General features: G+C 45.5%; 1 protein-coding gene across 3 annotated transcripts; it reads left to right on the top strand.

The window, feature by feature from the left end:
- The first annotated feature begins 15603 nt into the window (after positions 1 to 15603).
- Positions 15604 to 60808, top strand: TRIM29 (tripartite motif containing 29). Of its 3 annotated transcripts, XM_054998261.1 has the most exons (10): positions 15604 to 15998; positions 16320 to 16693; positions 37713 to 37808; positions 40069 to 40302; positions 42635 to 42833; positions 48610 to 48696; positions 51081 to 51170; positions 52925 to 53023; positions 53263 to 53339; positions 57951 to 60808. In XM_054998261.1, the coding sequence occupies exons 1-10, from the start codon at positions 15836 to 15838 to the stop codon at positions 58011 to 58013; spliced, it is 1482 nt and encodes a 493-aa protein (XP_054854236.1). In that variant the 5' UTR covers positions 15604 to 15835; the 3' UTR covers positions 58014 to 60808. The 3 variants fall into 3 exon arrangements, with proteins under 3 accessions (XP_054854236.1, XP_054854234.1, XP_054854235.1); XM_054998259.1 differs by having other exon boundaries at positions 15604 to 16693; XM_054998260.1 differs by lacking the exon at positions 52925 to 53023 and having other exon boundaries at positions 15604 to 16693.
- Positions 60809 to 121896: the final 61088 nt, after the last annotated feature.

Genomic DNA, 121896 nt, shown 5'->3' with positions numbered 1-121896 from the left:
CCCAAGGGAGATTACAATGTGAGATTTCTGAACTTGAGTTCATTCACAAATTCAGAATCAGAACAATGGATCCCCCCAGGTCTGAACAGGGACATGGGATTTTTTATCTCACGACAGATACTGATTTTCTGCATTTCCTACCCCTAAGAATTTCTTCCCTGCTCTAATCAAGCTGATTATATCTTGTATTGTACCTCAACTTCTGGATTCTTTCTTTGTATCACCCTTCCCACCTTCTGACTAAGATATAAGAGCACTTCCAGAGCACTTCCAGATATAAGAGCTAACTTCCAGGGGAGTTAGCCGTGTTAGTCTGTAGTTGCAAAATAGTAGAGAGTCCTTTAAGACTAACCAACTTTATTATAGCATAACCTTTTGAGAACCACAGCTCTCTTTGTCAGATGGAGGATATATTCCTACTTGTATCTGATGAAGAGAGCTTTGACTCTCGAAAGCTTATACCCTGGAAATCTTGCTTGCTTGTTTCAAATATTTATTAGCCACCTTTCCTCCAAAAGTGCACAAGGTGGTTTACAATGTAAAATATCAAAAAAACAAGTAAAAACAAAGTTAGAACACAGTTAAAAATACATTAAAATACATTATTGTTCTTTAAAATGCTACTAGAACTGTGTCTTGCTCATTAAACCACCAGAATCTCTTTTCAGGGCACTGTTGCCAACTGTTTCTTGCTGCCAGGGTCACACTGCCAGCCAACATCCTGAGCTGGCGATGGGGGTAAGCAAGCCCTTTGCCTGCAAAATCCATGCTCCAGCTACTTCTTGCTTTACTTATTTATGGGAGCACTAGAAACAAAGCCCAGTGTGCAAAGAAATACAACGGGCTCTAGAAAGCCGGTGCTGGGGAGGGCTGGCAGGGGGAGGGGCAAGGGGGGGTCTGGGGAGAGCTGAGAGACAGGAGAGATCTGGGGAGGATTTGCAGGTAGGGGGCAAGGGGGGTCTGGGGAGAGCTGAAAGAGGAAGGCTGGCAGGTGGAGGGGCAAGGGGGGTCTGGGGAGGGCTGAGACGCAGGAGGGGTCTGGGGGGTTGGGAGATAGGGGGCAAGGGGGGGTCTGGCGAGGGCTGAGACACAGGAGGGGTCTGGGGAGGATTCACAGGTAGGGGGGCAAGGGGGGTCTGGGGAGAGCTGAGAGGGAGGGGGTGATGCACCTGTAGCCCTGTGAACCCCACTGGAGCCGGGACATATCACGCCCTGGCTCCACCAAGATGGGTGCGGTGCGGCTCCACTGGGGCTCAGAGGTGGCGGGTGCTTTGCCCCCTCCCCGTTGTTTGGGCTTCACTGGGGCTTGCAGGCATGTCGTTCTTCCTGCGCTGCCCTCCTCCTCCAACTGGGCTACGTAGCCTGGCAGCAGAGGGCCAGGCAGACTCGCCCGGCCCTCTGCCACCAGCAGCGCCCTCTGGAGACGGCGTTCCAACATGCACTTTTTATCCTGGTGCACCCGTGCAGGCGCACCAGAATAAATGTGCGTCGTCCGAAACACGCTACGAGAATTATGTTATAGGATTATAGGCATGCTTGATATACCATATGCATAGTAGTTAGAGTGTTGGACTAGGTCCGGGAAGACCCAGCTTCTAATCTCTGCTTTCCATGGAAGTCACTGGATGATTTTGGGCCAGCTTACCTTGCAGGGTTGTTAGCAGGATAAAATGGAGGAGGGGAGTCGCTGCCCTCAACTTCTGGGAGGAAGCACAGGATTACAATGTAATAAATAAATAAAACTGTCATTAAAAAGTGCTCCTATAATTAAGAAGTGTTTGAAACTGCATGCCTTGTGGTTGCTAGGCAACGACCGAGAACTCCTTCCTTTCCTCCCATGGCTTCAGTGTATTTTATTTGTTCGACTGGGTAAATTTCTAGCCTGCTTTTCATAGTACTCAACGCGACCTACATATTAATTAAAACAATGAAGAAGCAGGAAATAAAAGTCGGATAAAGGTGGAGGAAAACAGCCAGTGACATCACCACTAAGCACAAGAAAGTTGGGCAAATGTCTCTGGAAAGGAAAAGTTTTGCAAAACCTTGTAGAGGAGAGGCAATGAAAAAAGGGTAGATGAATCGGCTCGTCTTTGTTTCTGTCTGCATATTGTTGTTGTGAATGGTTTCAGTTGTTACCTGTATCGATGATTTGTTCTTTAGTGGCAAGGATTTTTTTACACGATATACCCCTAATTTACATGTATAATGTATATATATCATTATTGGGATAATAATGCGTTTCTGATATACAAATAAAGCTGTGTGTGTTTGACAGAAGAAATCAGCTCAAGGAAATGATATAAACATTTATTTAGAGCAAGATTTGAGTCGAGCACCTTAAAGACTGACAAGATTTCCAAGGCGTAAGCTTTTGAGAGTCAAAACTCTCTTCATCAAATTTCTGACAGCTACCCACCTGAAACACATTTATTTACTTATTTTTGCCCTTCTTCCCCCCCCCCCTGCATACCCAAAGATGCTTATAACATTCTCCCTCCTCAATTTTATCCTCACAACAACCCTATATAGTAAGATAGGCTGAGAATATGTGACTGCTTAAGGTCACAAAGACTCAAGGGCTAGTTTTGCTCGAGGGAAAACTTCCCAAATGACTCCTCAGCTCAATGGGAGAACCTCAGAGGTATAAAGGAAAAGGTCGTCCCTCCTAACTTTGGCCATTCTGTGTCGTTCACTGGTTGCAAACAGAGCTCTGATTTTTTTGATGAGTTTTATAGTTCATTGATCTGTTTGCCCATGTTTGACAGGTTGCTGTGCTGTTTTTTCTTTCCTGATCACACAGAGCAGTGCAATTGACTGTGTTCTCACACATCTCACACTGTTCCCCCCCCCCAACACACACACACAAATTGATGTGGCATAATGGCACCATTCAAACAGACAATGAGATCACTCAAAAAGAATATAAACCCATCATAAATAAATGCTGTGTTTCAACAAAATCCTACCCTTCGGTGTTTGTCTGAGTACACTAATGGCGGCTAATCAATTTGAAATGGTAGTTTCTTTGCGTATGCACAGTTTTGTGAGTTCAGCAGGTTATAGTGGCCGTTCAGCACAAACCAACCAGGTGGAGTGGTTGACTTGCATCTGATCGACACCTTTGAACCTGGTAAATTCAACCCTGGATGCTGGAGGGTTGTGCAACGTGTGCGCTGCAGTTTTTAACAAATCGTGTATTGATGTTGTTATACTGTTTTATGCGACCATGTTTTTACTTATACAGTTTATTTATTTTATTTTATTTATGTCATTTATATTTTGCTTTTCTCACTGAGACTCAAGGCGGATTACATAGTGTGAGATGAGTACAATCAGTGGCAAGGACAAAGGCAGGCATTTCCATACAGTGTCAAGGACATTTCCATAAACAATGCTACAGGGTAGATGGATACAAGTTTACAAAGACATCATATTAGCAAGGATCCAATATGGGGGTGAAGAATTGCTGAAACAGAACATAATCAATTCTAGGACTTACATTGAACAACATGAAGCACAGGTAGGATATAGGAGTACATATTTAAAGCCACAGATAATATGTAAGGCAACATAATGGTGAAATCGATGGTTCCGAAACATCTGGGACCCCTTTCCTACAATACCGCCCTCTTAACTAATCTGTTCTGAGCCTGCTTGCAGGGTGAGCAGGCTATAAATCTAATTACATTCAAAAATAAAATAATAAACATATTCATAGTGAAATCCACATCATCCCTAGTTCCGTGCAGTGAAGGCATGCAGTGGAGGGCCTGATTTCCTCACTGCACCTACCAGATGTGCAAGTAGAGAGTTAGCTTTGAAAGCAATGAGGGTCCCTATTTCCCAAATGCCAGGAACGGAGAAGGGGGGTTATAATAATAATAATAACATTTGATTTATATAATGCCCTTCAGGACAACTTAATGCCCACTCAGAGTGGTTTACAAAGTATGTTATTATTATCCCCACAACAACAATCACCCTGTGAGGGGGGGGGTGCTGAGAGAGCTCCAGAGAGCTGTGACTGACCCAAGGTCACTCAGCTGGCTTCAAGCAGAGGAGTGGGGAATCAAACCCGGCTCTCCAGATTACAGTCCCACGCTCTTAACGACTACACCAAACTGGCTCTCACTACCATGCCAGGGTGGTATATGGAAGCTGTGTGGACCCCTCTTCGCTAGTTGATGAACATGCCACAGGCATGTCCCTCCCTGTTTGTTTACACAAGGCTAGTAAAGCTGACCTTTTCCACAGGTTTGTTGTGAAGCCCAATTCAGTGAGATTTGTAAAGGACTCCAGAAGCCACAGGCGAATGGTACTTAGCAGTGCTTTAGAAATGTTGCTGCCTGAGTCAGGCTAGAAAGCCCTCATTAACTCTGGGTGGCTCCTATGAGAAAACTGGGCATTCATTGCTGATAATCTCCTGCACCCTCTCTCTCTCTCTCTCTCTCTCTCTCTCTCACACACACACACACACACACAGACACACACACAAAGAAAATTACAAAGAAGAAAGCAGTGCAAATCATAGGGTGTCACCCTGTCGGTCCTTTCACCTTGGGGTGGCTAAATATATTCCTGCTTTTAGAGATGTCCCAATCTGGAAAAAAATAATAATGGGATGCTGAATTTACCTTCCTCAAAACGCTCTCTTGGTTTCCTGAGCCGATTCCCCATGTTTTCACATTTCTGATACGCTCACAATTTGAAGTGAGCAGGACTTGGGAGTTTATGCGCTGTTTTTGTGGAGGTGTTCACCGTCTCACCTGGTGGCCTGTCCATAGCTGCCGTGGGTGCATACTAAGCACTTAATGGACTGTTGATACAATTACTGGGGCAGGGCATGCGTCTACAGGGACAAATGCATGCTTCTGTGTTGTTTGCAGAGACAAATGTACACTTTGGCAAAACAAAGCCAACTTCCCATAACGTCACAATGCCTGACATACACAAACCTCCATACTGTTGTCTAGATAATGCAATGCACTGCCCCACACATGAACCACAGTCCCCAAGGTAGCCAGCACGGTGGAATGGTTAGAGTTTAGGGGTTAGGATTTAGGGGTTCCAGATTTGAATCCCAGCTCTTCCCCCTCTCATCTGTTTAGTGCACTTTTACACTGTCCTTCCATCAATGAACTCACTGTGGTGTGCATGGATCTTCCTTTCCCATTTTATCCTGACAACAATAAAGTGATGAGGTTTAGGCCAGCTGAGTGACTGGCCTGAGGTCACTTAGTGAGCATTATGGAAGATTGGAATACAGAATCTAATTTAACACATGGCAGCTTGTTGCTCCTTTGGAAAACTGTGCAATGTCATCCCAAAAAGTGATCCCTTCCCACTTGTAATCTGAATTTGGTACCATTCAAAGAAGAGTCTACCATATGTTGTGTGCATGTTCTGAGAATGGTGTGAGATCAGCAAAAAAAGTTAGGGGACATGACAGAAAGTTACATTGGGTAGTGTGTATGGCAGAGGAAGAGCAGGCCATAGACAAAACAGGAGTGTCTACCTACCTGGGGACAGGGCTTTTTTTCAGCTGGAACGCAGTGGAATGGAGTTCCGGCACCTCTTGAAAATGGTCACGTGGCTGGTGGCCCCACCCCCTGATCTCCAGACAGAGGGGAGTTTAGATTGCCCTCCGCGCTACTGGAGCGGTGCGGAGGGCAATCTAAACTCCTCTCTGTCTGGAGATCAAGGGGCAGGGCCACCAGCCATGTGACCATTTTCAACGAGGGTGATTTAAACTTTAAAAAACTCCCCCCTTGTTCCAGCTGACCCAAAGTGACATCATTGTGCAGTCTTGCGTTCCACCCCCTCTTTTCCCAGAAAAAAGCCCTGCCTGGGGAACTCCCCAAGCATGTAGAAAAAAAGACTTTGTAAATTAACTGAAAGAAAATACCCACATCTTCAAAAATGGGCTGATAGACTTCAGGAGCAATGAATGTTGAGAGCAGATGAGTTCACTTAAAGGAAAAAGGGAGAGAGGAAACTTGCTCAGATCCATAAAAGCTATAGAATGTGGAGGGGTGATTAGGGGAGGGGAATGGGATATCTGAATTGCTCTGCTCATGGTTATTCATGGTTCCCCAGCTTATGTGACATATACCATATTCCCTCATCCAAGAATTCATTCCAATATTTTAGTTGGTGTGACTGTGTTCTATGCGTTGAAACCCAGCTGCAAACTCTCTAGCTGGCAGGAAAGGAGGGGGCCGAGAGGGGGAGTTGAGACATCAGGCTCCAAGCACAAGGTACTTAAGTGTTTATATATGCTAATAGCTCTGGCCAAAGACAATTGTTTACCATCTCACACCCTGCTTGAATGCCACACCTAAAAGGACAGAGGCTGCAGGGAGCCCAAATGGCTAGATAATAAACCCTTCCTCTTGAAGCAGAAAGGCCAGTATACATTCTCTGGATGCAGAGAAGAAGGTCTTCCTCTTGCATCTTGCTCTTGACTTGGGAGTGCCAGCCACAAAGGACTACATTTTTACCTATGGAGTCCATCTTGTTCATGCGTCAAAGGACAATGAGGTAACATCCTAATCATGAGAAATAAGGTAACGCTGAATTGTAAACTACTGCCACTTCAAGTCCTGTCCTATTTGAACATTGTTTAGGCTAAGTATAAAGAAAGGGGATTGCATTTTTCTCTTTTTCTTTGAATCCTTGCTCTGTCTGAATGCTTGAACAGGCCATGTGTGTTCTTTTTATTCATTCATTAAACTTTCTTACATTTTAAATGCTCTAAGCCTGGTATCTGGAAACATACTATACCGCTGTCTTGCTATCTGAAGTGCAGGGATGGGAGGAATAATGGGCAAACTTGCCATTGGTGGAGTGCAGTAGCTTGAAATTGTGATGTTGTGATAGATTGTCCTTGTGCTAGCTTGTTGGAGCAAAGTGGGAGGATCAGCGACTCAGTCGAGTTTCTAAATAGCAATGCAGATATAGGGCACTAGGTTTATCTGTTCATCAGGAGATACTCTCAGAGGTGCTGGTGGCAGTTTGTTACCCAGTTTGTTTTTGGTAACACCAGGCAGTGAGGGGAAGGGGGAGCATCACTGAGACTTGGGGGTGTCATGGGATTATCTGCCTTCACAGGAACAGGGAGGGCTTGCAATTCCATTTCTTCACATATACTACTGATTTCTTGGATGACAGATAATGTTAAAAATGTGTACCTTTTATAGAAAAATTCAAGGAGACAGAAACTCACATGACAATAAAGAACCACTACTTCCACATGAACTTAAACTGAAGATTTGGAGGTTGAAACTGCAGGGATGTTATATTTAAAATCTAGGTGAGTGCCTTGTATTTTTGAGCAATAGGAAGATATATTCAACTCGATTTCTTCCATTACACGGAAGGTGATCATGTGCTAACTGATCAGCCTACAAAAAATTCTGGGCTCCGGTATGGGTGGTTTCGACATGAGCTACCAGCTGTGGTAAAGGGAACATTTATGGAAATTAGCAGTGTGCATTTGGATATTTCCAATTCAAAATAGTCCCTGAAATTCCCTGCTTATTTTAGTTCCGGGCGTTCCTGATCCAAAACCAAATAGGGAATTTCAAGCATTGATTTGCATCGATATACAAATGCGCACTCCTGATAGGAACCCCTATAAAAAGGCTGCAAGACACACTGATTGAGGTTTGTCACCCACCGCACTTGTCACACCCTTGCACTGTCTAGACACACCCTGAGGAGGATTCAGTGACAGAAGGATTATCAAGCTGGTGGCTGACTGACATGTGAATCACCAGCCGCTATTGACAAAGATTTTTGCTCTCCGCTTAGGTGCCGAAAAAAATGCAAGAAGAGGCTCTACTGAGCCCTGAGACATTTTTTTGCAGGATGTAGAAATTCCTTTCTGGCCCTACCCCCCAACTGGGATTCTGTGCATATTTCAGTTGAGCCAGAAGGCAAGGTAAAACCTGCTGGGATTCTTTGTTTCCTAAATGTTGTTTTCTAGCTCTTGGGTTTCCTTCCTTGCCATTGAATGTTGTGATCAATGTTAGCATATTTTGATTTTAAAAGAAATTAAAGAAACCCAGAGAGGAGAGAGCGACCAGTTCACACTGCATGGAACTTTTATGAGGTTTAACATGAGATTTTCATGAGGTCTGATTATGGTTTTAAAAATGGGCTTTTGAAGTAGATCCTCAAAAAAATCCTCCTCTTATATTTTATGTTCTTTGGCTCAATCATCAACCAAAAAGAAGAGCGCAAACAAGACATCGGAAGGAGACTGAGACTCTGAAGGGAAGCAATGAAGGAACTAGAAAAGAGCTTTAAGGAAAAGGATGTGTCACCGGGGATAAGATCAATATAATTCATACTATGATATTCCCCATTACTGTGTATGGGTGTGAAAATTGGACCGTGAAGAAAGCTGACAGGAAGAAAATGGATTCATTTGACAAGTGGTGCTAGAGGAGAGTTTTGTGGATACCACGGATGGCCAAAAACAAATAAGTGGGTTCTAGATCACATCAAGCCTGAATTCTCCCTAGAAGCTAAAATTACTAAATTGTACTCTGGTCACATTATGAGAAAAGAAGACTCATTGGAAAAGACAATAACGCTAGGAAAAGTAGAAGGCAGTAGGAGAAGAGGAAGACCCAAAATAAGATGGCTTGACTCAATAAAGAAAGCCACGGCCATCAGTTTGCAAGATCTGAGTAAGTCTGTTAACAATAGGACGTTTTGGAGGTCATTATTCATAGGTTCAGAGGAGTTAGCTGTGTTAGTCTGTAGTTGCAAAATAGCAAAGAGTCCAGTAGCACCTTGCATCTGATGAAGAGAGTTGTGGTTCTCAAAAGCTTATGCTACAAATAAGTTGGTTAGTCTTAAAGGTGCTACTGGACTCTTTACTATTATTTACTATTATTCACAGGGTTGCCATAAGTGAGAAGTGACTTGATGGCACATCACACACACACTTGTTTGCAGCCTCGCCATGCTGTTGATTTTGTGACCTTGTAAAACTTCTTTCTTCTTAATTGTGTGATTCCAGCCGATTGGATCAAGCAATCTCCTGATGTCATGGTGCCACCGAGTCCATCAGATTTGGCTGCCTGAGGGTATTACTGAGAGCAAATGACTCCCTCCTCCAATCTAAATTGTTGTGGCAGCCAATCCTAAGGTGGACTACAAAGCTAGAATGGCCCTGGAAAAAAAGCTATGTGGCCCCCTGCTGATTTCTGATTATTGCAAAGCAACCTCAAGAACGATGGTTGTTGGGGGTTTTCCGGGCTGTATTGCCGTGGTCTTGGCATTGTAGTTCCTGACGTTTCGCCAGCAGCTGTGGCTGGCATCTTCAGAGGTGTAGCACCAAAAGACAGAGATCTCTCAGTGTCACAGTGTGGAAAAGATGTAGGTCATTTGTATCTACTCAGGAGGGGTGGGGTTGAGCTGAGTCATTCTGTAAGAGTTTCCCAGGGTGTGGAATGCTAATGGCGGGAGGCTTCACTGTATCCTGAGGCGGTTCTTTTGCATATGGATTGGTGCTTGATGTGCTAATCTTCTCTGCAGGGCTATTGTCGGGTGTGGAGTGTTTTGTTGGCCTGGTGTTTTTCAGAACTGGAGCCCATGCTCTGTTCATTCTTAAGAAGAATGATCTCTGTCTTTTGGTGCTACACCTCTGAAGATGCCAGCCACAGCTGCTGGCGAAACGTCAGGAACTACAATGCCAAGACCACGGCAATACAGCCCGGAAAACCCCCAACAACCATCGTTCTCCGGCCGTGAAAGCCTTCGACAATACATCAACCTCAAGAAGTTGCCTGAATAAAGCAAACTTAGTTGAGGACTTGGGCATGTTTCAACTGATTAACAGTTGGAAACTGTGAAAATTTGCAAATGAGTAAGTCTGACTGAGTTCAATGGGGCTTGCTTGCAGGCTTTCAACCTTGCTCATCAGTAGAAGTGTGTACTGGTAGGCTGCAGGCAACACACCTTGCAGCAAACAGTATCCATCCATGTTTGCGTGAATGCTAGCCGAAGAATTCACGCGGTAGTAACATAGGAAGATCCTGCAGCGGCTATCGGTCTTGTTCCCTCCCTTTGCCAAGGGCTTGGGCAACCGCCACATTTTGATACGGTTTGTTTGTTTATATCATTTATAGTCCACCTTTCTCACTGAGACTCAAGGTGGATTACACAGTGTGAGCTTAGTACAGTCAGTATCAAGTACATTTCAATACAGAATCAAGGACATTTCCAGAAACAATGCCACAGGGTAAATAGATACAAGTTTAAAAGACACAGTATTAGCAAGAATCCAATATAGAGTAGTAAAAATACTGAAGCAGAACATAATCAATTCAATTTAATAAAATATTTATACCCCACCTTTCTTCTTGGCTCAAGGTAATCAAATATAAAGCATCGTCGATTAAAACCAAATATATGGAAATGAAGATGTCTCTTGGGCAACCATCAATCAACAGACAGGGCTTGTGTGATATAATTTTTTTTCACTCAAAGATACCTTCAGACACTATCCCTATCTCCGCCGCTTCTACTTGCTCAAAAAGGATTTGATACCAGCTATCAAAAAGTCAAGAGCAGTAGGAGAAGAGGAAGACCTAAAACGAGATGGCTTGACTCAATAAAAGAAGCCACATTCTCCAGTTTGCAGGATTTGAGCAAGTCTGTTAATGATAGGTCTTTCGTTCATAGGGTCGCCATGGGTTGTAGTCGACTCGATGGCACATAGCACGTAACAACACATCAAAAATTGCTGAACTTTGCTTGCAATACTAAACAATCCCAAACAGCCCACCTTTTGCACTGTTGTATCTGTAGGCTTCCGATGCTGTTAAAATGAATGCTAACAATGATGCATTAGTTCCGATAGTCAATCAGAAGGAACGAATGCTTCCCGACTGTCATGTTCTGTCGTTCCTTTTGGCATCGCCTTCTCTTTGTCTGCTTTCATCCTCCTCCCAAGTACGCACTTCATCATTTGCTTACCTAAACACTTGAAGAAAAGAGGGGAGGATTGCATAGGAAACTTTAGCAATCCAATTAACTATTTAAAACAGACAGTGCTGAATATTTTAACATGCAACTCAAACACGTCAGGCACAAGTCCCAGTGAATGTACTACTGTTGTGTAGATGCACATAGTCAGGGCTTTTCTTCTGGGAAAAGAGGTGGTGGAACTCAGTGATGGAACTCAGGACCGCACAATGATGTCACTTTGGGTCAGCTGGAACAAGGGGGGAGTTTTTTAAAGTTTAAATCGCCCTCGGCGAAAATGGTCACGTGGCCAGTGGCCCCGCCCCCTGCTCCCAGAGGGTAATCTAAACTCCCCTCTGTCTGGAGAGCAGGGGGCGGGGCCACTGGCCATGTGACCACTTTCAAGAGGTGCTGGAACTCCGTTCCACCGTGTTTCTGCTGAAAAAAAGCCCTGCACATAGTCTATCTCTATTCTCCTGCAGCTGCACGCACATAATAGATCCAAATCAGTCTCACTAGCTGTGACATGTGGTGTGGCAAGAGGATGCCAGGGCATTTATCTGCATGTGCACTCGTGGCCAACATTCATTTTGACACGGTGGGCATCTGCCAAGGTCTGAGGCCAAGCAGAGGACCCACTGCCACATAGAAATGTGTGGCCCAAGTGCTCCCTCTTTCCAGCTGGGATAAGCGCTTGGAGGGAGTGAAACAACTTGCAGGTGTCAACCAGAGACGTGGTGCCACAAACCCACGTCCAACTCAGGCTTAGGCTGACCTTCCCCTACCCTGAGGTAAAACTTCTCCTCTTTAAGCCTATGAAGCTGTATACTGGGCTGGGAAGCCTCTGGTAGCATGGTTGATGTTAAGCTTCAACTTTCCTTCTTGTCCCACCCTTAAGAAATATTAAAAATGGTTACCCAGCCAAGTCTTAGTAGGGGACAGATCAGGGGCTTGCGCTTCCCTTTAGAAGAAACTGGCACACAAGGCTTGGGGAGGTTCAAAATGCAACTGAAGGTTTATTTACAGTAGGTGAAGTCAGAAGGCAGGTAGACAGGTGTTTGAACTGAAGAAACAGAAAGGTTTTTGTACAGGAACTTCACTGGTGTGAGGCACAAAACACTTAGTACAACACTAGGTTTCTGGCTTCTTTCAGAGGTTGACACTGCTTCACAGATGTTACACTTTATATACTCAAACACAAACACAACACAACTTTCCCTCCTCTCCAGACTTAAGACAAACCCTTCCTAGATACTGGGCAGGCGTTATAGTTATGAGCTATAACCCTGTTCCTGGCACTGAAGGGGAGACTCCTTTCTGCCCACTTCCTTGGCCCTCTATAATTCCCAGATCTCTTGAGTCTACGGGCCAAGCTACAAATGACAAATTATACTTGCCTGGCAAGTGAACAGACTCACGTGTATTCCTCCCTGTTCACTTGTGCTCCACTTGATCAAATGGAGCGCAAGTGAATGGCAAGTGAACAGGGAGGAATACACGTGAGTCTGTTCACTTGCCAGGCAAGTGTAATTCGTCACTTGTAGTTTGGCCCTATGTAGGAGTTAGTGCTGGTTCTCCCCACTTTAGTCCTAGGACTAAAAGTGTTTCACAAGCATTATTTCCTCTCACAGAGGATTCTCTGGCTGACCCTCTCTGGTCTAAAGCCAGGCTCCAGCTCCCTTTCCCTCTCTCGTTTACCCTCCAACTCCAACTGCCAGCTCCCCCAACATTCCATCCCCAACTGCCATTTCAGGCTAGCCACATGGTGGTGGTGGCAGCGGCGGCGGGGGGGGGGGACATGTCAATCATAGCTCACTGACTGGAAATCTCAGCATCTGAAGCTGAGTCCGTCCCACACAGCTATTCCCGTGGTGGCACCTCACTTATGGAGTGCCTGCATTGCTCTCTTTTAAGCACCAGACCGAAAGGTTTCTGTTCACCTGGGCTTTTAATTAATTATAATCAAGGAGGTCGATCTTTTAATGTAATTTTACTCTTGCAACTGTTATTTTAAGTTGTCAGTGGTCTCTGTGTATGGTGTATATTTTTACGATGGACTGGGCATTACTGTTGTTTTTTAATTAACATATTTTAATGCTTTGTTGTAAGCCTCCTTGGCAAGCTCCTGAAGAGATGGCACAAACCTTTTAAAAATAAAAAAAGGAAATGTTCTTTTGTGCTCCTTTTAGGTTTGCTGGTGTCAGTTTAAAGGAACATAAAGAAAGTGCACTCAGTTCTTTCTTCCAGGAGTATGTATGAATAGGAGGCAGCTGAGTGAGGGGGGGGCACTAGAGATCTCCCTGAAAACCCAGAAAACACTAAAGGTCAAAATGGCTTCTTTTCAGTCTGAGGGCTAGAGGAGAAATCTGACTACTGAAAATGCCAGATCACATATGCAAGTGATTAGGAATACAAGTCTCTGTACACGAGATGCCTCGGCACATGTTCGTCAAATGTAGGGAGAAGCAATATTAGCCAGGAAGTGTAGTTTTAAAAGACAGAGCCTGCGGAGATCACTCCTTTGAGGGTTTGTTAATTTCATCTTCACAGCCGGGAAGGCTCTGTCAATTTCACCTCTCCAGTCTAAAACTGTGTGGGATCACAAGCAGAGGGCAGCGAGGAATGGAAATAGGCTGGAGCTGCCTTCCAGAGCCAGGCTTGGATCTGGAGGGGTTATAATGGGCTGAAGTTTCCCTTCTGGTCTTTCACAGCCCCTTCACACAGCTCCAGTGTATAGCAAAGCCTTTGCCCTGCCGCCAGCTCTATCTTCTTAAACTACCCTTTGTGGCTAACATTGCATATCCTGACACGTGTTCTTAACATGTCAGATGTCTTGTGTGGTACATATTACAAAATCCTTGTATTTGTTGGGGAACAATAGAGTTTTGTGCCTGTCAGCATGCAGGGAGAAGCGGCTGCAGGCTCCCCCATCTGCAAACCACCCCATGGAGCTGCTACGGGCTCCATTGTGAAACTTACCTGTAGCCATGCAAGTAATGTCTGTGAGCATCCCATGACTTGTCTGAATAACAGAACCATAGCTTTGACCTTTCCCCAAAAGTAAAATGAGGAAAAATTAGGGACTGAAAAAATTAGGGACCTCTGGAGATGGTCCCAGGCAAATAAGGACATCAGAAGGGCACAAAAAGCTCCACCTTGTTTGGTGCATTTGGAGCACCAAACAAGGGATCAACTAAGTATGAGGATCCAGTTATGTCATTTTGCAGAGCTGTGTGGTTGCCTGACTGCAGTTCTCTCCAACCTTAAGCATTATTGTGTCCTTGAAGGGGAAAGAAAGAAGCTCCGCATATTTGTGTCAGTACATCTGAGAACACAAAACTCCACCCTGGAACATTTCTTAATCGTCTCAAGTTCCCCGAGGCTGTTGTGTTAAGATTTCACCTCAGCCCAAGAAGCACAGAGGGAAGAAAAGAGAAAATAAAAGTCATAAATAGCCCTTTAAAAAGAAAAAAAGATGAATAAGTACTGGTTTTAAAATTTAGAGTATCGCTTGTGCTGCTGACGGGGAGGTGGTAGCTGAACTGGGAAGGGCCGTTGTACCCAGAATGAAACCACAGAGTAGAAAATTACACACACACACACAACACAACACAGACAAACACATCCCTCATTTCTCGAAATGATACAGAACTTTTCAGTACCTAGGTGTTCTGATAGAAATCAAGTAGGGGCAGGGGAGCAGTCATTTGGCACAGACTGGAGATGGGATTTTAGATTGTGGTTTTAACTTTAGTATTGGAATCATGAAACTGTTTATTTTATTTTTTACTGTGTATTGTTGTTTTAATTTATTGTACCAATATATATTTTTGTAACCCGCCCTGAGCCCACTTATGAGGGGGACAAGAAATCTAATAAATGAAATGAAATGAATTAAATTAGGGCCAAACTACAAGTGACGAATGACACTTGAATGGCAAGTGTATTCCTTCCTGTTCACTTGCTCTCCACTCGATCCACTTGCCGTTCAAGTGTCATTCATCACTTGTAGCTTGGCCTTCAGTTTCTTTTCCTCACTGAGGGCGAAGCTTCAAGTGACGAATGACACTTGAACGGCAAGTGTATTTCTCCCTGTTCACTTGCCCTCCACTCAATCCACTTGCCATTCAAGTGTCATTCATCTCTTGTAGCCTGGCCCTGAGAATGCGATAATTCTGCACAGTTTTAAACTTCTTCAGCATTGGGCGTCATTGTTCCTTGACCTGAAAACTCTTACCTCAGGTTCCAAGTATATAAAGGTTGGATGTGGTTTCTCAACCTTGGCATTGATTTCATTTGCAAGCCAAATTGCTTGGGCCTGTGTGCATAAGCGACCCACTTGGTAACACTCGTGTTGTGGGCCTCACACTTTCTAACTAAACCAGCCCATTCCTCTCTTGCTGTCAATGGAAAACTATTTTCGAAATCAGTAGCAGAACTGGTTGCTTGCCTCTTAATAAAAATTAGGGGAGAAAGACACAGAAACAGTCCTTCGTTCTCTAACCTGGTTAGACAAGAATGTTTCTGGGTGTGGACTACTTTGTATAATTAGTTATACACCTGGATCTCTTGATGCCTTTTGTAACATCTCTCTCTCTCTCTCTCTCTCTCTCTCTCTCTCTCTCTCTCTGGCTCTGCCCATTCAGGTGTCTCCCTTCTCCTCCCTGTCTTGAAGGTGTGGCATTTAGGCAAAGCTTTTCCTGTATTTCCCTTCCATTTCTTGCTGGGGCAACTGCCAGCAAAGTTGCTTGCTTCCAAGAAGACAGCAAGCTAGGCCAAAATTTGACTTCTTCTTACAGGGAGCTAGGCTGGGAGGGAAGAAAAACTGAACAAACAGCAGAGACAAAGCTGCACTATGGAGACAGCACGAACAAATGGGACCACAGGAAAGGCAGAAGAAGCAAAGACCTCTGTCTCTCCTAAGAAAGAAGTGGAGGAAGTGAAGAAATCCACCAGTCCAATCAGAGGGGAAAAAGATGCCAGCAAAAGCAACTCCACCAGTCCCTCGCTGGAGACAGGTCAGGTCAAAAATTCTGTTTACTCTGGGGGTGAGTGGAAGAGACCAATCATCCAGTTTGTTGAATCAGCCGATGAGAAGAGGTCGACCTTCTTCAATGTGGATTCTGGGGAATCAAAGAAGCCAATTTTCCCCAATGTGCAACTAGGAGAAGCTAGAAGGCCCCAGATTTCCTTCCCAGAGAGGGGGGATCTGAGGAAGCCTATGTTCACAATAGAGACAAAGAAACCCTTTGCCAGTGAAGGGGACGCCAAAAAGCCACTGTTTTCCAGTGGGCAAATTGCAGATCTAAGGAAGCCCACTATCTCCATCTCTCTTACAGAAGCAGGAGACACCAAGAGAGCCAACTTCAATAGGGCCGGTAGAGTGGCCGGTTCAAGGCCCCGGGTGAACTTGGAAGAGGTGCTCTGTGACTCCTGCATTGACAACAAGCAGAAGGCTGTGAAGTCTTGCCTGGTATGTCAAGCTAGCTTCTGCGAGCTCCACCTGAAGCCCCATTTAGAAGGGGCTGCTTTCCGAGACCACCAGCTCCTGGATCCCATCAAGGACTTCGAAGCCAGGAAATGCCCCATACATGGCAAGACGATGGAACTCTTCTGCCAGACAGATCAGGTCTGCATCTGTTACCTCTGCATGTTCCAGGAGCACAAGAACCACACTACGGTGACGGTAGAGATCGAGAAATCCGGCAAAGAGGTAAGGGACCTTTTCTGCATATTACTTAACCGTCTTGTTTTCTACAGGATGTGGCCTCTTTACCTGTGCTGTCCTATTTTCAGTAGTTGTAGTGTGAAGACAAAACTTTATGATGGGTCTACCTTTAAATCTCTGGATTAGGCAATGAAGGATAGAAACCACTGGTCCCCAAAGGCATATCGAGCCATCATTTGGCTTTTCTCCACTAAATTATTTGGGCTTGAAAGTCTAAACGGAGTACGCTTTAAAAATGCTTTGTTTGCAGTGCCGTTAAAGATCTGTCTCTGGCATTGGATCTCTTATGATTCATTCATTGGATCGTGATTGAACTAGCCGTGTGATAAAAATGCATGTGTGAACTGGCCAACAATTACCAAAAAGAAGGCCACTTACTTTTTAAATCCGAGACCCAACGAGAGTGCTAATCATTTATTTTATTTATACTGTCTTTCTGCTCAGCAGGGATGCAAAGTGACTTAGCGCCTTGCATCCATTATATCTTCACAACAAACCTGTGAGGTAGGTTAGACTGAGTGTTTGACAAGCCTAATTTGACTGATTTGAACCTGGGTCTCCCAGATCCGTTTCTGATGCTCTAACTGCTACGTCAACACTGCCTTTTGGTTTTTGTTTTCCTTGAAGCAGTTATAGATCGTAGCATTGGGGTTTTGTGTCATTTCAGAGGCTGAACAATTTGGGGGTGTAGGGTGATGGTGCTGGAATATCTAAATATGTTTGGGGAGTTGTTGGACTGCCGAGAGAGCAGGAGAATACAAAGTGCTTGCTGAGATGTGTGGAAAGAGAGAATGGAAGATGTGGCCTACACTATTCTTTAACTAGCATCGATAGATACTGAGGCAAAGGTGTGTGTGTGTGTGTTATGTGCCGTCAAGTTGCCTCTGATCTACGGCAACCCTATGAATGAAAGATCTCCAAAGCGTCCTATCATTAACAGACTTGCTCAGATCTTGCAAATTGGAGAACGCGGCTTCTTATATTGAGTCAATCCATCTCGTTTTAGGTCTTTTGCTTTTCCTGCTGCCTTCCACTTTTCCTAGCATTATAGTCTTTTCCAGTGAGTCTTGCCTTCTCAAGATGTGACCAAAGAGCGGATTCTCCACAAACACACGTGGGGCTCTCAACTAAGGGTGCCTCTGGAGGCCATTTGCAAAGAATAGACCATTCCAAATGAAGAGGGCCAGGGCATTCAAGAAGAAGAAGAAGAGAGGCAGGCCACTCAAAAGATTGGACAGGGGTTCATAAGAATGCATGCAGAGTTCATGACCCCTCATGTATAATATCTTGTTGTAATTCTGACAACAGCCCTATAAGGTGGGCCTGTTTTCTTATCCCCATAGTGCAAAGAGCTGAGACTGACAGTCAGCCATTTGTCAAAGGCTCCTTAGAGATGTATTGTCGAAGGCTTTCACGGCCGGAGAACGATGGTTGTTGGGGGTTTTCCGGGCTGTCTTGCCGTGGTCTTGGCATTGTAGTTCCTGACGTTTCGCCAGCAGCTGTGGCTGGCATCTACACCTCTGAAGATGCCAGCCACAGCTGCTGGCGAAACGTCAGGAACTACAATGCCAAGACCACGGCAATACAGCCCGGAAAACCCCCAACAACCATCGCTCCTTAGAGAGTTCATTGCAGACAAGACACTCCGGGTATGCCTCCAAACACAGCTCATTCTCTTAGCTACTACATCACACCCATTCTAGTGTTCACTGCAGACATTGGATCAAGCCAATTGCCCTTGCCTGAGCTCCCTTTGGCCAAACTATTGTGGGGCCCCCAAGAGAACTGGGGAGGGGCGGAGATTGAAGGCAGCCCTGCAGGCAAGCAAAAAAAGACCTGTGCTCTACCCCATGACTCATGAAGGCTTCCCCACCCCACCCCGTTTCTTCAGAAGCTTAATTTATTTCATGCCTCCCAAGCTTGGCAGCTTGACGCCAGTAGTAATAGCTCTACAGCACCAATCTTATCTAGACACACCACCAACAAATTGGCTTCGCCTTCTCTGAGGCTGGATTAACTCCTTGGCTCAGCTTGTTCTAGAACACATGCTCTAGAGCCCAGTAACATCGGGCACCTTTCCATAGTGGAATGAACAGTTGGTGACACTTGGTGGAAAACAGAGTATCTGTTCAGCTTCTTGGCCTAGGATCCTTTAAAATTCATCGTCCTTTAGAACATAGTGGCTGCCCTCATCCCATGCCTGTGACACCAGGGGCTTTCATTCTACTGGTAGAGAAATGTAAAAGAGTTGCTAGCCTGCACAAAATAAGGTGAACTACCAATAGGAGAAGCGCACTTAGATACAACTGCAACAACCAAAGTGGAAAACAACAACTAAGGGACAAGACAAAAGCCAATGAAAAATTGCAAAAGTATATTAGGTGATTATTGGTAATATAAACTGGCACAGTGCATGACTTATCTAATTCTAAACACTTCCAGGCTATATATATCCAATTCTCATATACAATATTATACAATATCCGGCCAACTGTAGTAAACTTGCTTCTTTCAACAAGGTGGAAGCTCAAACAGAGATGACAAAGTCAGTGCATAGAAGAGCATGGAACAACACTGTTCCTGTTGTAAACATTGAACAGTCTGGCAGTTCAATGGCGGTCAAACCTCTAACAGTTTCCACAGAAGAATGAGTGTGGAATACAGCTCTCTTTCACCTCTGACCTTTGACTATGAGTTTAAGCTGAGCTACAGTTTAAGACACCCTGACCTGGATAGCCTATATAAGCCTGATCTCGTCTGATCTCAGAAGCTAAGCAGGGTTGGCCTTGGTTAATAATTGGATGGGAGACCTCCAAGGAAGACCTGGGTTGCAGAGACAGACGATGGCAAACCACCTCTGTCAGGGCCAAGCTACACATGACGAAAGACACTTGCCTGGCAAGTGGATTGAGTGGAGGGCAAGTGAACAGGGAGAAATACACTTGCTGTTCAAGTGTCATTCGTCATGTGTAGCTTGGCCCTTAGTCTCTTGCCATGAAATCTCTGCTGGGGTCACCATATAGCAGCTATGACTTGACGGCACTCTCCACCACCACAGTTTAAGACACAATTTGGTTTCTTTATGTAACAACGCAGTCTAAAACTCCACTCCCGCCAAGAGTAGTAATAAAAAAAAAACAATTAAAATTGAGGCCACCCTTTAAGCCCTAAATGGCTTGGGTCCAAATGACCGTATGCATCCATAGGAAACTTTCCAGGCCCTGAGATCTCCCAGCAGAGCCCTTTTTGCAGGAGCCTGCATTCATTTAAGATTGGTGGGTGCCTGCAACAGGGCCTTTTCAGCTACGGCCCCAGGCTAAGGCATTTCCCCTCAGTAGCCCCATTGCTTCTTGCCTTCTGCAGGAAGTTGAAAATATGTTTATTCCAAAGGGCTTCTGAAAACTAATTTTGTTCTTTGCACCAAGGCTACTTTTTTAAAAAAAATGAGTCATGAGTTTTCTTTGCTGCTTTTTGTTCATTTTAATTGTATTGGTTTCATGCTAATGATCTTCCGGGTTTTTTTTTGTTTATTTTATGGTTTTAAATGGATTATATATATATGCCTAACTGTTGTAAGCTGCTTTAGGTCCAGTTGAATGAAAGAAATCCTCAAGAATCCAGAAAGCCAACATTTTTGCAGCATCTCGCTCTTTGCATGGAGTTAGCTAGAGACCTGTTTTTCATCTGTAGGCCTTCTCAGTTTCTGTTCCAAAAGCTTGTGCGGGGCAGGCTGTGATTCAGAAGGCATGCCGTGACTTGAAGGCAGCTGAAATGAACTGGAAATCCATTGACCTGATTCTGAAATGCTGACGTGGATATAGACCGGAATTTGCTTTTGATCACTGCTCATTTAGGATGAAAGTGTGGCTTGACAATATTGAGTTTGCATGAAAATTTACATGAGTTGGTGCATACATGTCTCATATGCAGGAGCTAATATTTGTATGCTTGCCCAGATCTAACACACACATGCACACACACACGCACGCACACAGTGCTTCACCCCATTTAAAACCAGCTAGGTGGAACCCCCCAAATAGTAAATTAATAATGGTTTACTCTGAAGAATGCCAAGATTGACTGAATGCATTTTGGAATGAGTTCCAAAAGTGAGTTGGTGCATACATGTCTCATATGCAGGAGCTAATATTTGTATGCTTGGCCAGATCTAACACACACATTCACACACATACCCACGAACGCAGTGCTTCACCCCACTTAAAACCAGCTAGGTGGAACCCCCCAAATAGTAAGTTAATAATGGTTTACTCTGAAGAATGCCGAGATTGACTGAATGCATTTTAAAACAATGAGTTCCAAAAGTTGTGTAAGAATAAAAACATTTATTTTGGAATTGCATTTCTCCATACTTGCAAGAGAAGTGCAAGGAACTGGAAAATCTCCAGTGACTCCCCGTTCTCACATGGGAATGAATGGATGTAAATCTTGCTGATTGGGCAGTAGAGAATACAAAATTAGGCAGTAGAGAAAACACCCCTTCTCCAAAATATTTGAGAGAGAGCGATAGAAAGTCAGTTTTATTAACTTTAGGTCCTTCATCATTACAAAGTATCATTTGAAAAAAGAAAAAGCTGGAAATAGCACCCTAATTACTGTCTCAAGATTTATGATAAAGTCACGGGAGCTGAGAACTATGCATCAGCCCTTCCCTTCTTTGCCTCTAGCAGAAAAGCAAAATCTCTCAGTATTTACAGCCTTCCAAAACGTAGTCCCATATGCGGGTCTCAGCAGGACTGTCTGAATTTTCAGCCGTTATCTTTCTATTAGAATAGCAAAGAGGACATCGAGAGTCTCTCTACATGAGATGCCTTGGCTCGTGTTCATCAAGTGTAGGGAGATGCAATGTTAGCCAGGAAGCGTAGTTTTAAAAGACAGAGCTGACAGAGATCCCTCCTCAGAGGGTTTGTTAATTTCATCTTCTCCAAAGGCTCTGTCAATTTCACCTCCCCAGTCTTAAACTGTGTAGGATCACAACCAGAGGGCAGCGAGGAATGGAAATGAGCTGCAACTGCCCTCCAGAGCTGGGTTTGGACCTGGAAAGGTTATACTGGGCTGAAGTTTCCTTTCTGGCATTTCACAGCCCCTTCACACAGCTCTGGTGCATAGCAAAGCCTTTGCCCTGCTGCCGGCTCTGCCTTTTTAAACTACCCTTCCCAGCTACCATTGCATCTCCTGACACATGTAGAGAGATTCTTTTCTTTTTTAATTTTTTCTTTATTTAAACTATAAACTATACACCATAACATAATAAACAATAAACATAGAGAATAAGAAAAAACACACAATTCTAAACATGACACACTAACAATACATATATCTATATAATTAAAAGGAAAAGGGAAAAGAAAACAACAACAACAACAAAACTCCTAGATTACACTACAGGTTGAGTTCCTATTTTCTCCGCAACAAGTATATATCATGTCTAGAGTTACACTTATTCTAAGTTAGTCACAAAACCCCTCTTTTTTCTATTGTTCATGTTTCTTAATTCATAAATACAGATGTCATCAAATCCTTGTTATCCATTTCATGCAAAAAGTCTATTAATGGTTTCCATTCAGTCAAGAAGTTAACTAATGTCCTTTCTCTAACCAATGCAGTAAGTTTTGCCATTAACGCAAACTCCAAAACTTTTGTCAATCATTCCTCCACTGTAGGCAATGTAGAGAGATTCTGAGAGGTGTGACATAACTGGTCCACTGTTTCTTCCTCTGGGTTGTTCTCCACCCTTGCTCTTGAGTTGCTTCCCCCAATCTCCTCTCTAACAGTGATACTCTAAAAACATTTTCCTGGAAGTAACCCGAATCGAATAGACCCGAGTAAGATTCTGACAAGACCCACTTAAAATTGCTCTCCTATTTGCTTTCAGACTCACGCATTTAAAGAAACAGGATAATCCCCCTCTCCATTAAAATCCAACTAGAAGTCTCTGTCAGCTCAGTGACTACTGTTTGAAATTCTTTTTCACTGCTACGGAATGTTCAAGCACACTTCCTCTCAGCTAACACAGGGCAAAGAGACTTTCACAAAGAGAATTCTGGAGAGGCTTCAGGGAATCAGGTACATGCTTCTAAAACCAAGATCGTTGTTTCCAACAGCCTGTTTTGCAGGATTGCTTCCTCCCCCCCTCCCTTTCTTTTCAAAAACGATAAAGCCGCAGAAATATCTGACAACTTCAGGTCTGTCAATAACAAAGAAAGCCTTGTCCAGCCCTCACCTCACGTCAAATCTCATCTGATAGGGACTAGCGCTTTGATTTTCCTCGTCTTTTCTTCTTAATTTTTTTTTTGTAACGCCCTTTCGTGAGGTTTAATCAAGTGCCTCAGAACTGTCAGTGACTGGAACTGGATCTTTCTAATTTAAACAAAGTGGTTTGCGGATGAAACCTGTTCAAAGAAAAGAGCCAGCTTTTGAAAAGCATCATGTTTGAGAGGGCCCCTGGGTGTTCCCCTGGGTATTTTGGAGAGTTGTGATTTGGTTGCAAGTTTCCCCACGGAGTACAAACAAGACTCCAAGGGTGTGCATACATCAAATAGGGACTTATTGCTTGCCAGGAAAGGAATTATTATCTGTAGGGGGACAAAAAACCCCAGGCATATAATCACCCAGAAACCTCCTGGCACATATAATGGGTTCTCCTCTTTCCATGCATGCCTCTGAGTGTGGATCTTGGCCTGCTGGTCAGAAGGTACACAACTTCTGGGTTTATTTATTTATTTATTTATTTATTTGATTTATACCCCGCCCTCCCCACAGATGGGCTCAGGGCAGCTAACAACATTCAAAAAATACATGCAAAGTCACAAAAACATAAACTCAATAACAATTTTTAAAAAGTCATTCAAATAGTCCAGGAGCAGGCTATTTAAACAAATATTGGGAGTCCGTAAACGGGCGTAGAAGATGGCCGAGGGAAGCCCCAGAAGAAGTGGTGGTCTTAGATGGAAGAAGGAGGACACCCGCTGGCACTCAGCCGAAGGCCTGGCGGAACATCTCCGTTTTATAGGCCCTGCGGAACTGTTGGCTTGACCCCTTGTTACTTTCCAGAGGAACTCTGCCTGGAAGAAAGTGTGGTGAGAAGTAGGGAACAGCCAAAGGAAACTCATAAAAAGCAGGCCGGCTCCTCACAAGCTGAGGCTTCCTCTGTCCGAGGTGACTCCCAGAAAAGTTCGCTAGCTCCAAAGAAAAAACTTGTCATACAATCCCTGTAATAAATAAAGGGAAGGGAGGGAAGGGTAGCTAAGGACGAATGTGAATGGTCACAGCTATAGAATAAGGTGAGCACACATGAACCTGCCTCAAACTGAAGCAGACCAGTGTTCCATCAAAGTCATTATTCTCTAATGTCTATTCAGAGCCAAGCTACAAGAGACAAATTACACGAGGAGGAGCACGTGAAGGGAATCACAATGTTAGCTGAGAAGCTGAGTTTTAAAAGAGATCGGAAGGCTTTGTCAATTTCCCCTCTCTACAGAGCCAGGGAGATGCTGCTCAGAGGGTGTGTTAATTTCCTCTTGGCCTCCCAAAGGCTCTGTCAGTTTCCCCTCCCCTTCTAGGAGGCCAAGAGGAAATAAACAAACCTTCTGAGCAGTGATCTCAGTGGCTCTGTAAACAGGGGAAACTAACTGAGCCTTCTGATCTCTTTGAGAATTCAGCTTCCTGGCTAACATTGCAACTCCCTTCACGTGCTCCTCCTTGTGCAATTTGTCTCTTGTAGCTTGGGTCTCAGACAGGCAGCAATTCTTCAGGGGTCCAGGGGACCTCCTCACATGTTACTCAAACTCGAGGTTTTTTTGGATGAAACTCCAACCCACCTCATGTTTAACGTGTGACTGTAAGTTTACCTTTAAAACAGTGTGCACGGAGTGTGTGGAAATCATCTCCCATGCTCATGTGGAGACAGGAGGAGAGACTTTATCTCCTTCTTTCACCTCCCCCCCACATGCTTTAACTAGCCTAGAAAGGCTTGTATGGGGGGGGGCTATTTGCATTACAGATTCCGCACATCTGCCCAGGTGTGATTAGCTGATACAGGAAGATCCTTGGCAGATGTGAAGATTCATCAGTAATTTAAATAGCTCCCTCCCTCGCCTTTCTCAGCTATTGAAAGCTTACAGAGGGGGAGGTATGTGTGAAAGATGCTTTGTGCCCCCCCCCCATTTTTAAAGGTAAGCTTACAGTCACATGTTAAACATGTGAGTTCGGTTTCCTCCAAAGAAAACTCGGGTTTTTGAGTTGATTTCCTCCAAAGAAAACTCACGTTTTTGTAATGTGTGAGGACGATCACTTGGCAGAGATCTTTCACATTATCTACTATACCCTGACCTTTATCTGGAGATACAGGGGAGTGAATCGCTGGCCATCTGTATGCTAAGCAGATGCTGTACCGCGGAGCCACCGCAACTCCCTTAATTCATGAAAGTGGCTTCATACATTTGTTCAAGCTAGAAGGCTGAACAAGTTGCTGCTCTGAGCTTCTCAGAGGAAGGGCGGGATAGAAACGTAGATAGACAGATGCTATCAACAAGCGGTTATTATTATTTCCATTGCACCCTTCTGCAGAATCTTTCTTGTAGCATCCGGCTGATAACTCTTGGAAGAGCGAATGCTTGAGTAAACATTTCCCACATTTTCAAAAGTTGAACTCAGTTTTAAAAAATGGGATATATTCTGTCCACGCAGTCCTATGTGTAGGCAACAATCGGTCAAAATGGTTTATTTAAGGGTACATTTCTATGTTGCTCTTCCTCTGCCGAATCTGGAGCAGTGTTCCACAGTCCTGGGAGTTAGGTTAGACCAAGAAAGAACACTTGCCCCGGGTCACCTGGTCCAGCAAGTGTCACAAAGAGGAGGAATTCAAACCCAGATCTTTTCCAAGCTTAATCCAATGATCTAACCAATGTACCAGTCTGGATCTAGTCTATCAGTCACATGTCAGCTTTACCTTGGCCAACAAGAACTATTGTTTTATGAACGATGCATACAACTCAGGCCTTAATTCCCTAGCAGATGAAAGTGTTCCAATAGTTATAGTGGGGTGGATTCTACCCCGATACTTCCATTCTATTGAGCAAAGTTTATTCATTTATTAAAATATGGATACCCCACCTTTCCTTTTGGCTCACGATCAAAGTCTTCCATGAGTCTAAGAAGCCTTCCTCCAACTTAAGTGGCTCTTCCGTTGGAGGAAAAACCACTTAAGTAGGAAGAAAGTTCCATTGAGAATGGCTGGATCCATCTCAGTAAGAGGGCACCTTTTTACATATGCTTGGTCATCTAATGTGGAGCACCTCTGATGGTTATCCTTCACAGGGTCAATGGGAGACCACAATGGGACACAGGGAGAACATAGTCTCAAATATATATATCAGAATTAATCTGCTTTAAAACACAACAGAGCTGAATGCTATGCCAGTGTATTTGAGATAGGAGTTCCCAAAAGATACCATCTTTGGTGCCGTTGGGACGTATTACACCATTGCGGTCAACTTGCTTCCTTGCACAACAGAGTCACATAATAACAGTTCATGAGGCAACCACCTCTGATCTCAAGAACGTCATTCTCACTGTAGCAGTTGGGTTTGGCCAGCACTCTTGCAACGTGTTGGAATGAGGTTGAGCGAGTGTCCGAAACTTTGGTCGGCAAGCGATTTCTTGTTGCTTTTTCCCACCTCCTTGACCAGCAGTTACCTTGGGCTCTTGATTCACTCCTCTCAGATTCTGAGGTTTATAAATTAAAACTCTGGCTCACTTTTAACCTTGCCAGCTCCCTGTCAAAACTATTCAAGCAGATTCTCTCCTGAGCCAGATCAAGATGTATTTTATTAGATTTCTATTCCGTTCTATCCTGTGGGCTCAGACTGATTTATTACATGTTTTCTAAATATTTCTGTCCCCCCAAAAGACTTATAGTATAAGACATTACATGGTTTCAATGATAAAAGAGGCCAAATTGAGTAAAAACATTTTACAAAAACAAACCAAACAAAATAAACCTAAAATCCAAAAAAGTAGAAAAGAACAAGAGTCCAGTAGCACTTATAAGACTAACAAAATGTATTAGTCTTCTTCAAATACCATTTGAAGATACCATTTGAAGAAGTGAGCTGTGACTCACGAAAGCTCATACCCTATCACAAATGTTGTTAGTCTTATAGGTGCTACTATAAGGTGCTGCTACTACTGTAAGGAGCTCCGTGGCACAGAGTGGTAAGCTGCAGTACTATAGCCCAAGCTCTGCTCATGACCTGAGTTTGATCCTGGAGGAAGCTGGGTTCAGGTAGCCAGCTTAAGGTTGACTCAGCCTTCCATCCTACCGAGGTCGATAAAATGAGTACCCAGTTTCCTCGGGGTGAAGTGTAGATGACTGAGGAAGGCAATGGCAAACCACCCCGTAAAAAAAGTCTGCCAAGAAAACGTCATGATGCAACGTCCCCCCATGGGTCAGTAATGACTCAGAGCTTGCAACCTTTACCTTTATAGGTGCTACTGGACTGTTGTGCTTTTCTACTGCTACAGACAGACTAACATGGCTACCCATCTTGATCCAAAATTCAAAAAGCCCTGATGAACTCGCAAACCATGCTGTGCAGCCCCCCACTTGAGAGGCTTATGTAGCTCAAGAGGATGATGAACTCATCAGTTTGCTGAGCCCCCCAAACCCTGAAAGGACCCCTTCCCCAATACTGCTGCAATTCTCATTTTGGAAAGCATCTTGCAGGCCCCACTTCTTCCAGCCAGGTTAAGGAAGATACCTTGTTCAATGGACCCCAGAACCCTGGAGCCAGCCTAGGGCACGTCCAAACATCTGTTCAAACATCTGTTCAAACAAGCTGGAGAAAAAAGTCCTGCTTCTTAACAGAGATTTCATGGGATGTTACATACCTGGTGATGTTATTTCCTTCTGTGCCTTGAAAAGCTTCAACTGCCCATTTCCACACATTGAGCCTCTGTTAAAGGGGAAATTCATTATTTTCTCTTGGCAAACACATCCTGACATGGCAGCCCTCCACATTTTTGAAACTTTTACCTGCAACGCAACTTTTGTACACATGACCCCCCCCCATACAGAGTTTGGAGTGGTAGAATCCCAGAAGGCTATATCATATTATTGTGCTCTTGGCATGCATTGAGTCCTTGCGTGTGCAATAAGTTATTCTCCTCTCTGGCTCAGACAGGCCAGAGGGCTGCTTTAATGCTCTTGCAGAGGAAAAGTCTTGAAAAACTGCTCTGCAATGTACTCCAGAGCCTGAATGATAAGTGAGGATGGCCAACAGCTAAGGTAGGTGCCTGGAGTTCTCCTAGAATTACAGAGATAAGTTTTCCTGGAGTAAATCAAGATTCAAGTCCAGCAACACCGAGAGTTGACTCTCAAAAGCTTACCCTCCTCTGCAGAGCCCGTGCTGGGCCCCAGCTCTCTCTCTCTCTCTCACTCACAAATGAAAAAAAGCAAAATGAACTCAAAGCAGCTAAACCTCCTTTGCAGAGCCAGTGCCAGGCCCGAGTAGCATCCGTCTGCTTGCTTGCTTGCTCTTTCTCTCACTCACTTACTCAAGAAAGCAGACCTTGCTGAGGTCTCTCCCCTCCCTCCCAGGTTCCACCCTCAAATCTCCAGGAATGTCCCAACCTGGAGTTGACAACTCTGCCATTAGCTGACTGGAAAGGGATTCTTGGGTTCTTCAGGACTGCGTAGCAGAGAGATGTTCTGCAGGTGCAGATCTGCCCATTGTGTGACACCGTAACAAAAGAAGATACACCTGTGCATTTTGCTCTTATTCTTCCCACCACAATGCATATAATCAAAGGACAAAGTCTTCTTTGATGCACCAACTGGAAACTCCACATTCACATTTGCCACAGCCTGGGCCCAGAGCAATGGTCTCTGGGTGGGCAACGCTGAAGGCCAGTAAGTCTGGTCGAAGTCCAGATGGGAGATCACCTAGCACTCCCCCGCCCCCACAATGTATATCACTTTTAGTTCCATGATAGAAAAAATGAATACATAAAATTGCCCAATAATTTTTTGGGTTTCCAAGCACCTGGTGGGTCCTGGCGAAATCCTGGAATTATAACTCGTCTAAAGAAATCAGTTCCCCTGGAAAGAAATGGCTGTTTTGGAGGGTGGGCTCCACGGTATTATACCCTGCTGAGGTCCCTCCCTTCCCAAACTCCACCTTCCCCCGGCTCTACCCTCAAATCTCCAGGAATTTCCCCACCTGGGGCTGGCAACCCTAGAAGTTGCACAGAATCATGGCAACCGTAGTTTTGTGTTTGCAGCTGCAGGGTCCTTCAGGTTAGGAATGTCCAAATTAAGCACTCAGACAACCAAGTTTCTTTTTTAAAAATGTCTGGCACGAATTTTTAAAATATAAGACATGCGGTGCTCTTCTTGACCAGACCAGTGGTCCGTGTAGTCCAGTAACCTGTTTCACACTGTGGTAAATAGGGTTGCCAGGTCCCCAACAGGGAGAGAGGACCTGGCACTTACCTGTGTGTTCCATTCTTGCACATGCAAAGCGTGCATACACTCCCAGCACGAGTGATGGCATCACTTTTGGAAGTGGCATCATGCTCCCGCCCTTCACAGGGGCCAATTTTAACCAATTTTGCTTCCTGGGCCCATTCCCCAGTGAGTGGGGTGTGTGTGGGGGGCAGAGGCTGGGAGTGGGGGATCACCTGCCCCCATCGGGAGACTGGCATCCCTAGTGGTTAACCAGCCACTCCAGAGAGCCAACGAACAGTATGTAGAGGCCTTCCTTCCCCTGGTGTTGCTTCCCAGCGCTGGTATTCTGAGGTGGTTCCCTTTAGTCAATTGATGGCCCTGTCTTTTTCTCCAGGGCCTTTGCAGGCACTGCGCTTCAAAAATAACTGACACACAGACACAGGGAGGGGATTGGCAGATATGCCCCCCAGAAGCCACAGGCTCTCTTCTGAGGGTAGGCGCTGTCCTGTCTGTGGGCCTGATGCTACTATCTACGCTCCTTGATGGCCAGAATCTTCTGTTTGCCCCTGAGCATGCTGGGATGGTGCTTTCGCCTAATCGTCACTTAGCTGCCCAACCCTTTTTGCATGAAGACAAGCCATCACCACGCCATCATGAGGCAAGTCACAAGAGATCATCCCGGTGTCCTTTTTAAAATAACATGTTCTCAAGAGATAGACAGATGAATTGCTCTACGTAGTAATTAATAGGGCTGGATTCTGTTTTTGTCTCCTCTCGCTGTCTTCGATTATCATAGTGCCTTCATTTTCCTTTGGCCCTGTTTCCATCTTGAGAGTCATAAACTTTCATTTAAAAAAAAAATCCTTGAAATTGTCCTTTGAGAAATCTGTTAAAAATGCTTAGCCCGTGTTTGATCCCAGAATTCTGTTTCCCAAGGTTCCTTGGGAAGATGTGATGGCAGCTAAAGTAACAGAAGTCTTAATAATATAATAATATAATAATAACAACATTTGATTTATATACTGCCCTTCAGGATGACTTAACACCCACTCAGAGCGGTTTACGAAGTATGCTATTATTATCCCCACAGCAACAAACACCCTGTGAGGTGGGTGGAGCTGAGAGAGCTCTTAGACACTGTGACCGCCCCAAAGTCGCCCCGCGGGCTACAAGCAGAGGAGTGGGGATTGGGAATCAAACCCGGTTCTCCAGATTAGAGTCCCACGCTCTTAACCACTACACCAAACTGGCTCTCTCTCTCGGTGGATGCTGCTTCTTGTTTCTCATCTTTCTCCCTCACACTGGCAGCTGCATTGTCCTCCTAATCAAACATTTCGACTAATAAATTTCAGAGTAGAATCCACACACTAGCAGAGCACCCGCAGTCTGGCACAGAATTTTCTCAAAGTAATAACCATATGGGACTTATACTACAATGAATGCTTCCTTGGACCTAAAATAGACGTGCTTTGGCCGTGGAGGGAAATGTGAAATATTCTGGAAGTGTGAGGAACAAAATCCTATTTTTTTTTTACTGCAAAGGATTATAGGTTAGGACAAGATAAACAGCTTCTCTATGTATGTTTCTTCCTTTATGGGGGCCTGTAAAATTGGTTTGTGGAGAGCCCCGTGTCCTTTCATTGGAGCGAGCTCCTGATTTACTCCTTTCTTTCCATTTTGTCAAAAATTACTTCCTCCAACCTTTTTGCGAATACCTTTAATATATGAGCAAGCACACCTCTCCCACCCTTTTAATAAATCAGGCCTCTTTGGTGTATTCCATTACCTGCCTGACTGCTCGCAGTTCTGCCTCCACCTGCCCCCTTCTCATTGCTCCAGTTTGGAACATGTTGTGTCAAAAGCATCCTCTTGATCTTTCTCATCAATCTTTGGGCAAAGGCACGTTTGGGTAGTGATGTTTTTTAGATTTGGGCTACCCTAAATTACCTCTGAAATTTCCATTTGCAATCACCCCCGTTGTCCTATGCTGTTCCATGGAAATTGATGTTGACGTCGCGTCCTTCTTTCAAATCGTGAAACAAAGCCGATTGAAGGGATTACGTTTGATGCAATGAGTTGGTAACTAAAGGTCTAGAAATCCCTTTGGAATCCATCTTGATGACAAGCACCATAAAAATGAAATTACCTTTTCCCCTTTCTCTTCTCTCTCCACCACTTTCATGTCATCTTTCAAGCTCTACCTATCCCGTGCATTCATAGAGCTGTCAACCAGCCAATGTTTTACTGATTTGTCTAATGAGAGATTTACCAGACATTTTTGAAATCCAGTTGACTCCAGATCACCCACCATATTTTGCCCAGTTCTCTCCCTAACTTGTCACATTCTGTCCCCAATTCACAAGACATTGCCTTAGTTCTAGCCCTGAAATGCCAGACTCGCTCTGAGTCTGCTTTGGCTCCCTGAGCGCCTTCCTCTTCTTAGAGTGACCACTCGGTATCTCATGTCCCTAAGTGGTGGGGTGGGGTGGGTCTGCTTTGTGCCAGAATACCACATGCCCTGGTTGGGGACCATGTCCTCAATATTTCCTTGAGGCCACCATTCAGCTGAGAATACCTTGCGGGCCTGCTGCTCTTCGCCGATCTCATTCCATTGCCTATATATGCCTTTCATCATCTCATTCTCCATACCTTGATGCCAAATTCTCAGAAGCATCTTCTGGCTTCGGGGAGCTGTGGATCTCTTGTAGCCATCATTCTAGAAGTTCTTGACAGGTGACAGGGAGTGCAGCTGCTTGCTGCTGCCATTGACTTGCCCGATGAACTAGCAAAGGTAGCAGCAACCAGTTCACTCACTTTCTCTTTCAGTGTGGTTGCTGTGTCATTGATGTAGCCTCAGCTTATGCGTGAGGAGGTTCCTTGGGAAGACTGGGGCTTTTCTGGGGGGGGGGTCACTAGCAGTAGCTAGCAGTAGTCACCCACCCGTTGGGCAAGAAGACTTGGTTTCAACTTTGACCTCAAAGAGAATGAGGAGTGAGAGGAAGAGATGATGATGTTGAAGATGGAAATGCAGTGTGAGCATCCTATTGAAATAGAGGTGACTCAGCATGGCTGGACAACTGGGTGTGCGTGTGCTAGTTTTCCATTTACATTAGAAGCAGACTGTGTGTTTGCGTGATGCTTCTCTTTGTTTGGACTGGAAGCCTCAATATGACTCTTTCTTCTCTTTCCTGTACCTTTGTTCTTTCTGTGCCTTTGTTCTCTCTCTCCTTCTAGTCTTATAAGAAGCAAGACTCTTTTTGCAGAGTTCACCTGTGCAAGTGTGCCAAGGGGCACATGCATAATTCCACTTGTGTGCAGCGGATTAGCGGGCCACTTGTAATAGGGTACAGTGTCCTTGAGATTAGTTTTCTGTTTGTTTCTTCTGCTGCTACAAGAATGTAAGTGAATGTGAATCAGCTCTAATTAAAAGTAAGTTTGTAACGTTATGCTCTCCCATAATAGTAGGACGCAGAGTCATGCAATAAAACTGAAGAGCAATAAGAGTGCTTCTTCACTCAGTGAGTAAATAAATAGTGGCATTTGCTGCCAGAGGATATTGTGATGGCCACTAGCACGTAGGCATTGGACAGATTCATGGAGAAAAAGTCTATCAGTGGTTACTAGCCATGCTGACTAAAGAGAACCTCCATATTCAGAGGCAGTAAACCTTTGAACAGCAGTGCTGGAAGATTACATCAGGGGAAGAAGGTCTTGGCCTCTATGCCCTGTTGCTTGGTTCTCCAAGGCTGCTGGTTGGCTACTCCTCCTTTGGTCCTCCATGACAGCTTTGCTCACCTGAGCAGGACCTTCAGCTGGTGTCACTCTGCAAATGGGCAGACCAACAATGCCTGCACAGGCACATTCTCCGTTGTGGCCCCCACCCCATGGAACGGCCTGCTTAATGAGGTCAGGAGGGCTCCCACTCTCCTGGCATTCCGAAAACTATGCAAAACTGAATTATTCAGGAGGGCATTCTTACATAGATAATAGGGCTATACCATAAGAGAATGGTATATGACCTGAGTTTGATCCTGGTGGAAGCCGGGTTCAGGTAGCCAGCTCAAGGCTGACTCAGCCTTCCATCCTTCTGAGGTCGGTAAAATGAGTACCCAGTTTCCTGAGGGTAAAGTGTAGATGACTGGGGAAGGCAATAGCAAACCACCCCATAACAAAAAGTCTGCCAAGAAAATGTCGTGATGCGACATCCCCCCATGGCTGAGTAATGACTCGGTGCTTGCACAGAAGACTACCTTTACCTTTTTACCATAAGAGAATGGCTCAGGAACACAGGGACTGTGGACTATACCACTGTGTATAGTACATATTATCTGTTGCTGCATGTGTCCATCCTATGATGTAATTTCTGCATCATTTGACATGTCATGTTAATATTTATACTTTGTGTCAACTGTGTCTCAGACTTCTGCTTGGTTTCAGATTTCGCAATCCTAGACCTTTCACATTGCTTACTGGAGGTCCCACCCCCTTGATTGTATCAGTTTACACTGAATAATCTATATAGAGTCTCAGCAAGAAAGCTGGACTATAAATAATGCAAATGAATACATTAAAAATAAAAATAGAACGACTATTGATCTGAGCTAGCAGGGCAGCTTGTATGTTCTTAACTTTCATGAGACAGCTGGCGTCCTCACAGCACCATATTTCTGAGATTCTTTGTGGGGAAACCATGAGAGTTGCAGGTTCTCTTCCGTTTCCATGTGCACGGTGCTTGATTCAAATTGTGACTGCGGCATGAGAAGCAAAGGGCTTCAGTCCTCCCCCTCCGCACTGTGCCATTTTCCTGGCCTGCAACAGGCTTGGCCCAGGACTCCTGGGGGAGAGTGTATTTTTTGGCCCAGTGCAGGGCCTGCAGAAACTCACAGGGAGGCCTCTGGTGGGGCTTGCTGCTGCTGATTCCATAGTCACACACCTCCCCTGATGCTCACACTCACACCCTCCCAACTGCCTGCTTGTGAGTGCGTTGTCACTTCTGCTCCCAGCTGCATATACTGCCTAGCGCTGTTGGAGAAGGGCATGTGAGTGGTGCAGAAAGCATCAGCTTGCCTGACGGACATGGCAGCGACACTCCTAGCTGCAGCCACTATTAGGGTTGCCAGGTCCCTCAAGTCTCCCAGCGGGAGACCGGGATGCTGGCTCCTACCTCCTTGGTCCTCTTGCTGTTGTGAGCACGCGCACTCCTGGTGTGTGTGATGACGCCACTTCCGGGAGTCACGCAGGAACAAAGGCGCCCACGTGATGATGTCACATGCGCCGGGGAGGGCGTAGAGAGCGGGCAGCTCTCTCTCGCCACTGCCTCTGCCGCCGCGGCGCCCCTTGTCCCTGCCGGCATGGGCAGCACAGGGGCAGTGGCGGCTGTGGCGTGAGAGCGAGCATACGGAGCCTCTGAGCACTCCCTGCCTGAAGAAACCCTGCCCTCAAGTCATAGTTGACTTATGGCGACCCCTGGTGCGGTTTTCATGGCAAGCGACTAACAGAGATGGGTTGCCATTGCCGGTCTCTGCAAGGATTTACTATCCTTCCACTGGGCCTGTAAGGCAGAGATGTTCCGCCCGGCGTATGGCTGAGGCTAGGCTAGGCCTCCCCCGGCCTGAATAGAGCAGGAGAAGGGAAGATCGGATCCCTCCCTATTAGAGGCACCCACCATCCAGTTTTTAAATGGCAGGTTTAAGTGGCAGATTGATTGCCTCCGACTAGCTGGTGGCTGCTATCTGTATATTTTAAATTTGATATTGCTATCGCTGTGCTTTGTTGGTTTTAAAACTGTTTTAAGGTGCAAGTTTATTATAAATGTTTTATTCATGTAATCTGCCCTGAGCCTGCTTGTGCAGGGAGGGTGGAATAAAAGTCGAAATAAATAAATAATAAATAGTAAATAATAAATAATAAATAAATAAATAAATATTTGAAGGTCTTTGTTGAAGGCCTCCCATCCAATTGCTAAGCAAGGCCAACCCTACTTAGCTTCTGAGATCTGACAAGATCAGGCTCTCCTGGGGTATCCAGGACTCCCTGCCTGGGACTCCCCCCAAACCTGGAACCAGCCTTGGCGCACTGGAGAAACGCACACACACATATATATTCATAGATTTCCTTAACAGTTCAAATAGTGCGCCCTAGGGCCGTATCTGGGCCCCCAAATGGTGCTGGGGGTGGAAGCCAAAGCTCCTCCTCCCTGTGTGCTGCAGTTGGGATCCAAATCAGGCACTGCAGGTGAAGGAACTGAGGAGAACCCACAACCCTCATGCAACTGCTACGCAAGGCACAGAGTGGAGATGTTGGCTCCAACCATGTACTCCGTAATGCGTGACGTGCAGAGCTGAACTCCTTTATGCAGGAAATGGAGATATGCTCTTAGAGGAACAGATCCTTTACTCCAGTTGCCACTTAAGGCCACAGGCTGTGGGAGATGTGAGCCCACAGGATTGGAAGGCACGGGCGCTAATTTTAACACTGATCCACGACAGAGCTGGGCCGATTCCAGACAGCCCCCCGCCTCGCGAAACATCGCGCGTCGTCGTGCGTCGTCGCGCAGAAAACGCAAAATATTGTGTTTTCTCGCTCGAGTTTTGCGCGATGTCGCGCGACGTTTCGTGAGGCGGGGGGCCGTCTGGAATCGGCCCTGGAGAGTTACACTGGATGGACAAAGTCTAGGACTTCCAGTGAGGAGGAAAGCCCCACTCAACCATGAAGCCTGTTGGGTGGCTTTCGGAAAATGGTTAAGCCTCCACCTAAATTACCTTGCACGGTTGTGTCGGAAGGATAAAAAGGGATCAAGAGTGTCTTGCCCTAAGCCCTTGGGAATCTGGTGTAAAAGAAATCATAATAAGTATTTTATTATGAGTCCATACAAGAGAACTGATAAGGCTGGGCACATCTCTTCAGTTCTGTATTTATTAACATTGGGAATGGAGAGATTTATCTGTGTTTGAGATCCACTGCCGATAGGATTGTACGAGCATTTTCCTCAACACATTCTCGCCTGCTTGAATAATAATGCTTTTGCATTAGAAAGCACAGCAGTAAAATGCACCCAAAGGGGACATGTATAAATTAACTGGACATTAAAACATGTTCATTTCCAAAATCACCCATTATTGGAAATGTCAGGAAAGGAAATCTAGAGACTGATCAGTTTGAAATTTAGCAAGCAAATGGAACTGCATGGCATAGTGATTAGAATGTTGGGCTTGGATCTGGGAGATCCGGGTGAGCTTGGGCCAGTGACACTCTCAGCCTAACCTACCTCACAGGGTTGTTGTGATGATAAAATGGAGAAGAGGAGAATGAGTCAAGCCATTTTGGGCTCCCATTGGAGAGAAAGGCAGGGTAGAAATGAATGAATGAATGAATGAATGAATAGCATGTGTGATTTTAAGATATTCATGAGCAGTGGCTCAGCATTGGTGCATGGATGCATTGGTGCAACACTGAAGTTGCTCCCCTGCTAACAGCTGATGCCAGCCCCACCTACCAGATTTGCTCCTGTGCAAAAATGCCCTTAGGCAGGTTTCATGCTCTGAATTCCAGGTGCCCCTGAAATCATAGGCAGTCCACCATCTTATATTTGCATCACTCATATCGTTTCCTTTGTGCTTGGACAAAGAACACCACTGAAGGAGGAAGGGAGGTCCCTGCTGTCTCACCGAGCCCAAGCTGAGCTTGGCATACCACCCCTTTCTCCTCTCCAGGCTTCACATGGCCTTGATCATAGCGCTGAAAGGCTAGGCTCAGAACAAACGAGTCCTTGGTCATGTCTGAACAACACTTTTGCCGAGGGCGTCATATTGCCTGTTGCAACACCTGGCGATGTCATCCCATAATTACATGAAAAACTGTTATTGTTGCACAGAGGGAGGGAGAGAGGAAGGGAGGGAGAGAGGAGAGAGAAGGAGAGAGAGAAAGGTGTACACACCCTGGGCTGGGCTCTTTGCCTCAAACGCAGCTGGATTTTGAAAATGGCTTCTCTGTCCCCCTCCAGCAAATGACTTCATCATGATGAAAGTAAGCATCGTTCAACTCCCTGTCCTTTCCCAAGCTATTACTGGAAGTCAATGTGACTGTTCCTAGAGTTGCCAGCCTCCAGATGGGGTCTGGAGATCTCCTGAAATTAGAACTGCTGTCCACAGACTACAGAGATCAGCTTCCCTGGAAAAAATGGTTGCTTTGGAGAGTTGACTCTATGGAATCTTACCCTGCTGAGGATCCTTCTCTCCCCAAATCCTGCCCTCCTCAAACGTTACCCCCAAATCTCTAGGAATTCCCCAATCTGGAGTTGGCAACCCTACCCCCCTGCCCTGCTAGTTGATAAAGGAGTTGGTTAAGGAGCTGGGATCGTTTGACCGCAATGGAGATAAGGAGGCGTGGGCTGTTGCCAGTTCCAAGGCTGCTACTGAAGTGTTGCCAGGAACACGCAACTCACAGGCAAGGTGGACTGGGGACAAAAGCAGAAGTCAAGCGCTTTGAAGTTCGCCTCCTGCGTTGTGATTTCATTGGCTTCTTCCCTCCCTCCCGCAGACGGAGCTTTCTCTGCAAAAAGAGCAGCTGCAACTCAAGATCATAGAGATTGAAGATGAGGTGGATAAATGGCAGAAAGAGAGGGACCGCATCAAGGTGAGAATGGCTAGCCCCTCCCTCCCGCCCTCTCCTTTTCCAGCCTCCCCCCCCTCCGCCACCCTTCACTTTCCATATGTCTCAGATGGTTTCCTCCTTCATCATCTCGCCTACCTCCCTTCCTTGCTCTTTTCTCTCCAGTTTTCTCTTGTCATGTTCCCTGTTCTTCTCTCTTTTTTTTTTGCACATTCTCACCTCTTGCTCACTTTCTTTTCGCACATCTCTGTAGAGCCTGACCAACCACAGGCATCCAATGCCTCAGAGAGAGGGAAAGGGGGAAAAAAAACTTGGCAGAAAGCCCACCAAACACAACAGTCCCCCACTCAGAAGTCTATCATGAGCATTACGTTTCGTCTTCTGGGTTTGCCAAAGATGCCTGCTTATCTTCCCCGCCAGGGCTCGTCCCTGAAGGTCTGAAGGCATTGCAGAAATTATGTCAGGCAAAAACGGCAAAGCCTGTGCGCTTTCCAAATCCCCAGAGAACTTGCAGCATGCAAACTTTCGCTATCTGAATTCACCGTGTCCCGTGTTAATATAATCTTAATTGCACTTCGAGTTGTCCAAACCTTTGATTAGCAAACGGTTTGAGGCGTTGCCCAGCCATTTGGACAAACGGAACATGTTGGTTTGAAGCAGGGATGTAAATGTTCTCCTCTCACCCGGAGAAACGAACAAGTGCCTTTTTCTTTCCTTTATGATTTCTTGGATGTTCCATGATTCAGGTAGGCTTGCTTGGCACCTCTCTGTTCACCAATAAAGTAGTTATTGTCTGTACGCATTGACACCTACCTCTTAAAGAGGTATCAAACTATTCCAGTTCCCCTCAGCTTTGCCCTGGACTAACTTCCCACCTTCCGCCAGGTGAGGCCTGGAGATCCCTAAGAATTATAACTGATTTCCAGAGGGCAGAGATCTTGGAGGAAAAGGCTGCTTTGGAGGCTGGACTCTATGCATTATACCCAGCCGAGGTCCCTTCCATTCCCAAACCCCACCTTCCCTATGTTCTAGCCCAAATCTCCAAGAATTTCCCAATCTGGAGACAGCAACCTTAAGAAACTCAATGGTCTTTTGTACTAAGTAAGGCAAGTTCTACCAATTATATCATCATCTTGGTTGGCCTCATACCCCAGGAGTTGCTATTTTAGAAGCTGGCCTCCCAGGGCAGCATCATATCAGTTTTGTCTGAACATGCATGCTGCAGAGAGTGTACAAAAAAGATACTTTGAATAATCCTAATGTTTCTGGTTTTTTTCTAATTGTCCTAATGACTCAACAGGCCTTAAACCAATATCTGCTTGTGGTTTCTTTGCTCAGAGCTCCAGGCAGCTGTCAGGGAACTCAGAGTTGACAACTGAGTTGAGAATTTGTGTGTGGGTGGAAATGCTCTCAGTAGAAGCCACTAACTTTGTTAGATTCAAAGAAGTCTGAGACGCTGTCCTCTCATAAAGTGATGTGGTCACAGCAGGGAGACGGATTGCACCTTTGCCACAGGTGAGATCATCATGCCAGTGAACACCCTTTGAGGCTTCTTGCTTACTTTGTTTACTCTTAACAATCCCAGACATCGTGACAGTGTTCTTTCCCCCCCACTTATTCCAGTGCAGAGTCACAAAATTAGCCCTTGGCAGGCGATATTTAGCACAGAGATCACAAACGCCCAATTAACAGCTACTCCTTTTGGGCTTTCTAAAACATAAGATGACATGGTTAGTTCTTGCTGAGCTTATCATTCCAAACTGCATGTTGGATGCTTTTCCATACAGAAATGCCCCCTTCCTGTAGAAGACTAGCAAATCAGGAAAAAGGGTTTAAGCATAGTTTTCTCCAGGGCTTTTTTTCTGGGAAAAGAGGTGGTGGAACTCAGCGGTGGAACTTAAGACCGCACAATGACGTCACTTTGGGTCAGCTGGAACAAGGGGGGAGTTTTTTAAAGTTTAAATTGTCCTCAGTGAAAATGGTCACATGGCCAGTGGCCCTGCCCCCTGATCTTCAGACAGAGGGGAGTTTAGATTGCCCTCCACACCGCACAGCAGCACAGAGGGCAATCTAAACTCCCCTCTGTTTGGAGATGTGACCATTTTTAAGAGGTGCCGGAACTCCATTCCCTGCATTCCTGCTGAAAAAAAGCCCTGGTTTTCTCCCTTATCGTTTTTTTTTTTGAAGGTCAACTCCAGCTATGCAGGTAAACAAGACTAGAATGTCCGGATCATAGTAGCAAATTGTTTCCAAGTAGTCTCTTCCTGTTTTGGTCTCTGTTTAGAACTTTACTACCAATGAGAAAGCCACGGTGGAACAGCATTTCAAGGAGCTGATCCGTGACCTGGAGAAGCAGAGAGATGAAATCAAGGGTGGCCTAGACCACAGGGAGAAGGTCGCCGTGGAGAACATCAGAGAGATTGTGGAGGAGCTGGAAGACAGAGCCAAACTACTGCAAGAGGATAAAGAGACCAGGGAGCAGATAAGCCAGATCAGCGATTCGGTGCTCTTCTTGCAGGTAAGCAGGCTGTTTGCTCCACTGCCCCAGAGAATGAAATCAGAGAGCTGCACAATGCAAGCCAATGGCTCTGTGGAAGAGTATCTGCTTGGCAGGCTGGAAGTCCTAAGTTCAATCCCTGGTGCCTCCATCTAAAAGACAGAAAAAGAAACAACCAGGTGCAAGATGGAAGAGTTTTTTTAAAAGTTTTTTTTATCCCTACATGTTTTGTCTTGAGCTTCTTCAGGGGATCTATTATAAAATGCCATAAGGACAAAATATGTCAATTAAAGCAATAATTAATAAAATTGAAAATGTTAAAACTATAATACAAGAAAACCCATCTGAGTATGTAGAGAAATTTTGCTTTAACAACATCTAACAACATCTAACTCTAACAATTTATTATTTCCAAAATGGAAAGAGCCCAAAATATTTACATGCATGATTCAAAATAAGAGCACGGGGAGACAACGTCAAAACATACGTTCTATGCAATATCTCAAACTTTCACCCTAAGCAAAAATAATTTTAAATTAAGATACCTGAATATCCCTCAGAGCCTATTCCAAATTCTTCTAGAGACGTTTCTTTAGTAACATCCGAAACTGGAACGATTTATTATTTTCGAAGTGAAAAGAATACAAAAATATTTGCATGCGTAATTCAAGATAGTACGCTAAAACCCAGCATACCTCCCTTGCAGTACGTCACATTTCACCTTGAGCAATGGAATGAAGAAGGTGAAGATACCTGTATGGGAAGAAGAATCCATGCTCAGCACCAGAAATAATGGCATATCCCCTATCTCTCCCCTTACGAAACTTCAACGCCCTTCTCCAGCTGAAGCAATGCCTTTTGCCAACTTCAGCAGTTCTTCCTTCAGCAAAAGCTGGAAGGCTCCTTTGGCTGGAGGAAGGCGTCAACATTTGAGAGGTCTTATCTGTGTTGTTGCTCACTTCTAGCCGTGTGTGTGTGTGGGGGGGGGTCTCCTCCTACTACCTTCTGCTTGCACAATCATTTCCATGGAGAAATGACTTGCTGGGCCTCAGAATGGAGAGGGGGGGGTTGCTGCCACTATGCCAGTTCTCTGCTCCATGAGGACCTCTGCCTTTGCCTGGAGGCTTTCCACCTCTTCTTCCTTGGCGTGGTCTCCTGGCCCCATTTCTCCTTCCCCAGCAGGCTTCATGGGCTCCACCATTGGCCCGGGAATTCCCAAGTTTGGGCTGTTCCTGGCTGCCTTGAGATTGCCCAGATCACTCCCCCCCCTCTATCCTCCGCCCCCACTGCTGGAAGGCAGCTTGTTTCCTTCCTTGCTTGTTGTGCCACGGTGTTAAAAGTCCCAGCTAAGCCTTCACCATCCCAGCTGTTCAGAAGGGCTCTATGTCCAGGCTGCCAAACTAGACAGAGGTCTCAACTGTGACCTCCTGATGAGGAATGGGAGACCGAGGGCCAAGCTACACATGATGAATGACACTTGAACGGCAAGTGGATTGAGTGGAGGGCAAGTGAACAGGGAGAAATACACTTGCTGTTCAAGTGTCATTCGTCATGTGTAGCTTGGCCCCGAGTGCTGGGACAGACTCTGATGGTGAAGGGGGTAAGTCTGGGGGTGCTGCAGGGTTTGTGTCTGGGTAGTTTGCTGAGTGGAGTGGTAGGATACATACTACTCAAACCTGTGTCCCAAGGAATCATGCCAGTTATGCATATTTGCAGTGATTTACTGAATTAGGGCCAAGCTACACATGACGAATTACACTTGAATGGCAAGTGTATTTCTCCCTGTTCACTTGCCCTCCACTCAATCCACTTTCCGTTCAAGTGTCATTCGTCATGTGTAGCTTGGCCCTTATTCTTCATCAGTTAGCCGTGGCAAGGAACTATCCAGGGTCCTGGAGCCACTCAACAGGACCAACTGCAGGTTTGGGGGACCTCTGAGCAATGTGGCCTCTCGTGGCCTCCCCAATAAGCCTGCCACCCCATTTATTGATACACGCCCCCCCTTCTGCACAGTAAGATTGAAGGAGAGTGGAAGAGTAATCTCTGCTTCCTTCAGATGCGCTCTCCAGCATGAGATTGCTCCAGACCCCTGTGACATCAAAGAATCCTCTGGGGTGATTTCCATTCTTGGTGGGAGAGGATGGGGCAAGTGTTTAAGGCTGGCAGTTGACCCTCTCTACCAAGCTGCATATTTTGGAAGGTTCCCCATGGTGCCAATTCTCAGTGCCAGTCGAGCTGTTTTGATCCCTTGAGATTGCCTTAGCCAATGAACATACCCTTTCAAGCATATCTTCATCTGATCAGTACTTGGCAGCCTTCACCCCCAGCTTCTCTTTATTTCTGTGCCTGGCAGGAATTTGGAGCAATGATGAGGAGCTATACCATCCCACCGTCTCTGCCAACTTACAGCATCCTACTAGAGGGAGAGAATATGAGCCCATCTATGGGGCTCCTTAGGGATGACCTCCTGAACGTATGCATGAGACATGTTGAGAAGATCTGCAAAGCGGACCTCAGTAGGAACTTCATTGAGAGGAACCATATGGAGAATGGTAAGGAAACCAAGGCGCCTTGGGTGTCCTAATCCAGTTTAGAACCAGACCCAGTTGCCCTACCCCATCTGAGAAAGGGCTTCTTTACTTCTGAGATTAACCTTTGTGTACTAGGAAGAGCTTCATTTTGGATTGTATCATCATAGGGTTTTCAAGGTAAGAGATCAGCAGAAGTGGTTTACCATTGCCTTCTTCTGCGCAGTACTAACCAGGGTTAGCTGAAGTGACTCTGCCGTTGTCTCTGAAGATTCCTCCGCCAGTGTGACATTCCACTACTGCTGCTGCCCAGTAGCTTGCCTTCAGGAATTCCTCCATCACCATCAAGATAGTCCAAATGATGTTATTCTCCATTACTATGTATGGATGTGAAAGTTGAACAGTGACAGGAAGAAAACGGATGCATTTGAAATGTGGTGCTAGAGGAGAGTTTTGCGGATACCATGGACAGCCAAAAAGACAAATAAGTAGGTTTTAGATCACACCAAGTCTGAATTCACCCTAGAAGCTAAAAGGACAAAACTGAGGCTATCGTACTTTGATCACATTATGGGAAGACAAGAGTCTCTGGAAAAGTCAATATTAGCAGTCGGAAAAGAGGAAGACTCGGAGAGAGATGGGTGGACTGAATAAAGGAAGCCACGTCCTCCAGTTTGCAGGATCTGAGCAAGTTGGTTAATGATAGGACATTTTGGAGGTTTTTCATTCATAGGGTCACCATAGGTTGGAGGCAATGTGACGGCACATAATACACACACTAGGAAGAGAGGCCATTTTTCAGAAATACAGCATATGTTTTGCATACAAAAGTGCCCAGGTTAATGCTCTCACATCTCCAGCTAAAAGAGATCAGGTTGCAGGGTTTTGTGCTTGACAAGTCATTATTAGTTGAAATAGACAAGTGTGGGCTAGATGTCCCTTCTGACTTCCTAGAAGGAAGCTCCAAATATTCATGAAAAACAAATCTACAGTTATGACTCCCTGCCTTTTTAGCCAGAGGAGCCATAGATCAGCTGTAGAGGGCATCCTTAGCATACAGAAAGTCTCCGATTCTGTTGCTGGAATTTCAGTTTAAAGAGATAGTGGACATTGGAAAAGACCATTGTCTGCATTAGATCTTAGCGAGTCACAAGCTCTGTTCACTTTACAGTAAACATACGTACACATCTATTTGTAAGAAAGAGCCAATGCGCATTCACTTTATAAATGAAACTGAGGAGCAGAACTTGAATAAATGTATGGTTTCAATCAGACGTTCTGCTGTATGTGCATTGAATACAACATGGGAATTACTCAACACACATGTAAAGACAAATCAAGTGCAAACTCTACATGGATTGTACATGTGTTTACTGTAACTTGTCAACAGGGCTGTAGCCTGTTGGTGTAGAAAATATTGGGCTAGACAGACCAAAGGCCTGACTTGGAATAAGGCATGTGTTCATGTACCGAATGCCATAAGAATTGCCTTGCTGGATCAGACGATTAACCCATTCACATTCTGCTCTGAAAAGCAGCCTGCCACGTGTCTCTCCAAGTCCACGAGCAAGATGGACTTTCCCTGTTGTGCGTATCCACAGCTACTGTCATTCAAAGATATACTGCCTTGAATAGTGAAGTTCCACTTAGCTATCATGTCTAATAGCTGTTGACAGATTCTGCAAATGAGTCTGCTAATGATTTTCTACAGCCATCTAGGCAAGTTTCTACCAGTTTCTTTTTGTGGTGGTGAGTAGAGATGAGCACAAACCAAAATATGAACCAAAGTTCATCACTAACCAGGCCAGCTCATGGTTCATGAACAGGTGGTTCGTCAGAGCCCATTTCTGACAAACCACCATGAACTTTAGGCTGGTTTGCTTGGTTCATTTTTTGGTTTGTCACTGCAGACAGCCTGGCACGGATCACTTTCCTGGGCAACAGAGGGTGGGGCTTTCTGCAGACCTTCTGCTGCCCTGAAAGTTTTCATGAACCAAATGAACTGGTTCACGATAGGAGCAAGTTCGTGAAAGTTCGTGGTTCATGAAACACGACAAACCACAAACCACACGGTTTGGTATTTTCCTGGTTTGTGCCCATCTCTAGTGGTAAGTTCTATAAGTTTAACTTGTTGGGTGAAGAGCTACTGCTTTGGCACTCTAGAAGTGCTCTAGTGTTCAGTTGTCAGCACCACAGGTTGGCATGGAATCTGGAGCATTCCAACCGGGACATGGCACGGGTGCTTTTCCGCTGTTCTTTCTTTTGAGGCAAGTGCAGCTGCCGTCATTGTGGCTAATAACTGGTGTAATTCTGGGTCACATGCAGCTTCCTGACAGCTGCTCCACATCATATCTCCAGCAAAAAGATTGTAGTGATGAGGAGACCTTCATCTGTTTCATGTCTCAGATACTTATCTGCAAAAATGGTGATAATATTTCTCCACCTCCCAAAGAGCTTTGGAAGCAAAAATGAATTAAATCTTGGCAGCTCTGGTGCTGAGAACCAGATTAAGGCCAAGATAGCTCATCTCTGCCCTCGGGATAGAAAGCACTTTGCCTGGGGCAAGAGGTATGATGGGGCAGAGTTGAGTAATGGCGCCATCACCTTTCCCATTGTGTGGAGAAGATGAGGATTGCGACAAGGTCAGAGAAGTGGGGGGAATCCTTTGATGCTGCTCTTGATGAAGGTTGCTGTGGAAACCTGAGATCCTTATCATTTCATTAAGATCCGTATCAAACATGCCTCTATTTATTCCTTGGCAAAGGTCTTGCAAAGCTCTCTAGGCTTCAAGCACATCTAAAGTGCTGCAGACAGATAGGGACACTTCAATGAGATAGCTTGATACAAAGAAGCAAATTAAATATAGAAAGGGATGAATGCAATCCAGGGTGTGGTTTGCACTCATATCACAGGCCAGTTTGTCTAGTACTCATAGTGTAAAGATGGATTTGGAGAAAGACGTTAGCAGGGTGAGAAGGTGCCATCACATAGAATGCAAAGATAGTGAGTGGCTTTGTACCATACGGAGAGAAAAGGGTAGTCTGTGGCCCCTGAGAGCTTATGTTTGTAATGATCCCGGTTTTATCAGCCCCCTGGTAAGAAAGCTACAGACTTCACTATTATTATTGTAAACAGTGAGGGACCATAGACTTCACTACTATTGCTATAAGTATGATCCTATTGGGTAGTTCCTATGCTGTTTAATATATCAGTCACCAATTTTTTTATGCTCTTTTTCAACATTGTTAACCCTTCCTTCCTTCCTTCTCTTGCAAATTGCATATATACCCAGGGGTCATTTCATAGAAAAAGAGCTGCAGGAACTCATTAGCATAACTCATTAGCATGTGCCACGCTCCTTGACACCACCAGAAATGTGTTATTAGCATAACTTATTTGCATACACCACACCCCCTGACCTCACCTATCCTGGCTGTTTTGGATCCAAAATTGGGCCCAAAATGGCAAAAAAGGGCTGAAAATGGCTGCAAAGGGCCCCAAAATGGTCAGAATTCGGCCGCTGCTGAGCAGGAGAGTGATCCACCCCCATCAGAGGCCTGATCCTGGCTGTTTTGGGCCCAGTCCCAGCTGTTTTAGGCCCGATCCTGGCCATTTTGAGCTCAATCCAGGCCAAAACGGGCCCAAAATGGCCAAAAATCAGGTGGGTGGGGCCACCTGACATGTGACCTCTTTAGAGAACTACCGGAACTGCGCTCCTGCACGTTCCCCCTCAAAATGAGCCCTGTATATACCCATTACTTGTATATTGAAATGTTGGGATGTTGATTGCATTGATTCATACTACGTAATCCACCTTGAGTCTTAGTGAGAGAGGAGGACTATAAATGAAGTAAATGAATACATAAATAAATACTATTGTCCAAACCTCCATGCTTTATCTGTCACATGGCAGTATCTGTCACTGATCTGCCTTGCAAGGTTGTTGTTGCAAGGATTGCTGAGATGATTTATATGACGAGTTGTGAAAAAACTTCAACGGTGGTGTATAAATCACCGTTGTTGTTCTTAAAGGAACATCCCATGTTGTCTTTGATGAAGTGTTTGAATCACCTTTCCCTTTGCCCTGCACAATGCATCTTATCATTTCCTAATAAAACTACAAAAATGTTTACCTTGGCTAAGTACGCAAAGATCTGCAAGGTGTTTTATACACGGGGTGTGTGTGTGTGTGTGGGGGGGGCTTAGCAAGATACTGAAGAGCTTTAAGGTGACTAAAAGCAGAATAGGATTTTTGTTGTTGTTGTTATCTAGGTGACATTTCGGCCAAAGGAGAAAAATGATTGCATCCCTTGTCCCCCTCAGCAAAACTCTCCCCTCCCCAGTAAAAATGGCATTTAATAGCTGGTTCCATAGTTGGTGTCTCATTTTAAGAGGACCATGATGCAATTTTCACAGCTGGCCGAGTCTGTGGGTAGCTTCCAAGAGCCTAGATAAGTGGCTGTCTCCTTCAGCATGAGTTGGAAAATGCACCTGGATGGAACAGAAAACTCTGCTGTGATTGATAATGGACATTAGTAGGTGGTCATAAAATACAGGTTAGGTTGTAAAATGCCAGTTTTCATGATTTGAGGCCTCTTCTTTATCAGTGGGATTTCTGCTTGTAAACCCACTTAGGATACAACCACATGTGCTCCTAAGATAGAACAAGTGACCTTTCCTTTCTAGTTCTTCATGTGGTGATGACGAGTCTCACCGTTACAACCATTTCTCTTCATACTCAGTCCAGCACCTGATCTCTTTAGCCAATTACTAACGACCACCTTTGGCTTCAGGCTTCCATTTTCAGATGGAATTCGATCTCCTTTAAGAACTTAAGGAGTCTCTGATGAATCAGATCCAAGTTCCATTTAGTACAGCATTCTTTTTTCAACCAGGGTTAGCTAGATGCTCCTGAATTACTCACAGCCAGGCAGAAAGATGTTCAACTCTGGTTGGTTTGTCCCAGCATCTGAGACCCAGAGATATGCTCTCTGAATATGGAGGAACCTGAGCAAGAGTCTAGTAGCACCTATAAGACTAAAAAAAAAATGTGGTAGGGTATGAGCTTTTGTGAACAACGGCTCACTTCTTCAGATACAGCTAGAATGTGAGTCCATTATATCCTGGAGAGTGGAGTGATTGCAGAAGCAATCATACCCTACCGCAAATGTTGTTAGTCTTATAGGTGCTACTGGACTCTTGCTCTTTTCTACTGCTACAGGCAGACTAACACTGCTACCCATTTTGATCTACTTCCATGGAAGTACCTGTTCGCTATCATTGTTTGTTTCTGGGCATTGTGATCCAATAAGATAATCTTCAGTTCCAAATGTACCAAGCTGACGTCATCTTTGTTCTCTTAAGTTGCTGCAGTCAGTGGTGGCTGGAAGAGAGGGATAGATCAACTCTTCCCTTTGAGTGCTAGAATTATTATGGAAATGGGAGGGAGCTCTTTGAATAAGCACGTGGTCTACAAGGGATTGGCATCACTGAAAATAAACATGGTATGATGTGAAATCTCTACTCGTTCTGGTTATTACACATGTAGTTCATCTTATGATCCTGCAGAGAACATGTAAACATTTAGGGCAAAGATAAGTGTTTGCATCTGAGGAATGCCTCTCCACCATGTTTAGTGCTCGAGGTGGTTTACAGCATGTATCCAGGCACTGCCTGTGGTATAGCCACAGTTGTCTCTTCTTCAAATAAGCCTTTTCTTTCCTCATTTGAAGAGAATCTGGTTGTTGTTTTTTCATTTGATGTCATGAAGCTGACTGAAATCTTTTTTCTGCTCTCCCAGGGGATCACCGTTTCATGATGAACAACTACTCTGACTGGAACCAACCAGACAGTCTGAAGAGATTTTCCATGTTCTTGACTCCGAAAGGTACAGATCTGAGCTTCCTCAAAACCACTCTGCCTAGATTCATACTTGGTTTTGTGCATATTGAGAAGTCCCTTCACCTGTTTTTAAAAACATTCCTTCAGTGTTGTCGAGTGCCTTCATGTCCACCTGGCTGATGTTTTTCTTTCTTTCTTTTTTTAGTACCAGTTTCTTTCACCTCATTTGCCCTCACTGACCTTATTTGCCATCACTGCTGTTCGATTTGATTGGTGGTGGAGACATGCATGATTTTTGTGAACAATATCTCAGCACTGGGTCACCACAGCCTTTCAGATTAGGTTGTGCCTTGGCCAAAAGAGGACAAGGGCAAAAGTGAAGAAGGCAGTAGCAAAAAAGAAAATCAAGGAATGGAAGGGCTCGAAGTACCATTGAAAGATGAGCTTTTTGAGAAGGGCTATCTTGAATATTCTGATCTTGAGCAAATACTGAAATTAGAGATATCCTGGTGGAAGCTAATATGTATGGCTCTTTCATGCTTCTCTGGTATAGTGTAGTGGTTAAGTAATTGGGCAGTAGTGCAGCACTTTGTGGGTCCACAGGTTCTCCTGCCATGAACTCATCAGGGAAGCCACATCTCTCAGCCCCAGCTCCCCAGCTGCCTTGTGAAGATAATAACACTGACTTGGTTCACCACTTTGAGTGGGTGCTAATCTGTCCAGAAAAGCAGTACACAAATGAGCTGTTATTATTGTTATTATTATTACAGTCCTCTTGAACTTTATTTACTTATTATATTAGATTTTTAGTCCACCCTCCCTGCCAGGCGGGCTCAGGGCGGAGTACAACATTTCAATTTATGTAAATAAGAAAGAATTTTGCCCTGTATGGTTTTGTCTGGCAGAAAGGTGGTGGTGAGCGAGCCTTGGCTGCTTCTAGGATGGCCTGGAGGGGGGGGAATGTCCTGTCCCTTTAATAGATACTTAGAAGAATATTATTTAGAAAGTGATGTTATTTACCTCCACACCTTGAAAAGTTTCAGCTACCCATTTTTCTCCAGGCCTGCGAGCAACCTGTTAATTCCTCTAGGAAACTGGATCGCTAGAAGATGGCATTTTTGGCTTGCCATCTGTTCTTTAAAAAGGAACCATTCTGTATGTATTGATTTCAGAAATACTCATGAAAAAGTGGAGATGTGCCATAGCTGCAAACATTAATTTTTATTTAATATACTAAAAGGATGCTCCCACCCCCAGTAAACTTCTGGTCATGTTCTGATATGATAATACGTCATTTTCTTGTGATCTCCTAAAACCTTCCTTTCCTAGAGATCCGCAGGTAGCGTCTCGGTCTCTCAGGGCTTTTTTTTCCAGGAAAAGAGGTGGTGGAACTCCCAAGAGGGAAATGAGGAAGAAACACACAGGCCCCCTTAGAAAACGGCCATTTCCTCCAGGGGAACTGATCTCTATCTGGAGATTGGGGGGCAGGGCCACTGGTCACAAGAGGTGCTGGAACTCCATTCCACTGCGTTCCCGCTGAAAAAAAGCCCTGCCTCTACATATCTCTTGGCATAGGTTGAGGCCAGACATTTGTTTGTGGATATCATGTGGCTCAGACAAAGAGAGTCCCCACCAGTGTATTAAGAATGGGATGGGCCAGATTGCCTCCTTCTTCTCCAGGCTCAGCTCTTCTCAACTCAATGGGTCATGTTGGCCCCAGAGTTTATGCTAATGGACACATTTTATACAAAGGGGGGGGGGAAGTATGCAATGGGAGGCTCCGTTTTTGTGCAAATTTTATGGAATTTAATATGCTAGTTTGCTTCTTAGATAGAAGAGAAAGATAAGATTACAAACAAATGGAGAGTATAGACAAATACTAGGGTTGCCAAATCTGAGTTGGTAGATTCTTGGAGGTTTGGGGATGGAGTAGGAGGGTCGAGCTTGGGGATGGAAGGGAATACAGCAGGGTATAATGCCGTACAGTCCACCCCCCCAAAGCTGCCATTTTCTTCAGGGAAACTGATCTATATTGTTTGGAGATCAGTTGTAATGCCAGAAAAATCTCCAGACCCCGCCTGGACGTTGGCAACCCTAAATACTGTCTGATTCGATGCCATTCCCCTTCCTTCCTTTTTGTCCCCTGACATTTCCCTTCCTTCTATCCTTTCCCGCTGTCTCATTTTCTCTTCCTTTCCTTCCTTCCCTTCTTTCAGTTAGAACAAAGTCCAGTGTGTCTTCCTAGGGGCTAGGGCTGCTTCTTCTGTAGATGGTTGTGCAATTGAGGGTGAGGGATGAGAATAAACTCAGCTCATTCTGGACATCTTCTCTGCTTGTGGAGGATTGTTGCAATAGTAACGCTAGGCGGGTCCTGAATCCGCCCATTTTGATGGGCACAGACTAATTCCTGAACTGGCTTCTCTTGTACAGGAGGCAATTACAACACCCGGGCATGGGAATATTCTACCATTCAGAGCGAGGAAACGATTGCCTCCGGGAACTCTGCCTTCTCGCTGAAAGGTACCCTCCTCCTCTCCCTTCTCTCACTCCTCAAACCAGCGTCTACCTTTTAGGCCTGCCACCATTTTCTAAGCCCTGCTCCTGTGCTTTGAACAGCAGCCTGACTTACATAAATTAGGCAGGCAAAAATTTCCCTAGCATGGAGATACGGCCCAACAGCTCTGGGGCTTTGCTTTCTTTCCAGCTGGTACAGAGAGAGCCAGACTAGGCAATGCAGGTTTGAATCTCCACTCTGCCATGGAAACTAGCTAGGTGACCTGGGCCAGTCACATAGTCTCAGCCTAAAATGTCTCACAAGGTTGATAGGAGGATAAAATGGGATAATGGAGAACAAGGGGAGCTACTTTTGGTCCTCATTGGCAGAGGTGAATTGAAAGCCAGTTTGGTGTAGTGGTTAAGAGCAGCAGGACTCTAATCTGGAGAGCCAGGTTTGATTCCCCACTTGTCCACTTCAGCTGGGTGACCTTGGGTCAGTCACAGCTCTCTTGGAGCTCTCTCAGCCCCACCCACCTCACAAGGTGATTGTTGTGGGGATAATAATGGCATACTTTGTAAACCGCTCTGAGTGGGCATTAAGTTGTCCTGAAGGGCGGTATATAAATCGAATGTTGTCGTTGCTATTGTTGTTGATTGAGGAGAAAGCCTGGGTATAAATGAAGCCAATATTCCACACTGGCTCTCTCTATTCAGTTCAGAAATGATGGACAAAGCAATGGAGAAGTCTCAATGTGTTAGATTCATTTCAGTGGCACCAGCATGATGCAGTGTTTTGAACATTGCGCTAAATTCCAGGAAATCTGGATTGACACCCTTACTCTACCCACAAAACTTTCTGGCTGACCTTAGTCCAATCACTCCCTCTCAGCCTAACCTACCTCACAGGGTTGTTGTGACGGCAGAAATGAAAGCTGTATACCACCCTGAATTCTTTGAAGAAAGGGTGGGCTGCAACACGTGCTATATAGATTTCAGGACCTGCTAATCTGGAACTCTGAAATTTAGAGGAGTGGAATTTTGGAAGCTCGTCTTTAGTGCAGCTTAACAGGAAAACTTGTATAGCCAGTTCCTCTGTAGAGCTGTCTGCAGATTGGATGCTAATTATGAAAAGCCAGGCATTTAACTAGAAGGTGGCAGAGATGAATTGTCAGAAAGTGCTCTTCAAGCAGTGTTAACCAGCCTTTAATGTGTGGGTGAACTCATCACTGCAGTTCAGCAAAACTTAAGAAAGAAAGAGATAAATAGGACAAGGGAAAGGCGTTCTCAAGCAATAGATGACACAAAGCTCAGAATCTGTAAACATTCCTTACAACGCCAGCTGTGCAAACTAGAACATCTCTGAGGGATTGGGGCCAGGGAGTGCTTAATGGGGGATCCTGGCAAATTTGAGGAGAACTTGGCATCTGGGTATATGCCAGTGGAAGTCAAGTAAATGGGCAGGGTTTGATTTCCATCATTTTCTGGTTTCTATGAATTTCTCATGTTGACTTCTGCTGTTATCTGAAAAATTGCTGCTAAATTTGGACTTGCTGCTTCCCATCACTTTCTCCAGAAGGAAACCAGCACTTCCCACCAGCTTGCTCCTGTATTGTGGGGCAGTCTTGCCCTTGGGCCAAAGGTGGGACCCGTTGCCGAGACTGTGGTCTGCAGTCTTAGTGCAGAGGCTCAGAAACATGTGCCAAAAAGGGCAGCCGATGGAGAAATGCCGACAGTGATTTAGCCCGCCTGAATTTAATGTTGCTTCTTCTATTTTCCAGCGGGCAATGGGACCAAGATGCCATATCAGTTCCCCCCAATTGGCCAGAGTTCACCTGGTGATTTCAGCAAGCAGTCCGATGGGAGCCTCTATAAGAATGGTACTTCAGGGCTTTTGTGCGTGCTTTGATGTTCCTTTCCTCCTTTCCCTCTTTCTTTTCTCTCTTTGGGGAGCGTTTGTTCCAGAGGGCCCCATGGTTGCTGAGATTGCTGTGCCTTTGGACCGATTTGGTGGGGAGGGGGAGGAGGGATTTTGCATTGGAATGAGGTGTGGAAAGCTGAGGACTGGGTACCAGAAATGGCATTTAAGGATAATCACAGCTGCCTTGTATCTCTTCAGCTTACCCTTCCATAGTGAGGCACCAAAGCGCTAAGGCACAGCCACAAACATGGAAGTCCTCCAAGCAAAGCATGCTGGTAAGTGATGGAGCTTGCACTTCACACGTCTTCCACAAAAATGGCCTTAAATGTGTCTAGACTTCTCCTCCCCCCTCCCCCCTCCCTCCCTCCCTTCCTCTCCCCCTTTGTTGCTTTCTTTTCCTTCCTTCCTTCCTCCCTCCCTCCCTTCCTTGAGACTGAGCCCTACGAGGAAAGACTGAGGGCCTTGGGAATGTTTAGTTTGGAGAAGAGGAGGTGAGGGGGGACATGATTGCTCTCTTTAAATATTTGAAAGGCTGTCATTTGGAGGAGGGCAGGGAGCTGTTCCAGTTGGCAGCAGAGGATAGGATGCGAAGCAATGGGCTAAAACTACATGCACAAAGGTACCGGCTGGATATTAGGAAAACCTTTTTCACGGTCAGAGTAGTTCAAAAGTGGAATCAGCTGCCTAGGGAGGTGGTGAGCTCCCCCTCACTGGCAGTTTTCAAGAAGAGGCTGGATGAATACTTGTCAGAGATGCTTTAGGCTGATCCTGCACTGGGCAGGGGGTTGGACTAGAAGGTCTGTATGGCCCCTTCCAACTCTATGATTCTATGATTCCTTCCTTCCTTCCTTCCTTCCTTCCTTCCTTCCTTCCTTCCTTCCTTCCTTCCTTCCTTCCTTCCTTCCTTCCTTCCTTCCTTCCTTCCTTCCTTCCTTCCTTCCTTCCTTGAGTCTAGAGAGAGAAGCTATGTGGACACATTCCTGGCTCCAAAGTTCTTACAGGACAGGTCTGGGAAATTTAAACTCATAGACGAAACCCTAAGAGGGGCAGATCAGCTCCTCTGAGAGTGCAATGTGGCATTCTAGGAAACAGAACTTGCTAGCAGGGATGAGGGGTCACAATACTAGTTCACCATCCCTCACTGAGGGCCAAGCTACAAGTGACGAATGACACTTGAACGGCAAGTGGATCGAGTGGAGGGCAAGTGAACAGGGAGAAATACACTTGCCGTTCAAGTGTCGTTCGTCACTTGTAGCTTGGCCCTCAGTCATTAAAGTGGTTCTCTAAAAACCAATAACAACAAAAAAAACCCCTGTGACCAGAGTACTCAAGGGGGAGAGAGCTGTAGGTAGGGCAATGCTAGTCAGTAACGCTCCTCTACTTACGCATCAATTGAGGAAGAAGTCTACTTCATGAATACACAGGGCCAAGCTACACATGACGAATGACACTTGAACGGCAAGTGGATTGAGTGGAGGGCAAGTGAACAGGGAGAAATACACTTGCTGTTCAAGTGTCACTCGTCATGTGTAGCTTGGCCCATAGTGGTCTTGGGATGTAGGGAAAGTGATTAAAGAGGATGAAGAAAAGAGATCTGGCTAAGCTCTATTGATGAGGAAGATCTTGATTTTTTAAACAAATACTTAACAGTATGACATTTAGAGATAGAAGACTGATCGTCTGCATATTTCATTATCTTGGGAACCAGATGAGACTATGGCAGTGTGCTATAAGCCCTCCCCAAACTGGGATGTCCTTTAAAGTCCCGAATCACTCCAATATGCTCTGAGCATATCTGCAAGAGTGTGCCTGATTACTGCGGCCTGCGTGTGGCAGAGATTGCATTCTGTTTTGGACCTAGGGTTGCCAACTCTGGTTGGGAAATTCCTGGAGATTTTGGGAGCAGAATCTAGGGAGGCTGGAGTTTGGAAACCAGACTATGATGTCATAAAGACCACTCTCCAAAACAGCCATCCCCCCCCCTCCGGGGAAGTGTATGCCTTTATGTCTGCAGATCTGTTTAATTCCAGGAGATCTCCATGCGACGCCTGAAGGTTGGCAACCTTATCTGAAACCTTGACTGGGACTAGTGCTAGCAGATGACTTTCCACTATACCACACCCTTTCCTCTTCACTCTGACTGATAGGTCAAGATGGGTGTTAGTCTGTCTATAGCAGTAGAAAAGATCAAGAGTCCAGTAGTACCTATAAGACTAACAACATTGGTGGAAGAGTATGAGCTTTTGTGTGTCACAGCTCACTTCTTCGGATAGCAGATACCATCTGAAGAAGTGAGCTGTGACTAAAGGTGGGCATGATCCAAAAAAAATTACCGATCCAGCTGATCGTGGATCAGCGCCGGCGACGATCCCGAATTAACGATCCACACCGATTATCTCCCGTGTCCGATCCATGGATCGTGGATCGTGGAGGTCAAAGCAGGCCGCGCTGCTATTCCCAGCGATGTGGGAAGATGCGTGGTGGCAGCAGCTGCCGGGCCCAGCGGGCACGGGGAGACAGCGACGAGCCGCCTCCCCTCAGGGGGTGGGGGGTCTGGCCGCTCATCTGTGTTTGGCCATCAGAGCTGCCTATCAGGGTTTGCAGGGATGAGATTGGAGTGCTCATGGCTACAGAACACCCCCTCCCTCCTCCCTCTCTTGGGTGGTTTCTCCCAACTGGTAACTGCTTTGCTGCTCCATGGTTGGAAGGAAGCCCTGCTGATCAAGGAAAGCTGGGCTTCCATTCGGGTTTCCAGGGCGACAGAAGGAGGGCAAACACAGCTCAGGCATTCCCCTGGCTCCATTTCCCTGGGAATAGATTATTGGCGCCTGAGTGTCTGGCTTCCCGATCCGAGCACGATCGCCCTGATCAAGCCCTGATCAAGGCCCCTCCTGACTGCTGCATCATTGGCCGTGGACAAGCACGATCCATCGATTCATGATCGCGCGATCGCCATTATCGTGGGTTTTTTTTCCCGATAGTAATGCGGATCGTGCCCATCTCTAGCTGTGACTCACGAAAGCTCATATACCCTACCACCAATTTTGTTAGTCGTATAGGTGCTACTGGATGCTTGCTCTTTTCTATTCTGACTGATGTATTGGTGATCGATTGGGAAATGAACTTCCCCTACTTTCTAAAGCTGGATCGGGAATAACATCACCCTTTGACCCTGAGCTGAGGCTGTGCTTTGGATGCAACTGTAAACTCTGCATTTTCAGTTGGCATGGTGCCCCTTCAGCCTGAAGAGGCTGCCTGCTGCCTCCGAATGGGCTTCTGCTAAGTGAAAACCATAATGTGGGTCTGGTGGGAGGGTTCTTTAAACAAGCCAGGGGCTTGGAAAATGCCCCCTTCTCTGGCCTGCCCATACTATGTGTGGGTACATCACGCATGTCTATTTAGTAGCTAGAGCCACTTGGTCTTTAAATTGCATTTATATTCACCAGTTGTCCCCCAAAAGCAAACAATCAGACTGATAAATAAAGAGTATTAAAAGTCCCAGAATAGATGCACTTCCATTGGACTGCAGAGTCTCGGCAGGAGCTTTTATGGTCTGCTAGGCCAATAATCCAGCTTTTAAAGCCGCTTTAAATATGTATTTGAGTAATCCACATTCTTAGGAAAAGGCCTGTAAATAGGAATTCTCACAGCCAGCGGCACAGCTTTAGGCAGCCAGTCCCACCAGCCCGTTGAGGGTTATTTAAAGGGGAGCTTATTTCCCTCTTTAATTAGGGACAAAATTGGCGCTGTAAAGCAAATGCGTTTTATGTTGCCGGCAGCCATGAAGAGCAGGTATTTGGAGAGAAGCAGCAGGAAAGGGGAGGGGCCGTTCTTGCCAGCCGCCCACTGCAGAGAAGAGACCCTTCATAATGATTATACATCTGAGTTAGTAAAGGTGTTGCTAAAACAATGTTGGGAGGGGAGGTGAAGAACTAATGCTCTCTAGAAGAAAAGCAGGCTGTGCTTCTTGTGTCTCTTGCAAAAATCCACTCTGCTCGGGTTTTCCTCCAGGAGCTCGAGTGCGGGGTGTGGGTGTGGGTGGGTGTTGGAAATTGCTATGTCTCATGTACTGCAGCAGCCAGAAGGGAAGAAGTGCCTTCTATGGAGGGGGCAGCAAGGATCACTTAGGGCCAAGCTACACATGACGAATGACACTTGAATGGCAAGTGTATTTCTCCCTGTTCACTTGCCCTCCACTCAATCCACTTGCCGTTGAAGTGTCATTCGTCATGTGTAGCTTGGCCCTTAGTTAGGACAGCGAGAGCAGCACCTCTCTCGTTTCCTGGGGGTCATTTCCTAGTCTTGTCTCCTGTTGGGCTAAACAGGGCAATATCCTGCTTCTTCTCTCTCCTGCCTTATTCACTCTTCAACAAGATGTAGTCAGATAGCAAGGACTCTGTCCCTCTCTCTCCTCTTCACTCTCAAGTATGTATTTCTTAAATAAACGTTTTGCCTCTTTAAGCAGCACAGCATCACTTCTCTGCTCTGTTTACACTCCGCTAACAGGGAGCATGTCAGAGCAGCAGCAGGGCCAGAAGGACTGGAGGGAAAGAGGAAGCAAGGGGAGCCCAAAGGGAGTCGAGCCCGAAGCTGACAGGTGGCTAGCAGCGGCAGAAGGAGCTGTTGAGGCTGCCACCACCCCTGCCACTGCTAGACTCAACCATCCCTTCTCACAGTTGGGGGGGGGGGTTAAGTCTGCTCCCCCTCTCTGTGAGAAGGGATGGTTGAGTCTAGCAGCTCAACCAGGTAAACTTGCGGGAACACAACACGTGTTGGGCGTCTTGTGTAGTTTAGCTCTGAGAAGGCTGGGGAAAGGGCTGTAGAAGACTGAGCGAGCAACTCTACCTGCCTGCTTCCCGATTCACTTCCTGCCTTCTCCATTGCAGTCTCACTACCGCCCCTTCTACGTCAACAAAGGCAACGGAGTGACTTCCAACGAAGCACCTTGATCCCTTCAATGCGGAAGAAGAGCCAGTGATCCTGGAGGGGGCAAGCAACTGAGAATATTCATGGATGCCCCTGATGCTGTATTAAGCTTGCTGTTCTAATCTCTCTTTGGGGGGGGTGCACTGCGGGGGAAGGATGGAAGGGTCTGGGCCATTCCAGAGGAGCATTCCCCAAATACGTTCCCCATGGTCCCTAGCATTGTTATTCTTCATATCCCCAGTTCTGTCACAGCTGCCAGGAGTCACTGAGACCCCCAGATAAAGCTGGGGATCCCTGTCAGGCCACCAGACCCCACCCAAAATTCATATGCAAACATACCTGCTTGCTAGCATGAATTGACCAGTCACGTGTTCTTTCTATGTGAACCATATATCTCCTTCCTCATTCCCTGCTTCACGTTTATAGCCCACCTTCCACAAAAGGTGGAAGGTACCTCCCATTTTATTTGTACAACAACCCTATGAGGTAGTTTAGGTAGGTAGAAAGTGATTGTCTGGAGGTCACACTCCCTTCTTCCTCTCCCTCAGTGTGCCGTGGGGGGTGCTATTGACTATGTCCTAGTTCCCCAGTGCAAAAAGCTCCCCCAAATTTGCTCCACCTAGCATCCCCCCCCCTCGAGGCATACCGGCTTTTATGTACATATCTGCTTGCTTTAGCGCCTTCTGGTCATTTGCTAGGAGAAACAATAGCTCAGGTAACATATGCATTGATTTGCTTTCCTCGGTCGAGCCAGTATCCTGACACTGTTGTTGCCATCGGAGGTTTTAAACCAACCTGTTGCCTGCATCTTTACCCATTCCCTTTTGCTCCCCCACCCTTGCGTGGCATCTAGCAGATTTTGGACTATGGTGCTTGCTTGTTACCCAGACACTGCCCCAAACCTGTTTGTTTTTAATATCAATAAATATCCCTCAGATTTTATAAGCATTCCTCATTGTCAAAAAAAATGAGGCATAAGGCTGTGTATCCCATTAACATCTCCTTTCCCCCTTGGGTAACCCTCACAAACTAAAGAGCGAGGGAGGGAAAATCTCTCCTGATAATAAAAGATTGATTAGATGTCCTAGCTATTCCCCCCTCCCCTAAGCCTCAGATGATTCCGGCTGATATGTTTTGGTTCAGTTGCTTTGTTTTATTATCTAGAAGAAAAATGATGATTGTTTTGTTCAGGGGTGAAGTTTTGAGATTTATTCTTATTCTGCATTGAATAGGATTGGGGGGGGGAGGGGGAAGGGAAAAGATGTAAGAATTGCAACCCAAACCTAGAGTGTGGGTGATGCAGCACCTGGTGCCAAAATGGTAGGCTAGAATGGTTGTTTTTGTAGGAATAATTTTTCCCAAGGCCCTTAGAATTTGTAACCATGCCAGAAAGTCACGGACTGTCTCCGGCAAGTCCCAAGATTCTTAGCTTCCAGCTTCTCCCCTGGGTGACATGGAGCCCTTTTAAATGCACCACATTTTCACAAGAAAAGATTTGCACCCTACAGATTCTGAAGGCTTGAGAAGCAAGGATGGCATTCCATCTTGGTTTGTTGTCCCCCCCACCTTCCTCCATAGTAAGCTTCCTCCTCAGTCGCCAATGCATGCAAATACACACACATCAAGCACCTGACCAACAGAGGTTACACTTATCACATGCTGAAAATTACTTTGCTACTAATCCCTTTGCAAAACAAAGCTCCAGTCTGCTTTTTATCCATTGCCTTAGACTTTTTAAAAAAATGCAGTGTGAATGTTTCCTCTAGGACATCATTCTACATCCCACTTTTTAAACATTCACGATTCCAAAGAAAGGGAAGCTGAAACATATTTGTAGCGGGGTGAAAACTAGGAAAAATGCACATTTAAAAAAAAAAAGAAATATTATGTAAGGGAGAAGAAAGATACCAAAGGAACATACAGCACTTGATGGACTTTAATTGACTTTTGGCAAGTCGGCGTCTCTGCTGTCAGACGGAAAGGGAGAATGTTAAAACTAAAATGTGAATGGGCTTTGGAACACGGTATGGTCCTTCCTGATCTTGCAGCTGGTTTGCAAATACGTGCTTGCTTAAAATGTGATGAATTAACCTGGAGAGGAGTTGAACTCTTGCAAAGAGGTTACCTTTGCTTCAGCAGCCCAGCTCTTGCAAAGCTTATCTTGCCTGCTTTTTTTTTAATAGAGAAAAAAGCACTGGTGAAGAAGTAAACCTGTTGTAACACATCAGAGAGAACTGGGAACAAAATAGCAAAATAGTAAACAGAAGATAAGATCCCAGGGTGGTATGGAGGGTAACTTGGCTTCTACCAAGTCAGTTTATCACTAAAGAAGAAAATCTTCTGCCCCTCCCCTTCCCCATTTCTGTTTTTCAATCCCTGGGCTCGTCCTCGGACCAGATGCTGTAATGAGAAAGACAAGAGTGGATCTAGGCATGTACAGAACTCAGAACTGATAATCAGATTATTTCCGTGCATTCTGGTTGAAGGACAAAGAATTCAAGTGAAGATGTGCTTTTGACAGGACCTTCGAGAAATCATCAACTGCTAGTTTCAGAGAGAGTAGAAGAGAATAATTAGGCATGGAAAGGAAAGAGTCTCCAAGGACTTTGCCTAACTTGGGTCAATGTGCAAACATTCTGATTTATATTCTCTTAATTTGAATTTATTTTTACAACATTCCCTACTATGGATAGTGTTGCCTTTAAACGTTTTAGGGAAGTTAACGTTATTTGTCTAAAAGCATTTTCTCTCTAAGATCCAGCTTTGTAAGTGTCCCTGAACAGAGTATCAGAATAAAGGATAATGTGGATTTGGGAAAGGTGTGTCCATTTTTATGTAGGGTGTTGGTAACATTTCATGCATTTCTCAGTCTGGAATGAGGACATTTTAGGTATATGCAAATGTATATGGGCATGTGCTGTGACCTGGATAGCCCAGGTAACCCTGATCTTGTCAGATCTCAGAAGCTAAGCAGGGTTGGCCTTGGTTAGTACTTGGATGGGAGACCTCCGAGGAAGATCAGGGTGGCAGAGGCAGGCAATGGCAAAGCACCTCTGTTAGTCTCTTGGCATGAAAATCCCGACAGGGCTGCCATAAGTGGGCTATGACTTAATGGCGTTTTCCACCACCACCACATATGTGCATGTATTTCTTGACCGAGGATGCAGAAGGAATGGCAACGCTACACCCTGCAGTTGAATGCAGGGTGAAATCTGTGTGGCAGCCCCTTCCTCAAGAGGAATACCACGGAGGCTCTTAGGCAGGGTTTATGGGGAACCATAAACAGTTGTGTAAGTTAATACTTTGGTGAGTTAACGTTGGCTATTGCTAGACCTTATTAAACAACCATCATATAACCACTAGACTTGCTGGCTTTTCCACTGGTCTCCAAAGATGCATCTTTAACAATTGCTCCCTTTGCAAATATAGGAGCAGTTGATCATTCTTCAGGTCATGAAAATCTTCCCCTGCTGAGGGATGCAAATCAAGATTCTCTGAATGGTCCAGGAGCTGTCAGGCAGTTTTACCTGGAGCTGGAGGGCCGGGTGAAATTAGTCGGCTGCTACTGATGTCTCAATGCATAGGGAATGGTGGTGGTGGTGAAGATAATATGACATCTAAGTGGCATCTGGGGATGATCCAAGAATACACCTAACACCGTCTAGCAATTGCTGGTGGGTCCAGTTTTGGGCCTTTTTTGGTGGGTCCAGAAGCACAATTAATACGATTTGTGGAGGGTCCAGCTGTGGTGGGACAGCATAGGTGTACATTAATCTAAGAAGTTGATAACTAAAGAAAATAGTAGAAGGAATGAAATCTGGCCCTACCACTTGCATTTCTGGTGGCTGGCCTAAAAGCAAAACCGGACAGCCCCTTAGCCCCTTACCAGGTTGTGGGTTTTTTTACTGGGTGGAGGGGATAGCAGTGCCAGCCATGAGATACCCAAACAGTCCCAGTTAGGCACACTATTAGGTTAGAAGTGCTGTCTCTATTCTTTTGCTGATTAATTCTGGTGGGGAGAAGGACAGTTCTTGACTTCAGAACTGGGATTGGGCAACATTAGGAGGCAGGTAGCCTGCTATCCTTCTGAGGTCGGTAAAATGAGTACCCAGTTTCCTGGGGGTAAAGTGTAGATGACTGGGGAAGGCAATGGCAAATCACCCTGTAACAAAAAGTCTACCAAGAAAACATCATGATGTGATGTCCCCCCATGGGTCAGTATGACTCAGTACTTGCACCTTTACCTTTCACTCTTCCCACAAATCTTTGTGGCCAAGCAAGCTCCAGATGTATTCCATTAGAAAACTTGTGGAGGTCAATAAGAAAAGAGACAAGAGGGCAGAGGGATGGAGGATGAGCAAGAGTTGAGTAGTAGGGTTAGGAAATTCCAGGAGATTTAGGGGTGGAACCTGGGGAAGGTGTGGTATGGGGAGGGGCAGAACCTCAGAGCAGTATAATGCCATTTTAGAGTTCACCTTCTAAAGTGGCCATTTTCTCCAAGAGAACTGATCTTTGCACTCTGGAGAGCAGTTGTAATACCAGGAGTTCTCCAGGCCCTACCTGGACTTTGGCAACTCCCCTATGGGGAGGGCTTTTCTCCCTTGCAGTATATTCCAGGGGGTGATGTGCCACTGTTTGTTAACACAGTGCCAAATCTCCCTCAGGAGTCACAAAACAAACCACACCGTTCTTTGAATCCCAGTCCTGAGATATTTTTTTTAAAAATCCAGGAAAGCAGCTTGTGCTGTAGTGAAAGCCGCACGCTTTGCAAACAGCAAATTATTTCCGTTTTTATTTAAGGCATTTTAAATCACTGACTTTAACCTACTTTGGAAGCTGTTGTCGGGAAGTGTTTAAAATTTTGCATTAACCATCGCACCAAGTCGAAAGCCAGGAAAATGAGGAGGAGAGAGAGGACTGCAAATCGAGCGATCGATATTTCCTGCAGAGGCTGCGGAGATCCTCGCAACATCCTTCACAATTTCATCCTACAAGGAAGTGAGCAAGAGATCCATTGTCTGATTCTTTACCAGCTGCTTAAACAAAATATTAGTCCAATTTTAAATTTTTGCCAATAACGATGTGAGGGGTCAGTCGTCTTCCAAGGCAGAGGCCCGAGACAGTGGTGCGGAAGTGCAGCCAGCGATAAATTCTCCTCATTTATCCTCCATGCAAACTTATTGGCTCTTCCTCATCCATTCCACTTGCTGCATCCGTTACTGTTATGGCTGTGATTAAAAAGCAATCACAGAGAATGTTCTCTTCTTCCTAAAATGGCTGCTAATGCTTTTCTTACAGCTCCCTGAAACGCAAGCAAAAGAAGCTGTACGCTTCTGGGGAGGAATCAAAACAAACTCCAGGATTGGCCTGGGGCAAAAGTCCTGCTTTCCAGAGATTCTCACCAACGACTTGCATATACAATTTAGTGAGTGCAGGCTGGGAGAAAGGGCGATCTATGTGGCCTCCTGGTCAATTTCAGCAGTGGCATAGCATGGGTTGCAAGCGCCCGGGGCAACTCCTGGCAGGAGGTGGTGCCTGTAAGCACCGTGTGTGTGCTCCCTGGGCCCCATGCAATAACATCACTTCTGGGAAGTGATGGCATTGCACAGGGCATGCCCCCCCCAGTAAGCGCTCCCCTGGTTTTGGGACACTTGCCCCCCCTCTGCTGCGGCTGCTTGTCACAGCCGCCCATGCCACCGCTGCCCACTTGGTGCACTCCTCGGCCAGCAGTCATGGAGGGCCAGTTCGGCGCCCAGCAAGCCAGCTGCCCCATTGGCGTGGCAGGCAGCCAGGGTGGCATGGGTGGCCCCCCAGCTCCCACAGACGTGGCGCAGGCTGTCCCTGGTGGCACCGCACACATGGTCCCAGGCCCCCACATGATAACATCTCTTCTGGGAAGTGATGGCATTGTGTAGGGCATGCCTCCCTCTGTGAGCGCTCCCCTGATTTGGGGCTGCTCGCCTCACCACCCCTTACCTGTCATCGCAGCTGCCTGCTCCACCGCTGCTCACTTGGCGCACTCCTCAGCCAGCAGCCACGGTGCCCCCCCAATAATTTTGTGCCTGGGTCAGCTGCCCCTCTGCCCCCCCCCCTCCATGCTACACCACTGAATTTCAGACCAGGGCAGGGCCCTCCTGCCGAACCTTCAGTAAGTAAAGGTGAAACCAAATTGCTCCACAATTTTTTCTTAAAATTTCTTCTCAGAGATGGTTCGTATCAAATCTTTCCCAGATACTCTCTGAATGTTTCAGACGAAGTCTTTGACATTTGTATTGGACATCTTATGGTAATTGATTTTGTTATTTGCAAACTGATAAACAATTATACTTCAGGGAAGAGGGCCCTAATGCACCAATCCTGTATGACATATGGTGGCAATCCATATCTGTTGGATGACCTGCAGTGCTGTTGAGTAAAGCTGGTGGCTGCCAGCTTTTGAGATCTGACATCTCTCTAAGTTACCTAAAGATGCCCCCAAATCCCAAGACCTTGGATTTCAAAATACTGAGGTAATATTACACTCAAGATGCAAATTTAGTGTTCAGATCCAAGTATAAATGGACACATTTTGGGGGGTGGGTGTGTTGCACATGTAAGAATATTCCTTCCAGCTATATCAAAAACTATCAGTGGCTCCTGCAGATGTTGCCAAGAAATTAAACTCTTCATTGCTGGCAGGTATACAACTGGCTCAGCGTGTAGAAGTCCACATAAGCAAGGTCTTTTTGAATGTTGCCATAGACTGAACTGCTGAGAGCCAAAACTGGGCTCTCAGTTTTGGCTCTCACCACTACACCAAACTGGCTCTCAGTCAGTTGGACTGGCACCAGTCCAACGAATGTGGTGATGGGTCAAGCATCTTCCTGCCTGGGCCACTGACATAGGTTGCCAAATACAAGGGACGGGGGAAGCTGTTCACCTGCTTTCTTCTGCATTACAGCGCCACCAGTGCTAATGGACAGGAGGTGGTATTGCAGCTACCAGTTCAGCAGAAATCAGCTGACACAAGTGGCCAATAGGATTCTACCTAGCCTTGAACCTGGATCTCCCCTCTCCTAGTCTACTGTTCTAACCACTCTGCCACTCTGGTTAGCTCAAACAGTGCCTTCCATTGGGTGGCATGTTCTCAATGGCTTGAATTCCCATAATGTTCGGAAAAATATATCACTTAATGGGGGGCCTTAATACACCATCTACCCTGACCTGGATAGCCCAACTGAGCCTGATCTCATCAGATCTCAGAAGATAAACAGGGTTGGCCTTGGTTAGTAATTGGATGGGAGACCTCCGACGAAGACCAGGGTGGTAGAGGCAGGCAATGGCAAACCGCCTCTTTTAGTCTCTCGCAATGAAAACCCCACCAGGGGTCACCATAACTCAACTCTGACTTGAGGGCTCTCTCCACTACCAATACACCATCCACCTGGAACCCCTGGTTCTCATAAATGGCCTGCCCCGCAGCAAGTCTGGCAGTGGAGTCTGTGTTGGACGTTTCCTCGGGCGTGAACTAGCCAGTTGCATTTGATAATCTGCAAAACCTCACAATGCATCTCTCCAAGTCCAATTCCTTTGCATTTGAGGTTCTGTTAGGTGTTGCTGCCCACGGGGAGCAATCATAGCAGATGCAGAAAGAGCCAGGCTCAAGCTTTGTGGCGTTGCCAATTTGGGATTGGGAAATGTCTGAAGTTTAAGAGGTGGATTCTGCAGTGGGGAGGGTTTGGCAAGGGGAGGGACCTCAGTGGGGTATAATGCAGGCAGTCCATTTTCCAAAGCAGCCATTTTCTTCAGGGGGAATTATCTCTGTTTGTCTGGAGATCAGATGTAATTTCAGGAGACCTCAAGGCCGCACCTGGAGCTTGGCATCCCTAAATCTTTGGCCTGTTCAGTCAAAAACATCTCAAAAAGAGTCTGTGCTTGCTTCCAAGGTGAGTCACTGTGAACCACATTAGTCAAGTAGTATTAGGCAAAGTCTGACTCAATGTAAGGAAGTTGCATAATGTTTATAGGGAGTAAAGCACAGACAAAAGTACCCAACAGATGTCACTGTTCTACTGCGATTCACATTCACCTTTTTACCTAGTCTGCTGCTACTCTATAATGGAGGATAATTTCTCTTATGAGCTACAAAATCCAAGAAAGTGTTTTGTAGCTCACAGACATTTTGTTCCATTACTTGCTATTGGCAGAGGAGGAGGCGCTCAGATTCGGGATCAGGCCTGGTTATGTTAAAACAGGATTTCAGATTTTGGGTCTCTGGGGTTTGATAGACTATCGAAGGTCTGCCTCCAGCTTAGAGTGGCTTGCCAGGCACATGCTTGGAAGCCCTTGGAGACCGTGAGGGGATGAGGCTTGGGAAAAAGGAAGTTGGCGATGTGTAGCCATCACTTCTGGCTGGAACCTGGAAGTGACATTACTACTCTAGGATTAACACTCTAGGATTTCGTCTGATCTCTATGGAAAAAACAATAGATATTGGGAAGATTCCTAGATCGTTTCTGACATCACTTCTAGATTCCTGCTGGAAGTGACCTTGGTGCATTGCTTCTAATAGTCATGCTACCCCATGACTCCCCCTGTGCTCAACTGAGCACCAGCAAGAACAGTAGAGCATTGGCAGGAATTTGCCCACAGACATCAGGCAAATAGCAAGACTACCCAAGCTTTGCTGCCTCCCTGCTGACTGTTTTCAGCTCTTGGCTTTCCCACCATCACTTTTGAACAACTATGACAATAAATATACTGCACAATTTGGAGCATGTCTTCGAACCGGCTAAGTTCCAAACAAAGCCTATGGAACTCATTGCCACAAGTCATACCAATGGCTGGTACCTTGCCTGGGTTTCAAAGGGATTGCACAAACTCATGGATGTTATTAATGGATATTAGCCAAGGGAGTTAAGTGAAACCTCCATGTTCAGAAGTAGTATACCTCCAAGGACAAGATGCTGGCTTCAGACAACCAGGGTTGGCAGGTGCCTTCATTGCTAATATTTATTTATTTATGAACTTAATTTGCAATCTCCTCTTTCTTCCCGGTGGACACCCAAATCAGCTTACGCCATTCTCTCCTCCGTTTCATCTTTGCAAAAACCCTGTGAGGTAGGCTGAGAGTGTGTGATCGGAATAAGTTCGCCCAGCAACTTCTTATGGTAGGGTGGGGATTTGAACTTGGACCTCCCAGTTCCTAGTTCCACATTCTAACCACTATACACCACTGTCTCTGAGTAGTTACACTCTTGTCATAAGCTTCTCAGGGGTACCTAGCTGGCCACTGTTGGGAATGTTGAGTTTGATGACTTAATGCAGCAGGGCAGCTATTAAAAAAAGTGCACGGCTGTATTTAGAGATTTCCAGTGAGTGTGCCAAAATCCAGCTCACTTCCTCCCCTCCTTTCAATCTCAGGTGGCTTCACCCCAAATCCAAAGGATCAGGAAATATTAAACACAGTCGAGAACAACCTCATTTACAACTCCATCTTTCCTCTAAGAGGATTCATTTTAAAGACCTCTCTATTAACCCCGATCTCTATAAACAGAAGCGAGGGCTCTCGCAAGGAGCAGGAGGTTAATACTTCTCCTAACCTTCAAGGAAAGGGGTCGAGCAGGAGCACACATGCCCAGACACTTGTAGTAATTAATTTATATGGATTCCCCCTTTTAAATTAAATCGAGTAATCTTATAGGCCCTCATCAGCCATCTACACCGCCTGTGGATGGTCCCCAAGGCTTTTCTAACCAGGCCGTGTCCCTCATTCCTCATGTGCTTTCGGTCAGTAAAAGATATGCCTTTGCCCCTGCCAAGCAGAGGCTGCCAGAACGTCTCAAAATGATTTGCAAATATTAGTTGGCAAACACTCACACCCTTGGGACTCTGGCAAGCATCGCTGCAAGAGACAGTGAACAAACAAGCCATCTTTTCTCAGTGTATTCCCCAAACTAGATATACTTTATATCTTCAGTGATCAAGGTAGCATCTCTTATTTTGGGAAGGGGAGGGTTCTGTGTGCAAGGGAACCGTGAAACCCCCGCAATCAGAAAATCCGTACAGCACATATAGAGTAGAACAGAAATATTTGGTGTATATTTTGAGTGACATAAGATTGAGAGCCAGTTGGGTGTGAGAGCCAGTTTGGTGTAGTGGTTAAGAGTGCAGAACTCTAATCTGGAGAGCCGGGTTTGACCCCCCACTGCTCCACTTGAAGCCAGCTGGGTGACCTTGGAGCAATTCTAGGAGCTCTCACAGCCCCACCCACCTCACAGGGTGTTTGTTGTTGTGGGGATAATAATGATATTCTTTGTAAACCACTCTGAGTGGGTGTTAAGTCGTTCTGAAAGGCAGTATATAAATTGAATGTTATTATTATTATTATCTGGAAGAAGAAAAAAGAACAGAAAAGAAAATTGATTTGTTTGAAATGTGGTGCTGTAGGAGAGATTTGCAGATACCATGGATGGCCAAAAAGACAAATAAATGGGTTCTAGATCAAATCAAACCTGAATTCTCCCTACAAGCTAAAATGACAAGACTAAGGTTATTGTACTTTGGTCACATCATGAGAAGACAAGATTCTCTGGAAAAGTCAAGAATGCTAGGAAAAGTGGAAGGCAGTAGGAAAAGAGGAAGGGCTAAAATGAGATGACTGGACTCAGTAAAATAAGCCACGTCCTCCAGTTTGCAGGATCTGAGCAAGTCTGTTAATGATAAGATGTTTTGGAGGTCTTTCCTTCATGGGGGTCACCACAGGTAGAAGGCAACTTAACAGCACGTAACACTCACAACGTCTGGTTGAAACTGAGGATCAAAAAACAAGGCTTTGTTGAACAACAAAATACGCTCCAGATTCTGAAAAGTAAAGCCTAGGTTTTGTTTGGACAACCTTCATAAAACTCTCTATTTATATATATACACTGGAAGCACCAAAGACATTTCTCCTACCTAGGCTCTTGTCACAAGGACAATTTCCAAGCCAATTCCCTGCTCATTGATGCTATACAGAGCCTCCATTTAATGCCTCTTGGACCAGAAGTGATCTCACTTCCTGTTCTTTCCTGCTGTGCTGTCCTTAGTGGCCTCTACTTGGCTAGTATCATGTCCTTAATGCTGTCCATAGTGCAGGTCAGTCCTGCAGTCTGGTCCAAGAAGCATCCTGGATTTTCTTCTGTTGTAACCCAGATCCAATCTGGCTGAGATCTGTGATTATTCAGCGGAATATCTTTCCAACCGTTCCCAGGAGAAATAAGGAGATTCTGATGTACTTGCAACTTACCTATTCTGGCACACTGCCTAGACCCCCACTCCAGAGAACTTTATGCTTAAGGTTCCTCTCCTTGCTTTCCTTTGTAGTCCTGTCTACATCTTACAGTGAATGCATGTACATGCACACATCTGATGGGAAGAAAGACCCAACTCCCTTTCACTTTGCATTTACCCAGTAGTTGGATAAATTTATTTTATTTACGTCATTTATAGTCCTCCTTTCTCACTGAGACTCAAGGCGGATTACACAGTGTGAGATTAGTACAGAGACTATCAAGGACATTTCCAGAAACCATGATATAGGGTAAATAAACACAATTTCACAAAGACAAGAATCCTATACAGAGTTGAAGGAATGCTGAAACAGAACATAAGCCATTCTAGGGCTGACATTAGACCACATGAAGCACAGGTCGCTCATAGGAGCGCATATTTAAGACAACAGGTAGTACGTAAGGCAACGTTGTGGTGAAGTCTATGGTCCTTAACACATTAGCGAAGCATCTGAGAGCCCCTCCCTACAATACCGAAGCCTTTTTGAATAATTCGGTTTTGCATCGTTTGCAGAAAGCTAGAACGTGCAGTTTCAATCACATGCTCAGTCGCACAAGTGTTGAATATATGATGAGAATTGCTCAGCACCTGTATAAAGAACAAGCAAGTGAACACTGTATATGGAATGTACATGCACTCACTATAATGTAAGACTGGGCTTATATGCTGTATCCTTTTACCCCACAAAAGCCCATCTTGCACTGGCTTCCGTTCTACTCTGCGTTACTCAGTTTCCCTTTAAAAAAAACTCCTTATAGAATGCTTCATCTCACCACAGATCTGCTCGTACTAGGAATAACTGCGACACAAGCGCATTCAGTGAACATTTAGATAGACAGAACACATTCAGCAAATATTTATTAGCACATAGCCAATTGAGGGTGGAAGGAAAGCCATACATTGGTAATGCATTTTGGTTAATGTGTGTGCATTTACAAGAGTGGGTGAATTACATTGAAGATGCACCCCCCACACCTCAACATATGTAGAGTCATAACTTTTAGGGAGCTTGGTAAAGGGGCAAAAACAGGGTTGCCAACAGGGCTGGAGAAAAATGTCATGTCTCTTTAATGGAGACTTAGGATGTACTCACTGGAAATCTCTAAATACAGCTGTGCACATATTTTTTTTTCAATAGCTGCCCTGCTGCATCAAATCATCTAACTCAGCATTCTATTCCCAACAATGAGAAGCTTATGATGGGTGTGTGGCTACTCAGAGCTAGTGTTGTATAGTGGTTAGAGTGAGGGACTAGGAGGCAGGGAGGTCAATAATGCTACCTGGCAAAAAACCGCCCATTAAGCCTCTGCTAAAGAGTAAGGGTGTTTCTTTTTCTCCAGGCAGCTGGCACCCCCTAGGTAGAAAAGTGAAAAGTAACACCAAGCTACTCACCAATACATTGTAAAAAGCCGCCTCCAAATCTCCCCCCAAAGGCAAAGAAGGGGAGACTCAGGGCCAAGCTACAAGTGACGAATGACTCTTGAACAGCAAGTGTATTTCTCCCTGTTCACTTGCCCTCCACTTGTGCTCCACACAATCCACTGTCATTCGTCACTTGTAGCTTGGCCCTGATTCATCAGGGAGAGGAAATCAGCAGAACCCCCATCAAATAGGGGCACTCACAGCATCGGCATTCTGATGGGCTTTTGAGAGGTGGGGTTTTTGAAGAAAAACAACACTCTGTTAAAGCATCTCCTCAACCAACTACATCTTACGGGGCATTCCTTTAAGTGCCAACCAGAGAATCTTCAAAGTTGAACAGTCAAAAAAGTGGTAGGACTGGGTTAGGTTAGTGTTGCTCCCAAAGCAACCAAGTTTTTCTTGCTGGTGTCTATTGAGGGGGTGCCCTGTCCCCACTCCTAAAGAACTCTAGGGATGGGGAACTCTGTACCTAGAACAGCGGCCGCAGCCCGCTGCCTGCCTCTGAACTGTTTATGGATTCCGTGGGCTTTCTTCTCTTGCAAATCCTGCAGGATTTAATATCCACTCTGTAATCTATTGGCACCAACAGGCATTATCTAACTAAACCTTAAATTGAAAACGCAAGTCTCTCCAGTTTCCCAGGCTGTCGAGAAGGAATCAGGGGCTCTCGTAGCCCAGTGTAATTTACTCTCCTGCTAATTAAAATACGTCCGTCGGCTGTCCCTATCGAGGCATTCGGACAGCTAATATTATGGGTGCTTGAATGCACTGGAGTGCTTGAGGGCTGGCGGCACAACTCTAGCTAGCTCTGGCCATAGGGCTAGTGAGGGGCCTGGAAGGTGATGGGTCAGAGAAAGGATTCCTCTAGCCTACATTCTACAGCCGGTTGCAATTAGGAGCTCCAAGAATAATGGTGGTGATGCCCATTGTCCACCACCCCTCCTTTCACTGTTGGCTCCTACCATCTTGGGAACACATGTCCTTTGAATATGGAGGGAGAAGGTCCCTTTGGGTTGCATGGCTAATAGCCCTACGGTAAACCAATGCTCAGGAATGTAGTCAGGGCTTTTTTTCAGGGAAAAGAGGTGGTGGAACTCAGGACCGCACGATGATGTCACTCTGGGTCAGCTGGAACAAGGGGGGAGTTTTTTAAAGTTTAAATCACCCTCAGCGAAAATGGTCACATGGCCGGTGGCCCCGCCTCCTGATCTCCAGACAGAGGGGAGTTTAGATTGCCCTCCGCGCCGCTCCAGTGGCGCGGAGGGCAATCTAAACTCCCCTCTGTCTGGAGAGCAGGGGGCGGGGCCACCGGCCATGTGACCATTTTCAAGAGGTGCCGGAACTCCATTCCACCGTGTTCCGGCTGAAAAAAAGCCCTGAATGTCGTGATGCTGTGATTCTACAGGAGTGTAGAACAGCCCCAGTATTCCATTCCCTAACAATTGTAGCTCTCTCTCTCTCTTTATAAAGAAAACCAGCAAGTTTCTGGTGCTTATGATTTCAGATTTATGCTCGTATTCAGATTTCTGCTACCCATATCCTATTATATGGTGCTTGGACAAGGGAGGTGGTATTCTGAATGTAGACTGGGGGCGGCGAAGTTGTGAGAGATAAAAAATGTTTTCAGTGTGGTATTCTGCATCAGCCTCAATAATGGAAAGATTTGTTATAAGTGTGTGTGGGGGGGGGGGGCAGGGTGGAAACTGCAGTGCCAAATTGTGTAATGTGACTTTAATAACTTGCAGCGAAGGTCAGCAAAGATATCTGCTTCGTGATTTGGACTTGCATAGTCTGTTTATAGGAATGTTGTTGTTGTGCTGTAACTCAAGTTCCTGGGTGGTATGCTGATATAACTTTAAGATAAATCAAGATAGCTAGCCATCTTAGTCTGACTGTAGCAGTAGAAAAGAGCAAGAGTCCAGTAGCACCCATAAGACTAACCAGGGCTTTTTTTTCTGGGAAAAGAGGTGGTGGAACTCAGTGGTGGAACTCAAGACCGCACAATGATGTCACTTTGGGTTAGCTGGAACAAGGGGGGAGTTTTTTAAAGTTTAAATTGCCTTTGGTGAAAATGGTCACATGGCTGGTGGCCCCGCCCCCTGACCTCCAGACAGAGGGGAGTTTAGATTGCCCTCTGCGCTGCTGGAGCAGTGCGGAGGGCGATCTAAACTCCCCTTTGTCTGGAGATCAGGGGGCATGAGCACTGGCCATGTGACCATTTTTAAGAGGTGCCGGAACTCCATTCCACCACGTTCCCACTGAAAAAAAGCCCTGAGACTATCAAAATTTGTGGTAGGCTATGAGGTTTCAAGAGTGACGTTTAAGTTGGACAGAAGGGTTGAGGCAAATGTTTTGCTGCTTAAAATATTCAATGCTTTGACAGGCCAGAAAGCATTAATCAAAAGTGATACTGTGCTTGTAGCTTGTGGTAGAACACGTATAAAGCCATTTCTCCTTCCCTGCCTGCTTTCCATCAGTCTGCTCCCTGCATCCTCATTCCAGTTTGACTTTGGATGGATTTCTCAGTTCCCTGTACTTTCCCCTCCAAGAGATCTGTGTCCGTGCTCCATTCAGCATCAGGTCTAATCCAGCTGGAACTCAGCTCCCCACATGCTTCGCTGCCTGTGGTCCAGCACTGACAGGTGCATTGAATGTAGACTTATCTGTTCTTTTTCCGTGACTGACCCACTCTCTGTGGGCCAACCAGCACGCTTGGCAAGCAAGCTTAACTGGGAACCGGGGAGGTGTAAAGAATCTCAGATGCCATTTTTAAGATTCACATTTAGTCCTCCCAGATATGAATGAGCAAGCTGATGATTAACTTTGCTCGGTCTTGTGCTTCCAAGAGACAGAAGCAAATTTCCTGAAACTCTTCCTGTCTCTTGTTGTCGGACACCATCTCAGCCAAGCCACCGAGCCCTGAATGCCTCTGAACAATGTTAAATTGTTGATGATTTCCAATTTTTATTAAAGGGAGGGGGAATGGCAAACAGAGACAGAAAAATGAAGCCAAATCTTTCCTGCATTATTTGACTATATGCCATAATCATCAACCCCAGCTATGAAAAGCTAAAATGGGGAGATAATAATGGAGCATCAATGCAAAGAAGAATGGAACAGTTGTTGGTGGGGGATTGGCAAGAACAGTCCCGTGGCCCAGCCTCTAGTGGCTTTGGAAAATGACCTCGAGGAAGAATCAACAGTCCGGGAGGTTTCATAGTTCTTAAATCTGCCCAAGACGTGTATAGAATCACACAGATTGAATGTTAAGCTCAGCCTGGACCTGTATACAAACTTCCATGTGAAACTGAGCTCAGGAGTGGCTCTTGCAAGCTTCTTGGACATGCAGAGGACTGGGGGGGGGGCCTTATGGCAATCACAAAGCCATTCCCTGTATGTTCAGAGCTACACTTCAATTTAATAATAATAAAAAAGATTGGCTAAAAAGTACAAAAATGTCATATAAACATTTAGCTGGTTGACCGAAGGGCTTGAAAATTGTGTTTAAAGCCCCATTGTTTGCTTGTAACATAGGTTGGGGAGGGGGGATTTAACTGGTGTCAGCAGGGCCAGTGCCAGGGTTTCTGGTGCCTGAGGCAAGATACCTACTTGCGCCCCTTGCCCCATGTATGTGCGCGAAGTGCGCGTGCACTCTGGCCCTGTGTGATGACATCACTTGTGATGTCATCGCGCAGGAACGTCCCCTCACCTGAGGCAGGTGGCAGTAGCGAAGGGGCAGGGAGGCAGCCTGCTTCCCCGCTCACTTCCCCACTTGCTGCTGCACCACCTAGGAGCCTGGCTTGCTGGGAGCTGAGCCAAGACACGTGGCAGCGGTGAAGGGGCGGAGAGGCAAGTGGGGACGCGGCCCACTGCAGAATCGGGGGGGTCTTCAGGGGCCGGCACGGCACCTCCTTCAGAGTTCAGCGCTCGAGGCGGCTGCCGGCACTGGCTCCATGGATGCGCCAGGCCTGGGTGTCAGGTGTGTGAGGTAGCAGAGACAGGAGCAAGTAGAGCTTCCTTTTGTTAGCAGAAAAACCAACACCCACTCCTGGAGAGAAGGATCCCTGAAGGATTGCCTACTCCCTTATGAACCTACCTGACCACCACGGTCATCTTTGGAGGCTCTGTTTCAGATACACCAAAGTTATGCAGGTGGGAATCCAGGAGATGGGCTTTTCAGTAGTGGCACCCAAACTTTGAAACACTTTCCCTGAGGAGATTTGTCTGCCCTTTCTGTTGCCATGTTCTGCTAGTGGCCGAAAACGTTTTTGTTTTGCTTAACATTCCCTCAGTGATTTCGTGTCCATCCCCAGTGTTTTAACTATTGTTTTTATCTTCTCTCTCTATATTTTAACTTCTGGTTTTAAATTTTTTTAATGATGTATTTATGTATTGCTTTTAATGGCTTTTAAGATGGGATTTTAATTTGTGTGTTTTAAATTGTTAGCAGCCGTGGTGACACTATAAGGGCAGAAAAGTGGGGTAAAAAAATCTGTAAATAAACTACCTAACTATCTATCTATCTAGCTAACTAACTGTTAAAGAAATTTTCTTATAGTTATATAGAATTTAGTATATAGTTATATAGAATTTAGTAAAACTCTTTTAGTTATAAATTTAATCAGACTCTGGTTCTACAAAAAGGCAAGCTGGGATGAATCTTGGCTGACTAGTGAGTCCCCTCTCACTAACTAGTATAATAATAACACTTTGTAAACCACTGTGAGTGGGTATTAAGTTGTCCTGAAGGATGGTATATAAATCAAACATTATTAGTGTTATTATATCTAGTAAGTATCCTCAGAATCAGAAAGAAAATTCCCCACAGATCTCTCGAAGAAGGATGTTCTTCTAGCCCTATGAGTAGTTCTTCTAGCCCTAAGAGTAGCAATGTAGACCTTTTAGTCGAGGAAACTAAATCAACTAGTGGTAGGTAAACTTCTCTTGGCTCAGTTTGGAATCAGGTTAGGAATTACAAAGTCATCGGAAATTGCAAAAAACAAGCAAGCAAGCACAAAACAGAGAGAGAGTTTGTGTTCTAAACTGGCTCATTACTTTCTGCATACGTGCATTCTTACAAACCTGCTAGAGAATTGTAATTCAGGAGTGCAAGAATCGTAGTCCCAGAACCAGCCAGAGTGGATAAATCTTTCTCATCACTGCAAACAAAATCACCTTGGAACAAGAGAAGGTTTTCATTTTGGATGGGTGACAGCAACCTCATTAAAAAACATTTGCAAGACACAGTCGAGAGAAGTGATTCAAATAGCATTGATGCTCGACACACAAAAGGCTGTTTCGCTGGGCGATCTGGACAGATCGCAGCGATCAGTGAAAGTTCAGCTGAAAGAAAGTTAATGAATATGCACCTTCAAAGCAGTTGGTTAAGTAGTTCATAATGTTTCATCACAATCTTTGGATTTCGTTGAAAGGAAGGGGCTTAACATTAGAGGACTTCTTGTTGGAATAGAGGCAACTAAGCATGCCTGGATTGTAGGGGGTGCTATATTTCCCCTTTTATTAGTACCAGACTGTGTAACTGTGTATTTGTGTGATGCCTCTCTTTAACCGATCTGGAAGCTTCTGATTCTTCCTTTTCTTTCTGTGCTTTTTGTTCTCTCTCTCCTGCTGGTTTTGCAAGAAGCAAGACAGTTCTGCAGTTTTGCTGTGCAGGCTTGCAAGAGTACACCTATACTCCCACTCATGTGCAGATGGATTAGCTAGCCAGTCATAACAGGAAAGAGGGTTATTGACAGTAGATGTCTATTGTTTCTTCTGCTACTGCAAAAATACAAGTGAATATGAATCAACTTCAATAAAAAGAAGAATGTTTCATCATGCGGTTCCATGCTTTCTTGATGGTGCAAATCTTCATTATCTAAGATCCCCGATACTTCTGTGTATGTGCCTAAAAGTTTTTGGGTGGCTGGCCTACTGAGGGCTGGATATGCATACTTAGTATCCTGATTTCTGTTTCTAACTTTTCGGGAGAATGGCAGAATTTGGCATATAGCTAAGTATTACAGCCTGGACTAGAATGAATCAGGTAGTTATGAATTTTCATGACAACCCACCAGTCCAGCTCAGTTCAGTTCACTGGTTGAGAAAAGGAAGCTGATATTCTCTTGAAAAAGTTCAGCTGTTCATAGAACATTTGGATCTGTTTGGCAGGGCTACTTTCCAGGTATTCCAACATTACAGTTCCGTACTGGCAGTGTGTTGTGAATGTGCATTCTCAGCCCAGTGGGAATCCAACTCCCCCCATCCCCATAAACATGTTGTTCAACAGCCAATCGTACAAGTAAACAGTGAACAAATTAATCACTCTGCCAGCGATAATATACACTGTATTTTTTTAAAAAAAGGAATCTTACCATTTGGTGTCTGTTTACCACTGTGTTATTTCACACCCTGTGTTATTTCGCACCCGGTGTTATTTCGCACCCGGTGTTATTTCGCTGACTTCATTTAACGACCTTTCCCTGGGTGGAATCATTTTGCACAGAAGCAAAGAAACCAAACTCCAGCACAACCAAGAAATGAAACACCACCCAGTTATTGTGCAGCTGCATAGCTGTTCGACAGCATTTCATGGCAGATGGCGGACCGATCAGCTGTTCGGCTTGCTGGTGATAGCTGCTGTCAAACATGGTATATTTGTCTATTGAGAATGTTTACCAGAGATTCACACCATTTCTAAGCAGAGGAATTGGAGGGAGCAAATAGGCTGTGGATTTTGTCAGGTGGCTTCCATGGTTTATTGGGAAATGCTCAGGTTTTGGCTTTGGCTAGTTTGCAAAAGAAACATCTTCTTTAGTCTAAGGGCAACCATAGAGAATCTCTCTACCGTCTCTCCCCATATATTCCCCAGAGGACACTCCAATCAGGGGACAAACAGCTGTTGGTGGTCCCTGGCCCCAAGGAGGCCCGCCTAGCCTCGACTAGAGCCAGGGCTTTTTCGGTCCTGGCTCCCACCTGGTGGAACGCTCTGTCTGCTGAAATCAGGGCCTGGCAGAACCTATTATCTTTTCGCCAGGCCTGCAAGACAGAGTTGTTCCGCCAGGCATATGGCTGAGGCTGGGCCTCTGCCGGCCTGGAAAAAAGGGGTGTATAAATCTTAATCCTCCCTGTGAAGGCTGTTCACCATCTTGTTTTAAATGTGTTTTTAATGAACATGAATTTTAAATTGTATTTTTAATATGTTGTTATCCGCCCTGAGCCCGCTCACGGGGAGGGCGGAATACAAATCTGAAAGAAATAAAGAAATAAAAATACATACCGTTGTTTTCCTAACTTGTTACACAGATGAGATACTCAAGAGAGAGCTCTTGCTTGAGGCTAAACCCCTACAGCTATTTTGATTCCAGGATTGGGCACTGATCTCTCAGGTTTTGCAGCGGGTGTTTTTTGGGGGAGGGGGCTTATTGGAAGGACTAGACTCTACTATCTAAGAACATGCAACTGCTGAGCTTCTTTCCACAGCAGTTGGATATCAAGTAAGAAATCACAAGTCTTCTTGATAAGCAGCAGGCAGCTGGTGCCCCCCCCCCCTGTCGCTCCTGCCAGCTAACAGGATTAATTTCAATCCACACAGATGCAGCCGGGGGAAAATCAAAACAGCGGGCTGAGACTCAATTACACTATTTAACGCTAACGTGCTCTCAGGCTCCAAGATCATTCTCTACTTCTTGGGATGAGCACAATGGCAGGTGGACTCCCATCCAGGCTGTTACCAAACATGAGGCTTTTCCAGACCTCCATGGCAAAGTTGTGGAATATAGCTATTGCCCCTCCAGGCGGTAAAGGAATAGAAGTCAGCTGGCAGGAAGGGGAATTTGAAAATGACATTCTGGACAGGAGTTAAAATATGCACATGAAGGCTGAATTCAAAGTTCAACTTCTAAAAGTGTCTTCTGCTCACAACAGGAATTTATGCTACAACATAGAATCTGGCAAAGGCCACTATCACCCCTAGAAACCTAGCCGCACAATGAGATCGTCTTCCTTAGAGACTCCACCTACAGTGGTCTATCTGGCTCCTTCACTGTTGTGTTCAAGCAAGGAGCAAATGCAACACTTTCCAAGAGGCTTTGGAGCCAATTTCTACTTTGGGGATCATTTCAGAGAACATCAACAACAACAACGTTCAATTTATATACTGCCCTTCAGGATGCATAAACACCCACTCAGAGCAGTTCACAAAATATGTCATTATCATCCCCACAACAAAACACCCTGTAAGGTGGGTGGGGCTGAGAGAGCTCTGAGAGAGCTGTGACTGCCCCAAGGTCACCCAGCTGGCTTCAAGCGGAGGAATGGGGAATCAAACCTGGTTCTCCAGTTTAGAGTCCCGCGCTGTTAACCACTACACCAAACTAGCTCTCATCCCTGCAGTTTCAACTCTCACCTCCCCATTTCAATTTTTTTAAGAACTTCCTTTCTGGAAATGGAACTTGTGGTTCTCTTTTTGAACTATTTTCTGTTTCTACCCCGTTTAATATTTCTTGTAAATGAATGCATTTTCCAAGTTAAGCATGCATTCATAAGTCATGCATATAAATGACATGATCGAAAAGAGTCCAGTAGTACCTTTAAGACTAACCAACTTTGCTGTAGCATAAGCTTTCAAGAATCACAGATCTCTTCTTCAGATGCAAGACTAACCCCTCACTCCAGTTCTCCGCTGATATATTGTTTGCCTGTTTCCTGCTCATGGAATGTTTTCGGTTGAGGGCTTAGCAATATAGGCTGCTGCCCAAATATACTGTTATATTGTGTTTTATGGTTTTAATGCTGTTTTTATTGTAATTTATTTATTTATGTTGTAATCTGCTCTGAGCCCATTTGTGGAGAGAGCAGATAATAAATTCAATTATTATAGTTATGATTATGGTCGATCATAATCATAATCATAATCATAATCATAATCATAATCATAATCATAATCATAATCATAATCATAATCATAATCATAATCATAATCATAATCATAATCATAATCATAATCATAATCATAATGAAGATGACTGCAGCTGACAGGTAGGTTCATATGGGAGAAGACAGACCTTAAGGGGGGGGGTCATCTGACTCTCTGTCACACTGGATTGGGGCCAAAGTGCTAGAAAAGGTTTTATAACTTCCATGCTACTCCCCCAGTCAAAACCAGCCCTCTTGGATTTCTGTTGCCCAGGAGCCCCTTCCTACATGGTTTTCCTCTTAGGGCGGGGACATTTTGGGAGATTTGGGGATGGTGCCTGGGGAAGGTGAAGTTCTAAAAGGACAAGAAGGTGAGCAGGAATGTGATGCCCCCTGAAACTGCCATTTTCTCCATGGGAATGGATCTCTGTCATTGGGAGATGAATTGTAAGTCCAGAAGAAATCCAAGACCCTGCTAGTGGTTGTAACCCTGTTACCTTTACTAGGCAAACAGCCGCCTGGGGGAAGGGAGACAGTTTCACCAAGGAGGATAAGGAAGTATGACCTCTCCTTGCTTCATGACCTCCATCCAAATTAGGTCCCCCCTGCGATCCCCTGCTTTTGGAGGCTAACTTGCACGTTGCAGAATGCGATTGCAGATCTCGAGTGCCGTGCCTAGTTTGGACCTGGTTCCAATGCTCCCTGGAGACTTTGAGTTGATTGGGGTACTCTAGTGGGGGGTAAGGGGAGGATGAGATACTTCCTTGCCCTCTGGCAAGGCATCCCATGAGGGCGGATTGAAATGTGAGGGCAGCAAGCTCATCTCGCCCTTGGGACCAGACGCTGGCATGCTGCCTCGGTTAAACGGCGCAGCTATGCCGCTGCATACCCGAGGTTAAAGCAGCAAGATTTTGCTAGTCCCTCAAGTGGATTCCTTAACTCAACCAGCATTGTATTTAAATGATGCCTCATTTTTTGCAGCAGGGCTGGTGTGTGTGTGTGTCTGTGTGTGTGTGCTTCAGCCTGCAGGGACTTGTTGTGCTCTCCTTTACTAGCAGAGCGTGGCTCTGACAAACAGCCTTGCCTTTTCCCATTTCATGTTCCTTGTTCACCAACAAAATCTGAGCTCATCTCAGAGACGACTTTAGAGCGTTTACGATGACACTAATTCCACTTAAGTGCTTAAAGACAGCGCAGCACGTTTGTCTAATGCAATGAACGAATATGAGCTGGCGGCAGCAAGCCCGGGCATCCCAGCTCATTTCCAACACTTTAAACAGGTCAGTAAACCCCACAGTACTCTTGCCTTTTCAGAGACCATGTAAGAAGCGGAAGCCAGGATTATTCATTTAGTTATTTTCTTCATTTATACCCTGCCTTTTTCAATGGCTTACATTGTTCTCCTCAGAACAACCCTGTGGGGTAGGGTAGACAGAGAAGGTGTGACTGGTCCAAGGTCACCCAAGCAAGCTTGCCTGGCAGAGTGGGAATTTGAACCTGGATCTCCCAGATCTTAGTCCAACACTTTTAACCACTACATCATATGGCTCCCAAGGCAGATTTTTACAGCTGAAATGAAACGCACATCTGAAAATTCACTTTTCAGAAAGCACATTTCAAGTCATAAAACCAATTTGGCTCAATCTATACTTAACATGAAACCATGGTTCACTTTAACCATGGTACATGCTCAGCAAAATTCACAAATATGCCAGATGCAAATTTTAATTTGAAATCCTCATAAAAATTCTGAAAAGATTCCTGTCTAATGAAGCAGGCTGCAGCCACCTATGGAAACGGATGTCACAATTGATTTGTCCTTGTTCGAATAGGCCATGTACTCTTTTCCCACAACAACGGAACCATCAGTATTTAATAAATTTCCCTCCCCTCCCTAGCAAGGAGATCAGGATGGTATCAAGCTGAATCTTACCCCATTTTACCTTCACAATAACCTTGTGCTGTAGGTTAGGCTGAGAGATTGTGACTAGACATGGGCACAAACTGCATTACAAATCACAAAAATCCACAAACCACCTGATCGTCCGTTCGCGATCCGGCGGTTCGTGAGGGTCCATGGCCAATGAACCAGCGTTGGTTGGAAGCCTGGTTCATTGTGTTCACCCGCGGTTCATGAAGCCAGACAGTCAGGCACCATCAATCAATTCCCTTGGAAATGGAGCTGGGGGAATGCCTGAACTCTGTCTGCACTCCTTCTGTCACCCTGGAAACCCAAATTGAAGCCCAGCTTACCTTGATCGGCAGGTCTTCCTTCCAACCATGGAGCTGCAAATTGGTTACAATTGGTTACATGGGAGAAGACACACAGGGGGAGGGAGGGGGAGGTGGTGTTCTGTAGCCATGGGCACTCCAATCTCATCCCTGCAAACCCTGATAGGCAGTTCTGATGGCCAGCCCCTTGTGCACTGGGCCAATGTCAACTGGTGGCTCTAATTGTATCGAGTGGGAGTTTCCTGGGGGCCTCGGATTGGAGAGGGTATAACTCCAAGATCCCTATTGCAATCTTGACCAAACTTGGGTGCTGGCTGGAGGAGAGCCTGCTAAACACTCCCTGTGAATATGGGCTCTCTAAGTCCAATGGGGGCCGTTCTGATGCCCATGAACCATGAACCACGAACCGATTCGGTAATGGGTAATGTTCATTACGGTTCGTTTGTTCGGGTTCATCGGCGGCACCAAACCACAAACCACAGGTTTGTTAATTTTTTTTGGTTCGTACCCATGTCTAATTGTGACTGCTCAAGAACACACATTGGTAGGGTTTAGAATGTAGACCTCATTGATTCTCTTCTTCTAACCTAAATCTCTTGAGCTAGCCAATGTTCCACCCAAATTCTCCTTTTACTGTTTTGATCTTCATTGCCTGGTATGATAAGGAATCAGTTGGATCAAATTATGAAAGCAGCCAAACCAGGCCTCCAACAGAAATCAAATGGATTTCTAAAGGTTTTTTATGGGGGAGGGATCCCCAGATAAGCAGAAAAATAGGACTGCATAAATCAAAGACAAGAAAAAGACTCAATTCTGATGAGGTCTGAGTGTGCTTCAAGAGTCATGAAATGCTGACACCAGTTGGAAGTCGGAGGAGGCTTAGTGGGAGATATGGAAACCAGACTGCTAAATCCTCAATAATCCCAGAATCCTAAAGAAGGAGATTTGATTAAAGTGGACTCAGATCTGGGAGACACGAGTTCAAATCCCCGCTGTGGTGTAAAGCTGGCTGGCTGGCCACAGGCCATCCAGTCTTTCTTTCTCAGCTTGACCTACCTCACAGGGTTGTTGTGAGAGCAAAATGGAGAGAGACTGGTATATACTGCCCAGAGCTGACTGGAGATAGGATGGACTAAAATGTACTAAATAAATAAATACCAGAGGACTCTATTTTTAGAGACCTTGCTCTCCTGTAGCTCTTCTGCCTCCCTCAGCTTTTATTTGGATGTTTCTTCCCATCCATCTCTTCATGGAACCTTATCATCACAGTAGGGTGGACTGGCAAGGAGGGGCTGTGGATGTGTCCTCCTTTTCCTGAAGATATGACTGTAGAAAGTGACAAACTTGAGGGCAGACAGTCACATAATGGAGAGACCACAACAAGAGTAGTTGTGAGTGAATTTGAGATCCAGTTTACAGAATATCCACTTGCTTTGATGCTGTTTGGCTCCCCCATGCCAGGTCATGATGGAACTAAGTTTGCTTACAGAATCGACGCTTCAGGTGGTTGAATTGGGCCATTTTCCATCTTCTGCCAGCTGCACCAAAACTGTGGATATATTCAACAGGCATATTTTCTCCTCGGGGCTGACTCGTCCTGCTGTGGCCATTGGTATTCTGTTGAAAAACCATGATTTGATGATTTATTCACCCTGCCCTCCAAACAGTCAGGCCCCCCTCTTTTTTTTTTAAAAAGTTATTCTTCCTGTACATATACATCCTGAGCTGAAGTGTGGGCATAAGCTATAATTTACCATAATTGCTTTAGAGTGGAAAAAAACCTATTATATTCTGATTGGCTTCATGCTGTTTGGTGCAAGGATATACATCATTCCGGCATCATCTAATGCCTTTCTTTTCTCCTGACTCACACAATAGGTACGTAGGATCCTTCTTTCCAGCAGAGAGGGTTTTTCAGATGGACAATTAGACCTTGGATGAAAAAGGTCCTTATTTTTGTGAATGGAGATCTATCTATCTATCTATCTATCTATCTATCTATCTATCTATCTATCTATCTATCTGTCTGTCTGTCTGTCTGTCTGTCTGTCTGTCTGTCTGTCTGTCTGTCTGTCTGTCTGTCTGTCCGTCCGTCCGTCCGTCCGTCCGTCCGTCCGTCCGTCCGTCCGTCCGTCCGTCCGTCCGTCCGTCCGTCCGTCCGTCACCCTGCCCTCCCTCCCTCCTGTCTGTCTGTCTGTCTATCCACCCGCCCTTACGTCCATCCACCCTGCCCTCCCTCCCTCCCTCCCTCCCTCCCTCCCTCCCTCCCTCTATCTATCTATCTATCTATCTATCTATCTATCTATCTATCTATCTATCTATCTATCTATCTATCTATCTATCTATCTATCTATCTATCTATCTATCTATCTATCTATCTATCTATCTATCTATCTATCTATCTATCTATCTATCTATCTATCTATCTATCTATCTATCTATCTATCTATCAACAGTTATCACAACTACTTTCCCAAGAAAAGGCATTTTAGTTTCCCACATCTCTTGGACAACATCATCCAAGCCTATATGCCACTTTTTTTTCTCTGCTGACATTTTCACTTGATGGGAAGTGCTGCCCCAACAGTTTTTGAGTGTGAGAAAGGACAGGTCCATCGGGAGGTGATCTCAGATGACGTGTTATGGCAAACAGTGACAGCTATGAGGAGGCAACGTGGCTGAAGAGCCTGCGGTTTTAAATTAGCAGTATTCACTTTTGGATCTTCATGGGACTTGTGGAACTTGAGAGAGTTTGTTCTGCCTGAAATCCTGGTGAAACTTCGGGGCTCAGGCGATGCCTCTGTCTCTCAGGGCCAAGCTACACATGACGAATGACACTTGAACGGCAAGTGGATTGAGTGGAGGGCAAGTGGATTGAGTGGAGGGCAAGTGAACAGGGAGAAATACACTTGCTGTTCAAGTGTCATTCGTCATGTGTAGCTTGGCCCTCACTCTCAATCTTCCTGGAGAATTTTCCAAGAGTTCCACCCCAAATTGTTCCCCGTCCTGCCAATATTTGCATTCCAGCCCAGCAGGGATCATGACCTGCATTCATATCCTATGCTGTTTCGACCACAGTATTTATTTTTTCTCCGCCCGTCTGCATTTGACCTTTACATTTTCAAATACAGTCGCCAGGATTGGGGTGGGGACATGTGAGGGGGCCAGCATCACACATGTAACAATGTTACCGCTGGGAAAATCTGACAGTGATGGCAGGTAGCTCTAGGAATTGCCGGAATGGTTTTACTATAGAATTTCCGGCGATTCCTAGAGCTACCCACTATCACTTCTAGGCTTTTCCCAGAAGTTATACCATCACATCTCAAATGCCAATGTTTAAAAAATATTTTTCCATTGTGGCCACTTGGAACTGTGGCAGACAGCAGGAGCTTGGGGTAAGGGATTCACTACCCTCTAAGGGGGCTTGGCAGCCCTACTTTCAAAGGAGCTACAAAAATTAATAATAACGCCCCTGTAACTTCATCTATCTATAGATGTATTTTTATCTCAGTCTTCCACAAAATTCAGATTAGCATACGTGGCTCCTCCATTTTATCCACACAAGAACCCTGTGAGGTAGGGTCAGGCTGAATAATAACAATAACAACATTTGATTTATATACTGCCCTTTAGGACAACTTAACACCCACTCAGAACGGTTTACAAAGTATGTTATCATTATCCTCATGACAATCACCTTGTGAGGTGGGTGGGACTGAGAGAGCTCCGAGAAGCTGTGACTGATTCAAGATCTCCCAGCTGGCTTCAGATAGAGCAGTGGGGAATCAAACCCAGCTCTCCAGATTAGAGTCCTGCTGCTCTTAACCACTACACCAAACTGGCAAGGGGCCCAAGATCCCCCAATGAGCTATATTTCAGGCTAGGTTTTTGGATTTGGGTCTTCCCATTCTTAATTTAGCACTCTAATGACTATACCACAGGAGCTCTAAACTTCGTAAATGTCTGAAGGCCTTCAGGTCGAGTGCCTCTCACAGAATTATCAGCTGAATTTTAAAAAATCCGATAAAATGCAATACACTGCCATATTTTTGTTATTCTAGTACTTCTCTCATTAATTAGTTGATTTCTCTTCCCTTGTTTCTCCACCCTTTCACTCTTCATTGATTGCCATGGTATCAAATGACCTCAATAGGAAAAAAATGCACTATATATGCATAGAATCAGATTACACACGCGCGCACACGTGCATGCGCACACACACATAGGTATTAAAATCTTCAGTCATTAGCAGGCAAATAGAAAACCCATTGAAATCCTTTTATTGATTTTAATTGGCTTTTGGATCAAGGCCTAACTGGGGAGTGAAGGGTGATTAAATCCATAAATAGGACAGCCCTAATAGATCAATTAGGCTAATGCAGTTACGACGTCTATAAATAAGGAAGAAAGGAGCCGTTTCTTTGCATGGAAAGAAGGAAAAGGAAAGGCTATTTCAGCAATGAGTGTGTGGGGGAAACTGTCTTTATTAAACCTGCAGAACATTCAACCACACCATGAGAGATACAAACCAATAGTCATTTATTGTTTGCTAATGGTGAGTTAGGGCTGGGAGGGGCTGAACTTTGCTAGAATCACTTCTCTCAGTATTTCCTGGGAGGCAGGGCTTTTTTCCAGCTGGAACGTGGTGGAACGGAGTTCCGGAACGTCTTGAGAATGGTGACATGGCTGGTGGCCCTGCCCCCTGATCTCCAGACAGAGGGGAGTTGAGATTGGAGCAGCGCTTGAGCGGTGCTGGAGTGGCACGGAGGGCAATCTAAACTCCCCTCTGTCTGAAGATCGGGGGTGGGGCCACCAGCCATGTGACCGTCGTCTCCAAGGGCAATCCACTGAGTTCCACTACCTCTTTTCCCAGAAGAAAAGCCCTACTGGGAGGACTTTTCAGACAAAAATTGGCTGGATTATTTTATTTTTATTTATTTGTTTGAAAACATTTCTAGGCTGTCTATCCACTCAAATAGGGTACCCGAGGTGGCGGGCACTAAACATTCCAACATTAAACACATTTCATTCTATGAATATGCATCAATGGCCAAATTAACTACTTATGTACATAATAGACCAATAGCTGGAGTTTGGGGAAATGGAAAGATTTCTTTGACTACGTAGGCCAGAACTAAGATTAATTATGGTCACTCAGTATAAAAATAAGAGGATAAAATACAGGAAAATGACTAATCAAGTTGAAATTAAAGTTTGTATAAATAATAAAGATGGGCATGGACTAGGAAAAACTCAAGGGGGTGTGGGTCCATGGTGTATGGTATTTCATCGACCACAGACCATGAACTTTTCATGGTCCAGCACTGGTTCATGAAGTGACTATTTCGTCAGTCCGGGCTGGCACTGGGAGCACTTTAACCCCCACTTGCTCCAGCTGTCTGGCGGGCCCACCAGTCAGCTGGAGCAAAGGGGGATTTATATGTTAAAGCTCTCCCAGCACAGCTTGCCAGTTGGACGGGGAGGCTTTAATGGACCATGGGCCAATGGACTGGTGAAAAGTCTGTGGGGTTCATGGAAAACAAATGTCCCATGACCGGTTCATGAAAGCCAAGTCAGCCCGGTTCATATTAAATTTTGGTCCGTTTTCCAATCTGTGCCCACCTCTAATAAGAAACAAGGAGAAGAAGGAGAGCTACTTTATGATTAAGTTCTGTTATTAAAATTTTTGACTGTATTTTTCTATCAGTTTAATTTCAAATGTAGTGCTTGTTTAAGTTGTAAACCAATCCTAAACCTACTATTCGTTGAAGTTAATATAAGTCTTAACTAATCTCAATGTACTGTTTGTATAAGTTTCTTTTTATGCAATTTCTATTGTTATATCTTATCTTTTCTTTTAAATAAAATTTCTATACAAAAAACCCATTAAAACATTTAGTTAAAGTTAGTGTAGAATAAGTATTATCTTTTGATTGCTTAAAATGGAAAATTGGTATGTATCCCTACTATTTAATTTTTTTTCTTTTACTTTTTCATCTGCTCTTCTGTTTTTTAAAATTTCTTTGTTTCTTTTTTCCTTTTTCCTGTTTCTTTCTTTTTTTAACTGTGTGTTTTACAAATGCCTTGGAAATTTTAATAAAGTTTATGAAAAAATTAAAATACAGTATAAATACAATCAATTCAATCTGCATATGCAATAATTCATTAAAAACATATATAATATATAAAAGGCAAGCCACATTGCCAACGACTCACTTTTTATCCTGACACAGTGCCATGGCACTGCACCCTTCCTAAGCCTGTTGTTCATACAATGAACTTGGTTGCTAGTAATCAGATATAAACAATAGGGTATTCATGTGTCGCCATCACTAAAGGGTCCCCAGAGTTATATTACTGACACCAACTTGCCCCATATTGGGAGGGGCATGACAGAACACTGACTTTGCATCAGATGGTACTAGCTACAGTCCGTCGCATCTCCAGTGAGACCCTTCCTTGACTCACCTTCTGGAGAGCAGCCAGATGGATTAAGCAACATTGAACCAGAGGGACCAATAGTTGATTTAAAATAAGACAGCTCCATAAATCAGACTGCTCCTGAGGGCAATACGAGGTGAAAATGAAGTTGGGTGAAGCAAGAGCAGGTCTGTTTCTAGTAGCGAGAGAGAGGCAACCATAGCATTTTCCTGTTCCTTAGACAGCAAGAAATCCTGACCTGGAAGTGTTTAGAGAAGTCAGGTCGCATATGTTTCTCTGGCCTTTCTGCTATGCAAGACTTATCCTATACCAGACATCCATGAAAGTTTGGATTCAAGGCCCCTGGATGTATAGTCATAGCCAGCATTCCTCACTAGGTGAGGTTACAACAGATCCAACTGGGGCTCGTGTGCAAGTTGCAGAGGGGATGGACAGTGGGCATCTTGGCAAGAAGTGCTTGAACATGAACACCAGTCAGTTCAACTCACATTCTCTTGGCCGCTCACAAGAAGATATGGGCACAAACAGCAATACGAACAAAAAAAAGCCACGAACAGCCCAATCTGCTGTTCGTGAACAAGCTGTTCATGAGGCCCCATTCTAAATGAACAGGTGGTTGTTGCAAGCCTCATTCGTTGCTGTTCGCCAAGCCAGACAGTCTGGCACCTGCAATCAATTCCCTTGGCAACTTAGGCAGGGATTGTCTGAACTCTGTCTGAACTCCTGCTGTTGCCCTGGAAACGCCAATCTAAGCCCAATTTAGCTTGATAGGCAGGTCTTCCTTTCAAGTGTGGAGCTCCAAATTTGTTACAAAAAGGGAGCAAAGAGCAGGGGGGAGGGGGGCTCCCAGCTCGGACTTTGCAGACAGTGGAGAGGGAGAGAGACAGTTGCAGTTGGCATTTTGATAGAGAGAATGCATTGGAGCTTGAATTTTCTTTGTGTGGTGGGATAGGGATCTACCCCTTCAAGTTCCAGGGCGGCTGCCAGGCTCTGGGCCAGGCTATTATTTACTATTGGTACTTTTCCTGGTGCCTGCTCAAGTCAGGTTTCTGGGAGAGGTGCAGTAGGGATCTTGACTTGGATGATGGCTGGAGGAGAGCCTGCTGCCCCCCATGAACAGCCAACCACGAACATGTTTGTGAGCAGGGCCATGTTCATGGCTGTTCGTGAGTCCCTGTTCATGGATGACAACGAACATCATGTTCAGTTTTTTTTCTGTTTGTGCCCATCTCTACTCACAAGTAGGGAGTCAAATTTTTGATTGGGTTGTTCTGCTGTTAGTGAGCAGCTCAGCTTTGTTGGGTTACTTTTTGTTGGGACTTTGTAGCAGAGTAAATGATACACAGCAGAAATAAGCAGCGCAGACACTTGTGTGTTTTAGCTTCTATAAAAAGTTCACTGCACATAAAAGTAAAGAGGTTATATTGGGAAGAAAACCGTGAATGGCTAACTAAACTCCATCTTGTTTCTTTTTTCTCTTTCTGACTCCTACATCTCTTTGGTCTAACTGCAACTGGACACTGTAACTGATCTTTCAGTATGTGCAGAAGTGTTAATTGCACCCCAGTAAAACTGATCACACAATAGTCAGTCTTAGGGCCACCTCATTGAGTCTAACCCCCTCCCTTTTCTTTGGCAGAACTATTCGGGAGAACAACTTGACATCTAAATGGCCCTATTTAAATTAGTTTTCATTAGTTAAACAAACGTCAGCATAAGTCTTTCATGACAGAAGGGATGGCACTTGCTAAACCCCCAACACTTTCCTTGTATTAAAACAGTACAATGCAATGCATTTGCAAGTATTACATGCACATGTGTTGCCACACACACCCAAGTGTCAATGCTGCCATCATTATTGATAAATAAATCTTTATGTAGGCCCCATAAACCTAATTAAAGGCCGTTAGCTGAGTCTATCGTGTGGCATAGGAAGCGTGATTATAGGTGGTTGTGAGCTTGTTCTGCTGGCTGGTGTTTGTGCAGGAGTGAAAATAACAAAAGCATGCAGTCGGTTTATATTTAGAAAAGAAATAAGAGTTCTTTATTGCAGGAACTCCATACTCTGATAGGAAAGGAGAGACAGATCCTAACTAGCTATCTAGTCTAAGGATGGACACGGATGGCAGGGCAAGGCCTGCATCCATGCTGCCAAGATGGAGGGAGGAGAAGGAGAGAGGTGTTGCCTGGAAGAAAGCCAGGAAAAGATGGAGTGAGAGGGAGGAAGTCAGGAGGAGGAAATCTTGAGAATAGCAATCTGCATGTTGACAGTCAGAGCAGGAAACAATAGTAAACAGTAAACAGAGTGCCCTGACCTCTCTATCTTTCTAACTCTTTGGTGTATCCCTCTCTGAAACGTGAGGAGAGAGACAGCACTGGATCCTCCTCTTCCAACAAACATTTTGTGTATGCACATTTTTGCACAGCCCTATGGGAGTTGTAGTATTCCCCTTGCATCATTTAATTACCTGACTCAACCATCTAGGACCTTGGATGAGAACTGATTTAATCTACTGTGTGGATACAAAAGCTACCTGTGAAGGAAATGAAGTGGAAATTCTGCTGCTACTGGGTAGCCTGAAAGCTGTCCAACAGCTTCTTGAATCAGATGGTGACAAGGCAAACAGATCCAAGAATCAACTAAGGAATGATTGTGTCTGTCTAATATAATATGTTTTACTGTTTGTTGTGAGGTTCACAACACTCTTAATCATAACCTGGATGAATCTGGCCCTTCCAACTGAAGATGAAGCTCACTGAAGAAAGCTGACAGGAAGAAAATTGATTCATTTGAAATGTGGTATTGGAGGAGAGTTTTGCGGATACCGCGGATGGCCAAAAAGACCCATAAGTGGGTACTAAATCAAATCAAGCCTGAATTCTCCCTAGAAGCTAAAATGACAAAACTGAGGCTATCGTACTTTGGTCACATCACGAGAAGACAAGATTCTCTGGAAAAGTCAATAATGCTAGGAAAAGTGGAAGGCAGTAGGAAAAGAGATGGCTTGACTCCACAGGGGAAGCCACGTTCTCCAGTTTGCAGGATCTGAGCAAGTCTCTTGATGATGGGACGTTTTGGAGGTCTTTCATTCATAGGGTCGCCATGGGTCGGAGGCGACTTGATGGCACATAGCACATAGCATTGGTTGCTGTGAATTTCACTACAAATGTATTTAATAGTCGAGCTTACTGTGTTTGTAGATTGGATGTGAGCTGATCACCCATCTCCTTCAGTTCAGGCCGAATAGTCACAAAACCTGCTGAGTAGGTTTGCCTTGGGTTTATAACTGCGCATGTGCAAAGACAGTGCCGAATGGTAGTTTTTAAGTGTCACTTGGGAGTCCTTAGCTGAACACTGAAGGATAAGATTTAAAATGCAACATTTATTAATGACTGATTTATATGGTTTGTAACGGATTTAATTGTCTACTTAAACCATTGCCTGCTGAGTGGAGCAAGGATGGGGGTGGGGGAAGGGGTAGTAGGAAATTAATCGAGTTGGGTGAAACCATGCACGTGCAAAAAGCAAACTGCACTGTACCGCATGGTCAGGAAAGAATACAGCAAAACAATCGGACAAACAGCCACAAACCGGTCAACAAGCAGTTGAACTGATCATCATCGAAAAATCAGTTCCCTGCATGTGACCCGTGAACAGCATGCAAGCTAAATTGGTCGGTGTTGGAGCATCCCTATTTTTTATTTTATTTAATTTTGCTTCATTTATATCCTGCCTTTCTCCCTGATTGTAACCCAAAGCCGTTTACATCATTCTCTTCTCCTTCATTTTCCCCCTCATTGCCCCCTTTACATATCTGGCCCTGCACACTGTTAATAGCTGTTTTTAAGAATGATTAAAAATCTCTCATTTCCCCCCCATTATTATAATAAGCTCTCATTCATGAAATGGAAATTGCTCTGGCATAAATTAAGAATGCGCTTTTTTAAAAAAACGTCTTGAGTGGTAAAAAACAGTGTTCTGGGTGGGGTGTCTTGCTCAGCAGCTCCTCTTCAACTGTGGCTGTATGTGGCGGCTTCGACTCCAGGCAACAAGGAATGATAAAGCTGCCGAAATCCAGTTCCCTGCTAGGTATGTGTGGAATAAAGCAATCCTGCAGATCAGTTGTGCTTGGAACTCATTTCTGCACTGGGGATGGAGGGGTGGGGAAGACCATTCATTTCTCCGATGAGAGACGCTGCAGCTCCTGTCGGCCAGAAGGGTCTGCTGCTCTCTGCCTTGGAACCCCCTTCCCTCAACAATTATGAATTGTGGATGTGTTTGTTATGCTTTTTCTTTACATTTTAATAACATCCTGCCCTGTCTTATTGCTCACAGTGGCTTATGCTTCCCATTTACAATGTTCAATGAGGAAGCGCCAAGGAAATGAGCTGTCCACTAAACTTTCCATAATCCACAGAGAGACCAGCGGTCTCTCCACACGTTACTTCTTTTACGAGTTCTCTGTGAGTTCTCCATGGATCCAAGAGTGTAAATGGGCTCAGAAAATGGTTACCAAGGCAGGAATAGCTCTTGCCTTTCTCCCAAGCTTCCCCCCGCCCCTGTGCAAAACCCATGGAGGGTGGGAGAAGCATGTGCACACAAAACCTCCATGTGGAGCAGCAGAAATGGGGAAATGTCTCCCCTCCCCGCTGTTTTTGCACGGGGAAAAAAGTTTGGGAGTAAGGCAGGAGCTTACCCTCCTCCAGAGGCGACTTTCTGATCCTATTTGCATGCTGTTGCTTTTTTAATAGAAGTCAATCCCCGAGGTGATGTAATAATGTGTGCACAGGTGTGTCTGCGCAGAGCACGGGATGGCTCCATGGAGAACTTGTAAAAGAAGTAACCGTGAAAAGAGACTGTGGGTCTCTGTCTTACTTGCATTTGCATTGCTGCTCCTGAAAGGGGGGGGGCACACAAGCCTGCCACAAGGGACTTGGCTTGTGGGTGGCATCAGTGACTGCTTTTTAGTCTTCCCTGCTGATTAGCACCTAGCTAGAAGAGGATATGGGCTCCCAGAAGTGTTGTGGGGTGGCGCCAGTCTGGCACTTTACTCCCAGTGTATGAGGGGGCCAGCTGTGGCTCCCAGGTTGCAAGAACAAACGACGTTACCTTCTAGATTAGAATCGTCTGCTCAAATTGCCAGTGGCTCTCCAGGGTCTCAGGCTGAGCTCTTTCACATCACCTGCTGCCCAATTCATTAACAGGAGATGCTGGAGACTGAAGCGGAGACCTTCTGCGTGCCGCGTACATGGTCTACCACTGAGCCGCCACCTCTCCCCATCAGAAAGAATCCTTTAGCGTGCTGCCTCTCCTCTTTCTCCCTCTTTTCTCATCTCCTAGCTCACAGCCCTCCAGCTCAAACAGAACCCCAGGGAACAGCCGGTGAGACTGCACGATGCCGCTATCTCACAACTTTAAGTGTCATACATATGAAAAAACAACCCAGCCGCTGTTCTTAATCTCTTGCGTTTGGCCACTACAAAGAAAGCAGCATGCCTCTGTCAGGAAATCTGTATGTTTGGATTTACAAGCTGGGGTTTGGCCACTGGGGCAGAATCCATCACACTAATAGACAAGCCAAGCCGACAAGCAGCCCAGAGTGAAGGAGAACGAGAGCTGCAGCCTTCATGCTTGGCGGCGCCTGCCCGTCTCCCAAGGGTGCCTCCAGGATTTGCACAGCTCAGCGGAGGAGGAGGCTGGCTTATGCTAGAGCCTTGCTCCTCAGTGGCCAATCTGGAGGCTACTGTCCTCTTCCCCACCCCCGTTTCTGCTTCTTCTCCTGTCCTATCCTTCCTTTGGGGGGCTGAAACCTCACCGGTTCCAATTTCCAATAGTTGTAGCTATGATGGACTTCAGCTAGGCCAATCTGGCAAGTGAGACAAAGAACATCATCTCAGAAGGCGCAGCTTGAGTTTCACCCACCATATCTTCATCATGCAGTAGCACCAGACAGATACTTTTAGAGCTCTTCATCACACATCAGTAGTCAGTCTGGGATAGCTATGAACTCTTCCCAGATGACTTACCGGGGATGCCAGTTTTTCAGTACTCTAGGCTTGGTTTCAGGGCACCAGATAATCGAGGCCTGGGAGAAGGTAGGACAAAGTCTTTCAGATGGGCTTAACAACAACAACAACAACAACAACAACAACAACAACAACAACAACAACATTCAATTTATATACCGCCCTTCAGGACAACTTAATGCCCACTCAGAGAGGTTTACAAAGTATGCCATTATTCAGGGCCAGATTGACGGGGGGGGCAGGGGGGGTAGTATGCCCCTGGCGCCACCAAAGAGGGGGCGCCGGGCTCAGTTGCCAGCCCCAGGAATGCGCTACCAGCCCCGGGAGCTCACCTGGGGAAAGGTGAACGGCGCGGGCGGCCTTCCAGCCACCCGTGCTGCCTTTTGCCTTTCCCACAGGACAAGGAGTGGCCGGCTTGTGGGAAAGGCAAAAGGCAGCGCTGGTGGCTGGGAGGCTGCCTGCACCGTTCGCCTTTCCCCAGGACAAGGGGTGTGTGGCAAGTTGGCTGCCCCTTGTCCTGTGGGGCAGGTGAACGGCACGGGCAGCCTATGAGCCACTCGCGCCGCCGCCAGCTCCATGGCGTGCTGGGACAGCCGGCTTGCTGTGGGGGTGGGGGCGCCCCAGCATGATGACATCACGAGAGTGATGTCATCACGCAACGCCAGGAGCATATGCGCACATAGCACGCACACATAGAGCCTGACAACGGTTCCCCTGGGCGCTGGCAACCGTAGATCTGCCCCTGCCATTATTATCCCCACAACAAAACACCCTGTGAGGTGGGTGGGGCTGAGAGAGCTCCAGAGAGCTGTGACTGCTCCAAGTTCACCCAGCTGGCTTCAAGTGGAGGAGTGGGGAATCAAACCTGGCTCTCCAGATTAGAGTCCTGCCACTCTTGACCACTACACCAAACTGGCTCTCTTGCCCTTGGGAAGTTAGGGCTGGAGTCTGTCTGCAAGAGAGGAGATGGTTTTGCTAGTAGGTGATTAGACGTTCCCTCTCCCTCCTCCAATTCTCTCCTTCAGCCCATTTTGGAGGCACAACACCCACTATGAATGCAGATTGTCCCAGCATCAGTCCAGTTAAAGGATCTCAGCAGATACTGGCAAAGACCCCAGACAGCCAGAAAAGACAAACGTGAACTAGATAGGCACAACGGTCTGACTTTAGATAAGGCAGCTTGGCATGTTGAAAGTCCCAGGTTTGGCCCCAGCACTTCCAGTTGAAGGATCTTAGGTGATGGTATAGAATTTTATGTGACCAAGATCCCAGAGAGCTGGTGAGATAGACCAATACTCATTGTTGAGGAAGTTTCATATGTGCAGCTGTAGGCTGGGGCTACACCTTCGGGATGCTGTGACCCATTGGTAATTCTGCACATCGCTTCTAGCTGCACCTTTTCTACTGGTGTAGCTCATCCTGTGGCAGAAGCATCAGCTAGCATGAACTTTGCAAACTTAGTATCTTGCGCATCCTCGAACCTGTGCATGGTCAAATTGGTCCCATAGCTGACCTATCTGGAGACTTCTCGGCGTGTGTGAACTCTCCTTTGGCATGCAAACAATGAAATATTACCTTGTTGTCTTCATCCCTTTCTCCTTGCAACAGAGAGCAAGGGAGGGAAAATTGTAAAAAGATGCAGCTGCATAAATTATTGATCCCAGGCAGAATTAAAATTAATATAGAATGAATATTTACTGCGGCAGATCAAGCACTGAGAGAGAGAACTTTACTGGGAGATCAGTGAGATAATATGTGGTATACAAGCGTCCCCCACCCCCATCGAAAGAGTCTCAGATAGGCTTTGCACTTAAAACCCGAAAGCAACATTCAGTACCAAAGTAAGCCAGATTTGGACCAAGTAAAGCTGAACAGTATAAAAAAATAGACAAATGAAGGACATTTCATTTGCCTACATTGGCTTATTCTGCATAATTCATTCCATGTCTGCTTGCTAGAGGATGAGCTGTGACAAGAGGCCCCCAGTTCAAATCTTGCCTCTGCTACTTGATGGCCTTTGATGCTCTCTCTACCAGCAATAAAGATAATCATAGTGATCTACCTTACAGGGGTGTGGTATTGCTGAAATTATTTATGTGAAAGGTTCTGAACACTGATAATGCTATACAAACCATAAGTGTTAGCCTCTATAACCTATTAGCCATCACAGAAAAGCAAAATCAGCACCTCACCAGATCCAATTAATTGCCAATCAACTTAAAAGTTACCAAGTCAAAACTGAATCCTGACAAAACAGAAGTGATACTGGTTGGGAGGACAGAAGTCTCAGGGGGCACTGTGTTTCCAACATTTGATCAGGTTCAGTCTAGCGGTCATATGAGACCCAACTGGAGAAGCAAGTTAATTCTGGGGTAAAAAAAAATGCTTTCTACCATCTTTATTTATCCTGGAAGATGGCTCCATTCCTTGACCTCATTCATCTGGCCATGTGGATCCTTTCCACTGTAACCTCAAGGCTAGACTACTCTAAGGCACTCTGTATGGGTCTGCCCTTGGAAACAACCTGGAAATTTTAGCTGGTACGGAACACCGCAGCTCAATCTTTATTGGGAACTTGGAGAAGTATGTATATTATACCTGTTCTGCAGTTTTAGACTCAGTATGAACTATCAGCTATAAAGCCCTTCATTGCCTAGGACTCACATATCTAAAGGACCACGCCCGGGGCTCATTTCGAGGGGTAACATGCAGGAACGCAGTTCCGGCAGTTCCCCAAAGAGGTCACATGTCAGATGGTCCCACCTACCTGACTCTCGGCCATTTTGGGCTTGTTTCATCGTGGATTGGGGCCAAAACAGCCCAGATCGGGCCTCTGACGGGTGGTGGATCACTCTCCTGCTCAGCAGTGGACTGATCCTTACCATTTTGGGCCCCTTTTTGGCCATTTTCAACCCCTTTTTGCCATTTTGGGCCCAATTTCAGCCTTGAATGGCCAGGATTGGGTCCAAAACAGCCAGGATTGGTGATGCCAGGGGGTGTGGCATATGAAAATCAGTTATGCTAATGACACACTTCCAGTGATGTCAAGGGGTGTGGCATATGCGAATGAGTTATGCTAATGAGTTCCTCCAGCTCTTTTTCTACGAAATGACCCCTGACCACGTCTACTGATATGCCACGTTGCAACTAAGCAAACTCTTCTGAAGTTGCCACCCTGCAAATGGATAAGATCAGCAGCTGCTGCCACCATATCCGAACATTCTCGGCTTTGTCTTCTACTTCATGGGACGGCCTGTCTGAGGAGGCCAGGAAGGCTTCTCCGCTTTTATCATTTACCATTTTATCATTCTGCAAAGAATGTGGAAAACAGAATCGATCAGGAGGACATTTCTATACATGGACTCGGACTGTCGTAAAATAGAATTGTACAAAGGAACAAGGGCTATAGTTTATGGAACTGTTTATCGCACACGTTTCTTGTTTTTAGTGCATTGTTTTATAATTTGAGTAAGACTTTTTTACATTTTTTAATGTCATGACTTATACTGTTCCTATTGCATTGCTCGATTTTGTCATCTGCCCTGAGTCTCAGCGAGAAAGGTGGACTATAAAACAAACTATCATTCAGTTAGTGGAGTGGCATTAAACCAGGTCTGGCCAGAGATACTTCTGGTGAAAAACAACAAGAAATTTGTGTGTGCTGGTGTTGATACATTGTATTTTTATCTGTTAGGATTCACTGTTATCGCATCAAGCACTTTGCACTTTAAAATTGTTAAAAAGACTTTGAACTTGTGGATTGTATCTCGCCGGGACAGGTGTCTCCTGGTGGGAACTTGGCAACCTTATTTATAGGTCCAGAGGAGTTAGCTCAGCTGTGTTAGTCTGTAGTAGCAAAATTGAAGAGAGTCCTGTAGCACCTTTAAGACTGCTACTTTACTGTAGCAGTTTATGCTACTTTACTGTAGCATAAACTTTCGAGAATCACAGTTCTCTTCATCAGATGCATCTGGACTCTTTTCAAACTTATTTATGGCATCTTGCTTCAATGAGAGGAACTCTACAGGCCCCTGACAGTCCTCTGATTCTGTTGAGAATGGCAATGCCTGGTGTACAAGAAGGAAGGAAGAGGAGAAGAAGAGCCTTCCACACAGGGGGCAGCAAGGATCGCTTAGTTAGGACAGAGAGAGCAGCATCTCTCTTGTTTCCTGGGGGTCATTTCCTTGTCTTGTCTCCTATTGGGCTAAACAGGGCAATATCCTGCTTCTTCTCTCTCCTGGCCTCTCTCTTCTCTAAGATGTAGTCAGATAGTGAGGACCTATTTCTATCTCTCCCCTTTACTCTCAAGTATGTAGTTCCTAAATAAACTTTTTTAGCTTTTTTAATCAGCACAGCGTGACTCCATGGTGCTTTATTTACTTACTCTGCTGACACATTTGACAGCCATGCATGCTGGCAAATTCTAGTGATACAAAGCTCTGTTTGGGTTCGTGATCAAATCTGTAGCTAATCAAGCTCCCTTCCTTCCTTCCTTCCTTCCTTCCTTCCTTCCTTCCTTCCTTCCTTCCTTCCTTCCTTCCTTCCTTCCTTCCTTCCTTCCTTCCTTCCTTCCTTCCTTCCTTCCTTCCTTCTAGGGAAGGGAGCAGCAGTTAGTTTCTCAGTACGAAGCTCAAAATGATCCTTGGAGGCCAGTTGCTAAACAGCAGAGGGAAGATTTGGAGATGTTGAACATGACCAAAGATAAAAGAGCTATCAGCCCACTGGGGGAGATGGAATTACAGGCAGTGCCCATGCTGAGTAAGTACCTGGCTTAGAGGATCCTCAGAGCCTGGGGAGGCAGAGTAATATAGTCATCATCACACCGGAGCAAATCTGCCAGTATTTGACAGCAGATAAACTATTGGGGGGAAGGAGCACAGTGGGATTCTTGGGGATGGGGGAGAGGACAGGCATTCCAAGACCAGGCCAGGGAATCTCAAGAGCTCAAACCATTCCATCCATTTCTTGCAATTTAAAGAAAATGTTCATTTTTGCAACACCCACACGACAGTTTTGCAGTGCTTCTGTTCAGCCTTCATTCAACCTTCCTCCTTGTTTAGTAAACTGTCACAAGGCAAGGGCTTGAAATCCATCCTCTCCATCACTGTAGACTCTGAAGAGCCAGGCCTGATCTAGCCCTGGCCCTTAATTGCCCCAAGAACCTTCTTCAGGAGCGTTAGGGAAGGTTTTGCACCATCACTGCTAGCTTGTTCTCAGGACTTCTCTAGATGCCTTATCCTTTCCGGCTTCTGTTTTGGTGATTTCTAGGGTTGCCAGGTCCCCCCGCCCCCTGGGTGGAAGGTGGGAAGCCCAACACCTACCTGGTATTCCCCAGCCACATGCATGCAAAGTGCACGTGCATACTCCCAGCCTGTGCGATGATGTCACTTCTGGGAAGTGACAACATCGTGTGGACTGCGGGCCACCCTGGAAGTGCTCCGGCACGCCACAGGAGCCTTAATCAGGCAGAATCGGGCCAGATCCAGGCTGAATTGGGCCCGGATCAGGCTGATTCAGCCCAGGCCACTGCAGAGTGTGGGAGTACTGCTACGCTCCGCAGTGGCCCAATTCGGGTGCAATTAGTGTTGCCAGCCTCCAGGTAGTGGCTGGAGATCTCCTGGAATTGCAACTGGTCTCCAGGTCACACAGATCAGTTCACCTGGAGAAAATGGCTACTTTGGGGGGTGGACTCTATGGAATTATGCCATGTCAAGGTCCTTTCCCTCCCCAAACCCCACTTTCTCCAGGTTTCACACCCCAGATCTCCAGGAATTTCCCAACTTGGAATTTCCCACCTTGGAATTTCCCAACCCTAGGTGCAATCCAGGCCTATTCAGCCACTTTGGACCCTGTTGGGGAGAAAGGTGGGGTATAAATAAAGTGAACTAAATTTATAAATAAAGTGAACTAAAATAAATAAATATTTATTTTAATACATTTGTATGCTGCCTTTCTACTCAGGCAGTGAAGAAAGCTAACAGGAGGCAAAGCTGTGAGCCACTCTGGGTCCCCAGAGGAGAGAAAAGCAGGGTATAAAACATCTAAATAACTGTGTGAATTGGTTTGAAAATTGAGTATAGAAGTTGTGAGCAATTCGGTAAGTTGTATCTGAGTTGCCCCAGATAGCTGTGTGCACATTTTTGAATGCTCGTTTGCCTTTCTGCCTTCTGATCGCAATGCGAGACACAAATCTGGCAAGCAAGATGTACAAATGGAACGTTGCTGCATCCAGGTCTCATTTGGCATGAGCTGCCACACAGTTTGCTGAAGAAGACCTTCTGAGGTTCCTCCCATCCCAGCTGGCAGGCTACTGAGGTGGCACGGAGGCCGAATGGTTTAGAAAGGGTCCATGTGCAGCGGTTGCCAGGCAACAGGAATAAGTAACCCCTTCCCTTGTGAAGTGGCAGCGGTGGTGATCAGAGGTAGTAAAACGCCAGGGCAGAAAGAGGAAAGATCCAAAGCGGGACTTTGCCAAGGATGAGCTTGGGACCTTTTTATTTGGGAAAGGAAACTTGTCTTTCGATCATATGCCTCTCCCATCCCTTCCGTTCAGTTTGGAGAAGGTTTTTGCACTTTCCTTCTTCACTGCTGTAATGGCATTAAGCAGCAAACGGCATTCAGAGCGACTCCATTTTAGAGGCTTTCGTTATTTCCCTGTTTATCTGAATGACTGCTCTTTCATATATTTGAAGCCTTTTTGAGGGAGAAAAGTGTGTATTGTTTTAAACAGCACTTTGATGCTGTCAGTTAGCCATATGTAAGCTGCCTGAAGGGGGATTTTTACGGTGGAAAGAGAGGGGATAAGTTCTGCAATTAAATAAATGCATTCTGGAGGTGGCGCAGGCTCTTTCTGAGGAAGATGGAGATGTGAGCGGAAAGGGGGTGTGAGCGATCGGGGGAAAGCGGCAGGCCTCGAGGGAAACAATTGGGAAATGGTGGAGCTGCAGAAGCCCAGGTGGAAGAAGGTCTAAGTGGTGGTGGAGGTGCTCAAAAAGGCCCAGGGTTAGGTTTGCACACTGCGATGAGCAGGGCTTTTTTCTGGGAAAAGAGGTGGTGGAACTCAGTGGGTTGCCCTTGGAGAAAATGGTCACATGGCTGGTGGCCCCACCCCCTGATCTCCAGACAGAGGGGAGTTTAGATTGCCCTCCATGCTGCTCAGCAGCGCAGAGGGCACTCTAAACTCCCCTCTGTCTGGAGATCAGGGGGCGGGGCCACCAGCCATGTGACCATTTTCAAGAGGTTCCGGAACTCCGTTCCCCCACGTTCCCCCTGAAAAAAAGCCCTGGAGATGAGTAGCATAGTGGTTGGACTTTGAATCAACATTTGAATTACCCACAAGGTATAGATGGAACTGCCTAGGGCAGTGATGCTCTGTATTCTTGGAGTTTGGGGGAGGCAATCAGTGGGAGGGCTTCTAATGTCCCTTCCCCACTGGCAGACCTCCTGAGGACACCTGGGTTTTGGCCATTGTATGACATAGAGTGTTGGATGGATGGGCTATTGGCCTGATCCAACATGGCTTCTCTTATGTTCTTATGGCATGCTGCTGATTCAAATCCCACTACTGCCCTGAGCTCAGTAGGGGGCCTTGGGTGAGCCCCTCCTCTCAGCCCAGCTCCCCAGTTGTATTGTGGGGATAATAATATCACTGACTTTGTTTACTGGTCCGAGTGGGGCACTAATCTGTCTAGAAGAGTGGTATATAAGCACAGTTATTATGAAAGCTGCTGTAGCACAGTAGTTAAGTGGTCGGGTTGTGAACCAGCACTTTGTTAGTTTGAATCCCGCTACTGCCCTGAGCTCAGTAGGGGGCCTTGGGTAAGCCACTTCTCTCAGCCCCAGCTCCCCAGCTGTATTGTGGGGATAAGAATAACATTGACTTTGTTCCCTGCTCTGGGTGGGGCACTAATCTATCTAGAAGAGTGGTATTTAAGCACAGTTGTTGTTGCTGCTGCTGCTGCTGTTAAAGTGGTTTAATTTAGAGGTGGGTCCAGTTTCAATCCCAGAATTCCTCTTTTGAGTCTCTCTTATGCAAAGCATTCTTGGGCATCATTAGTTCTGCCCCATTTTCGAATTCCTAGCACTTAATTTCCCCCACATCTTCACTATATCAGCATTAAACATGTATTAGTTGCATAAATGATGTGTGTTGTGCATATACAGATCAAGTAATAGGTGATGTGAAAGTCCTCTGCCTGAGACCCTGGACTGGTGCATCTAGTCAGGGTAAACAATACTGGCCCTGAGGAACCAAACGTCTGACTCAGTAGAAGGCACCTTCACATGCTCAAAATGGCATTTCCCCCCTCAGGATTCTACCATCTTATTCTGCTCCTTGTGAAGATCAAACTTTGGGAGTGGTTTTATGTCCTACCTTTTAATTTTGTGTAGCTTTAAGCTAGTTGGAGCGGGGAAGAGTGAACAAAAGCTTGTTCGCAACAAGCTAGCAGCAGTGAAATTTGGTCTGGAATCAGTTTATCTTCCTTTTCTTTCCTTGCAGGTACTCAGGGCTTTTTTTCAGCTAGAATGCAGTGGAACGGAGTTCCAGCACCTCTTGAAAATGGTCACATGGCTGGTGGCCCCTCCCCCTGATCTCCAGACAGAGGGGAGTTGAGATTGCTCTCCATGCCGCCAAGCAGCGTGGAGGGCAACTGAGTTCCACCACCTCTTTTCCCAGAAAAAAAGCCCTGCAGGTACTTAATGCCTGGGCAATGACAGAGATGTGAGCAAAAGGGCTGCCAGGTCCCCTCTGTCCCCTGCCACAACTCACCTGGCTGGCAGGTGGAAAAGCCAGGGAACAGGCCTGCCGAGCACTCCCAGGGCAGTGTGAAGTCATTTCCTGGCTCTGCACAGTCCCTGTGTTCCCAGGCCCTGCGTAATTATATCACTTCCTGGAACTGACATCATTGCGCTGCCCCTAGGAGCTCACATGTGTGAAGAAAGAAAAAGGTGAGTGCCGGGTCCCTTCTCTCCCACCAAGAGGGTAAGGGGATCCGGTAACCCTAGGGCTCTTAGCCTATGGCCTTTTTAAAGGGCCAAACTAGACAATATGAGCATCCCAGGGGACACCTGCCATTTTGTAGTAGTGAGTTCCCAGCTGGGAACATCTTTAAACTGCACTTCTGGTACTTAGGACCACCACGGCACAGGGGGAGGGGCTCTTCTGCAGCCCCCAAGCCTTTTTCTAATGTGAAACAGTACCATGGGGTGTTATTTGCCCATGCACTCCCTCTGGCACTGTTTCAGGTCAGAAAAATGTCAGGGAGGAGGGCAGAATCCCATTCTCCCTTGTACCACAGTGGCCCCAACCATAGGGTTGCCAGCCTCCAGGTAGTGGTGGGAGATCTCCCAGAATTACAACTTGTCTCCAGGCCACAGAGATCAGTTCACCTGGAGAAAATGGCTGCTTTGTAGGGTGGATTCCATTGTATTATGCCATGCCGAAGTCCTTTCCCTCCCCAAATCTCACTTTCTCCAGGTTTCTCCAGGTTTCACCCCCCAGATCTCAAGGAATTTCCCAACTTGAAGCTGGCAACCCTACCCAAGCAGAATTGGGCACCTGGGCCGTTTCCACACGGCTTACCTTATTCTGCAAAATAGCGAAATCTCGCTCAAAATCTCGCGAGAAGACACTGTTATCGCGTCTTCTCATGCGATAATAGTGTCTTCTCGCGTGATAACAGCGTCTTCTTGCGAGATTTCGAGCGAGATGTTGCTATTTTGCAGAATAAGGTAAGCCGTGTGGAAACAGCCCTGGTGGCACAGTTTAGAGGAGATCCCGGCTGGGAACTCACTACTTCGAAAGGGTGCAAATGCCTAGAGACACTTGTAATAGTTTAGATTGGTCCTCAATCGATCAGGACGAGTCTGGGATCTGTTTGCTTTGTTGATCTGTCTTATTTGATGAATGTAGCAAATCGCATTGTGTTATCTTTCAGTGAGCTGCTTCAGGAACTTCCTTTGGGGAGGAAGGTGACAGACAAATGCTGCAGATGAATAAATAGAATCTGTCTACCTCAGGGAGGTTTGCTTCACGCATCTGATGAAGTGAGCTCTGACTCACAACATGCTTGTGCCAGAATAAATGTTGTTAATTTTAAAGATGTCATTGAACTCCTGCTGAATTTCAGTGGTGAGAGAGAGGTTTTGGTGAATAGATTGGATGAGCTACAGGCTCACTTTATTTGGGTGGGAGTGAAGCATATGAAAGAGAAGGAATGTGCTACAGACTAGTCCTTTCTGAGCCCCCCTCCCCGGTTTTCTTCCTGAAGAAACATCAGACCCCATAGCAATCGGTTTTATTCTCTCCTTGCACCACAGCTGAGATGGGGAAGTCAGTTTGCCTGCAGCTGTGAGAAGGTGTGTGGGACGGTGGCCTGGATTGGCCACCCAGTCCCTCTGGATATTGCCTGGCTCTTAGCATGCTCTGCTCTCAGCTCCTTCATCTTTCCTGTATTCAGTGTTCTTGCAAATATTTGTCTCACTTAGCAGGGCTGCTCGCTGGGGTAAAATCCCCTGGTGACCGAACCATCTGTTTCTTCTCGGACACCTCCTAAAACAGACAATTTCTCTTCCACCACCCCCTCCCACCATCACGCACCACCTACATAAATATTGGCATTGTGCATGCATCTACATAAATTAAAGAAACCTGCTTCCCGCCCCCCCCCCCCGCTCCCATTAGCTTAGCATTCAGCATTGTTCAGAGCAGGAGAGGGGAGAAGAAAAAGTGAACAAGATACAGAATCACATTGACAGGTGTAAATCAGCATTTCTCAACCTGCCACATGGGAAGTGGAAGATTACCAACTGGCACTAGTGGAAAGTGGGGGCCCAGTATGTATTTTGTTCTTGCCCATTTTGTGCTTCTCTTTCATGTTTTATGATCTGGTACAATTTATTTTCCACCAGCCCCCTCCCAACCAACCCTGATTTGCATTATAAATTACGGCAGAGGTAGGAAGAAAAGGGTCCTCCGTTATTCCTGCATTCTTTTTATAAAGCCTTCCATTAATCAAAGTTAATTGTAATCAGCTGCTGGGCCCTATAAATAATCAACCGTGTCACTGAGATACGGAATGAATCCGCCCAAATTATGCTAATGAAGATGATTAGTTTTTATGAAATCTAAATTTCAGGACAGCAAAGCAATCAGCAGGAAAATTTCCATTTCTGCAGGGCTCTTGTGTGCAGGCGTCCAGGGGGCAGAAGGTGAACCTATTAAATATTAAAAAATGGAGCGTTTCAAAGGAAAATTAAATGCACCCGAGCCCAGTTTTCTGCTTGGGAGACTCCCATTGATGTTTTCGTCAATGTGGTTTGAAACCAAGAATGGTTAGTGATGAGGATGTGGTGCAAGCGGATATAAACCTTGAACATTTCAATACATGCATTTACATCGGTGGATCTCTTTGCCATTGATTAGTATACCCTCGAGGTTCACTCCTTCATGCATGTTTGCAACTAGAGGTATACACTCAGGGGTCATTTCGTAGAAAAAGAGCTGGAGGAACTCATTAGCATAACTCATTAGCATGACTCATTAGCATATGCCACGCCCCTTGCCATCACCGGAAGTGTGTCATTAGCATAACTGATTTGCATATGCCAGACCCCCGGACATCACCTATCCTGGCTGTTTTGGAGCCAATCCTGGCCATTCAGTGCTGAAATTAGGCCCAAAATGGCAAAAGGGGGCTGAAAATGGCTGAAAAGGGGCCCAAAATGGTCAGGATCGGGCCGCTGCTGAGTGGGAGAGTGGTCTACCACCCGTCAGAGGCCCGATCCGGGCTGTTTCGTCCCCAATCCAGGCTGAAACGGGCCCAAAATGGCCAAGAGTCAGGTGGGTGGGGCCACCTAACATGTGACCTCTTTGGGGAACTGCTGGAACTGTGTTCCTGCACATTCCCCCTCGAAATGAGCCCTGTGTACACTTCAAAAATGTGCACATTTCAGATCTGGGTTTAGCGTAAGGCATGATTTTCCTTATCCCAAAGTTTTGGGAACCTGAATTTTTTGGAGTACATTCTTCAGGCCCCCCAAATTCTGACATCTTAAAGACTGCCAATATTTATTCCTGGATGAGCTTTTGTGAGTTATAGCTCACTTCCTCAGATACAATGCATATATATGGTTAGACTTTAAGTTGCCACTGGACTTTTGTTTTGTAATGAATTCCATGTCAGCTCTGGTTTGAATGAAAAGTTCAAGTTTCTGCTATGATTTATTCACTGTAGCCAGTGAAGGGCAGGGACTGTGGCTCAGTGGTAGAACATCTGCTTGGCAAATTCAAGGTCCCTGGTTCAATCCATGATGTTTCCAAATAAAAGGATCAGGTAGTAGATAATGGAGGAAACCTCAGTTTGAGACCCAGGATGGTGCAAGACTGACTGTGGAAGATGAAGGGCCTGACAAGATGTTGCCTTATACAAAGTCAGAGATGTCCATCATTTCGACTGGAGATTCTCTCCCCAAAGCTCCTCCTGTCTTTTCTCAAACTTTCCTCAAAACCCCTCTTTTGCCCAGTACCTTTGGCTTAACTTCCTTGACCTAGACAGAAAATATTTCTCATCCAATTATGCAAAAGAAATGGGGCATGGCTTTAAGCCTTATACCTGTTGCTTCTATGGGCCTTAAGTTTTGTCTTATCCAGCAAATAATTATGTTTAGGGTATATTGGGTGCCACAACATCTTTTTAATAAAGGATTAAATACAGTGTCCAGTTGTTGGTGTTGTAACTTACTCTTAAGCATACACTTTGGGCATGTCCAGTTATTTTGTCCTTTTGGGAGGAAGTCATTCATTACTCATATTAATTTTGTGTTAGAATACACATTTGTTTTTGAGGATGTTTAGGTACTTCTACACTATCTGCCTGTCTCATGGAACCTAACCAATGGGTAATGGAAATGGACCCTCTGTGCGCTTACAATTGCTAAAAGATGTATAATATAGCACTGGAAAGACAAAAAAGGCCTTCTTCGTGTAATTCATTGGATTCAGGAATTTATAACCTTATCAGCATTTGAATGTATCATAGATAGATGACAATTGCATATGGACTTATTTTTAGATATTTTAAGACCTATAAGTAGACATGAGCACGAACCGCATCACAAACCAAAAAACCCACGAACCACCTGATTGTCTGTTCGCGAACCGGCGGTTCGTGAGGGTCCATGGCCAATGAACCAGCATTAGTTGGAAAGCCTGGTTTGTTGCATTCGTCTGCGGTTCGTGAAGCCAGACAGTCAGGCACCATCAATCAATTCCCTTGGAAACAGAGCTGGGGAATGCCTGAACTCTGTCTGCACTCCTTCTGTCACCCTGGAAAGCCAAATCGAAGCCCAGCATACCTTGATCGGCAGGTCTTCCTTCCAACCGTGGAGCTGCAAATTGGTTACAATTGGTTACATAGGAGAAGACACCTGGGGGGAGGGAGGGGGAAGGGGGGTGTTCTGTAGCCATGGGCACTCCAATCTCATCCCTGCAAACCATGATAGGCAGTTCTGATGGCCAATCCCTTGTACACTGGGCCAATGTCAACTGGTGGCTCTAATTGTATCAAATGGGAGTTTCCTGGGGGCCTCAGATTGGAGAGGGTATAACTCCAAGATCCCTATTGCAATCTTGACCAAACTTGGATGCTGGCTGGAGGAGAGCCTGCTAAGCACCCCCTGTGAATATGGGCTCTCTAAGTCCAATGGGGGCTGTTCTGACACCCACAAACCTCAAACCGGTTCTTCCGCAGGAAATGTTCGTTGCAGTTTGTTAGTTCAGGTTCAGTGGTGGCACTGAACCACGAACCGCTGGTTCGTTAATTTTTTTTGGTTCATCCCCATGTCTACCTATAAGGCTAATAAAATTTGTGGTAGGGTATGAGCTTTCATGAGTCACGCTGTGACTCTTGAAAGCTCATACCTTACCACAAATTTTGTTAAGTCTTACAGGTGCTACTGCACTCTTGCTCTTTTCTACTGCTACAGATAGATGAACATGGCTACCCATCTAGATCTATGTATAGAATTCCCACCATCTGGGTGCTTCTTTCCCTTCTTTTTGCTTTGCACGAATAAATAACTTTTTTAAAAAAATTAAAAAGGAATAAGTGCATTTGTACATAACCATCCTGTTTCCCTTCTCTCCCCTCTCTCCTCATTGTTGCTGCCATTGTTTGTATAAGCTGCATGGAGCAGCGACATGTCCTTTTAGCCAATGTCATATGGGAGTTCCATGCTGTTTGCAAATATAAAAATTGTGTCGTTTCGAAACAAAATTGTTACGCAAACAGCACTGCTTGCAAGGAACATTGGGCCAACTCTTCAGTATCCTCATAACTCTTTCTTCATGGAAAATTGGATGGAGCTATAGAAACAGGAGTAAGTAGATACAAAACGTAAGTCACCAATAGGCGACTTTTAGATAGGAAAAGACCTAGGAATACTCTTGAGGGATATGGGGAGTCGGCGACAGCTTCCATCAGATAGAAGTTCTCGCAAAAACTACACACAGTTGCTTCTGACCCAGACCTTCCTACAAGAATGGCATACATTATTCTCCCCATTTTATGCTCTCAATAACCTTGTGAGGTAGGGTAGGATGAGTGCTTCTGATTGGCCCATGATCACTTAGTAATCTCTATGGAAGGGTTGGCATTTGAACTTGCATTGCTTGCATTGCTATGGACTTGCTTTGCAATGACACAGCTGTAATCTTGAGCGTTCTTTTTAGGATATGCCAATTTATTCATCAGATTTTTATCCTGCCCTTCTTTGACGGAGCTCAGAGCAGAAGATGCGGCTCCCTCGTCCTCAGAACAACCCTGTGAGGTACATTAGGCTGAGAGAGAACGGCTGGTATAAGGTCACTCTGTGTGTTTCATTTTAAGAGGTTAATTATGGGGATAACAAAGACTATCACCATAGATGGAGTGAGGAATACCAGATGTGCAAGAAACGGAAGAGGCGTTAGTGATTACATTGAAAATTTACATTGGTTACTGGAATATACCAGAGAATTTTTCAGAAGAAGGTCAGGTTGTGTTTCATAGATTATAGTAAAGGTTTTGACTGTGTGGAGCATGAAAAGTTACGGATGGTGTAAAAAAAAATGGGTGTGCCACAGCATCTGATTGTGTTGATGAGCAATCTGTACTCTGGACAAAAGGTTATTGTTAGGACAGAATATGGGAAAACAGAATGATTTCCAATTGCCAGAGGTGCCAGAGGTGTCAGACAAGGATATATATTATCTTCCTATCTTTTCAACCTGTTTGCAGAATAGGTCATAAGGAAAGCTGGATTAAATTTAGATGAAACTGGAGTGAAAATTGGTGGAAGGAACATTAACAATTTGAGATATGCAGACGACGCCACACTACTGGCAGGGAAGACTTGAAACATCTGCTGATGAAGGTTAAAGGAGGACGTGCCAAAGCAGGATTACCTCAAGAAGACAAAAGTGATACCTCCTGAGGAGGTATATAACTTTAAGGGTGACAATGGAGAAATGGAAATTGTTAAAAAATTTTCTGTTCTTTGTTCAATTGTCCACCAAAAGGAAGGCTGCAACCAGGGCCGGCACCTCCATTGAGGCAAGTCCAGCAACCGCCTCCAGTGCTGAGGTGCAGGAGGGGGCACCAGGGGCAAGGGCGTATGCTGCGGAGCTGGCGGCAGCAGCGCACAGGTAGCTGAGCAGGAGGGATGGGAAGCCACCCGCGTGCCGCCCCGGCCACCTGCCATGCCTGGCCCGCAGCTACTGCAGCCTCCCAGCCCTCCCACGCTGCCGCCACTGCCAGCACGCACCCACGGCCGGGAGCAGCAGCCGTGGGCCAGGCACAGCAGGTGTCCAGGGTGTCACATGGAGCAACGGAGCAGGAGGGCTGGGAGGATGCATGTGCGCCTCCCCAGCCACCGGCCGTGTCTGGATGGGAGTGCATGCCAGCGGCAGCAGCACGGGGCAGTCCGAGCGGGCAGCCCTCCCGCCCAGCCACCCCACAGTTCGGGTGCACACGTGTGCTTTGCACCAAACAATCAGGAGGAGATTGGGACCTGGAAGGGCAGGCATGAAGGAACTAGAAAAGGTCCTTAAGGACAAAGAAGTGTTGCTGCGGCCCAAGTTCAAGATAATGCAGTATTCCGCATTACTATGTATGGGTGTGAAAGTTGAACAATGACTGGAAGAAAATTGATTTATTGGTGTTGTTGGGGAAGAGATAGCACCGATACCATGGATGGCCAAAAAGACAAATAGCTGGCTTTGAGATCAAATCAAGCCTGAATGACTCAACTGTGGCTATCATATGGTCATATGGTTGTTGTGGGTTTTCCGGGCTGTATTGCCGTGGTCTTGGCATTGTAGTTCCTGACGTTTCGCCAGCAGCTGTGGCTGGCATCTTCAGAGGTGTAGCACCAAAAGACAGATGTGGCTATCATACTTTGGTCACATTAAGAGAAGACAAGACTCACTGGAAAAAACAATAATGCTAGGAAAAGTTGAAGGCAGTAAGAAAAGAAGAACCAACCTGAGGAGGATTGACTTGATAAAGGAAGCCACAGCCTCTCATCTATAAAATCTGCGCAAGGCTGTTAATGATAGGATATTTGGGGGACTATTAATTCATAGGGTTGTCGAAAGTTAAAAGCAACTTGACTGCACATAACACACACACGCTCCCTGGGCATAGTTTAACTAACCGCTATAACCCACAGGCCCTCACGACTGTGTTCATTATTATTCTGATATCTCACTCTGTGCTTTGTTCCACTTAATTCAGATTTATCTGGAAAAACTTTTAAAATTAATGCTGGAATTAGGCCATGCCCAATTTGTTTCAATTTTCAGTATCCTTCAGATCATTTTCATCTTTCCACCTTGCTACATTACTAATGACCACATGCATATTGACGAAACACTGCAAAATTAATCTTGATGTAATCATATGTATGCTCACATCATAGATTCTTATGGATAAACCCAAGTGCATCTATGCCTTAGTCAAACACACCTCAAAAATAATCTTCATGCAATCAGAAGTATGGCTTTTTTGGCAGCATTTTATAAATGTGCGCATGCACGTCTTGGTGCATGTTAGCTGGAAAACGTAGTTTTAAAAGACCGAGCCGGCGAGGAGTATTCTTCGGAGGGCTTGTTAATTTTGCCCTCCTGAAGGCTCTGTCAATTTCACCTCTTCAGTCTAAAACTGGGTGGGATCGCAACCAGAGGGCAGCGAGGAATGGAAATGGGCTGGAGCTGTCTTCTAGAGCCAGGCTTGGACCTGGAGAGGTTATCATGGGCTGAAGTTTCCTTTCTGGCCTTTCACAGCCCCTTCACATAGCTCCAGTGTACAGCAAAGCCTTTGCCCTGCCGCCGGCTCTGTCTTTTTAAACTACCCTTCCCGGCTAACATTGCATCTCCCAGCACGTGTTCTTCACGTGTCAGATGTCTCATGTAGAGAGAGGAATAGAGATGCAAGCGAACTGAAGCAGCTAAAAGCTGCAGCACCTGGATCTGTTCATAATTCATTTTTTTTAAGTGGATGCTTCCTTATGCATTGATCCCAGTATGGAAAGAAGCCTAAGCAATTCAAAACTCCAAAATCTGGGGGGAAAGCCGGCTGAGCAACATTTTGGAGGCTTCCTGACTTACATTGCCAGAAAAGCTGCTTCTTCCTCCCTTCGAAGCCTATCACCAATCAACTGCATAAAACTCGTTTAGCATAACAGGAAAGAGAAGTCAGCATCTAGTGAAAAAGTGTATGGATTAGAATGTGCTGAGAGAGAGAGAGAGAGAGAGAGAGAGAGAGAATATAAAGCAACAAACTAAGAGTAGGAGGAGAAGGATGAGGAAGATGGCAAGGAAAAGATTCAGCCTACCAATTGCTCAGAAAAATGAACCTTTGAAGCTCTGAGCAGCTTGAGTCCCAGTTCTGATTGAATAGACTTGCTAATATGAAAAAAATACATTTGGGGAGGAAAAGAAAAAAAAAACCACCCAGAAATGAAAGAGAAACGCAAATCCTTTCAAATAAGATTTTAGTCCTGTTTTAAATCCGCAGCTTTATTTATGAGTTACTGTGTCCTGAAATGAGATAGACCAAAATAATCCCTGCAAGAACACTGCAGGGGAGCCGGCCCAGGAGAATGCCTGCTTGCCCTCATTCTGAGAGCACGGGGAATGCGCCTCAGCTCCACGGGGTCCGGAGTTATGCAGTTTGCATGCAGCAACTTTCCTACTACTTCTGCACACGGGCCACGAGGAATCCATCATGGTCGAGCTTCGCCTTCCCTGGCTCACTAAAGAGCAAGTGAAAACCTAAACATGCTATACTTTAGCTATAACTTGGTGGAGATGGTAGCAGTTAGCATGGGGTGGCCGGATCACATCCAGCTTAACCATCCTTTGGGTGAAGAAGAATTTCCAGGCCCAAATCAATTGCCCACCAACTTCACTGGGTGCCTCTTTCTCCTAGGATTCATCTGTTTGCAGGGGCATATTGGTAGATAAAAGAGGAGCCATGGATCTGTGGCAGAAGACATTCTCTGTATGCATAAGGTCTTCGATGGTTGGAGGGCAGCAGGCACATAATGCAATAACGGATGTGGATCTATAAGAGATGCAGTGGGGAAATCCCTGGCGCACGCAGCCTTCAGTTCCAAGGTTTAAGAAAAGTAACAAATGCATATTCAAGAGGGCTTAAACACAAATAACAGAGCTGTACTGTAAGGGAATGGTGCAAAGAGATGCTTCAATAAAGGTTGTTGCTCTCGTTCGTTATCAGTGCAATCCTAAACAGAGTAACTCTAGTCTAACACCATTGATTTCAATGGGCTTAGACCAGAGGGTTGCACATATCAAATTTCTTATGTTTTGTTTCAACATTGGCCGTTTCCACACGGCTTACCTTATTCTGCAAAATAGCGAAATCTCGAGCGAAATCTCACGAGAAGACGCTGTTATCGAGCGAGAAGACACAATAACAGTTTCTTCTCGTGAGATTTCGTGCGAGATTTTGCTATTTTGCAGAATAAGGTAAGCCGTGTGGAAACGGCCATTGTTTCAAACTCTGCAATCTATACCCTATTGTATTGTTTATCAAATGTTCCAGCTGTTGATTGTATTGAATTACGCTGTGCAATCCACCTTGAGTTTGAGGGAGTAAAGTGTACTGTAAATAACATACCATCAACAACAGCAAATAACCTGGGTTCAATTCCCCACTTCTATAGTTACAAGCAGGGCTTTCCCCCAGTAAATACGCACCATTCCAGAGGCTACCCTCCTTATGGAGTACTGGCACTTCTTGGGTATTTAGGACTTGAGCTGAGAGGTTACAACATTCATAAGTGGTCCCTGGTGGTCCCTTTGGGGTGGGGGTGGGGGGTTCTCCCCACCATTGCACCTTATTGTATTTGGTTAATTTATTTTATTATTGTTTATTGTATGTTGATTTTAGAATTATTGTTTTCTTGTTTTTATTGATTTTAACTGTTGTTCACTGCCTGGAGACCCTGAGGATGGGCGGTTTATAAATCATCATCATCATCATCAGGGCTTTTTTTCAGCTGGAACGCTGTGGAATGGAGTTCCGGCACCTCTTGAAAATGGTCACATGGCTGGTGGCCCCGCCCACTGATCTCCAGACAGAGGGGAGTTTAGATTTCCCTCCGCGCCGGAGATCAGGGGCGGGGCTACTGGCCATATGACCATTTTCGACAAGAGCAATTTAAACTTTAAAACACTCCCCCCTTCTTCCAGCTGACCCAAAGTGATGTCATTGTGCAGTCCTGAGTTCCACCACCTCTTTTCCCAGAAAATAAGCCCTGATAATAATAATTATAAGTCCTGGCACCTCTCTATTTTTTTTTAAGAGAATGAAACACTGTTTACAAGGATCTTTGGTTTTAGGGCTAAGAGGATATGAGTACAGGCACAGAGGTTAAAAAAATACCAATGGTAGTTGGAGCACAGTGAAATGCAAAATATCATTCATTCTTTTTATTGTATTCATTACAGTATTTATACTCCACCTTTCCTCTTGGCTCAAGGTGGCGTAGAGTAATAATGACCACATTACAAGTTAAAACCAAAATAATATAACAAATCCTAAATACCTCTCCCTCTCTGAGGTGTCTGGTATTTATAGCCCATCAAATGCCCTCCTTACAACACTTCCTGAGGATCTCCAGTGAGGGGGCTCCCCTCCCCTCTTCAGGGAATCCAGTCCACGAGATGGGAGCTGCAACGGAAAAGGTGCAGGCTGTGGTGGACTAGGGTTGACAGGTCCAGGTCAGGAAATTCTTGGAAATGTGGAGGTGGAGCCTCGGGAGGGCAGATTTTTGGAAACAGGGATGTGATGTCACAGAGTCCACTCTCCAAAGCTGCCATTTTCTCCAGGGAAACTGATCTCTGTATCTTGGACATCAGTTGTAATTTGGGGAGAACTCCAGCTCCCACCTGGAGATTGGCAACCCTAGGTGGGCCACTCTAAGGGGGGGAGCCAGTAGCGGGCAGCCTACTGGTATATAGCATAAGGTTGCCAGTCAGTGGTTGGAACTGGTGGGGCTCCAGGGGGAAGGGAACATCGGGGGAGGCATTGTTGGATGACGGTGGTATGTCACTTCTGCAAAAAAACAGGAAGTGACCTCACACTACTGTAGGAAATTTTATGGTAAAACTATATATTTTCTGGCAATTCCTAGAGAGGCTTGACATCACTTCCAGGTTTTCCCAGGAAGTGATGGGATACCATCACATATTGCCTCCCCCCCCTCCTGCTGGCTGCCAGAGTGCTGGACGTGGAAGATGCCCTGCTCCCAGCAGGCAAATAGCAAACCTAATATAGGAATATATGGAAACAATTGTGACATTTCTAGGCAAAATTCAAAAAGTGAAGGGAAAGGATTGCAAGATGGTTTCAGATGGATAGCCATATGTTCTATAGTAGAAGAGCAAGATCCAGGTCCAGTAGCGTCTTAAAGACCCACTAGATTTCCAGAGTATGGACTTTCGAGAGTCAAAAGTTCAACACAGGGAGCTTTAACTCTCAAAAGCTCATAGCCTGGAAATCTGGACCCAAATCTTACTCTTCTGTTGCAAGACGGAACATCTTCCATGCATATTTAAAACTCTGTTGGGAGGCCCTGCTCTGGGCTGCAGTTCTCCAAGGAGCTGGGCTGTCTCAGTGGCTTTGGAATTCTTGCTCTTATTGTTAGCATTCCACACAGAATGCATTTGTTTCTGCTGGCCTTTGAAAACTGAGGTTTTGTTTCTTTTTAATTGTACCATTGATTCTGCTGTCTGTTTATCCTCAGTTGATTTATGGCTCTGTTGATTTGCTGTTGTTGTGGTTTTATTGTGCCCAGCTAGTCTTAATATTTTTATTTGATGATTAAACAGTGCTTTGACTTTTTTCCTTTTACAAAAAAAAAAGGATAAAGACACTGTAAATAAATCAAATAATGAATGAAAAATGACTGTTTGTTTGTAGGAATTGGGCTTCCGCTCTCCAAAATAATCAGTTTACATCAGTGCGGTTCACAGACGGCCCCTCTGAATCCTCCCATGAGTGCCTGTGTGCACGCGCACACTCATACAGAGTTACAGGACCTTCTCATCACGACCCCATCTCCCCCTCCATGTCCGTCAGAGCTGAGGTGCCGGATAAAGCGCTCTGCTCTTTGCAGAATGACAGCCTCCTACTCCCCGGCGTCAGCTTGTCATCTGCATCCCACTTGAGCATTATTTGCAGAACGAGGTTAATGGAATTGGAGACTGTATGTTTGGGAGTAAGACAGAAATGCCTGAGGGCACTTCAGCAGTTGGAAGAAACCCTCCCTGGTGGACTGACAGGGGCAAAAAAGGGGGAAAAAAAGAATTCTCCACAATGCAAGAAAGCTCCGTGGAGCTAGGCATGATGAGACCCTACCCATTTATTGGAGCTAAATATGATCCTCAGAAACGTATTTGCTTTTCTTTCTTTTTTTAAGTGGGGAGACATGATTACACACATTAAGTTTTCGAATGGAGTGTGGGATCCTTGCTGGGGCCGATTTAGCCTTGTGTAGCCCAACCAGTCAGGGAGAAGGGTTATGAAGAGCTTCTCTCCATTCCAGCAGCAAGCAGTTGCCATATGCTTGCCCACCCCCTTCATAATAATTGAGAGCACCCTGTAGTTAGCAGTCAGGCTTGCTTTCACGATATTAAGAAGGCTTATGAACATGGCTGTGCCATAAAGCCCCTTCTCTGTATGTGTTTCAGACACAGAAACACTGCCGAAGCCAAGCAGAAAAATGAAAGCCAGATCCTGGCTGAGAGATAGACAATTACTAGCATGTGAAGTGTCAAGCGAGACCAGCTTTCAGCTTCCATGCCTTGGGGACGGTCAAAGATCCTAAGACAACAGGGTCTTCTCGGAGTTCCTGAATTGATCACCTTAACACCCTCAGTATCTGAAGAAGTGAGCTGTGACTCACGAAAGCTCATACCACAATTTTTGTTAGTCTTCTAGTTGCTACTGGACTCTTGCTCTTTTCCACTGCTACAGACAGACTAACACGGCTACCCATCTTGATTTAATACACTCTACCAATCTTCCCTTATCCTCTCTCCCATTTTCAGGGGATTCAGGGCTCTGCTAGCCTCACCCACCTATCCATCACAGGTTGTCAGTCATCACTGATATCTTTAGTGTCACTCAGGAAGACTTTATGAAGCTTTCCTAGTTTGATGGTTGTTGTGGGTGACACTGAGAGATCTCTGTCTTTTGGTGCTACACCTCTGAAGATGCCAGCCACAGCTGCTGGCGAAACGTCAGGAACTACAATGCCAAGACCACAGCAATACAGCCCGGAAAACCCACCACAACCATCGTTCTCCGGCCGTGAAAGCCTTCGACAATACATCTTTCCTAGTTTATTGTCTCAACCCGGAGACAGCTTGCCAGTTCTTTGTCCCGCTCATGAAGTTATTGTTTTGGGGCAGAAAATCTTATCTTGCCCCAGGATAAATTCCACAGTATATCTGGATTGCCCCTCCAGCATAGTTGTGTGCATGCCCTCAGGTCCAGCATCCACCCCTGGACTTCCTTCCAAGCTCCTCCACATTATGCACTGGTCACTCAATGCTCTCTCTCCTGGACGCCCTCTGGATGGTAACTATCACCCAATCTTCTTCTTCTTCTTTTGCCTGCTCCACATTGTCCATGCATATGTTTGCCAACTCTTGAGTTAGGAAATTCCTGGAGATTTGGGGGTGGAGCCTGGAAGGGACAGGATTTGGGGAGAGGAGGGGTATCGGGCCAATAGAGTCTCGCCTTCAAAGCAGCCATTTTCTCAGGAATTATGGAGATCAGTTGTAATTCTGGGAAATGCACACGAAATCTCCAGGAATTTCTCAATCCACAGTTGGTGCCTCTCATAGCTGCGCTGGTTTAAAGGAAATGCCCAAAAGCAAAAGCAAAAGCAACGTAATATCTTAAGACCAACCCAAATGACACAAATCACTATGCAAAGTTTTGCTTTCTCCAGAAGTCTTCATCAAGTGGGATGTTTTTAAAGTGGTGGGGCCTGTCTAATATGCAACAGTGGGGGTTTTTGAGGAAGAATCCTTATTTTCCCCAAGCAATCTAAACTTGTTTGCAATGTGACGGCCCTCTCTTCCCCCCGCCCCAGTTTCCACCTGTAATTTCTCACCCTCTTCCAAATGCACCTCCCTACCACCTCCCCAACCACCTTGTTGTAGGGGACAATTGCATTACCTTCCAGGTGTCTGGCCAGGCAATGGTAGAGTGTGTGGGTAGGGTAGGGTTGCCACCCTCCAGGTAGTGGCTGGAGATCTCCCGGAATTACAACTGGTCTCCAGGCCACAGAGATCAGTTCATCTGGAGAAAATGGCTACTTTGGCGTGTGTGTGTGTGTGCGTGTGAACTCTATGGAATTATGCCATGCGAAAGTCCTTTCCCTCCACAAACCTCACTTTCTCCAGGTTTCTCCAGGTTTCACCCCCCCAGATCTCCAGGAATTTCCCAACTTGGAGCTGGGAATCCTAGGGTAGGGGAAGGTAGCCTCTTTTCTTTCTCTCCCTCCTATTTCTCTGCTACCATTAGAACAAGTGATGTCCTGAGGACTACATTTCCCATAGTTCCTGGTGCTTTGGTAGCTGCCCAAACACTGTGGGTGGAAAGAGAAAAAGAAGGCAAGGAGAGAAAAAATGCTATCAGGCTGGCAGGCACTACCAAAGCCATAAGAAAAGTAAGTGGGCGTTGTGGGAGGGGAAGAAGAGAGAGGGAAGGAGACGTGGAGTTCTTCTATGGCTCAGATATGCAATATGAGCCACCAAAGACCTGTCACAACAGTCACCTTTATACTAAAGACAAGCACGATGTGTCCCCACGCTGCATATTCTGAGCATAGGGAACATTAACTCCGGCAGCCTCATTACCGAAATGATGTGTATGCTAAGCAATCACTTCCAAATAAACTACCACTCAAATAAATTGATCTATTTAAAATCATGCCAGTGTGTTGCTACAATAGAAAACCCATTTTTTTAAAAAAAAAATCTTAACTGGTGGGACATTGAGAAGACAGACAAACAAAGCTAGGAACCAGACACCCCCACACAACAGATGCCACAAAGATGACGTGGCTCAGCGAAAAGCCGCTCAGTCAAATGTGTGGCCTGAGAAGAAGGCAGGGCTCTGCACTCCTTGAATAGATGCAGTTCCCAGGGCTAGACAGATGTCCAAAGGAGAGAACAGACTGATAGGAGCAGGGCTGATTTCGAGGGGGAACGCACAGGAACACAGTTCCAGCAGTTCCCCAAAGAGGCCACGTCAGGTGGTCCCACCCACCTGAATCTTGGCCATTTTGGGGCCCGTTTCAGTCTAGATTGTGGCTGAAACAGCCCGGATTGGGCCTCTGACGGGTGCTGGATCACTCTCCCACTCAGCAGCGGCCTGATCCTGACCATTTTGGGCCACTTTTCAGCCATTTCCAGCCCCTTTTTGCTACTATGGGCCCAATTTTGGCCCTGAATGGCCAGGATTGGGTCCAAAACAGCCAGGATAGGTGATGCCAGGGGGTGTGGCATATGTAAATCAGCTATGCTAATGACACACTTCTGATGATGGCAAGGGGCGTGGCATATGCTAATGAGTTATGGTAATGAGTTCCTCCAGCTCTTTTTCTATGAAATGACCCCTGGATAGGAGAAACAGGCTCTGGGACAGTGCTTACTTTCTAGAAACAAGGATGTCCACAGTTAGGGCTGTCCATAAACACCAGAGTGGATCCTACTTCATTCTAACAAAGTTTGTTCATTCATTTATTGAACCAAGTATGAAGGCTTCCTCCATTCTAAGGATCCATCCTTCAGCTTAACTGGATCTTCCATTGGAGGAAGAGCCACTAAAGCTAGAGAATGGCTTCTTAGGCGATGGTTAGATCTACCTTACTATCTGATCGGGGAGTCTTATCCCCCAAACCCTAATATGTTGGGAAAGGTGCTGTCCCCACGCCTGGATGAGGTGAGAACACGGCAGAAGAATGGACTGCATCATCAGATTACAGGTGAACAATGTTTTTGAATATGTCCTCCATAGGGTTGCCAGCTCCAGATTGGGAAATTCCTGGAGATTTGGAGGGTGGAGCCTGGAGAGGGTGGGGTTGGAGGAAGGGAGGGGCCTCAGCGGGGTATAATGCCATAGAGTCCACCCTTCAAAGCAGCCATTTTCTCCAGGGGAACTGATCTCTGTCAGCTGGAGATCAATTGTCATTCCGGGAGATCCCCAGCTGCCACCTAGGGACTGGCACCCCTGGTCCTCCACCGTGTACCTCGACCCGGATAGCCCAGGTGAGGCTGATCTTATTAGATCTCAGAAGCTAAGCAGGGTCAGCCTTGGTTAGTAATTGGATGGGAGACCTCCAGCGAAGACCAGGGTTGCAGAGGCAGGCAATGGCAAACCACCTCTGGCTCTTGGTGAAGCAGAGAATTGCACTCTGCACGTGCTCAGGGGCACTTCCCATTGACCAGAAGGTGTCTGCTCCAGAGATAAGCCTGGCGTTCAATGCAAAGCCCTGCTGAGACCTGGAAGAATGTTCTTTCTGCGCTGGGGTTACAGGGATTAGCTGGAGCCAATGATTTGGAAAAGCACTTCTTTCGAAGGCAAGATTGGCCAGGAGTTTAGTTCAAATGGAGAGAAGGGAAAATATCACAGAAGAAATTGCCAGGCTGGGAGATCAGATTTCATAGCTCCTGGATTCTCAGCCTAATTCCTTCTTAATGATGCATTTTACAATGGTGATGAGAAATTTTCCTGGTGGAACACAAGCGCCAGGGTGGAGACGGCAGGCCATATCTGCACCGCGATGAAGGAAGTGAGGCAAAGAGGAGATGAGGCACGAAGCCACAGAGAGAAATAAAATGCTCCATTTTGCATAGGCTCTGGCATTAATTTCACATTTTCCGTACATATCTGTCACATTTTAAATCTCATCCTTCCGTCCAGTTATATGACTCTCCACTCCTCCGTTTTGTCCTTAGAACAAGCCTGCAAGGTAGGTTAGGCTGAGAGATAGTGACTGGCTCAAGGTCATGCAGTCAACTGTATGGCTCAGTGAGGATTTAAGCTTGGGTGACGGTCTCCTTTGTAGTCTGACACTGTAACCACTATATAACACTGCCTCTCAAAGCACAAGCACCAGAAAAAAGGCCCTCCTTGCCTCCAGAGGCATTTCCTAGCTTCTGTATCCCAAAGTTTATGTTTATTAGAGCTGGTGGAAAATACCCATCTTTTTTCAAGAACATTTTTTAGCAGAGTCAAAAGACAGCTCCCTTTTTCCCCAATGAGTTTTTGACATGGTTTATGCAAATATCACCAACTCATCTGCTTTCAGAGATGTTATCATTTATCCAGATCTGACTGGCTATGTAGCTATCCCATTTACTGTGTGATCTTGATTGGCTATCCCATTTACTGGCCATCCCATTTACTGTGTGATCTTGATTGGCTGGGGCCACCCATGTATCTAATCCTGGACGTGACGCCCTCACTCTCAATTGACTTCATTTGTTCTCATTGACCGAGATAATGCTAATTTGCTGCAACGTTATAGTCCTGTTAATTCGATGATCCCCAATAGGTTGGGAGGGACCACTTATGTGGAAAGCAGGAAGAAGCAATAAACAGAGCAGAAAATGGCATCAAAGCAGCAGCAATCAGGGAAAACAGTGTCATCGAACAGGATTACAAAAAAGATGAATAAAATAGGGGAACAGTGGGCATTTTAAAGACTAACAGAATTTCATTCCAGCATAAGTTTTCCATGGCTCAGACCCTTCATCAGATGCATTGAAGTATACAACCATCAGGTAGATGTATATACACAAGAGAAAGGTGGTGGCCGGGTTGTTATAAAGAGATGATGGTTCAAACCAACATTTTATCCAAGAGTAATCAATTCAATAAGAATGGGCCTGAGATAACTCATGCAGGATAAACTGAGATAAACAGACATAACAGGAAATTACAGAGGTATAGCTGTTGTATTATCTTT

The sequence above is a fragment of the Eublepharis macularius genome, chromosome 14, assembly GCF_028583425.1.
Source record: "Eublepharis macularius isolate TG4126 chromosome 14, MPM_Emac_v1.0, whole genome shotgun sequence".
NCBI lineage: Eukaryota > Metazoa > Chordata > Lepidosauria > Squamata > Eublepharidae > Eublepharis > Eublepharis macularius.
This window is presented reverse-complemented; position numbering and strand designations above follow the sequence as displayed.

Bases quoted from the DNA above. Each gene is read 5' to 3' on its own strand.
- TRIM29 (XM_054998259.1), top strand. From the start codon at position 15,836: ATGGAGACAGCACGAACAAATGGGACCACAGGAAAGGCAGAAGAAGCA. The intron at 48,697-51,080 runs GTACAGATCTGA...TCTCTTGTACAG, and splicing joins CATGTTCTTGACTCCGAAAG to GAGGCAATTACAACACCCGG. The intron at 51,171-52,924 runs GTACCCTCCTCC...TCTATTTTCCAG, and splicing joins CTCTGCCTTCTCGCTGAAAG to CGGGCAATGGGACCAAGATG.